Raw genomic sequence first — 109,274 nt, 5'->3', positions numbered from 1 at the left:
CGATATAAAGATAAATAGTACTTTAATATACTTTTTACTTCTTATACTGAATATTTCTTTAGTAGTATTAATAAAGAGTGGATCAGCAGGCTACCTGAGCCCATTCCACGATTTGAGGTCAGTTGCCAAAAGTTAGTAAGTTTACATACCAGTGGATAGTTAACATTTAAAATGACAATTAAAACTTCATTGCTAAAAATAACTTTGTATTTGTAGAATAGTCACACTCAAATGCGGAGAATTGATAATACCATAATACGATACGAAAATTCACTGTGTACAAATTCAAAAAGATGATCTCTAGTGAACGATCGAACGTTGTGTCGTAATTTTCTAATGATAAAACTTGGTTTGAGATTTGAAATGTGTACATAGTGGATCTTTTTCATATTAACAGTGTATTTGTTCATGTAGCCTATCATATTGCATAATGGTTAATTTAAACTAACTGGTTTTAGAGTTGTATCCTTAAATCCTGTAATAGAGGATGCAATCTTTGTAGACTCCAAACACGAAAATTTACGAAGTCGCAGATCTCTTAATGTCAAACTGACGTCTTACATTTATTATCATCATTACCATCGACACCGTTTCTAAACAAGAAACAACAACTAAATTAACACACAAATATTATAATAATAACAAGAAATTCGGCTAATAACAAATAACTTACAGAACGAGAGTATTAAATCATGTAGCAGCCACAACGTCAGTACACACAAATATAACAAGAAAATTAATTTTAGAAAATTATTTGACGCCTGGGAAAAAAATGTAGAATTTCTGGGCTAAGCTAATGTGGAATTGCAAATTTGAAATCGAAGTTTTAAGAAATTTGGGGAATAATGAGATTTGGCGATTGGGTAGATGATACATGTCTTCGACTCTAGTAGTGGTTTAAATTTTTTTATTGAAAATTCTCAATAATTGATCGCGAACTTGCGACCGACTTCATTTACTTATGCCTCTAAGCTGGTCTGCAACTTCATTGCCTCCATGGATGAAGAAAGAGCTCTTCTGATGTCTGCTTCATTATGACTTCGAGCATATCGTGTGGCCTAGCCAGCCGGCCCGGTCCCCGGGCCCGGGCCACGCGTTTGGCTGTCACTCGATTTCCTAGTCTTGAGTCTGGGTGGGTTGAAGTAGACATTGTCATTTAAAATAACATGCTTATGTTGTTCTGTATGAATTACCCGTGTGTCATGTATGTTGTATTGATTTATTTTAAAATTTGTATTTATTGAATTTGGGAATTTTATCCCGGAATTTCAATGTAATAAGGATCAATAAAGAATTGAATTGAATTGTCACCTAATACACATGCCATCAGAGGACACGGAGCCGTATATGACAGCTATGCTATTATAAATTGCTAATCTCACGAAACTTGCATACTCCTAATATCAAACATATTTTCACAAACGATTGAATATCTAAATTATATGTTTACACATTTTCATATTAACCGCTTGTAGCCGCTGATGAAATTTACGCCGGCCCTACACACATCGTAGATAGCTTCGTCATTCCACCGGCATGCCCACGTCAGGGTCTGACTTTTATATCAGACTTCCGCATCGTGTATACATCCGCCATTTAACCGAATAATCCGATTTACTTATCATTTCTATTTATGCCTGCCGCTTCTGATATAATCATACATCCTTTACTATTACAATACGTCTTCTAATGATATTCAATGCAATATAACATTTCGACGTTCAAATATAGGTCATTATATAATCACAGGAAGCCATTCTACATCTATGTCAATAATATTTTGCCAGATAGCTTGTTTGTGTACACATAAACCTGTGACGTTTTGCACATAGATTTACGGCTGTCGTTTGTAAAATGACGCTGAATGGTTAGCATTGTTTAGGTTTCATAATGGTAACGTTTTATAAGGCGTCAAAAAATTCAATACCGACAGATCACCAGATCACCAGACTTTATACAATTTCACACATGAGTAACTTACACACTAGGTTGAGCATGAGCAGTAGAACTGCCAGAAATATGACCATAATACAAACATAAACTACATTCCCGGCCCATAAAATACTAAAGTTAACTAAAATTTAACTTAGATTTTATAGTCTTATAAATTTACTTAACGTCACAAAACTGAATAATACGTGTACCACGGACAAATAATATGTTACATACCGACATAACTAGTGAGCAAACTAATATACCAACACAAATAATTATACATCATAAACAGAAGTTATAATAATATTACACATTAGATAAAGAACCATACTGTAATCCTTAATGTATAATCTATTCAAACGTACATTACTTATTCCATTACTTATTCCACTGCTCGTTCCAGCATAACGCACTTATTAACTGGACGTATAAGTGATGGAGAAGAGCGGGTTTTTATTTTAGCACTTCGCACAACACCATCTGAACCTGGATGCACTTCAATGACACGACCCAAAGGCCATTGGGCGCGGGGCAGTTGCTCATTTGATACTATAACAAGATCACCTACAGAAGTTTCGTTGCGTATGAAACCATTTCTGACGCTGCTGCAACGATGGCAAATATTCCCGAGTCCATCGCCGCCAAAATACATCAGCCATGTACTGAACCTGGCGCCAACGTTTCCTGATGTAAGATCACGTGCTTGAAATATACCGGGGGGTAAAGTTGAGCCAGCTCTCAGTAACAACAAGTGATTGGGCGTAAGAGCTTCTAAATCTAACGGATCATCTGAAACAGCAGTTATAGGCCGACTGTTAATAACAGCTTCCACCTCACACATTAAAGTGGATAAGCCCTCATCATCTAGTACTTGAACTTTCATTAAAGCAGCAAGAACGTTACGGACTGTACGAATTTGACGCTCCCACACACCGCCCATATGGGAAGCAGCAGGCGGATTGAAATGCCACTCAATTTCCTTCTGTAACAGAAAATCGTGAATGTTATCATGGTTCCAATCTTGTATAGCCTCACGCAATTCCCTATTTCCTCCGACGAAGTTGGTACCGTTGTCACTCCAAATACCTGTAGGTGTACCTCGTCTTGCCATGAATCTGCGTAAGCCATTAATAAATGATGTTGTATCAAGCGAACGGCATATTTCTATGTGTACAGCTCGAATTGACAAACAAGTGAATATGCATCCGTAGCGTTTAACTTGCGAACGAAGCTGCTTTACGAGAAACGGACCAAAGAAGTCCACACCCACGTATGTAAATGGGGATTCACAAGGAGTTACCCTTTCTTCGGGTAAATCAGCCATCTTGTTTTCTAAGTATTTACCATGCCTACGTCTACAATCGTAACAGTGATTCAAAACCTTCCATATTGCAGATTTCCCGTTGACGATCCAGAATTTAGCACGAATTACCGACAGAATATGATCACGACCAGAATGACCATACATCTCGTGATACTCTTGGATAATCAGATCTAAAATATGCGCAGATTTTGGCAGGATAATAGGATGCTTGACTCGATCGGAATACGAAGATCGCCTTAATCGTCCTCCTACGCACAGCAACCCATCAATCATAATCGGATCAAGCTTTATGATCGAACTAGATTTCTTGATCTTTCCACCAGCCAACTCCTCTGAATAATACAGCTGTTGTACATATGAAAGCACGGCTTTCTCGGCTTGCCTCAATTCACGTACCGTTATAGGATCAGCAACTTTGACACCATTCAACCGTCCTGCCAAATTTACTTTGAAGCGTAGAATCCAAGCGATACATCGCTTCAACCGTGTCCATGACGAAAATCGCTGGAAGTACATCATACATGGGTCCTCCGCCTCAGTCACTACCAGTGTACAGATATATTTTTGTTTCTTATTCACTTCGACATCAGTTGTGGGTATAGCCTCCACATCGGGTTGATTCGGCCACTCCGACTCCAAAGACGATAGAAATGCCGGCCCCGTCAACCATCTTGAGTTTCCATCCAGCAACTGTTGAACCTTAAACCCGCGTGATGCATCGTCTGCTGGATTATCAGCACCATTAACTAAGAACCATTGATCAGGGGTAGTCAGGTCTCTGATAACAGCAATCCGGTTTGCAACATTGACCTGAAAGCGTAGATTCTCATTCCTGATATATTTTAATACGGATGTGCTATCAGTCCAGAAGTACGACGGTTCCACCTTGATACCAATCTCATTGCGAATTAAACGGTCGAGCCTCGCGGCGACTGTTGCTGCAGCTAACTCCAGTCTAGGGATGGTTATAATCTTCAAAGGTGTAACCCGTGATTTAGCCATGATGAAACTACAATGAATTTCACCAGCTTCATTTACCAACAGTAAATAGCTCACAGCTCCATAGCCACATTCAGAAGCGTCACTGAAATGATGCAGCTGAGCAGAGCAGACGTCTCCGAAGTTCGTAGGCTTGAAACATCGACCTATACGTATATTCTCTAATTTCGGAAGTTCGGCCAACCATGAACGCCATTTCTCCTCATAAATCGCTGGTATCTCATCATCCCTGCCAAGTTTCATCTTACATAATTCTTGCATAAGTGATTTTACAGGCAAGGTCACTGGAGCGGTAAATCCTATCGGGTCGTTTAACGAACTTGCTACAGAGAGCACTCCACGACGGGTAAGTGGTTTATCCTTTATCTTAACCTTAAAGAGGAACTTATCGGTTTCCATATGCCAGAGCATCCCGAGAGCTCGCTCTGTAGGAAGTTGCGATTGTTGACCAAAATCCATATCCTTTAACGTATTAGCACGCTCAGACTCGGGCACCGACTCAATTACTCGTCGAGAGTTGGAGGAAATCTGAGTTAAACGAAAGCCACTACGATGAAGTAATTCTATCAGTTGATTCAGCAACCGAATAGCATCGTCCTCAGTGCATACCGACTTGAGACAATCATCTACGTAAAAGTTCTGTAGTACAGTATTTACGGTTGTCTTATCGTATTTATCTTCGTTATCGAAAGCAGAACGCCTTAACGCAAAGTTACTGCAACTTGGTGAGGAAGATGCTCCAAAGAGATGCACCTGCATTCGATATTCCTCTGGCTCCTTGGATAGATCGCAGTCAGACCACCACAGGAAGCGCAATGCATCTTTCATCTCGGGTGTTACTCGAACCTGATGAAACATTCCCTCAATGTCTCCCATAAATGCTACTGCGTCTTGTCTGAACCGCAGAAGTACACCAACTAATCGATTGGTCAAATCAGGACCTTGTAGCAACTGATCATTTAGCGAAGTTCCATGGTACCTAGCAGAGCAGTCGAACACAACTCGAATTTTCTTCTTTTGTGGATGGTAAACTGCATGATGTGGCAAATACCAGACCATACCATCTTGACGGTCAAGTTCTCCTACAGGAATCTTCTCGCAGAAACTAGACTGAATCATCTTTTGAATAAACCCGACGTATTCACTAAACAAACTGTCATCTTTCTCCAACTTTCTCTTCAGCAGATTCAGCCTATGAGTAGCTACAGGCCGATTATTGGGTAAAGACGGTGGATTATGGCGCCAAGGCAAAGCCATCTCGTAATGACCATCCTTTGTCAGCTGAACCGTAGATTCCATGATGGCGAGAGCCCTTTTATCTTCTTGAGACATCTCGGTCTTATCATCGTATACACAATCATTGAATTCCGCGTTACAGTAGGTAAGAAACTGCTGAGACAATACTTCATCGCCTTTTATAACGTTAGTAACCGTTCGCCTTGCAATATTACTTCTACCCAATTGCCCAACCGAATAAAGTCTTGACAGCATACGGACCACCACATTCACTTCTTCTTATTTCAGATGGTTCCAATGCTACGCTGTTGTCATTCCCGATTAAAAGGCCAATTTCCGCGTCAATCTGGGGTAGTACAATACCATTCATGTGTCGCCATCCTCAACATCTTCTTGACGAGGAATATCATCTTTCGATACAGGTAGGTATGGGCGAGAGTACACATTCGTTAGCTCTATCATATACGTCTCGTTCAAATCGTAAACTTCAAAGCTTAATACATGACAATCAATCGGAATTTTTTCTCGTTCCATAGTCGTCAAAGAAAGTCGAGTTTTTCTGGTTCCAACGCCAAGACGATACATCAAATCTTCAGTACAAAACGTCGAATTCGAACCCGTATCCAAAAGCGCATAAGTAAGAACGACGTCATTCTCATTAGATCTCAATTTCACCGGAACAATAGGAAGACCAACCAATTTCTCCGATTCTCTTATAAAGGCATTATGCACTTGTGACTTTGTATTGTCCGATGAGCTACTACCGCGGTCACCACCATTGTCGAATTTATTAATATATAACAATGTTGAATGCTTTCCGTCACGGCAGATTGCGCACTGTGTTGCCGTCCAACAATTCCTGGCTCGATGACGAGGGATTAAACAGTTAAAGCACAAACCTTTGTCTCTGACGAAATTGCGTCGCTCTTCATACGATTTGGCTTTGAAGACTGCACAATCGGTCAACGCATGTTCGGCCTGACATATACTACAAGATTTGTGGCCTAATCCCTGTGGTGAAAATGTATTGTCCTCGCGCTTGACATCACTCGATCTGCTGTAAAACGATTTTGCGAATTTATTTTGCTGCGACCTTTTTTGACCATCAGTGATATTGCCGAAAACTGGATGATTAATGATTCGTGCTTCATTTTCTACGAATTTGCTTATATCAGCGAGAGTTATTTCTCGAAATTCGAACTGCGTAATATAGTCTGCCTTTACGCGCCATTTTTTTCTAATTTCAAATGGTAAACGACCAATTAGCTTTCTCAGATTATCTGGATTCTCTATTTTGCTCAAGTATCCAATTTGTTCCAACGTATTTTTACAACTTGTCAAGGCTACAGAAAATTTCAACAATGACTCTCCATCTTCCGATTTGATAAGCGGGCCGTTGATTACGCGATCAACTAACGTAGTTGCGATTCGATAACTATCACCATAACGTGTCAGCAAAAGTTGCCTGGCTTCTGGATAACCCACGGCTGGATCTTTGGGTAAACAGCTTTTTACTAACTCGTGTGCATCTCCCTTTGTATATTGGGTAAGGAAATACAATCGCTCGCTATTGTTTACAGTTTTCGCTTCTATCAGATTTTCGAAAGCGCGGATAAAGTAACAGTACTCCGTGACATCGCCAGAGAAAATAGGCATTTCTGGTTTGGGCAGCGACATACGAACCATATTTTCTATCATCAACTGCAGTCCAGGATCAGTACCGGAACTCTGTGGATTTCTGCTTAATGAATTGTCCGGGCTAGACGGCTGCGATGCCTGTGCTTTCGGCGTAAAACTAGGTGCTTTGACCATTAGATATTGATTTGTTTTTAAACGCAAATTACATGTGAGATTTTCTTTCGTATCGAAACAAACAAATGACGCTTCGATTTCTTCATCATCTAACAGTGAGTCATGCACGACTTGGTGGGCATTTTCGAATTTTTTCCAGGCTTCATCAATTCTTAACAAAGCAGCGTTCACTTCATCAGCTGGAGAGATTCTTCTTTAACATATCCCTTAACTCATTTCTTTTCTTAGTGAGCGCGGCTTTATATCCAGCTCTGGATCGTTTCAATGTTTCTAAATCATCGCCGTGTGGCTTACTCTTTCCGTCGACAGACATCTTCTTCTTACAATTGTTCTAAACCAATGTAGACTCCAAACACGAAAATTTACGAAGTCGCAGATCTCTCAATGTCAAACTGACGTCTTACATTTATTATCATCATTACCATCGAAGCCGTTTCTAAACAAGAAACAACAACTAAATTAACACACAAATATTATAATAATAACAAGAAATTCGGCTAATAACAAATAACTTACAGAACATTTAAGAGTATTAAATCATGTAGCAGCCACAACGTCAGTACACACAAATATAAAAATTCAATACCCACAGATCACCAGATCACCAGACTTTATACAATTTCACACATGAGTAACTTACACACTAGGTTGATCATGAGCAGTAGAACTGCCAGAAATATGACCATAATACAAACATAAACTACAATCTTTTTGCGGCAAACAGTACAAATAGCTAGAAAAAGCAACGATAGTGCATTGGTAAACTTAAAGCAAGCGTACATTGGTTGTTTAGGTTTTTCGTTGGGAAAATTAATGTTTAATCATTATTGAAATATCCGAGGCGAGCTTTTCCAGGAATTTACGAAGTTGAGCTTTACACAAGGAATTTTTTTGTAGTCCGATATCCGTGATTACCTCTGGCTTGGAGAGATACAATCTAAAACCAACCGTCGAGTCAAATATTTTACCACAATTTTCTATGATTAGTAAAAAGATTAAATAATAGACATAGGCATGCAAACAGTAATATCTGAAGTCCACTCCATTTCAAACTCATTCATCTTTACACAAACTCCAACTTGTTGAACAGTTCAACATCGCGTGGCTTGAATTATTACGATAACTAAAATCAGGGACCACGATACTTGCTCATCTACACTGGCTACCAATTCAACAAAGGATTGAATTTGAGTGTTTGATGTCGTAACAATAGGCCTACCATACTGAATTACGGATTCACTTTCTACTTTTTGATTGAACATTTATATCACATATTGGGTCATTTCATTTTTACCAGTATAGGCCTAATTGGAAGAACCTATCCGTATATCATGTTTAATTTTATATAATCTGACTTTTAAGATGTCATTCAATCAATGCATTCATATGCGGTCGTCGCTTTCAAAAGCCGACACGGACTGACTCCTTAGCGATACCTTGGCGGACGATCCCACACGTTTCTTGCTCCAGCCCTAGAATGCTCAATTATAGTCGTCATGAACACCCGATTTGAATTCAAATTCAAAAGACTCCTAAAAACGCACCTGTTTACTCGATTACTGTAAAGCGCCTTTGAGCATTATATGCAAGAATCAGTGAAATTGGCGCTTTATCAGTTGTATTCATCATTCAAACCCATTATTCTCCTTATCCTATGAATTTGGAGACCCATCCTCGCATGAGAATGAATATAATGTGATTTCAATTAAAGATGACACATGGCCTCATATCATTACGTTATGATTTTTAACGGGTGGGCGAGATTATATTCTTATGTTTTTGTTTCTCTAAATGTCGCTATTTAAGAGTTCAATAATAATTTCAGTCAACCAAACAAAGGATCTTTCTGTATGTTTCGTGTCCTGTTTTTCCATAACCCTAGGACTGCATTTTAGGTATTTTTCGTGGATGACCGAACACTGCTGTCCCTTTCTAGTAATTTGATGATATCTGTCGAAATCTAAATTTTAAAAAGGAATCAGGCATATCTCCTTGTTTGACTAAGTAAGAACTCAACTTTAAGGGACACTCCCATAAAGGTGCCAAAGTAAAATCAGGTGTCGAGTGGAGATGATATTGTGTCAGAATTTCTTCAAAAGCGGAGAAAATTGAATATTTTGAAAATAATGATTTCACATGTATGTTTGAATCCGTTATAACTGGAGCAATTTTCATAAAAACATATCTATGGAATCAACGAAATGTAATTAAGAAGAATACTATGTTTAAGATGTTATCAAAGGCATTTGAAAAAAGTTTTCTGATTTCGTCAACTGTGAAACTAGTGTCAACCAGATGTGTTCCCATTAAACGAACCGACTGCGAGCTGAGTCGATGTGAGATGTGGCCTACACTGAAAATCTCAAGCGCTACCACTGGTTTTTAGGTACCTCTGAATGTCGGCCGTTAAAAAACTAAACAATTGCCATTTGGAAAGGGCCTAGTTAGAGAAAATGCTAGATGTGTATATTGTGTGATATTTCATGTGCGTTTGGAATTTAACCTTGTTTATAACGAAACACATGTTCTTTTCTATTTTAGAAGAGCGCATGATAGTGCAATAAAGAACTGACAATGAAAAAGGGGTAACAGGTGACTGATATCACACCGAATTTCAATTCCTATGAATACTTTTCATATAGTGAATTCTGTACAAGAGTTTAAAAAAACTTGAAATATTAACTAAACAGTTTTTTGACGGACAAATCGTTACCATCGAATTTTCAAAACTTTTTTAATGCCTTGGTGACCACTGGTCTAGTACGCAGTTTTCTGAAACAAAAGTGGCCAAGTTTAAAGCACGACAAATGATTACAAATATTAGGAGCCTAATGCGTTTAATGATTTAATTAATTGGCATCGTGCTGATTGGTTGAAAGACGGTTGTTAGTCATCTTGCCTGTGATTTAATTGTTTTTTTAAGCATCGATTAACCATAGATTTAATCTTATCATAACTTATTTGCAGGTGCTTCTCGCAAACATTTTCTATTCGTTTTCAAACGCAGTACTGTTCAGATGATTCGCGTCAAGCTTTGAGTCAAGTAGTAAAAAAGGTTATGTATTAGCATTACTATGCAGTCAAAATAACGCACTGCGGCAAGTGAGGTGCTGTGATCCAGATGTGTAACCTATTTAGGAGTAATATATTTCCATCATGTCAACGCCATTCAGAAACAGTAGCAAAACATACTGCTGGTCTCTAGAAATAACAATACGACGACAACCACTTTCGAATTCGACGATATTCGAGAAGTTCCACTTGGGCAGTGGTGGTCAGTGATGGTCAATTTATGAATTCTAATGGGGAATGCTTTCTAGTTTCACACCAAATGCGGTACCGGTATATCTTTCTTACATTCGAGAAGTTTCAATTGGTCAGTGGTGGTCAGTGATGGTCAATTCATGAATTTTCAATGGCGAATCCTTTCTAGTTTGACACCATAACGCGGTATATCGTTCTCATATTCGAGAAGTTTGAATTGGTCAGTGGTGGTCAGTGATGGTCAATTTATGAATTCTCAACATTTATGGCGAATCATTTCTAGTTTGACGCCATAACGCGGTATATCGAACTCATATTCGAGAAGTTTGAATTGGTCAGTGGTGGTCAGTGATGGTCAATTTATGAATTTGCAATGATGATACCTCGGTAGTTTGAAAACAAACATGACTTGATAAATTTCCGAAATTCGCAGTCAGGTGTTCAGACTCGGGAATATCTCAATTGGTCAGTTTCTGACCATCATGGTGTCACCATTGTGGTCTATAGCTCAAATGAAACACGTGGGACCGACGAAAGGGCCCAAAAGCGTAAGTCATTTCCTGAGTGATGTGATCCAAAAATGCCCTAACCTAAGGCAGTCTTTCGATTGGACGAAACCAAATCGGACAGAACAATTAAAATTTGGGAAGGCCACAGGCAGTGGTCTTTCTACGAAGCCCACGCGGTAGGTCTATACTTTGAGCGTATTATTATGAAATCTTTTTTTAAACCACCATGTACCACATTAAGTAATAAGCATCGTTGTAAGCACTTGAAACACCCATTAACCACTTGAAACTGTCAGATCAAACATCATACCGCATCCCCGCAAAGAGGGGTAGTTCAGCAAACCGGAGCTTTCATTTGCCTATCTAGACTACCCCGCCAGTACGGGTAGCCGAGCAAACCGGAAAACTCATAATGTTGATTTACGGATTCATAAGGACTAAAAAATATAGCAAAAATATATAGGCCTAAATAAACAACAACTGAATAATTTAGATAAAATGTATTGATTTATTAATACAACAGTTATATGTGTAGGCTTGCTCTAAGGTTGATCGAAAATTCACCAGCGAGCTGAGGATCGGCCGAAATCTCGCAATTGAACGAGATGTGAATATCGTGTTCTCATTTGAACATAAATAATTACCTAGTCAAGGGACATGAATTTTAGTCCGAAATATGTGAAAATCCGGAGTTTACATAACCGATCCGAATTAAACGATTTAAATACCGTAGGCCTACGGACATGGTGACAATGCAATTTTGATTGTCACCTGGTCCAATTTTCAATCATTAAAATCATCGCACGGTATCAGAAATATGTTGGTAAGTGAACTGTTATCGTAATTAATGGATTTTGTATCCCAAATGTAAAGTGAATCAAGGGTTTTAACAACACCCCGTGAAGTTCTAAGAACCTAAATGCAATGCCATAGAATGCCATAGAACCAAAATCAGCGCAAAGAACTCGCCTAAATCATCGTTAGGATGATTCATCAACATAATGACAGTTTCAAACAACCAGAAAAGCTAGTTAGCCTAATGTTAGGCTAAATTTAATTCATTATCGCACCGAAACGTCGTGTTGTACCGGCAAGTCTTTCTATTTCGTTCTAACTTGTGATAGCTGAAATCACAGGTAAAAGATATTTCCTGCAAGTTTCCTGCAAGTTTTGTGCCCAAAAAGGTCGAAGAAAATATGAAAGATATCGCTATTTTAGGTTTCTGTTAGACAGCGCTCTTACCCCTCATCATAACGCTATGAACTCATACCTGTTTCTTTCGGTTGCCATTCTGATGAGATTGACTTTCGGTTTCTGTGGCTCACTGCTATTTGGTCTGATCATCCATTTTTTCGCTTCCTGATCCCGATTTTTTGTCTTATCTTTCCCAAGTTACCAACTGATGTTCTGGTTCCTGCTCTTTATGTGACAATGGGATTTGGGGTCTTCGAGCAGCCTATTAGTTGTGGATTTGTGCTGAGTGAAAGTGGAGACATTAGCCAAGGCGAAGAGTATTGGCTCCACAGTTTTGAATATCCACAACCAAAACCATCGAATTTGCCAAAGTTTCAGGACTGTCATCGCAGCAGTCCATTGTGGTGAATGTTGTCTTACCCCAGTTTGGTGACATTTTGGTTGCAGGTTGACTGCGTCCCTATCTAGTGACGGACTGGACGAATTTTATGTGATTACCACTCTGAACGACAAATCCTCGTCGATACCTTAGCAAATTTCTTATTCCAATTCATAAGATCGCTCGATCAGACGAATTCTTTATTCTCCAGTGACTTTTTAGGCAGGCTTTACTTTTTACCACCAGGATAGAGCTATTGTACTGCCCACGACACCTCGACGTTTAAAATTCATAAAAAAATGTGGGTCAACTCAAGCATTGCTTCTACCTCAAGCAATGAGACAGAACATGAAATTGTATAACTGAATCGTGGATCCAACGCAACTGATATCATGGACATTCCAATTATGACAGTCACCTTTACGGTTGTTTTTCTCGTGCAATATATAGCACTTATCAAATTGTGTAATGTATTATTAAGATTCTCTTTTTTGTCATTCGGCTGTCTGCAGCGATTTATTTCGTGTACGTATATACTGCCTGGTCTCTGCTTCGTTCTTTTTCGGAGTCTTGCAGTGTTTTATTGTTTTATGTATTTCGTACACTGTATAATTTTCACTTGTGATTTTTGATAAACTTTCGCGGACGAAAGTCTTTACGCAGAAGGGTGCAGAATGGTGCGCTGCTTTTTCAAAATTCATCTTTATCGAAACAGTGTCATAATGGATATGGAAATACACTACAAAATTTTAAAAGAAAGAAAAGATTAAAAAGAAAGATTACATATGTCATATTCATTTTTTTTTCTCCAAATATAGTTTTATTCACTTTCTATTATCATCTTTATGCAATATGGTAGGCAACCCTTTGTTACGAGTGACAGGATGTTTGCATGCCATTCGTCTCTAAAATCTTAGAATTAGCCAAACTTAACTTCGGAGTCAATTAATGATTAACCCGAGGCTCACAGTTTGTTTAGTGTTATTTACTTAGGTCTCCTGTCAGATTTTTGAGTCTGATGGCTAATGATATGATGACCAATGATATGTGCCCTGACCCCGAACTTGTTTGCGGTGGAGCTTGAGTCAAAGATGTCCAGCTCAGGCCTGGCTTGGTCATTCGGACTACTCATGCTCTCGTCAAATACAGACATCAAATTCATAATTGGTTTGTCGTCAATCGAATTTCAGGTAAGCCATATTCAGATTCTGTTATATTTTTAGAGTCTTTAGGCCTATTATACGATTTATATTAGATCTTAAATTCTAAACTCAAACTTTATATTAGCTTTCAATTAACTAAAACTTAACTACGTGTAATTGATTAAAGCGTATATCTATATAACCAATCTAAACGCTTGTGTTATGTAAATATTCATATTTGTACCTAGAATAATACGTATTATTATTGCTTATCTTAATCACTAAAATACGAAACCGTTATTATAATTAATTCATAATCATATTTTAGTTTCTAATTCTTAATTTTCATATGATAATCGATTATTTCATAATCACATATCTTACTTAGTACTTTTATAAAACTTGTCATTCATAATCATGCTAGTAATAGGGAATATGTTGTTCTAGATCAAAGGTCGAAAGGTCGAGTGAGTAAAAAATGAAAAATAAATTCTCGCACACTCGAATTTATTTTTCTACTCACTCAACCTCTCAACCTTTAATCTAGAACAACATATTCCCTATAACTCTTAAAATATTAATCTAGAATTCTAAAATCAGTTTTAATAAAAAATTTGATATTAAAATGGAGAGTAAACAAGTACACACTGAGAACAACAAATCATTTCTAGATAGAATTAAAGATATCACAAATGTAAAATCTGTAGATTATAAATTCAAAAAGTTAACAGAATTAACAATTCATAATAAATATCTAATTACAAATATTGATACAGTTACTAACAAATATGGAGATAAATTAGTTATCCACTTAGAATGTGAAGGATTAAAAGGAAGTACATATAAATTCAGAACATATTTACCAGATAGATTTCATAGATTATCAAGTGAAGATTTAGAAGAATTATGTTCAGGTGATTTCTATTTCATATATAAAGGTAAGAATGAAAAAGGGCACCATGAAATAGATTTTGAATAAAATATGTAAAATAAATGGTAGAATTAAAAGAATATAGAATATTTGTTGATTCAAGAAGACTTACAAATTATAAATGACATAATTTACTAGTACAATTAGATAGAGAATTTAAGAATTGTGTTGATTTAAAATTAGTAAATGTAAGTTTATGTAATTCTTTTTATGATATATCGGATAAAACTTTTGAACATAGAGGGTTTATGATTTATATGAGAAATATATAATTTAGAATTATATAATTTAGAATCATTAGCGCAGGAAATTAATAGAAGAGCTCGGTTGAAAATCGGGGGCACTTCTGTATTTGAAATTAAATTTAATAAAATTGATAGTACTAATAAAATAAGAATAAAGATATCTAATGAACAACATAAATTTATGGTAAACAAACCAATGGCTAAAATGTTAGGAATTAAACCGCTTACAGTTACCGGAAACGCAGAAGGCATCTCAAATATAATACCTTTTACACACTTTTATATTCATTGCAATTTAATCGATCCTACAAAAACCTTCGAAGCAACTAAAGAAACAATTTGTAGTTCTAGTATACTAAATATTTTACCGCTAAGAAATGTTAAACAATTTGGAACTCAAATAAATTATAATTTAACAGAATGTGATTTCAAACCATGCATTCCTCATTTTAATAATTTCAGATTAGAAATTAGAAATCATAATGGATATTTAATTGATTTAAATAATTTTCCTGTGATATATGAATTAGTTATAAGATGTAGAGAATAATTTTTTCACTATATAAATGAATATAACTGTTGGGCCGAGTATATGTTTTGGATTCGATTTTAAACATGAGAAAGAAATGAAATTTAACATTACTGATGTAATTACACATATTAAAAATATTGCATTTTCTAATGAAACAACATTTGAGTATGAAAAAACAATAGATAAAGAAACTTTAAATGTAAAAAAGATTACTAATTTAATCAGAGAATCTTTAAGATTTTATGAATTAGATGAAGATTTTATCATTGATGATATTAAAAGAATAATAACTGAAATATATGAAAATGAAACTAATAATACTATAAATGTTGAAATAATCATAACTAAGATAAATAAATATTTTGAAGATAGTAATTTTTTTGATAAATAAATGAGTGGTAATAAGTGGATAATAACTGGATTATATAATGGAGCATTATTATCAGTTGGAACTGTTGGTTATTCAATTGTATTAAAAAAAGTATTTAAAATGGGAAGTGTTAATGTTGATAGATTTGATATAAATGATATTTTAAAATTAACATTAGCAGTTACTTTATCTAATTTAACTATTGATTATTTGGAAAAAACAAAAATATATTCCTCCTATATAAATGTATAATTATTTTACTAAATAAATGGCTTCTGCAATTATAACTATTATAGGATCGGCAATTGTTAACGCTTTAGCATTTACAGGTGGTGGTTATTTATTTAAGCATATTGATAAAAATGGTTCATTATCAGAACAAAAAAGACATAGCTTAGCATTAGAAAAATATAACAAAGCTGCAGAAGAATATAGAGAAAAAAGACAAAACTATATGGATTACATCAATAAAGAATTATATGATCAGAAGATTTCACATAGAGATTTTCAATCAGTCGATGATGCAATGAGTTTGTATAACGCAGTAACAAATAAAGAAAAATTACGTCTATACAAACCTAAATCATCAGATTATTATACCCCAAGTAAAGAACAACAGAAATATGAAATAATTTGGATTTTAGGTGGAACAGTTATTGTTATAATTTTTTTTGCTAAATAAATGGATGATAAAGTTGATAATATTGATATTATTCCTCATGATATAAATAAAACTAAATTAAAAACATATTTAGTAAAACAAATATTAGAATTTGAAAGTGACTTAAAGATAAAAAATATTTAAAAAGTAGAATTTTATATTATTTTATTATCAGTGGTTCAGTTACAATTAGTTCTGTAATAACATTTCTAGCAATATTCAGTCCATTAATACCTTTAGCTATATCAATTGGTGTGTTAGGGTTATCAAGTGTTTTAACTGGTATAAGTTCAAAATTAAATATAAAAAGTAATAAAGAAAAAATTAAAACTAATATAAAAGAAATTAATAAATTAAAAAATACACTAGATTATATAATAAGTTTAAATGGTAATATAACAGTTGAAGAACAAGATAAATTATTAAAACAATTAACAAATTATTAATTTTTTAATTATATAAATGGTAGATAGTTTTCCAAAAGCTTTTCAATATAATAAATCAATTAAATATAATATTCCTGCAATTGATTTTAATAAAGATATTTCATATAGAAATGAAGTTTTAAATTCATTAATTAATTTAGATATCTATGTTACTGAAAGTAATAATTTTAATGTAAAGATGGAAAATATATTCAATGTTTACGTAATTAATTTTAAAAATTTAAATGAGGCAAAACAATGGTTATTAAAATCTAATATCAAGTATTGGCATAACCAATTAAATTTTGCTGTTTATTGCGCAACAACAGGCTGTGGTATAAGTTGGAATGATCATTTAAACGAACCAAGCTTACCATTGATTTTATCACTTTTTAGATTTCATACTTATTTTCAAATAAAATTAATATTGAATGAATTAGAATGTCCTTTACCAGGTTCAAAATATTTTAATGAACTAAATGATAATATTAATTTTTCTAAGTTTCATAAAATATGTAATGAATTTAATATTAATTCAAATAATGATTTTAGAGCAAAAATTGGTACAATGGGTGGATTAGGAATATTATATACTAAAGAATTTGGTAAAATAATAACAAATACAGATATAAGAACACTTAATTGGAATGAATTACCAAAATATTTTAATAATATACAACAACAAAACAATAATGGTTGGATTAATTTTATTTTAGAAAATAGTCAAGGTTTTACTAAAGCTGGAATACAAGGAATAAATCAATCTATTAGAACTTATTTGATATGTATTCTAGGTGCCCAAGTTGAAACAAGATCACCAATAGTTGGAAATGGTAATACTTCATTTGATACACAAAAACAATTTCAAGTTTTATTTGAAGATTCCATTCATAATGATAAAAATAGATCGATTCCAGAAATCATTGTAAGATATCAAAATTATTTAGATAAATCACACATTAGATTAAATTATTGTATAGGCCCTAATCTATCAATTATTTCTGATGATTTAATATTAAAAATGGGAAATATAATTGGTTATAATAATTTAATCAAGACTGCAACAATAAATAATTCATTTGGATTGAATGATATAAATAAAAAGATTATAACTGCTCCAAAATTAATGGAAGGTATAAAAATTAAAAAACATATTCAATCAACAGATACTAAAACTGAGAATATCAAAAATAAATAATGATTCTAAAATAAAAGATTACAATACTACAGAAAATGGTGCCGTACGGCACCCACACAGTGATATAAAAACTGATAATATTCAACATGACATAATTAAAACTGACAATGATAATAAATCCCATGAAAATGCTAAATTAGCTATAACTTGTATAGGAATTGTAATAGGAGGAATATTATATTTTAAATTTTAATTTTTTATTAGATAAATGGAAGAAGATATTCCAATGGATACTTTTGGTGACGCCCCTGGTATAAGTGATGAACCACAACCTGATTTTAATGAAAATAATATTGATAATGATGATGGATCAGCATTTAATTCTAATTTAAATAATGATGAAGATGATTCTAGTGGGCCTATATTATATGATTATGATGAATTTAAAGATGATACTAAAACAAGTGAAAAATTAATAGATTATTTAAGAACCCGCGATAAGATAATAATTAAAACTAGACCAGAAAGAAAAGAGTTAATTGATAGATTAGAAAAAACAAAAAACCCTAAATTGGAAAATGAATTATTATACATAAAACATAGTGTAACAAATACAGTTATTGAAGAATTATTACCAAAAAATATAACATATAACATTGAACCAGAAGATATTTCAGAACAAATTAGAAAAGATGATCCACAATTCATGAATAATTTAAAATTTAAAAATGATACATGGTTTTATAATGTTGAATTAAATAACAAAACTGTATCAATTCAATTATCTAAAATGGGGCAAAAAGATGTGTACCATCCTGAAATGTGAGCAAGATCTACAATTGAAGGTTCAAAAGGCGGTAGAGAATTACTCAGAATTATATGGTATGCACTCGATAGAATAAATGAAAAAGAACCAATTCCGAATATTGATATTAACAATTATTCACCATTTAAAAATCCAAATCAAAAACCAACTTTTGTTGACCCAGAAAATGATGAAGATTTTGCAGATCGATTAGATAAATTAAGATCTTCAACACCAGAAACATCGAGAAGAGATATTCAACAAATTGATAATTATTCAAGTCAATTACAGTAAGTATTAGAAAAACAAATTGATAGATTAAGTGATACAGTTCATTCATTGGACGAAGAGATGAATAGTATGTTAGATACATCTGGTACTGAAACTGGAATAAATCGAATACAATCTTTACTAGAAAAAGTATTACTTGATTTAACTGATGAAGAATTAGAAACATTTCCTGAACAAGCACGTAGAGAAATTAAAGGTATGCAAGAATCAGCTGGTGAAATTGCTAATATTAAGATGAGATTTTCTAAAATAACCATGTTAGAAAAAGAATTAACTAATGCAAATGAAGAATTAAAACAATTAGAATTAAATAAAAATCTTCAAGTAATCGAGGAAGCTGATTATGAAAGCAGAAAGTTAGCTTTAGAAAAAGAAATAGATGATTTAAAATATAACAAAGAATTACAGGAAAAAGAGAGAGATGTATTATTAAAATCATATGATCTTAATCATATTAAAAAAGTTATTTTTAAAGATTTAATAATAAAACCAGATTCTGAAATATCATTAAAAGATAGAATAAAATTATTATTTAAGTTAGAAGGTATAACAATTCTTTCAATTCTAACAGCTGTAACTATGGTATTCACAACAATAGGTTTAGCAATATCAAATTCATTGAAATCTACACCAAGTCCGAATAAACCAGATAAACCCCCAAATGATAATAATTCTATACAAGATAAAGTTAAGGATGGTTTAAAAAAATTAGCAAAATATTTATGGGAACTAAAAAATCTGCTGCAGCTTTACCTGGAGTTATAGCATCGATTGTTGGTTTTATATTGAAATCTGCAGGAAACATCTTTAACTTTGCTGCTGAACATATTATCTTATCTTTAATAACAGTGGTAAGTGCAATTATTTTTGGGTTAGTGAATATGATAAAAAAAAGATAATTAATTTTTTTGTTAAATAAATGAGTGGGAGTTACATAAATCCTTCTAAGAATCCTAGAATATCTACTGCTATCAAAGCAGAAAGATCTCATCATATAATTACTCATAACCCTTCTAATATTAATCCTGATGAAACTTTATATGTTAGAATCCCTCGATTAACACAAAATACTTTTTATGTTCCAAATAGTTTTTATTTATCAGCTGGTATAAATGTAACTGGTAATAATAATAATTATGTTGTTGATAATGTTGGAAGATATTTGATTAAAAAATTAACTATAAAGATTGGCCCAGAAACAGTTATATGATATGATGATATGATTATATTATTGACGCAATAGTAGCAACTCGTACCGCAGATAATTTGATCAAAAAGATTTATGGAAGCAAACATAAAATTCCATTAGATTTTGAATTGATAAATAATAATGCACCTTTATATAAATACGCAATTCAAGAAGATATTATATTCGAAATAACATTTGCTCCTGTTAATGAAATTGTATTATCTAGCGTTGTTAAAGATATGGGTTATCGAATATAAGTTTAGAATATAATACAGTAACTGATGAAAATATTTCAAGTATAATTCAAACTCAAGGATTTTCATTATTATATGATTATATTGATAAATTTAAAACTGTAACTATTAATGCAAGTGATGAAATTATTAATGAGAATATTAACTTCCCAAGAAGATCTATTAAAGGTATATTGATATTTTTTACCATTGCAACATATTCTAATGGCGCAATACAGGTCGATAATTATTATAATCCTGAAAAAACAAAAGTATAAATAACTATCGAAGGTATAGCAAATAAAATATTTTGTCAAGGAATGACAATGATAGATCAATGGCCAGAAATTAGAAAACATTTTAGGAATGAAAAAGTAAAATCATCTGAAAATTGTAATATTAATCAAATTGATTATTATACCGGTAATAAATATGCATTATGGTTAGATTTTAGAACAACAGAGGATAATTCATTACATGGTTCTGGAAAAAAATTACAGAATACTAAAGATGGGATACAATTATTCATGAAAAAGAAGAAAGGAATCAAAAATTTCAAAATACACATTTATATTATATCTGACGCGCAATTAAATATTGTAAATTCTCAATTAAATAGTGTTATGTATTAGAATTTTAATTTTAATACAACTTTTTATAATAAATGGAAGAGAGGAATATATGAAATACAAAGTCCAATTGAAATGATACCAGATATATATTATATAATACCTTATGATGAATACAGGAAGTATTTTGGAGAATACTTTAATCAATTCAAATATAGAATAAGTAAAATAGATAATAATATTGAAACAAAAATAGAAGAGAATATTGAACCTAAAATAGAAGATAATATTGAATCTAAAATAGAAGATAATATTGATTCTACATCTTATAATAATGAAAATATAGATATTATACCTTCTACATCTAATAATGATATAAAAGTTAAATCTGATATCAAACCAAAATGACGAATGAAAAATATTGTGACTTATGTAAGAAATATATATCATATAAAAATTGGGCATCACATAAGAAATCAAAGAAACATGTAGAAAAAGAAAAGAATAATAATGATAATTATATATCTGATAATAATATAATAGATAATTTAATAAATAATGTTTATACAATTGAAACTAATGATACCATAGATAATATAACAGATAATGTAATAAATAATGTTAACCCAATTGAAAGTAATTATAATGATATAACAGATAATGAAATAATTGATGATTCTAAAAACATTGTAACATTTGTAATTTAGATATTTCTAAAAGTAGTTTTTCTAAACATAAAAAATCTAAAGCGCATATAGTAGAAAATGAAAGGGTGTTAGAAGAACATGAAAAGAAATTAGAAGAAATAGAAAGAAATAAAACGTGTCAATATTGTAATAAGAAAATTGAACCTGTTGATGAAAATACTCATTATAAATCAAAATTACATCTAATTAATGTTTATAAAATGGCGAGTACGATACCATTGTTAAATAACCCAAAGAAATATATCAAATATTTTAACCCTAAAACTAAACAATATTATATATTCTATAAGCTGTTATTTGATAAATTATTAGTTTATGCAGAAGATAATCCTGAACAAATATGTAAATTATTATATTCGAGAAAAATAGATTTAAGTTATCTAATAAAAAATTTTGGATATCATTTTGATTTTGATGATTTTGATGAATACTTTGAAAAATTAAGAAAAGAAGCTAATATACCTACTAATTTTCGTTTAAAGATGACTCGAATAGAATTAATAAATCTACTTAAGAGTTATGGTGAATTAGATATAAACAAAGATGATTTTATAAATGTATTAGAAACAAAATTAGAATGATTATTATAAAACTATTTATATACCTATATACTAGACGTACGTAAGAATCTTGGTAAGAATTCTTACTCTTACGTCTAGTACATAGATATATAAACAGTTTCAGAATAATTATTCTACATATAAATTATATATATATATATATATATTTGTACCCCTGTGTAAACATAAATTATAAACATAAATTATAAACATAGTTTTAATATATAATTTATTCATTATTATATATTTCATTTAATAATTTATATATCTATGTACTAGATGTACGAGTAAGAATCCAAGAATTCTAACTTTCTTACTATCTTGGCAAGAATCTTGGATTCTTACTCGTACGTCTAGTACATAGATGTATAAATAGTTTCTATAATATTTCAAATTTTAATTTATAAATTTATATTCATAGGGAAATCGTAGTCTCAGAAGTAATTTTGAACCTTTACTATTCTTTAATTTATTCATATATTCATCATGTAATTCAGTAGGTATAATTTGATTTTCTTCCAATAATTGTTGCATAGATTTTCTATCTTTGTTATTAAATAAAACTAAAAATCTTATATTCTCCCTAAAATCTTTAACAATTGAATTATATTTTTGATTTAAAACCCATGTTGTTATCCCAAAATGTCTCCCAGAGAAAGCTAGATAGCATAACTCACTTTCTCTCACTTTTGAATCATGTAAATTTGCACAATCATCTATAATGAATAATGTATTTGAACCTTTATAAATATCAATTGCTATTTTAATACATTTATCTAAATTTTCTTTTACTGTTTTAGGATCTAATATAATAAATTTTTTTATCATAACTTTATCCCTATTATATGTTTTATTCATTTCATAAGTGGGGCAGAATAATATTATATTATCAAAATGATTCTTATAAATAGTTTCTAACAAGTCTAATATGAAATGCGTTTTACCACAGTTGGTTACCCCAGTTCAAATATAAATAAATCTTTATTCATTTATTCTTTTTACTAGATAAAATCCATTCATTAAATTTATCATCATACCCTTTATATTTCAGCAAAGAATACTTTTTTCCTTTAAGAGTTTTTGTTTTCAATACTTTTTCTATTTTGTATTCTATTTCATCTGGATTTGGTACAAGTGATAATTCTTGTTCATAGAAATAACCTAATATTTCTTCATCTTTTAAATCTTCTAATTTATAAACAAAAGGTTTAGTTAATATTATCTTTTTAATCTTGAATATTTCTTCAGTAAAATTAGGGGTATAACCTTTATAAAAGGTTTTTCTATATTTAGATATTCTAACTTGTTGCCCTATTTAAATTTTGGTTCTCCAAAATCATGTGTAACAAATGCTTCATATAAATTATTCCAAACTATTTCTGAATTATCTTCTTTACTAGCTTGTATAGGTTTCATACTTATAGAACTATGTTTAGAATTATTATAACCTTTCACCAAATCATCTAACACATCGATATATTTATATGTTTCATTTGCAGTAAAATATTTCCACATTCTAGTTTTCAATGTTTTATTAAATCTTTCTATAATAGATGCTTTTTTATCTGAGTGTGTTGAAAAATGTTCTACATCGTTATCAGATAATAGTTTTTTTAAATGTTTGTTATAGAATTCCTAACCTTCATCGAATTGTATCTTACCTGGAATAGCTTCTTTAAATATAGTCTTAAAAGCATTTGTTACTTCTATTCCAGTTGTATTTTTGATTGGAATTGACCATGCGTATCTACTGAATATGTCTATAACATTTAATATCCAGAAATATCCTTTGTTGTATTCTTCTAAGTTCTTCATGTCAATTAAATCAGCTTGCCATTGTTGATCGATATGTGAAACCATAACTTTTCTTGTTAAATAATTTTTATCCATTTTCTTATGGATTTGATATGTTGGTTGATTTTGTAACCATAATTTTAACTAACTATATTTTACATTTTCTTTATCAGATTTAATTTTATCCCATAATTCTGTAACACTAGAATATGATACTTCACTCTCTGGGTTATAATATAAATCTCTTAAATATTGTTCTTTTTTTCATTTAATTTTATTTTAATTCATTAATAATAATTCAGATTTAGTTTCAATGATTTTATCATTTGACTTATTTTCTGGTATAATAGGTTTATCATCGGAATCATTATTGTTATTAAATTTTGATTTATATATTACACCGGAGTATACAATAACTGCGATTAACCCAATTGTAATATATAAGTAATTATTTCTTCCACTATTAGAAGAATCAGATGGATTGTTATTTGAATTAATATCAGGTGATTCATTTATATCAGTTAATTACTTTTTCTTAGCTTTTTTTAATTCTGCAGATCTTTTACCTAATTCCCTAGCCCATTTAATTTGTTTCTCAGATCTAGCCTTTTTCTTAATATCATCACTCATTTATTTTAGTTAATTTTTGTTCTGATTCAATATCACAGTGTGGGTGCCATACGGCACCATCTTCTGATTTATTATCTTTACATACTAAAGGTTTAATGTTAGAAAATGTTATAGCTCCAGCAGAAATTAATGTCATTATTCCACCTAATTGAAATGAAGCGTATCCAACCCATTTCTGTAATTCTGTCATAACTAAATAGTCATTTTTCAAATCACTATATAATTTATTTTCATCTTCAATTGGTATTATCCGGTTACATAATTTAGAATAACATTTTATAATACCATCAGAAATAGAATCATTTATTCGGGCCAATCTAGCTTCTTCATATATTTTGAAATGTTTTATTACTTTATCTGGCTTCATAGCATCTAGTTCTTGATAAGTTACAATTTTTCCCAAGAATTCTTTAGATTTCCCGCCAGCAATTAGTAATTCAAGATGATGCTTACACATCAAATAGTATTCATAATCAATATTATCATTTTGAATACAATTAGAAACAACTGTATCTTTATTATCACTAATGCCAAAATCATCTAAGGTTTTTTCAATATCAATACTATTCTTATTAGATTTCTTTGACATTTATAATAGAGAGAAAAAGCAAGAAAAATATATTTTAATACTAGCTAGTTAAGTTAATGAATTTTAAATACTAGCTTAGTTAAGTTAAAGAAATTCTATTCGAATCTTATCAAAATATAAAGTATTCTCTTTTTGAAAAGAAATATTAGATTTTGAAAAATATTAAAATAGAAATAATGGCTAGTTGAAGGTATGTGATTTCTAATATATTTCATTTAAATTAGGCTTTAGATTATCTCACTACTATAGTCTATCTATAGGAGCAATTAATTGTCCAGATAAGTCATTTCGGATCCTCGATAATAAATCCTCATACTGAAAATCAATTCAAACAAACGACTGATGGAATTACTATTATATAAACACATATATTTTATACAGTCAGTATCGATTTCCACATTCCAAGCCGCTCGGGAGCCGAGCGGTAAGGTATGCGCGGAATGCAGAAATCAATAAAGTATAATACAACATCTGTCACTGCAACATTAACAACAGCTGAATGACGCAATTGAAATTCCGGCAAACGTAATGCATTGAAAGTCTATACAGTATGGCTAAACTGCTACAGTCTCATGAGTTGAAATATCCATAATTTCTGATTCCACATCCTCCTATCTTCACTTTCTTGGTTCAAGTAGCAATGGTCTTCTTGTTACGCGTAGCATTTTGTTATCTAAAAGATAAATATCTAGCGTAGAATAAAACTAACTTGAAGTTGTAGTTTTCAAATATAGATTAATACACTGAAACATGTTTAACGTTTCCCGGCGTCTTAATAACAACAAAAACAGTACTTACATTTATAACTATAAACTCCTAATTGTGTTTCTAGTGAGAAGTCCTATGCGGTCTATATTCCACCTTTTGCAACAGATGTTCTTTTGTGATGAAATTGATCAATCCTTTTCAACTGAAAGAGCACGTTCGATCAATATTCAAATGAGGTACTCCTCATTCAACTGAATATAAAATGTGGCACAGATGCTACTAGTATAATTGCAATAGGCAGTTATAATAGAGAGCTATATACACACATACACGAGCGACTCGAGTAGAGTTCTTATTATAAACGCTTAAGATTCAACGTATTTTTCATTCTGTGTTGAATTTCATAATTCAACAAATGTCTTTGCTTTAACCAGTTGATCTAAATATAACTGCGTATCAAGTTTGTCCCCTTTCCTTATATTTTCCTTCTTTTCAAGAGGTCTTAAGTTTCTCCAATTCCAGATTAATTTCTGATTGTGTTCATCATTCATGTTCATGAACTAACATGGCCGACGGTGCAAGTTGCCTTACATAGATCTCTGCAAAAGCTGCAAAATTTGCTGTCAACTAAATTTGTGCCTAACTAATTTCTGTACCAGTCGCGAGATTAATGTTTCCGAGTGATTTTTGGCTAACTGTTGGTCAGATTGTTCTGGATATAGATGTATGAAATTCGATGATAGAGTTATAAACTCATATATATACTCATATATATAGTCATAGCTTCAAGGCTTGGTGTACTTCATGACTTGTGTGGATATTTTAATATGAATAGAAAACTGCCATCAGTTTCTGTGAAGTGAACCGTGTGTATGAATAGACTAATCACAAATCTTGAATTCAACTGAAATTCAACTGAAATAAGCTATGATCTAAAGTCAGCCACTCACTGGTTTGTGTTCAATGTTCGGTATTATATATTGGTTTACAACGATTCAAATTTCCGTTTTTAATCAGTAAATATGAGCCAAACTACGATTAAACAGTTTGCTGAAAAATCACCGGATTTACAAACTATCTCTGAAAATGGAACTACCGGTAACCAAATGGACGGAAACGAAAGCGATAACAGTAGAAAAACTGCGCAACTGATTGAAAAAAATAAAACTACACAGCCGAGAGTTAAAAAATTCCGACCACGAACATCAACAGCTACCGACGACGAAGAGGAAATCTCCGATGAAGCAAGCCTACAAAAGATTTTGCAAGTCGTCTCTAACATTAAGTCTGAAATGGTTACAACTAAGTCTTTGGAGGAATTTAAAAACGAGATGATTGACAAAATAGATAAGAAAATCGCAGCACATGATCGAAAAATCGAAAATATGATTCATCAAACTGAAACCAGACTATACGATCTCGAACATGAAAACAAGATATTAAAGAAGGAAATTGAATCGTTTAGAAACGCGAAAACCTAAAGTGATGAATTCGAAAAACAAATAAGACGCGAAATCTTGGATATTAAACGTAAAACTAGCAATACTCGAGAAGAAACAACTTGAGACTATTTGGAGTAGAACAGAAAGAAAACGAAAATTGTAAGGAAACCTCCATGTCAACGATCAACAATAAATTCAGAGAGAAAAACTTAGACGTACAAATCAAATGCGCAGATATCGATATAGCACATCGTGCGCCTAGCAGGCAAAAATCAACATCAGCTGATAGCATGGTTATAAGATTCACCAACCGTGAAATCCGAAACAACGTCTACTTCAACAAAAAACTTTTCAAAGACACAGGAATAACGATAAAAGAAGACCTAGCCCCCGAAATCTCCCAGTTAGTAAATTGCGCCGTGAAAAGTAAACTTTTTTCTAATGTATGGACTGTAAATGGTAATGTTTATGCGGTTAGGCCGGGAAATCAGAAGAAAGAGAAACTTCAACTCTGCATACCGTTTCAAATTGTCCTTTTATAAAATCGAATTTACGTAGTAAGTCTTGTATATAATTAATCAAAATAGCATTTATTTGTAGCTAGCAACTTGCATAGATAGATTAAGCTACCAACACAATTATAGGATCTTATGATCCTGTATTTAATCTCAATTCAACTGTATACATGTATTTGTTCGATAAGCTATGTGAATGGTATATACAGCTACAATGATCTGGAGGTTACTTTACAAATAGAAAATTTCAACTGGTTTCATGAATCAGTCCGACTGTAACTACTATTCTATTACTAATTTCTCAACTGTTCCCCGAAAGGGACTAAAATTATTCCATGCAAATATTAGTAGCATTAACAAAAATTTTGACCAATTACAATTATTATTAAAAGCCTGTGACTCAAGTTTCGACCTAATCGGATTAACAGAAACTTGGACCAGTGGAGAATAAGATAATGATAGCATGTTTTATCTTGAGGGTTATAAGTCACTTTTCAAAAGCAGAAAAAATAGTAGAGGAGGTGGATTAGTTTTCTATATGAAGAACAACTTTAATTATCAAATTAGATCTGATTTAGTCATTGAGTCTGGGTCCATGGAGTTTCACGTGATTGAAATATATAGCCCAGGATCAAAAGGAAATTTCCTAATTGGTTTATTCTACAGACCGCCAAATCTGAATATCAATAAGTTCGTAGAGGAATTTTCTACCATTTTAGATAAATTATCTAACTTTGATAGAGTGATTCTCATGGGAGACTTTAATATAAACATTTTGAACGACAAGTATATACCGGCTAATAATTTTACTTCTTGTCTCTCCAGTGAAAATTGTGTCCCCTTATAGATAAACCAACTCGTATTACGAGTACGTCTTCCACTCTGTTAGATAATATTTTTATAAACTTTAATTGTACTAGCAAATCAGGCATATTGATGTCGGACATTTCTGATCACATGCCAATATTCACTACTATTGATATGAAAATCACCCATGTGAAACCCAAATTTATCAGCTATAGGAATTATTGTGACAGAAATACAAACTTATTTAGAAGGCGGCTTATGACAGAAAATTAGCATGGGATATTACTCCAAAATGACACTGACCTAGCATATACCAATTTTATTGAAAACGGCTATATGATGACTGTTTTAATATTAAGCATAGAAAATTCAATATGTATAAAGACAGGAAAAATCCATGGATGACTAAAGGTCTCCTAGCATCTTTAAAACAAAAAAACTATTTGTACAGGAAATATATCCATAATAAGACCCCTGCATCTAGTTATCTTTACAAAAATTACCGTAATAAATTCAATAATTGTCTGAAAGAAGCAAAAAAAATATACTATATTCGAAAGTTCGAGGAATCGGCAAATGATCATAAGCAAACTTGGAAAACTTTTAACTCTTGTGTGAATAAACAAAATACCAAAAATGAATATCCTGAGAAATTCAAAGATGTAGACGGGTTCTTAACAAATAATCAAGAAATCGCTGAACGATTTAATAATTTTTTTATAAATGTTGGTCCATGCTTGGCCAATGAAATACCTTTCACGGAAACAAAATTTGATTCTTTTTTAACCAACAGAATTTTCGAGAGTGCATTTTTAGTTCCAGTAACTACGAAAGAAATCGAAATGATTGTGAAGAACTTCAAATCCAAACATAGCTGCGGAATTGATGATATTAGTCAGAAAATCGTTAAAAACGTAATTGATCTTATATCAACTCCTCTAATGCATATTTTTAACTGTAGCTTAAACTCCGGAAAAATACCGGAGAGTATGAAAATGTCTGTTATCATCCCTATACATAAAAAAGATGATAAAGAACTATTCAACAATTATAGGCCCATATCTATACTACCCTGTATTTCAAAAATCCTGGAAAAAATAATGTACAACCGTATCAATCGTTTTCTACATCGACACAAAGTGTTAAGTGATTCTCAATTTGGATTTCGCCGAAACCATTCAACGGCAATGGCATTAACTTTTATAACTAATAAGATTATCGAAACGCTAGTTAGAGGAGAAACAACAGTTGGTTATTTCTAGATTTATCTAAAGCGTTTGATACGATTGACCACAAAATTATGTTATCCAAACAAGAACATTATGGCATTAGAGGAAGTGCTCTATTATGGTTTCAAAACTACTTAACTAATAGGCAGCAGTCTGTAAAATATAAAGATTGTATTTCTACCCCAAGAACTATAAGCTGTGGAATACCACAGGGCTCTATACTAGGACCCTTATTATTCATTCTTTATATAAATGATTGTACAAATGCTTCAGAAATTTTTAGATTTATCATGTTTGCGAATGATACCAACATTTTTGCTAGTCGTAGAAACCCTGATATCCTTGAAAATATTGTGAATCAAGAATTAGGAAAGCTATTCATCTGGTTCTGTGCAAACAAATTATCACTTAATCTAGTAAAAACACATTATCTTATATTCAGCAGAGCTAGAAAAAAAACCTGACTTACATGTTTCTTTAAATGGTAACATCTTAAAAAAACTGCCTTACTCCAAATTTCAAGGTGTATATATTGACGAGGATCTCAATTGGAAACCACATATCCAGCAAACTTCTCAAAAAATCTCGAAACATGTTGGTATCATCCGCAGACTGGCAACATACTTGCCCACGAAGATTCTTATTGAACTATACTATACTATGATTTATCCACATATATACTATTGTAATATTGTGTGGGGAAACCACCACACTAACTTAAATAGGATTGTTCTTCTTCAACAAAAGGTAATCAGAACTATAATTAAAACCCACTACTTAGCATATACTAGCCCATTATTTAAAGATTCAAATATTCTAAAAGCAGATGACGTTAACAAATTACAAGTTGCCCAATTTATGTACATGTATGCATCAAACCTTTTACCAGATGTATTCAATGGCTTCTTCGAGTTAAACAGAAATCGCAGAACCCGCCACACAAACTATTTTGTACTACCCTTATGCCGAAATAACTTTAGCCGAAATTTCCTTAGTTACAATGGCCCAAAACTTTGGAATGAAATGAGTAATATTTTCAAATCATCACCTTCCCTAGAGATCTTTAAGTCAGCTTATAAGAAATTCATAATTAGTAATTATTAATCATTATTAAGAAAAAAACCCCAATGAATTAATCAAACAATGTAACTGTACCTATATCATCTTACTATTATATACCTATTTTTGTATGCATGTAGCTGTAGAAAATCATGTGTGAATGCGAAAGTATGAATGTGTGGGTGAGAGTGAAGTGTGTATTTGGGTACCTGTTGCTACAAGTGAAAACTTTTAACAGGTTCACCCTGCTAATATATGTAATAAAGAATGAATAAAATTTTGAATTTAGAAATCGGCAACACATGATCAATATGAAAGTATTCACCATAATTATCTATATTCATTTTATCGTCGAATTGATATATTATCCATGATTTGAGAAATTCCTCTGTACAACCCAACAAATTAGATAGTGTTTCTGAATGCGTTTCTTTTTTGAATAATTGTGTTAATCTAGACCTTTAACATTGTTTCATTTTAAAATTAAGATCTGTTTTATATCTTCCTCTCATATATTCTGTCATATAATCATTATAATGTTCTCTATTATCTGCTCGATATTGCTTAGTATATAGTTTAATACAAGTTTTGCAGCAATATTGAAAACCATCTTTGCTAATCTTACGCTTACTAAATTCTGTTATAGCTAATTTATCTAATTCACATTTAGAACATTTCTTGTAGTATAATATTTATAACACCAGTGTTATTTGTAATATTGATAGTTTGTGATTGTTCGGGCTCCATTTATTATACATATTTTTACTAAATTATATACTCATATTTTTACTAAAATTTGATTAACACGCTAGAATCCTTTTTAAAATGTCATTCTCTTTTGTTTCTTCTCTTTTGAATTTTAAGTATTCATCTAAATTGCAACCATACGCGACTGTATGAATTCCGTCATCTAAAATATATCTTTTATCATCAAATGGGTTCAAACTAACCTTTTCTATCTCTTCAATAAACATCTCGTGGTACTCAGATCTTAAACATCTCATCTTATGTTTTCTAACTTCTTCATTGAATATACAATTGATGTAATCTTTGAAATGAATATTTTTTTCTACTACACTTTTAGTAATTCCTTTCAATTTCTTTGATTCATGAGTTTTAGTTTTATAACTATACATTTTAGATCTAATACCAATGAATTCAATCATTTCTTCACCACAAATTCATCTTTGAATTAACCAGGCACCTTTTTATTATCATCGTTAAACAATTCATGATCTTTAGGATAATTACTAAAATCGAAATGATGCTTTAATGTTTTTAAATCATCAGTTATGTTATTAGTTTTTATCTTTAATATGTAACTGTCAGTATCAAAATATGCTTTTCTCCAAAAATGAGGTTGTAATACGTTATAATAGAATTCATACATTAATAACTTTGATATTTCTAAAACTGTAGCTCCAACATAAATTGGTTTATTAAATTTCATAGATGTTCTCCTCATTTTAACTGCAGCTAAATTTTCATCAAATATTCTGTTACCTATGAACTTAGGATATGTATGTAAATGTATAATTCTTTTACCATTACTAACTAACTCAATATCATTTCTATTTCTAATATTTTCACAAGTCTTACCATAGAATGCATTATTCATTAGTTTGAAGAAATCTTTCTCAAAATCAATTTTAGCTTTAGTTCTCTGTTTGGTGTTAAAATCTATATATTTTTCTAACCATTTAGATTGACTGAATGAAATATATCTATGTACTTTTTTAGAATCATCCTTGATTCAAATAAAACTTCAACATTCTATAATGTACTACATAATTATATTTATCATTATAGTTACCATTAACTTTTCTTTATGAATATGATTTTCGGGTTTAATTCTTTCTGGATAATTTGATAATTCTTCATGCTTTACAGTTTTATGTTCTGGACAGTATGCTAGATTTCTAGATTTAAATTTTTTATCTTCAGGATATTCCAAGTCTACAACAAAGAAGTAACCAGTCTCTGAATCATCTGCAATATCTAGAATTATTTTCTTCCCATCAATTTTCATGTTGTAGAACTTCACTTATTTCAAATACTCCATAAGGTTGTGGTTCCATCATTGCCCATCCATAAAGATTATTTGCATCTATATATAATAACTTATATCCAGGATTATCATTTACATTGAAATATCTATCACCTAATACACCTGAAACTCCTCCTTTTATAGATTTTTCAAATAATAATAATTGATCTATATTTGTTAACAAATCCATTTTTATATCTGTAAATTTTAAACCACAGTCGCAAGTTAATCCTGGTGATGAATAACAATGGCAAGGATCAATATTAAAATATTTTAGGTTTACATCTCTAAACCTTTCAAATATATCAGTTAATAATAATACATCTGATTTTAGATATAAATCTACTAATTGTCCATGATTTGTTATTTTAAAATGATTCCAAATATTCAATGTTCGATTATATACTATCATATACACATGTATATTCGTTAACATATTCATTTTTTAATTCATCAGAGAATTGTTCTTTTAATAATTCAGTTATATTGAAATCATTATGCGATTTATAAAATGAATATGGTATTGCGCCTTTATATCTCATTAATTGAAAATCATCATTATTTGGGTAGTGTTGTTTTAATGTCTTTAATTCATCATCAACTAATGATTTTGATAAATTATCTAATGAACTGCTTAAAAATCTATATGAATCTATAAATCTTAGACACCCAAATTGGAATGATATATAATTCTCAGATGTTTTAGCTAACATTTTAAATTTATAAGTTGGTATTTTATCTTTTGATTTATTTGAATTTAATCTTTCTATTTCATTATTGATTTCTTCTATTTCATGACATAGCTGTTTGATGAATAAATGAGCATCATATCCTGATAAATTATGAAATATTACTGGAACAAAATTGATTTTCTCAGCTTGTAAGTTACAATTCTCATGCGCCGCGCCTCTAAACTTTCCATTCAAATGATCATGGTCTCTTACTTTTTTATCTTTATAATTAAATATCTTTTCACAATAATAACATTTATCTGCAAACTCAAATTCTTCTTTATCTTCTGTCATAATTATTTCTATATTTGTATCTAATAGTTTACTAAATTTGATTTCATACTCAATTAATAGGACACAAAAATGATTGATAACATTTTCATTTCAATAATTATAATATTCACTTTTAATTAGTTCTGGATAATCAGATTTTATACATAACCCGAAAGCTGCAGCTGATTGATGAATCTTTTTAATAGTATTTTTTATTAGAGGATCTGAATAATCAATTATATCATTTTCATTAGAATTTAATTCCTTTCTTTTATGATATATTCCTTTTCTATCTTGATCAGTTAATTCTTTGTTTAATGATTCAAAATCTCCATATATAACAAATGGTACTTTATTCTTGTAATCATATTTTTTGAATTCCAATACTTTATCCCTTTCATTTGGTAAAACTATTTTACAATAATCATGATTTTCACATAATTGTTTATGATTTAATAATGCACTTTCGGTTCTGAATTTAGTTATACATTTTCTACATAGATATATTTTATTATTAAAATCATTTTCTGATTTGAAAAATAAATCAATACGTTTTATCCACATATAATGATTTTCATAATATAATATATCTATAACATCATTTGAATCATAATCTTTTGATAAGTTTAGAGGTTCGATTGTATAATGTTTGATATTATTACCTTTTGTTTTTGGCAATTTGACTAAATCAAACACATTTATCTTTATATTATTATCTCTTTCTATTTTTGGGATATTTTTAATTCTAACAGGATAATTGTCTATCTTATAATTATTTTCAAATGGTTTATAATTTGATACTCTACAAATATTACCAGTTGCAGGATGTAAGCAACTAATTATTGACCATAGAAAGCATTTATCATCAGAATTTTGTACATTTATAACAGCATTAGTTTTAAATGGTAATTTGATATAACTTGATCCATTAATATTATCATCTTTATAATGATATGATAAATTATTTTCATCAATTGGTTTTGATTTAGTAAACTTATTATATTTTGTGTTATAAACATGTAAAGTCATAAATATTATTTCATCAACAATTAAACCAGACCGTTCAAAATATTTCTCTTCTATTTTACTTTTTATTACATTATAACATTTATCTGATTTATCATCTATATGTTGTTTTGAAATAATATGTTGTGAGTGGGAATTTATATTATATATTGGTTTATCTTCAGATTTTATAAATTTAACTTTAGAAGATATACTAATTTTAGGGTATTCAACATCAGTAATCATTCTTATAATATTTTTCATATTTTCTAAATGTTTTTTTAATTTCTTCTAATTTTTTACCTTTATGAAATTTAAACTCTATAGCAGCTGGCCCAATATCACTTTTAATTGCTTCATTTATCTCTATTTCTTTTTTATTATCCAGTGAATTAATATAATTTCTAACATCTTCCATGTATGGCCTTTTATTGTTTATTTTATTTCTTTTTAAATTCTTTTAATCGTCTTCTGTTTCTTATCATTATCATTATCAAAATATTCTTCACCTAAAATATCATTATTGATATTTCTAATATGACTTTTAGATTTAAAATGTTCTTTAGAATATCTTTTATCACTGAATGATTGATTACACGCGTCACATTTATATATTTCTTTTTCATTCTTTACTTCATCTAATTTAGTTTCTAATATATCATCTTTATATTCTAATTTCAATTTATTCTCTAAGTGTGATTTAGTTTTATTGTGTCTTGCTTTTTGAGATTTATCCATATCAATTTTACATGTTAAACAGTAGTACTTATTTGCTTCCATTTTAATACTAAATTTTTTATTAAAATTGATTTTACATATTCTATTCAAAATCTATTTCATGGTGCCCTTTTTCATTCTTACCTTTATATATGAAATAGAAATCACCTGAACATAATTATTCTAAATCTTCACTTGATAATCTATGAAATCTATCTGGTAAATATGTTATGAATTTATATGTATTTCCTTTTAATCCTTCATATTCTAAGTGGATAACTAATTTATCTCCATATTTGTTAGTAACTATATCAATATTTGTAATTAGATATTTCTTATGAATTGTTAATTCTGTTAACTTTTTGAATTTATAATCTACAGATTTTACATTAGTGATATCTTTAATTCTATCTAGAAATGATTTGTTGTTCTCACTGTGTACTTGTTTACTCTCCATTTTAATATCAAATTTTTTATTAAAACTGATTTTAGAAGATATTAGATTAATATTTTAAGAGTAATAGGGAATATGTTGTTCTAGATTAAAGGTTGAGAGGTTGAGTGAGTAGAAAATGAAAAATAAATTCGAGTGTGCGAGAATTTATTTTTCATTTTTTACTCACTCGACCTTTCGACCTTTGATCTAGAACAACATATTCCCTATTACTCATGCTCTCGTCAAATAAATACATCAAATACATATTCATTGTTTGTCGTCAATCGAACTTCAGGATCGCTATATTGCAATTTTGTGCTAATAAACGCAACACTACACTTTGAATATCAGATCTGAAGGTCAAAATACTCTTCCAAAAAATTATATCACTAGTACATTCCTAATTTTATCCTTTCGCTTTAAACCTACTGGATTATCTAAGGCCGGGGTATTTAATGTGGTTATACCTTATTAACTTTAAATGACAGAAATACCTTCAATTACATGTAAAATATGATTAGTGCTGAAAGTGTAATAAGGAATAGATATTTACTCCAGTGACAATATTTTGATTCAAAAATTTAGTTCAATCATCTAGTCTCAGTCTGTATAGTAAAACTTCTGGATAACCAAGAGGTGGTCGCTTGAAATTGAGTTAATTTTACCCAACAGGATGCTGGCCAGAGTCAACCCATCTGACAGTATTTAAAAAGCAGTATAGATGATTGCAATATTCTCTAAGATCATAAGGTTTGCAATAAACAACTTATTTGAACCTCTTAATCTTAAAGTCTTAAATGTAATTTTGTACTATTTATGCTCATCTCATTGTATTTTATAGCTCGAAACTTCCTAACTCAAATATTGACAAAAATCTTTGCACGAGTCATGTACAGTACGTACTCTTAGAGCATATTTCGCATTTTTAATGCTAATTATTTCATTCACTTTTTGTTTTTTTTTACAAAAAAAGTTAAATAAAATAAAAATATGTTAAATTTTAAAAAGACTTTTCTTAATTTTTTGAAAACAAAAAAAAATTATGCGAAAAGTTTTTTTAGGTGCCGCCTATTAAAATGAATTGATCGACCTGCTCCCTCTTTCGTCTATGAATTCAGCGCAAACTATCAGTGTCTGTTCTGATGCTGTATGAATTGATGTTTTGAAGTTACAAACTATTATCGAATATTTCTGAACTGCTGTACAATTCATTTCGAACTTATGAGTAGAATTAGGTCTAAATGTCCGCATCTCGATTGATGACCATCTAATTGCGCTGAAATTGCTGATATTAACCCGACTACATAGAAAGATTCCTTCTGGTTTTTAGAAAAGATAGACGCATATTTACTGAGAATACTTCATATTCGATAAGTAATAGAATAAGAAACAAATAATCGACTTCACTGCGTGAGCTGGGGTATTAGGATGCATCTGCTTGATACCTGTTTCTCAGTTGATATAAATGTTGGAGACTCCACCTTAGCTTTCAAGTTAGTGCAGTTTTCGAACGGAAAATAGCTCAGTAGGGTACGGATTGAATATTTATCTAACATTCTGCAGGCCATTATAAGTGGATAACGTATCCAAGTGTTCTGCTTATCAGACGATTGATACAAGAATGTGTGTCACAGTGTAACCCTAGACCTCTATTCTTAAATCGGTCTATTAAGGTACTTTCTTTAGATTACTTCTACCAGTCAAGCCCGGAAGAACATGATGATTGTTTTTCTTATTCTGCCAGCAATAACTGCGGTGGCGGCGGAGCTGAATATGCATAATGAGACAAAAGCTTCAACTTGGCTGAATCGTTACGATGACCAAGCTGAGAGAATAAACTTCAATATAGTTGATGCAGCCTGGAATTACACTACCAACTTGACCGAAGCTAATAGCAAAATAAAGGTTTGTATGTAACATAAGAATAAGGACATTACAGTGATATTAGCGTAAAGAGTCGGCGTTTGGCTTTTCGGGTTCGTATAGTACTTAGTAAACGGTACTTACTATCTGCATCATTCATATATGCATACGCACATTGAATGGACATTACGTGAAGTATTGAGGAATGAACTGCGTTTATTCGAGGATTTATTGCCGATTTCTATTAGTTAAATGTAGAGTTATATTGAGGAAGCCAAATCATAAATGTTAGAAAATTTTGCTCAGGGTTATATGAACTGTCGAGTAACTCCTTCAAATGGAGGGATATTGAACGTGAAGAAACAAAGCGTTATTCGTTATTGGCACTGAGCGCATGCAGCATAAATTTCTAAACAGGTCGATCATTGCTATTTGAGGTCATGTATTGTTTGGGCATTGTTTGCGCGCGTAATGCTTTTTTGTAAACTCGCATGCGTAATATTAACGCATACGAACAATACGTGCGACGCCCGTGCATAACTTCGAAAACGTTTTTTCCAAAATGAAATGTTGCTTTATTCAAGTTACATCGAATAAAAATGGAATTTTATAGACATCTAATGGACTTTCACTATAGCGAAATCAATGTTGTTGTAAACTTCCTGCTTTTCGACGATGGATGCAAAACAGCTACTATTTCGCCGAAAGTGGTAAAAATTTCAGCGAATTATTATGGCTGTTATTCTATTTGACTTCGTACTTTCCTTAATGATGGTTTCTTCTGTTGTTTTTCACACAAAACCCTTTTGATTTCCTCTGCATAATTATTATTGATAGTATTATTATTATCGTTAGTTTCCTTGCTGTTTCCGAGAAGATGTTCACAAAAGCCTATATAAGACTCCTTTTACTACAAAGCCAATTCATAAGAATTCTTATCATTATCTTATTCGTAGGTCCTACCCGTATACCTGTAAAAGAATATTTTTTTTCGATAATAACTAAACTCGAATATATATGATATATTGGTTTGATAGTATGTGGAAAAGGCGACGTGGTTGAAAGTCTGCTTTGCTTCCTTATCCGTTTGGCCCGTTTCGTTGATAACTTCACGCACTGTCATCCAGTTTAAAGTAACATATAACTCGTAATCCACGATTCAAAGACGATCTTATTGATGCGATTCCTCGAAGCTAAACTTATCGAAGTTGTAGAGGCATTAGATACTAACTGTCGACCCTAATTCCGACCTCAACGTCATATCCCAAACTAAGCTCTCTCCTCAACTAATCTCCCCTATATTAGTAACTGAAATATGTGGGTTTCATACCAGGGGACGAGGGGGCAAGTCGTCCGCACTCCGTAATTTTTTTTCCTTTTAAATGGAAGACGGAAAGACCTTCTTAGCATCGATAAATAACGGAATAAAACCATCGAAGTAAGAATATAAAATATAAAAATTAGTCGATGTTTCACAAAAAATTGAACATAAAATAATGAAATTAGAAAAAAAAATAGATATTAAAAACTAAATATCGTGAAAAAATAACGGCTCATCTCAGTTATTGTAGTGTAAAACACAACACGTGAATTTAGGGTACTTCTACCTGATAAATGGGTTATATTGAATAAGGTTGAATTAAAAGATTTAGAAGGATTTAAAATAGTTTATCATGGTTAAAAATGAAGATAGTCATCATGATTCAGAAATTGTTGAATGAATATAAAAAAATCAGTAAATAAGATGAAATAGAATATTCCCACATTCGTGTTCTTACTGTTTTATTTAATCGCTCAACAACTGCTGCTTTTTATCCGAGTTTCATCTCTGATATTTTCACTATTTAATTTACTTATGTTTTCCTTTTTTGCTTTTCTAAACTCTTTAGATTTAATTTATAATTGCCGAGACCATTCGATTTGTTTCTCTGTTCTCGGTTTTTCCCTCACAGATTTCTTTCACTTCTACTTCGATCATCTATTAAAGCAAAATTTTTACTTTCAACGTTTGTAAACTCCCGTTGATAATAATGTCATAAATCCACCTAATCGAAATTATAAATATCCAATCCATTTATTTAATTCAGTCATTGCTTTATGATAATTTTTTAAATCGGAATATAATCCATTTTTATCATCAATTGGGAGCAAGTAATTGCATAATTTAGAATAACCTGTTACTACATTTTCTGATATCGCGTCATTAATTCTCGCAATTCTCGCAGTTTCATAAATCTAGAGTAATTTAATAATTTGGTCTGGTTTCATTTTATCTAATTCATTATGAGTTAAGTTATTACCAATGAAATCTTTACGTTTCCTGGATGCTATTAATATTTCTCATTGATGTTTACATTAAAGATGATATTCAATTATTGTGGTGATATCATTTAAAGCTCCATTATTTGGAGTTAATTTTGTTTCTGTTTTTTCCCAAATCATCCAAAGTTTTTTGATTTTAGTTGTGATAAGATGGTTGCATTTTTACAACTAAAATCCAACTCGAACGTAAATAGTTATACACTAGATTTAACAAGCTAGTTGAATTGTTAATTCTTATATTTATTTCTTGTTGAATTTTAATTGATTTTTTTGCGGTTTTCCAAATCAACTCTCTAGGGGGGGGGGGGGGCGCTGAGATCAATTGTATTAAACACGTCAGCAATTCGTAACCAAGATGATTGCTATATTTTTTAGATTTCATATTTTTGTAGGCCTACAGCCCCAATTTATTCTTCTTTAAACTTATAAAATTATGCTCATAACTCGCACTTTATAAGTCGTATTTTCACGTAAGTCGTATCTATTTCAGAAGTCCAAATCTGCTCAGGGGCCGTGAACTTAAAAGCTGTCCTGCCAAATGACTATTTGGAGAAAGTTTAATTGACTAGACATACTTATTATGGTATCTTGACTTGAGGCCTTATGGATGGTCCATGCATGTATCATGGACCAGTGCGATATGCTGGGATTGTTAAGATGAAATGCATTCAGCCGTTTGTTTATTTTTAGGAAAAATATGAGCGTATTGGAGCCGAGTTTGCCCTGGCAGCCTATGTAAACGCAAGCGAGTTTGACTGGAAAAATTTTACTAACTCAACTCTGAAAAGAATGTTTCATTTCGTTACGAACATTGGTTTTGCGGCATTAAATGAAAATACAAAGATAAAAAAGGTGAGTGTATTACAAAGAACTACGTATTTTTGAATTAAAAAGATTCTTTGTCTACGTAGATCCCACGTTTCAGTGAAACTGGTACGAAGGTTGCGGCCTATATCGATCCATCATCCTAATCCATCAACTTTCACATTCCAGTATACTGAAATTGTTACAAACATGGAGACAATTTATGCAACTGGAAAAGTGTGCAAGTCTAAGAATCAGTGCTTGGAATTAGAACCAGGTTAGGATTAACCCATCTAAACCGGTCCCTACGTGTAACATCTTTTAAATACTAAGATACAAATATACTTAATATTTGTGTAGATTTAACGCGAACAATGGCTGAATCTAGAGATTATAATGAATTGTTGTGGGCATGGAAAAGCTGGAGAGATGCAGTTGGGCCCAAATTACGTAATATTTACAGCGAATTTGTTGAACTGAGTAATGAAGCGTCTAAAAGCCTCGGTAAGTAGGTCACATTCAAAACATTGATTTTTCAGTTAGAATTGATGTCATGAATAATTTACGTTCGTTTTCATATCAATCCACCGTCGGCGCCAAAATAGATACAAATGATACATGATCTGTTAAACATGTACATTCTACATTCAGGTGTTTTAACCGCCCTGGTCAAAGTCAGCCCGCCGCTCTGACCTTTCTGTCATATTAAGCACATCACAATACACGATATAGTCATACATTTCTTAAAATCAACGACAGAACTTTCGCGTTTCATGCACCGTTTATGTAATAGAATTACTGAACCAATATCTGGTCTATCATTAGGGCCGTGGGTTTGCAACTATAATGAATGTTTTGGATGTTTATGTAAACGGAAAAAATGGGCAGGTGTACTCCAATGTGAACGGGCTTTTTAAGGAAAAAAAAAATATATATATAAATAATGGTTGCAAATATGCCATATTTAAAAATAAATCGATAACAATTTAATCTTTTCTATAATGCATTTATATGAAAATTCTATACGAACGAAAAAGTGACTATTCTGTCGCTATCCGAAAATTTTTTCAACTATTCTACTATGCTAAAGGAGAGCAGAATAGCCGGGTAGAACAGTAGAATGGGAAAATACTAAACTACAGTAGACCCCGCATAACTCGGATCCACATAGCTCGGAATATCGGTTAGCTCGGGCAGAAGTTGTAAAAACTAAATGAAAAAATAATTCATTCTCAAATAAATCGTCTAGCTTGGAATTCTATACCTCGGAAAATTTTTTAAAAGAATACGACGAAAATATCGCATACGTCGGAAATTCCGAACAACCTCTAAACCCGATTCCATATTTCCCCGCCATTGAGAATACACCTTCGCTGATGTAACGGCCCAGCGGACACCAGCCAATCAGATGCGTGGTAATATAATGAATCTGCCTGTGAAAAACATCGCATCCGATAGATATAATATATGGACTGGTTGCGTGTTTATGAAGTACAACAGGAACGCAGGCAGAGAAATGTTTGGGGTGAAGAGTTGGCGGGAGGACGCTGTCTAACAGCGATTATTTCACTTGACTTCACTTTTGGTGTTTGGAGTTTCTCTGGGATTTCTGAGAAAACTGGCAGGAACTCTTTTGGGAAAACGACGCTATTTTCATATCATCACGAAAAACTCCTTCCTCCAGAGATTTATTCATTATTAGAATTAGTGGTTTGAGAATATTTTGTTTAACCTTCTTTAACTATAATATCATTGACTCTATTTGATTTTGGAATCTCATTCGCAAATCTTTCCGAATCCATTTGAAATCATCGTTGGATCTGATGTCACGTTGCCATTAATTCAAAAGCTATTACTAATGACTGAAGTTTACCCAGCTTTTCTCAATAGCGGTTTTTCATGAATTGCTTGAGTTTTTATTGAATGAGTTTTTGTAGTGTCATTCTTCTTAATTTATTTGAATAGTAACCAAGATTTGTCGTCTTTTGAGATTATTTCTATGTAGGACATATTCCTTATATTTCTGGTCATTTTCGTTTAGACTAATATATACAACTTTTATAAATTTTATCACATTTCCGAGACGATCTTGAAATGGATGGCGTCATCCATTCTTCCCTGATGTGATTTCCAATATGACTTTCCATACACGCGCTACATCATCCTAGGTACTTGCCTGTGGTCTTTAGGAATTGTATATATAGGGGTTCAGATCAAAGTTCGAAAAGTCGAGCTCATAAAAAATGAAAAATAAGTTCTCGCACGCTCGAATTTATTTTTCATTTTTACTCACTCAACCTTTCAACCTTTAATCTGAACCCCTATATATACAATAAGATAAAATCCAACTATTTACAGATTAAAAGAATTTAAAACCCAGAATTTATTTATTAAATCTAAAATATATAAAAGACACGACGTTTCGACTTCACCCTAGAGATCATCGTCAGGAGAAAAGCCATTATTTAAATTGGTACTAATATCTGAGTGACGAGTAATTAGGGCAGACTCAACTATGTGGCGTTTAGTGTAATTGCTGGAAGTATAAATAATTTCGGCTTTATCAAAATTAAAACGATGACCAGTGTTCCAAACGTGATTGGCTACGCCACTAGCAGGTTTTTGATTTATTATATCATTTTTGTGTTCCGAAATTCGAGTTTTTAAATCACGACCAGTTTCTCCAAAGTAAATTTTATCACAGCCAAAACAAGGAATTTTGTTAACTCCGCAGTCCAAAGGTTTAGATTGATTGTTTTTAACCAAAGTCTTACTAATTTTGTTTTCATACGTGAAAATGATTTGTTTATCCAATAAAGGGAGAGAGTGACGAAACTTTTTCAAAACAGGTACATACGGAACTACAATGAACTCTGAAATGTGTTTTTTATTTTCTGGAGGTTTAGAATTGAAGAAAGTACGTTTAGCCTTAGAAATAGCGATTTTCAAAATGTGATCAGGGTAAGCCAATTTTCTAAGAGAGTTGGATATATGGTCAAATTCAGCCGAAAGGAAGGTTTCATCGCAGATCCGTAGTGCACGGAGAAAGAGGCGTTGAGCGAGACCGATTATGATTGATTTGGCAGTAAACGAAAAGAAGTGTTATGTATATTACTATTATAAGAATGTATATTACTTCATGCCTTGCCAAACACTAATTATTTACTCACTCACCAATTTACTCAATTAACCTGTTCTCCTCTGTATATATACCCCTGTTTTTAGTCTATTTCTCACACCTGACGATGATCTCTAGGGTGAAGTCGAAACGTCGTGTCTATTGTATATTTTAGATTTAATAAATAAATTCCGGTTTTTAAATTCTTTTAATCTGTAAATAGTGGGATTTTATCTTATAATCCGTTCACCACGTTTGAGTGTGGTAATCATTCTACCCTATATATACAATTACTCTAATAATTCCATATATTAAAAGTGCGAGTAAAATGTTAGCATAATAATCTAGATAAATATAGATTTCGAATGATTAAAAAATCAATTTTAAACATAAAAAGTGTGAGTAAAGTGCAAACATAAAAAGTGTGATAAAAAATAACGAGTTATTAACGAGTTGTTAGAATTAAAATCAATTTTTAACATAAAAAGTGTGAATAAAGTGTGACTAAAATAATTTAGATTAATAAGCCCAAATATAGAGAAATAATTATATATATCAATTAAAAAACTAACGAGTAATTAACGAGTAAATTGATCAAATTTAACTCAAATTTAATTTTAATTAACGAGTTGATGAAAATATCAATTTTAATAAAAAAAATTCTAATAAATGAATGAACAGATACTACAATTCAAAGATATCGATTTAAATGAATTAGAAAAATATTTTACAATTAGAAATTTTATTCCTATTAAAGATTTGATTAAAACTGCACGTTTTCGTTTTCAAGTGAATAATATTACTGAATTAATGTTTAAGAATCATTATCTAATGATAGAGTTATCGAATGAAAAAGATAAAATCTTATTCAATACAATAATTCCAAAATTCACAACATTTGATGGAATAGTTAAACATTTAATGATTACAGATGCAATACGATCACTATTTAATAATGAAAATTCACATAAAACATTATTTTTACACTTACGTTACTGTCCATTCAGAGAATGCAATGTAATGTTTTTCAGATTACAAGAAAAAACATTTATCCCTGACATTCCAAATGAAAAATCATTCAAAGATGTTGGAATTCAATGTAATTTAGACAATAAAATCGAAACACCTAAATATGAACCTAATGAAAAAGCGTTATGTAATTGTGGAAAATATTATACTCGAAGCAATAAATCGCATCATCTTAAATCAAAATATAATAACTCAAAAATTATAATTCAACTCTAAATAGATATATTTCATCTCAAATATATTAAACTAAAACATAATAATAAATTGATAAAATAAAATCATATGTTTTAAATATATAAAAGTTAAATATTTTAAAAATGATTAATAAGATATTAAAATGAAATCATAAAATTGTATGTTTTAAAAATATAAAAGTCTAATATTCTATAAGTGATTAATAAAACATTAAGATTAAATATAAAATTATGTATTTCAAATATATTAAAGTTAAATATTTTAAAAATAATTAATGAAAAATTAAAATGAAATCATAAAATTGTATGTTTTAAATGTATAAAAATTCAATATTTTAGAAATGATTAATAAAATATCAAAACTAAATCTTAAATATTAGATTATATGTTTCAAATATATAAAAGTTAAATATTAGAATAATAATTAATAAAATATTAAAATGAAATCATAAAATTGTACGTTATCCTTCACGTCATGACATTATCCTTCACGTTATGAGTTTATCCTTCACGTTACTACATTATACTTCACGTTATGGGTTTATCCTTCACGTGATGACTTTAGCGTCTGTTTGGCGGGGATGGCCGCCCATAGAGCAACGCAGAAAACTATCTTACTATTACTAGTAAAATGATTTATCGTCATTAATTCTTTTGGACTTTCGCGTCAGCGATCCGTTTTTAGAGCCCGATTATGTTTATCTAGTTTGCGGCACAGTGATGAGAGCGCGCGTCGATAACATTACAGTCCCGTAGGCAATATCGCCTTATATACGCGGCGATCACCGTGTATGTATCAGTAATAGATAATGCGCGTTACGGAGCGGGTCGCGCGTAGGCTACAATCCACACGCTCGTTTTATCAAAAATGTCTTGAATTAGCAGAAGAAATATTATTCACGATAACTTTTACTATAAAAAATTCTTTTTGTGAAACCGTTAAAACCTTAAAGTCGGTAACTTAATTGCGTCCTCATTTATTTATTTAATTGCGTATTTCATTTCTCTTGCCGTCGGCCGCGTGTCCGTTGTCATGGCTTCGGTCATGTTGGCTGGGGTTGGTTTAGTGTATTTACCAATTAGTTTGCCACTCCGTTTTAGTCACTAGTTTAGGGCTTTGTGTTTAAAATAGCTCCATCTTGTAATATTGACCCTATTAAGCTAAAATCGCTTCTCAGGGCAGGTCGATTTCTGCAGAAGTTAAATCCGCTTCTCAGAGCATTTGTTTATATCTCAAGGCAGGTCGATTGTGGTAATGCGTCTATTAAATTCCTCCTGAAAGCTGATTAGATTCGATTCAATGTCTATAGTCTCAGCATCAACTATTAACTACCATGTCGTCACTAGATAAACGATAACCGGTACACGGATTAAAAATGGGCCAGCTGTACTCCGGTTACTGAAAGTGAAGTAAAAGATTATAAATCTGGCTTCTAAAAATATGAAAATCAACACTGACAAAAGAAAGAAACAATCAATTTTGTAATTGAAAAATATCAAATCTCATGAAGACATGCTTTTTTATGTACTCTAAAAAAGTCACTATGTGACCGAATCAGCATATGTATTCAATAAGCCGAATATTTTGTTTGTATGGTATGTAAAACATTAGTATAATTTGCACATATAGAAAAAGAAGAAAACTATGGCTTCAAATAACAAGGGTTTAATAAAAAAAAGTAAATGCAATTCTTCTCTACAACATATATACAATATATATATTTGTTATTTTGGTTCCTCTGCTGATGGAAAATTTTGCAATTTTTCTTATCAGCTATACAAGTCTGTCCAATTAAAAGGTATATTCAGTAGTAATTCATGGAATTTCATTACATCGAAACAAAGCAAATAATTATTCTTGATTTACGAGTTTGTGTTATATTTAAGGTTTCGAAGACACTGGAGATGAATGGAGACAATCTTACGAATCAAAAACATTTGAAACTGACATTGGAAATTTATTCAGGCAACTTCAACCTTTTTATAAAAATCTACATGCTTACGTTCGGTATAGACTCACAAAAAAATACGGTGAGGAGAGTTTTCCACAAACTGGTCAGATTCCCGCACATCTTTTAGGTATGTATGATTTTCCAATTTGCTAACTTCTCCAGCCGTTCTGGTATTTCTAGCCAAAACTAACTTCCTTGCAACGGCGAATGCCTTCGTGTTTCGCTAGTCGTTCCTATTAGGAGGATTTGATCACGCTTTGATGGATTGTCTCGCTTAATCGACCTCACTTTAATCGTCAGCGTGTAATTCGTCATTCTGGCTTAATATTAACTTTTCTTCGAGAGCGGATTAAAGCTTCGTTATTTCATTAACATTTCTGTGGTTAGTTCGACATTTTGCTTTAATCAACACTATTTCGCCGGTCCGTTATGATTAGTACTCCTCGTATGTAATATATCACCGGTTAAAGCGTCGCAGCACAAATGAATACAAAATTACAAGCATACAGTGTGAGGCCATTGCCTTGACCTACTAGAACATGATGGAGTCAGGGGTACTGCGCTTGATTTGTTCTCATCATATCACTCAAATCGGCAGCATTATGCTTAATTCAATTCTACATTATCCTCGATACTATTCCTTAACGTAGGCGTATCCAAAGGCTCTTTACTAGTTCCCTTCTATTTTTGCTCTACATGAATCTACTAATCTACCAAATGCTTAGAATACATACCGTTCGCAGGCGCCACAAATTTCCTAGCTTCACACTCTAACCTGAATTTACTTGTTCAAAATATCAACGAATGAATGTCTTACAATCTTTAATGACTTACTTCTTGCAAATAAATTGACACCTAACCTTGATAACCAAAACATATGATATTCCATCACCATCAAGTTACACCTTACCTTCACTTACCATCTCCGAATAATGCTGGGAGAAAATTGACTAGAAAAAGATACACACAAACCGGCTTTCTTGGACTGACGATACACGATGATCTTAACTGGAATCCACACATCAACAAAATTCATAAAAAGATCTCCCAAATCACAGGTTTCCTAGATAAGACAACTTTTCTTGACACAAAACATCTTACTCTTTACTACACACTTATATGACCCACTTTGCAGGGTGCTGCTAAAGTACTAAAACGACGAAATTACGAAGCGAAATTACGAAATGTTAATTCTTTTGCGAGAAGTGCTAAATTACGAAACAAAATGGTCATATTTCAAATACGACCATACTATAGCTAAAGCTCGCTATAACGCCAAGGGACTGTCACAATTTTTGGAGCACATGTAAATGATCTTAAAAGTTTAAAGGAATCTATATTCTTAAACTGAAATATTTTTACCTTATTGACATTTTGAGACCCACGATGTATATACATCGAAATCTGAAGTGTGTGGTCGTTATTTCATTTCCTAATTCATCGTGGATGATACGCTTTAAGGAACCAGAAAGTCACCTGATCAGCGCAAATTCAAAGTGAGGGTTTCCAGGAAACCAAACATGAAGCCTAAAAAATGAATACCTTGTTTCTCCGCAGCGGGCGGGTCATGAAATCTTTGGATTTGACAAGTTAAGATTGTTAAAGCTGCCGGGTCTGTTATTGTATGTCCGATCATGATTAGGCGGCCGGGTCAACATCTAAGCTCAGCAGAGTGGAGAAACAAGGTATCATTGTCTAGCCTTAACACGGCAGGATATGTTTTAATGCAAACTTCGTTCTCTAACCCGTAATTTATTAATCGGTCCCCTCGAGTTGTATAATATACAACTCGAGGGGCGTTATGAGCATGCGCAGATCATTCTTCCCGCGGGGATTCGAACATGATGACATCGCTAAACTCAGCCACGGCGCGGAAACCTGCCACACTAGACTGGGTGCGCATGTTTAAGCCAGCTCCACGAGTCCGGTTTATTTATCGAAAAAATTACAATTTCGCACGTTCATTTCATACTTTAGTAGGAGACGCGAGAATGGTCCTTTCGTTTCGTAGAGCATTTCGTTACGTATTTTGTTTCGTACTTAAGCATTTCGTAATTTCGTTTCATATTTTGTAATTTCGTTGCGTATTTCTTAATTTCGTTTAATATTTCGTCGTTTAGTACTTAAGAAGTACCCGACTTTAATACATATAGCCTACTCGCGTGGGATCATCACATCGTCACAATTCAAAATGTCGTAATATTCAACTTTATCGAGTACTCGTTATCTTCAAAACATTGCCAAGTCTAAATACTTGTTCCTGCACAGCTTCCATTCTATCAATCATGTGGCAAGACTCCGTAGTCTCACTTCAAATGAATAATCATACAATGAAACACAAAATAAAATCATATCTTATTTCCTTCTACACAGATAATCACATTTCAAACAATCCAACCTGTTTTAACTGCACATGATACACAAAAAAATATCCTATCTTTTAATTCATTGTCCCTCTGCTTGGCGCTCGCTTCAGCGGCGCTTCTATATGCTTTGCTTGGCCCTCATAGAAATGTAAATTGTTACCTAATCATCTCTTCTAGCATCTTGATATATATTCAATATTTAAATATCAAACTGTTCTTAAATCAATTGTATACATCATCATGTTGCACATGTTTTATTTCTGGAATAAATAAACTTGAACGTTAACCTGAAATGGGATCAAATCGATGATGGGAACCTTTGTTATGCATCGAAATAACGGTAAATAAGCTAAATTACTACGGGGTAACGTGTATGGGCGGCCATTCCCGCCAAAAATCAGCGTTTCGTCTATTTTTCTGTACTTCGACAAAATGTCATAGTACACCGCCAAAATGTGTTAGCGTAACGTCAAATTGTGTAATGCGGCTAAATAACACAGGAGGGCGACACTGTACGGACAGTATTTTGCGGTATATCTTCTCGCATTGCGATCATCTCAAGGTCGTTTCATTGAAATAATTTTGCGAGTATCAAATCGACAAATCGTATCATATTCCCCAAACCCAATAAAATGATTTTATTGTTACTTTAGTTTGTTAATACTATAATATATAGTAATAATGTACGGTAAAATAGCGGAAGTAAATACTTTGCCGTAAACCCATGGAAGCCCTGAGACGACATCTTGAGTTCATGAGTTCCGAGTTCATAACTTCCTGAGTTCTCAAGTTCATGAGTTCGTCTAATGAAAAAAGCCTGCGATACCGAAACGTCGAATGTAAACACGATGCTCTATCAAAGACCCGGGTCTCAGGCTCAGACGACACTGAATAACCAGCGATTAATGGTATGTTGAAGGGCGCCTCCGTTCCTCCTCTGGTAGGTAGCTCGGATTTTCTGTGCGCGGGCTAGAGAGAAGGGTGACTCCGATTAACCGGTGACTCTCGATGAATCTGCTCAGGTTTTAATGATGAAAAAGATAACAAACGCTCGTTATGAGAAATTTTTAAACATCTATTTATTTTCTATAAACCATTAAGAAAGCTGATGTCTGATGATAGACTGGTTGCCGGTCGACTTCATATGACTGCCAGTGCAGAATTGGGCACAGTCAACCAGTCTTGGTTGATGCTGGACATCATTTTTTTAGTTAATTCATGACGTAATCGGATTTAACATCCTTATAATAGGATTCTATCGCATAATTTCATAGTGTTGTACATGCCCAAATAAACTCGAAATATCTTCACCAAGAATCTTAGTGTCTGATGTACCACAGTTGTACCACAGTTGGTTACACTAGGATCGTAGAGCGACGGACATCACTGGTGGAGACAACCACTGCCAGTGCTGGGTGAAGAAATATCATAAACTCTGGAAGTTATGAACTTGGGAACTCATGAACCCAAGGTGTCGTCTCAGGGCTTCCATATATGGCCTCCATACCTGAGACGACATCTTGAGTTTATGAGTTCCGAGTTAACTAATAAAGTAATAATAAATTCATTTTATTGGGTTTAGGGAATATGATACGATTTGTCGATTTGATACTCGCAAAATTATTTCAATGAGACGACCTTGAGATGATCGCAAAGCGAGAAAAATACCGCAAAATACTGTCCGTACAGTGTCGCCCCCCTGTGTTATTTAGCCGCATTACACAATTTGACGTTACGCTTACACATTTTGGCGGTGTACTATGACATTTTGTCAAAGTACAGACAAATAGACGAAACGCTGATTTTTGGCGGGAATGGCCGCCCATAAACGTGCTTTTATCTTCATAGATTGCGCATTAGTGAATCACTGGTACCAACATGGACGGCGCACTGCCGCTGGAATCCACATAAATTAACTAAAACAAAGAGAGTCCACTCGCTCTAGTCTAACCTCACCCTACAGCTAGCTGAAAGTCCATTAAAATTGTTAGTATACTGAAAAAAGATTCAATTATGATATAATTGTTTGTTGAGAAATTTTATTATGATATATCAGTATGTATATTACTAAACCGTTCACAACCACGGTGGCTCGAGGCAAGTCCCAATTTAATGTCTATGACATTGATGATGCCTTTCATATGGTGGCTGATTCGGGCCATGTAATAAAAAAATCACAAACGTTACAAATTTTTTTTTGCGGACGCTTAAAAGTCGTTTTATTGCGCGATAAAACGAAAATTACCACGTTAAAACGAGAAATTACAGCGATAAAACAAAAAAAAGTCGTTTTATCGCGCGATAAAACGAACTTTTTCGTTTTATTGCCACGTTAAAACGAAAAATAGCGCGATAAAACGAAAATTTCCGCGATAATACAAGAAAAAGTCGTTTTATTGCCCAATAAAACGAGAAAAAGTCGTTTTATCGCGCGATAAAATGAACTTTTTCGTTTTATTGCCTCGTTAAAACGAAATAATTCTTTTTAGTACGTTTTTTCTTCAACAAAAAGTTGAGTACGTCCTCATTGTGGTAACTGATGTGGAACGCTACACTCGACGCTTGCTGGGAATGTATGCACCATAGTAAGTAAAGCATACCATATAAGCCTACGGCTGTGCCACATTTGGGGTGTTACGTCGGGTGGGGGGGGGGGGAGGGTCGGCCGGGACTAGTAACTGACCCACTTTTGAAATTTAAGTCCCGCTTATCTTACGAGGTCACACTTCTACTTTCATCGGGTAAAGTGCAATGTGGCTCTTTCGCTGCAAATAGCCCATACATATATTATTGATCTGGTTTAGTGTCACAGAACTGCATTAGCCTTGATGTAAGCTTGCAAATATAACCTTTCTTTCTAGAATATGTTGGATGAAATCCTGGAAGAATTAGGTATGGGTTCCCTCATACCTATTTTTCGTGAAAACAAGGTACGATATAGGCCATCTAAGTTGCACCCGCTGGGGCAGTACATATGGATTCCCTTTTGATTCCGAAGAAAGGGAAGTTGAGCGTGTGAGTGGAGTGCTTCAATACGCAGGTGTCCTCTAAATCCGAGGGTCTTCAAAATACGGGTGATGCCAATTTACTTGCTACACCAGGTGGTCCAGTTCCACAGTTCCGGGTTAAGATTTGACTCAGAGTTAACTCATTGAAAATGAACAACTGTGGAACTGGGCCCAGGATCCAGTTCCACAGTTGTGAGTCACAAGAGTAAAATTTGAGTTAAAATCAGTGCATTTTCATTGTTTTTATTCGGAATCACATCTAAACTCATCTGTGAAACTGGATCCACGTAAATGAGGTACATCTCTATTTAAGACAATATAATGCCTTTTTCTTAATTTGGCACATCCGTGGGCGACAATTCCCTGCATGACCTAATTTTTTTTTCACTTCGTATAAAGCCAAAGATATTTTCGCGCCGCGAAGTCATGCGCCAGAATGTCAGTAGATTGCCAAAAAGTCTCGTATTATCATTTTTCATTTCTAATCAAACTTTTTTTATGACCCTTTTGAATGAGACTTTTTGGCAATCATCCAATACAGTGTAAAATATATACAAAAACTATATCCATAAAAGATGCTTTAGTTCCATCTGTGCTGGTCCTTTTGAGATACCGGTATTAGGCTACCTACTACCAGAACTGACTGAGCTAGGCCACCAGTCTGCCAAAATAAGTTGAAATAGACTGATTACTTGTGATTTCAAGAGATTTCTAAATTTCTACTTTTTCAGATTGAATTGAACGATATCCCTCTCTTGACTGATGCAGATTTTTCGCGGTTAGGTGTAACGGCAGTGGGAGACCGCCTGAGACTTCGACATAAGTGTCGAAGTACGGAACATGGTAATTATTATGAAAATATAGGACTGTGGCCTTTTTGGAGCGTGATCCATCCATGCACCTTTAAATGTTAAGTGAATTTTGTATGGCTTATTTGAATAAACGCCGGTATTTGTATCTTTTGCCTGTACATATGACAATTTTTTTTCATAGAATGGGATAGCACAAATAGCAGTATTAATGGCAGCGCAGGCATACTCAATAGATTAAGGACTTCGCTCAAAAAGAATTCAAAAGCTACATCCAAGCTCAACAAGAAAGGAAGTACCGGTCCTGAATCGAAACTAGAGAATAAAAACGCATTTAAGAATTCTCGTCGCATTAAAGTTGGTTGGAAGCACTACAATTGTTCCAAGAAATGCTTTGAACTTGTGCCCCAGTCGAAAGGTGGCGGGTCACATCCCATCGATGTTGATAAGTGTTTGACAAAAACGGAGCTACATAGAATTTGTTGCAAACTATTTCTTCCATCTGGTAAATCAATAGCTAAGCAGTTGCGTCTCAAAGACTTAGATATTTTCTTGGCAAATTTCACTGGTATGGAATTGCCTGATACGCTTTCATCAGGAGAGCAGTTTACAGTGAATGGTTACATCAGTCAGCATTGTTCTTTAACACAAGTGCCTAGAATATACTTGCACACAAAGGTAAGTTGCATTTTCCGGCCCAATTTGGACATTTTGTACTTTGTCCTATAAGCTAAAATTTTGTTTTTCTTGGAATATTCAGAATATAGATTCGGATGATATGGACGATTCAACCCAACTGTGAAGTCAATGTATATGTTATATGTAAAGTTATTTGTTTGTATAAAGTGTAACGGTAGTTGGTCGTTCTTTTGTTCGTTCTCTTGTCAGTATTCCAGTATTCTGTAGTATTGTGCTGTATTGTTGTTGTTGTCTGGTATTGTTATTTTCCCGCCTCAAAGTTTATTGGCATATCCGTTTCCGGGTTACTCCCGCATTTTGTGTAATATTTTTGGCACTTGGTCGTTGGAGCTCCTCGGAGTATCAGTGCTGGTCTGTGTGCTTGCTATATTGGAATCTCCCTCAGTCGTCATGTAAGTTTTGTGCAAATTTATATAGATTGATTATTGTAACTGTTTAGAACATTTCCTACCCTTATAATATTTGTTTTTGTAGAAACGTGTTATATTCGTCGTTTGTTTTTGTCGTCGTAATTTGAAAATAAACGCATCAATGAGAAGTATCTACTGACTTCGTTTGTCATTTGCAACACTGTTTATGACGTGGGAGATGGCATCACTTGACGAGAAGGTTAAATCGAGAGCGGGTTTCAAGGCCAACGTCACAAAAAGAAGCAACATCCTTCGGAAGGCGTTAAAAGAAGGGCTACCGTATGATGATGTAAAGAAATTAATCGACGACGTTACACAATCGTGGGAAAAGTTCGAAAACGCGCACGACGCCGTTCATTGTCTGTATATCGAAGATGATGACATTGAAAATTCATATATGTATTTCGATCGGGAAGAGAAAAAGTATCGCGAGTTGCTAGAAAAGGCAACCAAAGTTCAAAGTCCTGTGGTTTCGGATTCCGTAGCTGCGTCAACAGGCAATAGTGATAGTGATCTTGCTGCGATGGTAAAAAGTCTAAAACGAATGGCTTTACCACAACAGGAAGTGCCAATTTTCGGCGGTGATCCGATTGAATATTGCTATTTCGTAAAAGCTTTTGAAAATATAATCGAAAGTAAAACCGATTGCAGTAGCCAAAGGCTGTATTATCTAATGCAATATACGCGCGGTGAGGTGAAAGAGTTAGTGCGAAGCTGCATGGAGCAACCACCAGACATCTGGTACTCAGAGGCGAAGCGTTTGTTGAAAGAACACTACGGTAACAATTATATAATTGCATCAGTACTTGTTGATAATTTAATTGAAGGCCCGGTGATAAAATCAGAAGATGGTCAAGCTCTCCATAATTACTCTATGAAACTTATAAGTTGTAAGAATACTTTGGGTGAAATAGGCTACTTAAGTAAGGTTGAAAACCCAGATAATCTGCGCCGAATTATAGCTAGACTCCCTTATGATTTGCGTAAAAAATGGCATGTCAAAGCAGATTATATCACTACGTTTAATGATCGCGAAATTCGACTTGACGATATTTCTAATTTTGTTCAATCGGATGCTAGAGTGTTAAATCATCCGGTTTTCGGTAAGCTTTCCGATGGTTATAAAATATCCGATTTAAGTGGTCAAAGCTCTTTATCCAAAGGCGATTATCGAAAACCTAATAATCCAGTCGGTCAGTTGGGCCAGCGTAATTTTGCTATCAGCTCGTATAATCAATGTATGAATCGTAATCAAAATCAACGAGTTAATCTCGATACTGTTAGAACACCCAGTTCTACGGTTTGTCAATTGTGTTCAGTTAGTAATCATTGTTTGTAAAAACTGCTACAAATTCAGAGGGTACTCATATGACCAGAGGGTTAAGGTATTGAAGCAGAAGCGGTTATGTTTTTTATGTTTAGGTCAAAACCATATCGAGCAGCAATGTCAAAGTAGGGAATTCTGCGAAGTATGTCACAGTCGACACAACACGCTATTGCACAGATACACTTTGTCGCCAAACGTTGTCAATAGTAGTTCTGTACCTTGTATGAATCGGCTTACGGAGGAATGATTCACCACGTTAATCGTAATTCACCACAGCCATCGACGGCAACTGGCAATGTGACAGATAATGGGCAAAGTTTATCTGCAACCAACCAGTGCGTTAAACAAAATATTACACGTCGCATAGGTTTGCCAATAGTGCCAGTGAAAATCAAGGGTTGTGGTGGATTCGAATTTATTACATACGCCTTGTTAGATACCGGCAGCACCTCTACATTCTGCAAAGAAAATCTGATAAAAGATTTAGGATTTATTTACAGTGACTTGCGTCAAACTAACCTATCGTTATCAACTTCGACAGAGGCTGACAATCTGACTCAATCTTACGTAACTGACTTGAAAGTATCGGACTTAGATGGAACATGAAATACGGAATTGACAAATGTATTTTCGAGACCTTCTTTGCCTATGTCTGAGAAAGACATTCCCAGACAGTCCGATTTAAACGGATACTCGTATTTAAGCGGTGTTGTTTTAGCTGACGTCAATGCTTACGTTGGGCTAATCGTAGGTAATGACAATCATCACGTGTTGGAGCCCTTAGAGGTCATAAGTAGCACCAACGGAGGGCCCCACGCTGTCAAAACTATATTTGGGTGGGCTGTCAATGGTCCTCTTGGTGGGAGTACATGTGTAACCAACAAAATGGCCTTTAGCATAAAAAGAAACGAAGATAGACGCGACAGCGAACTGACGAGACAATTTCAGCTATATTGCGACTTAAAATTCAATGATCGAATTTCGGATGATACTAAATGCATGTCTCAAGAAGACAAACGGGCTTTAGAGATTATGGAATCATCCGTCACTCTAACATCGCTTTACATCGTTTGAAAAGTTTGAAAAAACGTTTTCTCAGCGACCCCAAGTTGTTGAAAGAATATGCCGATTTCCTTGATGACATGATAAAATCTGGATTCTGTGAGAAAGTTCCTACAATTGACTTAGATCGAGACGACGGTATGGTCTGGTACCTACCACATCACAATGTATATCACCCTACAAAAAAGAAAATCAGAGTCGTGTTTAATTGTTCATCGAAATATTTGGAATTCTCGTTGAACGATCATCTTCTTCAAGGCCCGGACTTGACGAACTCCCTGCTTGGAGTTTTGACAAGATTCAGGCAAGAAAGAATAGCCTTTATTGCGGATATTGAAGGAATGTTCCACCAAGTCCGATTGACGCCGTCGTTGTGCGATGCCTTACGGTTTTTATGGTGGACGAATCGTAATTTAGACGCTAATCCAGATGAATACAAAATGCGCGTGCATCTTTTTGGTGCAACATCTTCGCCTTCTTGCAGCAGTTTTGCTCTTCGAAGGTGCGCATTGGACAACACAGAATTATTCGATGCTACTGTAACTGATACCGTTCTGCGTAATTTTTATGTAGACGATTGTTTGAAATCCGTCGGGACTGTTCACGACGCAGTAAGACTTTTGAGCCAATTGATCGAAATTTTAGCTAAAGGGGGATTTCGGTTAACTCAAATTTCATCGAATTCTCGACAGGTACTTGAAAGCGTGCCAGAGACCGAAAGGGCAAAAACGATAAAAGATTTAGATTTCAATATTGAGCAACTGCCTATGGAGCGTACTCTTGGCGTATTATGGGATATGGAGTCTGACTCTTTACTTATTCGAGTTAAAATCGACGTTCCCAAATGTTTTGAAATCTTTCTCAGTTTGTATCAAAAATATTGCCAATTTCTGGTCCTGGAGTCCTGAAAAATGATAAATTTACAGCGCAAAATCGTACAAACGTGTCAATTGTACTTCTAAACACTTTATTTGCGGACCAGTTTATGAATTGAGCCTGGGCCATAGAGCGCTATATCCGCCTGTGATCTCGACTTTCAATTTATTACGTAAGCTATTCGTGGACAAAATGCGGCCGGCGCATAATAGAAACTTCGCTCTATGTATTCTTTCATTACCGCCGACAAAGAGGACCGATATTTCGCAAATTGGATTCGGGAGGTTTAAACCTCCCAAGGTCAAATCACTAAAATTGTGACCTTCGTGGAGATTATCTAAAAAGCCGATGGTAATCAAATTTAGCAGAACTTTTTACCCAAACGTTCAATGGTTTGAAAATCTTTCAATGGCATTCCTAAGTATTTGATGTAAGTTGAGAAATCATAAGATATTCATAAAACAATGGACTCTAAAACCTTAATCGTTAAAGAGTCCCTGATATAAAAAAAAAAACTTCGCATAACGAAGAAGCAAAAATTCGAATCTGATTCATCTGTTTGGAATTGATTCTTATGAAATGGAAACAAATGCGTGAACACTACTCATTGATTCGTTCATTATTGTACAATATGTTTTATTTGTTGACTGTAAGATGTTGACATTATGTCAATTTCATTCAATTTACTTTGCGGCTTTACAACGGCTATTTCACTGGTTCTGCGTGATGAGATAATTCTGATTAAAGTTATTGTATTAATTTCTATATGTATATACGTAATGATACTCTTTCTGAATAAAAGCTGCACGTTATTGGAATCCCCACCATTGTTCTCTACAATGTACGTTAATCAAACTCACGATAAAACCAGAGCCAAAACCATGGACTCAAAAACGAAGAATCCGTGGTCAAACATGCAATTCTAATTTCCCCGTTAGTTCACTGATGCCGTCAGTTTCTATCGAATGCAAGGATTCTAGCCAATCAGAAAGGCGCATGTACACATCCATTGGCATGTTAGTTATAGTACAAGTTAGACAATAATCAAGGTTCGAGCCAATGTCAGTATCTAGAATATGTTCTTTCATCAAGTACAAATAACTCGGCAGTAGTCAGTTAGTTGAGTTTGTTTGACTTGTTTTGTATTTCATCAATCAATCTATTTCATTTTATTATAAAGTACCATCTAAACGCTTGAATTGCTTATAACACGACCAGGTATGAATTAGAATAGATCGGCTTAATATTTCGAATGCAAATTTGCCGATTAAGCAATCGGAAATTCGAAGTGCTTGAGAATTTTTTCAATACGCACATTACTTCGAATAGCGATAAGTTCATTGACACATGTGACAATTGTTTTGTTACTTTCGATAGCGAGTCGAATAAGCTATGCGACAGCTAACGACAGCACAATCGCAATATCAACAGAAGTTCATTTTATCCTACACGATGAGGCTAAATTCAGTAAAATCGATCGTGTTCTGAAATATATATTTTCCTTGATACATTTTGTTTATTGTAGCGATTCTATGCGGTTTATACATTAACCTACTATACCATATTGACCGTTTTCAAGAACCCAAAAATTACAATTTTCTGGGAATCTGTTTTTTTTTCAAAAACAACCCAAACCCGAAATTGTGTACAGTTAGTACGCAGCGTATATACTGTCGGATTAGAGAATATTGAAAAAAAACTTGGAAAAAGTTCAGTGAAGGAAAATAAGCTCAGCAGTGACAAATTGTCATTTCATCCCCTTCACGTGATTAATTGATGTCCAAATATGTTCTACCGTGAAAACTCTGCATTTAGCGTCAAACGAATTTTTGTATACGTATCTCAGGATGTATGCTCTTCAAAAAGGTAGCCTATTAGGAAAAAACTTACCCGGTAAAATCCTAATTTGTCCTAAACGATATTCCAACTATTATTTTGTTAATTATTCAACTATCATCACTAACTGGGTAAGTTAGTTGAACTTACATAAAGATATTTCATTAGGGACACTTCAATTTCATACCATTCAATATCATAAGGGAACAAAATTCTTTGAAACTTTGTAATTCTTAAGACTAGGTTTTGTTTCCGAAATTTACTAAATGCACCAATTCTAATAATTCACTCATTGAAGCTTCTATACATAAGAAGCGAAAGCTCGTGCGTCGAAATAAATAGGTTAACCTTTAAACTACTACTCGTCTCTTCATTTAAATTCAAATAATATAAGTCTTTATTGATTCTTTTTTGTTGGAATATGCATAACTTTTTCTGGGCAAATTTTTATATTCTGTCGAGTCATGGACTCTAAAACGATTTAGACATTAAAACGTTTTAGAGTCCATGGTCAAGGTATTTTGGCTATAACGAATATAACTAACTCCCTGGGGCAACGATGTGGCTGATGAAATGATCTCTCCCATTGTAATCCCACCATTTAATTACTCATTGTATAACAACTCTCACAATTAAGCCTCGGACTCTTAAACGAATTATGAGTGCATGCTTTAGTATAGGCTCTGATATAGAGCATATTGTCTTGATTTAGAACATGTATGCATAAACTCTAGGCTGCAAAGAAATACGTTTTCAGCGGCTCTAATCGAGTTAAATCTTTCGTGATAGATTAACACAGAGAGGCGGCACCCAATCGCTGCTTATTGATATTAGGCACAAGCCACTGTTAGGTTCATTAGTAAAACTAATATAGAATGAATAAGTGAGGAGGGAAAATGTATAAATTAAGTTTATAAATGAATTTATAAAAATTTGGCATGCATCGGAGTGCACTTAAATTGGATTATTACAAAATAACTCACCTCAAAATTTATGATATTGTTTCATTGATATTTATTACTTTAAAGCAATTCACTTTAAGAACTTTGGTCAACAATAAGTCTGACCTGCAAATCAAATCATCGGGAGACAAAATACTGTTTCAACAATTATATTGTTTATACATTCCTAATCTTAACCATTCGCCATAAACCTACTGGATTTAGGGCCTGGGGCATTTTAGATGGTTGTAGGTAAAAATCCCCTAGGTAAAATCCTCACTTGGCGATTTTTCAAGAACATTTGAAAGCACGATATTTATTCAAACATATTCATCCACAATACAACTGCAATATATCTGAACTGTGCATTGAACTCTTTTGTTGAAATAAATCTTTAAATAAATTCATAGAATAAATGAAATTAATGAACTTTTTATTCATACTATCTTTTAATTCGAACTAAATAACTCTTTTTAACTTGTGGTATATTTCACTGTGCTGTGCGATAAAATATTAGAAATAAAGAACTCTTAATTTGGAATATCTTAACTTCGAGCTTGTAATATATTTTAATTGGCGATGAAATCTTTTTAACTTGCGAGCTGCTTGCGAGCGATGTGAACTGTGCGATAACTTTAAGCTTTATTTAAGTATTAATGAACTGTTAATTTGTCGTATTTCCTAAATTCATTTGTACAATAATAAGTATGCTTATGATATGGATTCGATTTACGTATCAATATTTTCATGTTGACGGGGGCCGGATGATGGCTAATAGCATTAGCCGAAACATTGCTCGTAGAACATTTGATATTTAGCTGAATTCATTGTGGGATTTGTCTCGTTATTCACCATACACGGATATCGTGTATTTCTTCTCATTTTCATGTTGGTTTTGAACAACTTAAATTTTGCGATTCTAATACCTTATTAACTTTAGATGACAGTAATACCTTCAATTTACATGTAAAATATGATTACTGCTGAAAGTGTAATAAGGAATATATATTTACTCCAGTGACAATATTTTGATTCAAAGATTTAATTAAATCATCTAGTCTGAGTCTGTATGGTAAAACTTCTGGCTAACCAAGAGCTAACCGAATACCGGTAGATAGATAGATAGATAGATAGATAGATAGATTTATTGCTCACAAAATTTACAAATTTGCGAAGAGCAAAAGCCAGTTACAAAATACATTATACAAATTACAGACAATGAAAATTGACAGTACATACAATTGGTGGGCATATGTATGCAAAAAGTGCATTATCTGGCATTTATGCACTTAGGTAACAAAGTATCTTAAACATTTCTGTATATATAAAATGAGGTTTTTTAATTTCACGCCAGTTGTACAAAATAACTCTTTAAATTTATGCGATGTAGGGTTGTTTATATAATATTGATTGACATACTTCTTGCGCTGGTCATTGAAAAAAGGACAAATAAATATAAAGTGAAATTCATCACATACAACTCCCATATCGCACTTAGTACACAGCCTGTCTGCTCGGGGTATACGATTATATCTCCCTTTTTCTATTGAGAGGGGGTGGTTGCAACATCGGAATCTACAAAATGATATCCTTAGATGATCAGGTAATTCAGATAAATAGTTTTCAGAGCCCCATTCAGTTTTAAAAATTCTATACGAGTCGGCAATATTAGAAATCTTACATTGGTTATCCCAGTTTTGAACGTATTGGTCCCTCAGTCGCAAAGAAAGGCTGTGTGCTGCGTAATCAGGATTAGGGGGTGTCTGGTCGTGCCACAAGTTCCCAAGACCATTTGTTTCTAAGGTTGTGCGGACAAAGGATATCCAGGGGTTCGAATTGCCATTTTCATGCGATTTGAGTAATATATGATACATGTCAGAGGACAGTTTGTTGCTGTTTAAAAGCTTGGCCCAAAATTTTATTATTCGACATTTAACCGTTAATTCCAACGGATATCGGCCTAGTTCGCCATATACAAACATGTATGGGGTAGACTTTTTCAGTTTGAGAATGTATTTAAAAAATTTCAATTGTATTTTCTCCAAAATTGATATGTTCTCTATCCCCCAAATCTCACATCCAAATGTAAGTATCGATAGAACCATGCTGTCATAAAGTTTTAATGCTATGTCAATTGCAAGAGAATGTTCTTGAACTTTGTTCAGTACGTAAAAGGTATACAGAAGGTGGTCGCTTGAAAATTAGTTAATTTACGCAACAGGAATCTATCTTGATTTCAAGGGCACTTCAATTAATCGTTTCAATAGTGACCACTGTAAATTAGCCAGTAGTTTAAATGACCGAATTCAATCAACCGATTCGTATCCTAAGAATGAGAATTGTATCTAACCACAGTAGTTATTCCTCATCAAACGTTCGGTCATCATATTACATCTATACATCATTACTATCATCTTCAGTTAATAGAAGTGCAATAAAATCTAGAATCTATGAGTTGAGTTTTTTTGAACATAATGAATTGTGTTGATTTTATGTTAGTTAAATGAAATATTTGGAATATTTTACCGGGGGATTTTTACTTTGGGGATATAACCTAAATTATTTTATATCATCGGTTTTCATTTAGAAAAAAAACAACTATTAATCTTAACTACACTTATATTCCTTTTGGAACATTAAGATTCTTTCATTGAATTTAATATGTTATTTCGTACAATAGTTCATCACAGTGCGTCATTCACGCTTAAATGTACAAAACTTCTTTACAGAGTTCAAAATATAAACCAACAATCTCATCTCAAGCATGTACTAGCGCTGACGCTATGGGATAAAACCAAGTCTCGATTCATTGCCTAAAATGTGGGTACATTCATTCAAATCAGGACTACGCTTATATGAATATCTTGCATGATATCATTTTACAGGGTGTCTCATAGGCCTGGTTTTACTTGTACATTGTCATCAATTAATTAAACATCCCAAGTAACTTCTTTATTTACTTATGGCTTAATCACTGGTATTCAATAGCTAGTCGGCTATAGAAAGACTAACCCGATAAAATTCCATTAACCGTTCGTCCAGAGTCGAACACTCAGGCGTTAATTCGCAACGATTTTAAAGAAAGAAAATGATTGCATGAAATCTAGTTTTCGTATCAATCGGCGTCCAATCTCTTAAACCAATCTAAACACAGTAGTGTAGTAGTTTGTGTCTATTTGCTTTTGCTGATGTCATTTAACATAACAATGGAAATGTATTCGTTTATTTGGAAATTATATGAAGATATGGAGTAATCATGTGACAAATCAAATTATTACTGCAAGGCAAAACATAGCGCACTTCAGATATATGATATGGCCTTAAAGACTTTTCATATATTAACAGTCCATTTTAACGTCTATTGATATGAATAGTCCAGTTTTGATATGACTGTCGCAACAGTTGGAATAAAACCTATGAAATCTAGGAGCATTTATCTCATGAAATTTAGATTTGAGATAATTGTATTGTATTGTATGAGGATTAAACATTTCAATGGCTGGTGATTATTTGTGATTAAGTAATCAGTGAGATGGACTGTTGATGTAGCCCTGATTGAGGCACTCGGGTCAAATAATATTTTTAGATAAAACAGTGCATTTGTTAAAGCAGAACACATGATTTTAAACTAAATACAAGTAACTAAACCGTTAATTTTCATTCCTAACTTTTCATCACTCCCGATTATCAAAAATAATTCAACAGTTTGATTAACGGATAGTTGCAGTTAACAACATTTCTATCTGATAGAGAAGGTATACAGGTATACAGAGGAACAAGAAAAGAACATCCAACTAGACACTGAAAAATCTTCGGGTTTTTTACCAGGGGCCTTTACCTTGGGGTATATTTAACTAGGGGATTTTTACTGAAAGGGACCTTTACGGGGCGAGTTTTTACCCGATCACATCGATTATTGAATGACATGTTCGTTAAAATCATGACAAAAACTGGCATCACTGGTACAATTTGCTAATTTTCGCTATTCGGGTGGTTCTGTAGATTATTGGCTATACCGTTGGTAACTGAGTAGCTATTTGTATCACTGATCGGACTGTGAAAATATAGCTTTGACAACACCACAACTGGAAATGAATCAAATGCAATATTTTACTCGAAAACGAGCTAACCATGGAATCAGTAACGTTTTTTTTACAGTCCATGGCTGAAATGACGCTATTGAAAAAATCAATGAGAAATACTGCCTCCGATTTTTATGAGGAAAATGTAGGAATGAATTCCGAACAGAATCAAATCAGGTTGTTCTTATTGGTATTGTGTATACATTTCATTCAGTAGATATTTCAAGTAATTCGTGTAATTAGGAAAAACTCGATCCAATAATGGGTTTTTCTTTCGGTTTTAAGTAATATTTACAACTTACCAAATATGGACTACATGGTTTGACATTAAAACCAGTGAGCATTATGGTATCAAGTTCAACCCAAATTGATTACGATCGGCCTTTCGTAGAATCTCCCTGAAGGTCACAATTTTAGTAAATTGACCTTGGGAGGTTTAAACCTCCCGAATCCAATTAGCAAAATATCGGTCCTCTACGTCGGCGACAATAAAAGTACCTTGCGCGGAACTTTCTATTGTGCGCCTGCCGCGTTTTGGGCACGAGTAGCTTACGTAATCTTAATTGAAAGTTGAGATCACAGGCAGATATTGAGGTCTATGGCCCACACATAACATCATAAATTGGTCAGGAAATAAAGTGTTTTATGGTATAGATGACACGTTTGTACGATTGTACACTGTAAATGTATCATTTTTCAGGACTTAAGGACCAAAAATCGGCAATATTTTTGATACAAACTGAGAAAGTATCAAAACATTTGAGAACGCGTTTTGTATGACCCTATCGTATTTACTTCACCTATATCATTACCCGTAAAATCATTGTTACAAGAGATGTGTAGGATTTAGTTAGGGTGGGATGACATAATTCCCGCCTGGTGCGATGAGTTTTGGTTGAAATGGCTAAAAGAATTACCTAGTTTAGAAGGTTTACGCATCGGTAGATGTTTTAAACCATCAGGCTTCGATGATCCAATATCCGCTCAGTTACATCATTTTTCTGATGCTGCTGAGATTGGATACGGTGCAGTTAGTTTTCTGAGGTTATTCGATGGCACGACGGTGCATTGTAGTTTCGTGCTCGGTAAGTCTAGAGTGACGCCTCTGAAAACCGTGAGCATTCCACGACTTGAGTTGGCCGCTGCAGTTTTGTCAACGCGACTCGACGGCATGATACTAAAAGAGATCGACATACCTATCGAAACCTCATATTTCTGGACGGACAGTACAGCAGTCCTCAAATATATTCGAAACGAGGATAAACGGTTTCAAGTTTATGTAGCAAACAGGGTGTCAGCAATAAGAGAACACTCTAAACCATGCCAATGGCGCTTCATCGATGGCTGCCTCAACCCAGCTGATGACGCTTCTCGCGGTTTAAAGCCAACTGAACTTATTAACTCGTCGAGATGGTTAATGGGACCAGAGTGTCTTTGGAGAGATGAATCTCAATGGCCCAAACAGCCAGATGACGTGAATTTTGATATAGACCCTTCCGATCAAGAGTTAAGAAAGACGGTTAACACGGTTAAGGTGGACGAAGACCATCTACTTAACTCATTTAGTCAATTTTCTTCTTGGTACAAACTGAAGAAATGTGTAGCCTGGATCCTAAGGCTCAAATCTCGACTATTGAGTAGAGTTCGCAAAATCGACTCTGTGGTGAAATCCAATCGTATAACAGTTTCCGAGTTGAGACGTGCAGAGAATGCGATATTAGGTTACGTACAAAAACGGTACTACCCTGACGAATACAGTCACTCTCTTAAAAGGACAAGTTCCCTTATCCCGTTAGATCCTGTCTTGGTTGACGGACTCCTTTGTGTAGGTGGCCGTCTAAGGCGCTCGACATTACCAGATAAACGTAAACACCCAATCATAGTTCCAAAAAATAGTCACCTATGTACATTAATTATTGATTATTATCACAGAGTGTATGCGCATAGGGGGTGTGAGTACGTCTTATCAAACATTAGAAAGAAATATTGGCTAATTAACGCTAAATCGGCTATTAGGCGTAGATTAAATGCCTGTATTACTTGTAGGAAACAAAGGGCTAAGGCTGTAGGACAAAAGATGTCTGACCTACCAGAAGATAGGGTTACTCCGAATTTACCCCCATTTACAAACGTGGGGATCGATTGCTTTGGGCCGTTTCTCGTCAAACGGGGCCGGGCGCAAGTTAAACGTTACGGTTGTTTGTTTACGTGTCTCACCTGTCGGGCTATTCACATCGAAGTTTGCCATTCTTTGAGTACCGATTCATTTATTTGTGCACTCCGTCGGTTTATCAGTCGACGCGGTAACCCCTTACGTATCAGGAGTGATAATGGTACAAACTTTGTTGGAGGCCAACGGGAGTTAAAAAAGGCGGTATCCGAATGGAATCAAGATCAAATTCACGAGTTCCTTTTGCAGCGTGAAATTGAATGGGTTTTTAATCCACCAACTGCCTCACACATGGGTGGTGTGTGGGAGCGAATGATTAGGTCAGTGCGCGAAATTTTAAGTTGCGTATAAAGTGAACAAATCGTAGATGATGAAGGTTGAGTACCTTGTTCTGCGAAGTGGAATGTATTGTAAACGGGCGTCCACTTACTGCAACATCGGATGACCCCAACGATTTAGACGCACTATCACCTAATCATTTGCTCTTACTTCGATATGGGCCTGATTTACCACCTGGGAAATTTACGGATATTGATAATTATTCGTGAAAACGTTGGCGCCAAATTCAATATCTCGCTGACGTGTTTTGGCGTAGGTGGTCAGCAGAATATTTGCCGCTACTCCAGAAACGTTCAAAATGGTTTGAGTCGCGTAAAAACCTCTCGGTAGGAGACTTAGTCTTAATTGTGGATAATCAAGTCTCACGAAGTTTATGGCCTATGGCACGTGTACTGAACACATATCCAGATAAAGAGGGTCACGTTAGAAAAGGAGAATATTCCGTTTTGGCGCCCCCGCCAAAACGAACTTTCATTTTGGCGCCCCCGCCAAAACGAACTTTGGTTTTGGCGCCCCCGCCAAAACAACGAAAAACGTCCAATTTTCTCTGAAAGTTCGTTTTGGCGCGCCAAAACGGAGAAAATTCCGTTTTGGCGCCCCCGCCAAAACGAACTTTCGTTTTGGCGCCCCCGCCAATACGAACTTTAAACCACGTAAAATAATTCTATATATACGTAAAATATTTTCATTTATGCAAATTTATACAAATTACACACAAGATCAACGCGCCAATTTGAAAAATAATTTTACTGTGGTTGAATGCTTGTTTTGGCGGGGGCGCCAAAACGGAAATAACCGCGCCAAAACGAACTTTTCTTTGTTTTGGCGCGCCAAAACGAACTTTCAGAGAAATTTCGACGTTTTTCGTTGTTTTGGCGGGGGCGCCAAAACGAAAGTTCGTTTTGTCGAGGGCGCCAAAATGAAAGTTCGTTTTGGCGGGGGCGCCAAAACGGAATATTCGTTGTTTTGGCGCGCCAAAGCGAACTTTTAGAGAAAATTGGACGTTTTTCGTTGTTTTGGCGGGGGCGCCAAAATGAAAGATCGTTTTGGCGGGGGCGCCAAAACGGAATATTCGTTGTTTTGGCGCGCCAAAACGAACTTTTAGAGAAATTTCGACGTTTTTCGTTGTTTTGGCGGGGGCGCCAAAACGAAAGTTCGTTTTGGCGGGGGCGCCAAAACGGAATTTTCTTTGTTTTGGCGCGCCAAAACGAACTTTTAGAGAAAATTGGACGTTTTTTTTCGTTTTGGCGTTCTGGCGTTCTGGCGCCCTCATTTACATACCAGGAATTTTACGCTATGGCCCTTATCAGCCACCATAATTTTTCGTTTTAACGTGGCAATAAAACGAAAAAGTTCGTTTTATCGCGCGATAAAACGACTTTTCTCGTTTTATCGCGCAATAAAACGACTTTTTTCTCGTTTTAACGCAGTAATTTTCGTTTTATCGCGCTATTTTTCGTATTAACGTGGCAATAAAACGAAAAAGTTCGTTTTATCACGGGATAAAACGACTTTTTCTCGTTTTATTGCGCGGTAAAACGACTTTTTCTTGTTTTATCGCGGTAATTTCTCGTTTTAACGTGGTAATTTTCGTTTTATCGCGCAATAAAACGACTTTTAAGCGTCCGCAAAAAAAAATTTGTAACGTTTGTGATTTTTTTATTACATGGCCCGAATCAGCCACCATACTTTCACTTGCATCTTCATCCGCAAAATCCCGAAGTCTTTCAAGGTCTAAACACTCTGTATGTAGGCTCGATCATTGTTTTCGTCGTCGTCGCTGCCGTCGTCGTCGGTCGTCGTCATCATTATTATTATAATTATTGACTTCATCGACCTATATCGACGAAGTCTTCATAATGGTCAGGAGACTTTTCCGGAAATGACTTGCTCACAAAATGGCTTGCATGTTAACTCGTCTTTTGTGCCGTACACTTTCGTTATGGGATTAGTACCATTTAAAACGTTACCTGACAAAGATAAAACGGTAATTAAGAAGATAAAACCGCGAAACGTTCCAGTTACGCAGTAATTAGCAGTCAAAGTTCGGTATTTTGTCACGAATATATGTTCCATCCGGAAAATGAATACCTTCATTCTGCGGTGATCACGTGGGCTCTTTCGGCTTATCACTGCTCTTCAACGGGGTAGGCCGCGGCCTGCGTGTTCGCGCTTGTGACGTTATTGTGAGAAAGCTGCGTTCTGATTGGATGTTGAGGGAATATCAGGGAATACCCTCAGCAGCTCGATTATTAACTCGAAATTCGACTTATTATGGCGAAATTCGACTTATTGAGTCGAATTTCGAGTTTTCTTTTCATGTCGAATTTCGACTTAATTTCGACGAATTTTGTGTTATTTTCATGTAGACTGATTATCTCGAAATGACATAAAAATAACTCGACATAATTACCTCGAAATTCGACTTATTAAGTCGAAATGCGATCGACTTATTAGGTCGAATTTCGACTTATTATGTCGAATTTCGAGATAACAAGTCGAAATTGTGAAAAAAATATCTCGTATGTCACCTAGGAGCTTCCGTACCATTTTGACGTCCTGGGTAAGTGGAGTTCATGTTTTTTGCTGAATATGGTAGAATTATCTAATGTAATGTAAGGATCCAGTTAAGTATGGCAATGCTGGGTGGGTCCAATGTTGATGGAATTCTGACTTTGATTTATTCCGTCAATGTCTTAAGCACGCAAAATTCGAAAAGTAAATTAAACACCTGAAAACACTAGTGGTGTAGTTAGCTGGTGTTTTCTGTCGATTTCTAGCGACAAACCGTCATTTACCTAGGCTAATGATTAACAGAGCTACGCTGCATCGATATCAAAGTATGCAGCGTAGTTGCATGCGATTTATTTTCAACCGCATTTATGTGCCCATCTAATAATTATTAATTATCAAATTCAAATTTCAACTTAATTAATACCGCCTGGGAGACGATCTGCTCTCAGTCGCATATAGGCCTATGTAACCATAAAATGAGTAAAATGTTTTCCCTTTTTTTCAGATTAATTGTTCTCAATCTCTGCTTCAGGATTCCTGCATAGGTGAGGTTTTTTCAGTATTTCTGTCATTTAAATATGGGACGGGGGCAAGTTATTGTGACAGTTGTCGTAGACTTGCATGGTGTTGGGGGGGGGGGGGGGGTGAATGATTGGCTTGGCCGGGCGGGAGCGTCTGCCCAAATTTTCTGTTTTGATTAGGCAGAAAATAAATTGGTACATTTCTATTGTTTCAGATTTGTCAAATGGATGTTGAATGATACGTACAATCCCTATCTAATACACTAGACAGTGGTTTCAATTCGTCTATACTACAGCAAACACCGCTTTCCTCGGAAGAACTTCAAAATTGATACTCCACCGGAGGAAAGGCATTTCCTCTCTGAAACAACCTAGTGGTACCAGCACGTGCAGTAGTGATAGATGGGACATATAATTTCCCTCAGACCGCACATTAAAAAAAAGTTAATACAATTCAAGTCTCAATGGACTCACTGTTCATCAACAGCTTGTCGGCAATTAAACTGTTGTGCGTTTTCAAAAATATCGATAAGCAGGTCGATTTTGACCTAATCACATATGTTTCATTCAGCCACCTATCTTCACTTCAAATGCAGAATGTTTATTTTGGTGTGACCATAGAATTTGTCTTACAAGTTAGTCAAAATGTTCAAGCTTATTCATACTTTTTTATTCATACTTGAAGTCCTAATAGCAAAGGCAGTCTTGTTGATTTTTTTAACTTTAAAACAGGTCCTTAAGTAAAATTGCTGTGTGTTTGTAATGACGAATAATGTGTTATAATCAGGACTTTATGTAATGATTGCTTTTCGTTGAGAGATTTTATATTGCAATATTTTTGAAAATGTTTTCAGTAAAGTTCGAATAAGTTGGACAACTATTTTTCGTCTTCTCCGTGAAGTTATTGCCGTGGCTGTTATTCATCTGCATTTAAGAGGTATTCACTCACTGATAATGCAGTTTGACTGAAGTGGTTGGATAGAGCATCAAACATAAACCTCAAAAGGAATTACTTGTGAAAAACTTCAGCTCATGTGGATCTTTGAGAAAATAAGCCCCGAAAACAAGAATATTTTAAAATCAAGACAGTATTGAATTCTAAATTACATTTCAGCACAAGTGGTAACACATATATTTGTTATAAATGTAAATGTATTGATACGTTTAAAAACATTGATCCAGCCTGCCCGGCGAGGCGGGACCTGTTCCTTTTCCCAAACTGGAACTTCCGATTATCTCGACGAAGTCTCAAGGTCCGTGGACCTCTTGTTATTATTATCATTATTTATTATTATTATTATTTTTATTCTTATTATCATTTTTATTATTATTATTATTTTTATTCTTATTATTATTATTTTTATTTTTATTTTTATTATTATTATTATTATTTTTATGTCAATATGAACTGAATTTCTTTATCTAGGAAATATGTGGAGTCAATCGTGGCTGAACATATTTGATATCGTTACTCCATTTCCGGATGAACCTTCGTTGGCTGTTAGAAAACAAATGGTTTATCAGGTAATCGATTATTCATGCAAATTCTTTACGCATAACAATGTGAATTTATCCGTCCATGAACTTCAGCATGAACCTACGCCTGGGACATTTGATTAACCATCACCATTGGAAACAGCCCGAGAGTCCGACGGTTCACAAGTACGAAGGTTCACGAGTCCGACATTTCACGAGTGAACCGTCGGAATCACAAGGCAGCTGCATAATGATTGTTGCATAAGATTACTTTATTTACGCAGAATTACACCGCTCTGAGAATGTTCCATTTATCAGACGATTTTTTTGCATCACTCGGCTTAGAAAGGATGCCAAATGAATTCTGGAATAAATCGATGATTGAAAAACCATTAGATGGTAGACCTGTAGTCTGCCATGCGTCTGCCTGGGATTTCTACAATGGTATAGATTTCAGGTAGGTCAATTCCTCAGTTCGGGGCCAATCCATTCCGAGGGACACATCTTTTCTTTCGATGAGATACCCGTAATACACGATAGTGCCGATCGGACTTATGGTACGAGCAGTCATTATATTCCAGACGCAGTTTTCATTCTTACTACATACCAGTTGACAGTACGTTAGTCGAGACAAATGATAAAACAAGTATTTAGTCTTCTTTTGGTTTACATATTCTATACTGACTTCGTAGTTGTTAATTCTGCGTGCCAACAAGTGATCTAAATGTCTGTCTTCGTTGAGACCTAAACCCCTTTTTTTAGGGTTGATGACCTGTTTCCAAATCCAAAATCGTAGGAATCATGAATGAGAATATCGTGGAGAAGAGGTCATTGAATTTATACGACAGATGAAACAAATATATTAGATAAATGAGCAAATAAGTTAATCACAACATTGGAGCTTATATCAGGTGGATTTAGTAGCAAAAAAAAAAAAATCGTCGAATTTGGATAGAAGTTAGCTCGGAAATGAATTCTGTCGACGTAACAAGAACAACGGGAGATGGAACAAGAAAAGTAGAAAACCATTAAGGAGAGGGCAAAAAATTAAATATTTCGATCGCATACGACGAATGAACTCAACCCTCTTTTAAAGTAGTGTGATTTTGAAACGTCAGTCGTTAAATATTAGGCCGCAAAAACTGACGTTTCGTGTGAAATACGGGTTCGCGCGAAGATAGAGACACTCTATGGGCAAGGCAATGAGCAACGAGTCCGATAAGTCCGATCAGGACTTACCCAAGTAGCCATAAGACAAATTAAAAAGATAGAGACGCGCACTTCGAGGAAGCCATAACAGTATACAAACCATCGAAAATGGAGGTAGACCTTGTACAAAGATCACGTGTGGGGCTAACAACAAGGATGCGATGACAGTAGCTTACTGCGAAGACCACGGCACGGAGTTTACTTTTGAGTACAGCTGCGGAATCATTACCGAAAGAGGACTTATATCAGAAGAGCGGGCGAAATGGGATTTGGGATATAACCCGAGTGACGTTGTGGGAGTGAAAAGTTGGAAACAAAAGTGCGATCTCGCTTTGAAAACGGAGTCTCATCAAAATGTCATTAGTTGCGACTTCGATGCTCACAGACAAAATACATACAGGTGCAGTTGACCGGGGATCAGACTTTTAAGACAGGTCGCATTTCACTATCGATAAGAGTTTACGATTCATTGAGCCAGGGGGACTCGCCCACGTTCATCGATAACGTGAAACTGATTCGATTCATAGGCTAGTTTTTGTAGAAAGAATCAAACGGAGGGGCAGAACATTCGCCGGATAACCTCGACATACTCACGGTTTCGAAGGAAAAGGTCGAGGAATGGATTGACCTGGTACCAATTCTGGGGATAACAGGGATAACAGTGGGAAGTATTCGTGACGTAAACCCGATTAAGACTGGATTAATGGGTGAATTGACGACGAGTCAGTACGTAAAAGAGTGTCGACTAAAAAGTACGGGTTCTAGGACATTTTGAATTAGATGGCACCTGGCACTGGTAACGATAAAAGTGAGTAAAAGCCTACGGCTGTGGAAAATAGAAGAACAAAAAGAAAAGAATTACACAGCCCTCGCGAATCTGTTCTCGCAATAACGTGAACAGTGGTGAGTGGTGATTAGTTCAGATTCGCCAAGGTCGATATCGAAAGGATCTAAGGAGCAGGTGGTCCTTTTCCGAACCTAGATTTCATGCAATTTCGTGTTCCCGATACCAAAACTGTCTGTGAGTTGGGGACTGGGAAGTTTGATGGGTGAATATTATGGTCCTAGTTCCGTGTTCCCGATGCTCAAAAATCAGGCTGAGAAAAGTGAGCTGGAAATAGGGGGACTGGGAAAATTCCTGTGAAAATTTGAGCGCCCCTGGGACAGGTATTATTATTCTGACTCCGAATATACTTCTTAATTGGCCGTTGGTGTTATCAATTTCGAGGCCACCCTCTGCTCGAACAATAACTACGTCAGTTTCAATCCACAATCCCACATAGCTTAGAACACGGGAAACGACACTTATCTATGGTTCCAACAGAATCAATTGCTCCAAACGCCGGTGTGTCTACCTTCCGACTACTAGATATATGCGAGTTCCAAAAAATGTTCTGGGCTGTGCAAGAAACACGATAGGGTGCTGAACGCAAGGTGCCTTTCGGCAAAGCTAGCATCGCAGTGGCTGCTTTAGCTGCAGAATCGCCATAGGCCTATACCACATGATTTTACATGTTTATTCGAAGCAACCCAACTGATTCTATCTAACAAATACAATATCAAGGTAAATGGACCAAAACATAATTACGAAACTATATGTATACGTATATATTTTATTGAAACTCGAAACTGAACGTTGTGGCCCTGGGGTTTGCATGCAGGCGTAAACGAACACTCCTGTTTACTGTTAAACATCTGTTGACCCAACTGCGTTGCTCAGTTCCTCAAGTTCCAGTGGGCCAACTGAAAGAAAGACGTTTCCAGTTTCAAGGTGCCATTTTGTGGCGATCCCTCAAGGTCCCATTGTTTTGACATAAGTTTTGATCGAATATCATATAGCTCTGCAGTCCCGTGCTTGATTTACTTGATTAATACACCATTTTAAAGGAAATGAAATTCAGGTACTTGCAGGTGATAATTGGATTTTTTGAACGCAACAATCAAGAGCACTGACCGATGGGTTCAACTCCAGAATAGGACAATAAATTTCCGTCGTGGGGGGTTTTCTTTAATGAAGTGAGTGGTTCGGTTCCTGACTGTCGACCGATTCTACTCATCGACAATGTCTACAATCTGATTGTCGACCGATTCTACTCGTCAACAATGTCTACAGCCCTGATTGTCGACCGATTGTACTCGTCGACAATGTCTACAACCCTGATTGTCAACCGATTTTACTCGTCGACAATGTCTACAATCCTGATTGTGAAAAGCACAAAGTGCTCTGAGGAGTACGAGTTTTGTAGCGTCGGGAAATTAAAGGATTTCTTGAAAGAAGGGAGACTTTCTGTGCTGATTGCAAAGGTGACCTATAGTTGAAAGCCTATCTTTGCGTTTGAACAGAATGTATCGCTCATGGTTGGAGACTATAGAACAAAATAAAGATGTTGATATGTTTTTGAAAATGTGGCTCAGTTTAATGTAAAACAGAATACTAAAAGGGGGACAGATATGATATTCATGATATTGGAATTTGATATCAGTAAGGTTTTCTGGTCATATTTTCCAGCAAGAAAGTCGATATTCAGTAAATTAATCGTATGATCCCAGAATGAGGGATTAAGAGAAAGACTATGTTTTAAACATGGCATAAGCGTTTAAATTGATGGCTACCATTTCACCATGGACCCCAACGTTCTAGTATCCATGATTTAACCGAACACAAAATCGGCGCTTAGCTGGGCGGACTGCATACGACAATTCCCAAACTGCGCCGTTCTAACTTGAATAGCGGGAAAAACCGGATCCAGAAAGCAAGCTTAAACGAATGCTCCGGCCAAATATTGTACAAGCAAGATTGGGATTATTATCTAAAAATATCCCCATGGGAAATGTGAAGTAATTTAATGGCACCTTTCCACAATTTCTGTATATGCAGGGTCAAACAATGTACGGATATAACAATGGATGATTTATTAACAGTTCATCATGAAATGGGTCACATTGAATATTATCTGCAATACAGAACGCAACCACAGGTTTTTCGCAGAGGCGCAAATCCAGGTATTCAAAAACCTTAGCCCTTCCTGAAGCATGTAAATTTGATTTTTTTAATGTAAGACTTTGATTAAGCGCTGTGTGTAAATTATCTTATTTTTTCATTTAAGGATTTCATGAAGCAGTTGGTGACGTAATGTCGTTATCGGTATCAACACCCAAACATCTAAAGGAAATTGGTTTACTCGATACAATTTCAAATAGCTCGAGTGAGTGACCTCTTAAAATAGTCTTAATTCTTGTGACATAAACTAATCTGTAATTTACTCTTAAACCTGAGAGCCCATTTGGTCCAAAATAAGTATCTAAATATATCTAAGAAGCGATAGTTAGTAGGCGATACAGTTGCGATACAGTTGAAACTGCTGGGGTAGATGTATCCAATTATAGTGCCTTCATTAGCGGAACCAAATCGAGTGATGATGTTAATCCATGCACTGGGATTACCGGGTTATGCATGGATTCACGTCAATGGCGGACCATTCAGTGCAGCCAAATTTATTCATTTTCTAATTTGACCTACCTTTCCACAATTTATTGCAATGATGCATCAATGGGTTAAAGGGAACATATGAGTAATTGGAAATATGGGGGTTCATACAAAAGGTCGAAGGGTCGAGCTCGTAAAAAATAAAAATAAATTCTCGCACGCTCGAATATATTTTTATTTTTTACTCACACGCCCCTTCAACCTTTGTTATGAACCCCCATATTCCCAATTACTCTAATATTTCCATATTTTAAAAGTGAGAGTAAAGTGTTAGCATGATAATCTAGAAAAATAAGATCAAATATAGATTTCGAATGATAAAATATAAATTTTTAACATTAAAAAAAATTAAATTAAATTATTTTCACAGTTTAACATTAAAAGTTATATCTCAGCATCAAATTTAGTGTATGAGAGGCATTATAAAATTGATAATATTACTGTAATTAATCAAATATTATCAAATGAAACATATTTAATTACTGAACTAATTGATACTTTTGATAATGGTGCTCAAAATCCTCAAATATTCAATACAGTTTTAAATTATAAAGGAACTTTAGATGAAAACGTAGTAAATATTATTCAAACTCCTTTCAATGAAAGAAATGATGATTTAATACTTTCGAAAGGTTACAATGATTTGATTAACTTAAGAATTGAAAAAAGACAATTATATTATTTCAATTTTGATAATAACAAATTATCTATAATGAAAATTCATCAAATATTGCAATTCAATGTGAATTAGATAATGGAAAATCATTCAATGATATAGGAACTCAATGTAACTTAGATGATGAATTTAGAAAATTCAATCCTAATGAAAAAGTGTATTGTGGTTTTATCGCATCCAACGTAATGGTAGGATGTCATATTTAAATGATTACGCGTTACGATGTGTATTATCTTTTCCGTTCTTTCAATATATTTTCTATATTCTTTTGTTGTTATACCTTGAAAGAATCTAAAAATCTTCGTAAAAGTATAATCTTCTTTCATGTATAACAATTCTATCTTTTCTTTCTAATGAATTGATATAATCTCTAATATTTCCATATATAAGGATTATTCGAATTAGATTTAGTTTTAGAATCATGTTTTTGATTGATTTTTTACAGGTTTGTCATCACAATAATATTCTCCTGTATTATTTTCACTCAGATTTTGCTTGTGTTTTGATATTTCAAGATCTCTATCATACTTCATTTTATGTATAAATTCATAACAAACCTCACATTTGATTTCATCTATTTCATCTGTTTTCTCGATTTTTTCATGGCAAGCTTTATGAGGTTGACAAGATGTTAAAACTTGGACCATTATATTTGTTTTTATCTTCTACCATATTCCTGCCATTTATGTAGTGAAATATGTATCTTTAAAAAAGTAGTGGCGAGTCACTCTCTGGTATGAAAACGTCATTTTCCAATTACTCATATTCCCTTTATTGAGTAAGACATTTTCCCACTACTTCACCTGAAGATGTCCTGCAAATGGATGATGAATTGTCATATTATATGCCAGGGCATGCAAGTGAAAATTTAGCGCGTAAGTATGAAAATAGCTGTTTGATATATGATGTAATCGGCATTTTTCCATAGAAGCAGATTTGAATTTCTTATTCAAACAAGCGTTAGAAAAAGTATCATTCTTACCGTTTGGATATCTTGTTGATCAATGGAGATGGAGAGTATTTAGTGGACAAACAACATCCCAGCAATACAACAAACACTGGTGGAATTTAAGGTAAAAAGTAAACAGTCGTGTAGAAAATTAAACATTCGAATTAATCAATGAGCTCTAATTTGGACCATCCGGCACTTTATAGATGTAAATATCAAGGGATTTCTCCGCCTGTTAGTCGATCTGAATCGGATTTTGATCCTGGAGCGAAATACCACGTGCCTGCAAACACTCCTTACATCAGGTAAAGTGGAAATATCCCATTTAATTTGGATTTTAGCATCAGGCCACCAGGGAAGCCATCTCGAAGTTCTTGGTAGGGCGATACAGCCTAAAGGATTTTAAGGAAACTTGCTTGGAGGATTTGAGTATAAGTTATACACCCCCACTGAATATGTAGGTCATCGTCGAGCATATGGCTACAAGGGCGGCCGGCTTCATTTTCTTTTAAGCAAGATACAGCCTGCGATATGTGATATTATCTTGATGTGAGAGAGCAGATAGGTTGATCTGTGTTCGACTTTGGCCGTTTGATGTTCGCTCAACCCAGCCGGGAGATATACGCGAGTAATATGGATAATAGGGGTTCATACCAAAGGTCGAAGGGTAAATTCTGGCACACTCGAATTTATTTTTCGATCCCTCAACCTTTGTTATGAACCCCTATTATCCCTATTACTCTTAAAATATTCATACATATATATGAATATGAATAACTTCTAAAATCAATTTTAATAAAAAATTTGAATAAAACTAAAACACACTTAGAAAATAAATTTATAAAAAATAAATAATAGATAAATAAATAAATAATAAAGTTAGAATATAAAGATGATATATTAGAAACTAAATTAGATGAATTAAAGAATGAAAAAGAAACATACAAATGTGATACATGTAAACAATCATTCAGTGATAAAAGATATTATAAAGAACATTTAAAATCTAAAAATCATATTAGGAATATCAATAATGATATTTTAGGTGAAGATTATTTTGATAAAGATAATGATAAGAAACAGAAGACAATTAAAAGAATAAAGAATAAATTAAACAATAAAAGACCATACATGGAAGATGTTAGAAATTATATTAATTCATTAGATAATAAAAAAGAAATAGAAATAACCAAAATAATACAAAAGCATTCAAAAGTGATATTGGACCAGCTGCTATTGAATTTAAATTTCATAAAGGCAAAACATCAGAAGAAAATAAAAAAAACATTTAGAAAATATGAAAAGTATTATAAGAATAATTACTGATGTTGAATACCCTAAAATTAGCATATCAGTTAAAGTTAAATTTATAAAATCTGAAGATAAACCAATATATAATATAAATTCTCATTCACAACATATTATTTCAAAACAACATATTGATGAAATAAAAAAGTAAAATAGAAGAGAAATATTTTGAAGGATCAGGTTTAATATTTGATGAAATAATATTTTTGACTTTGCATGTATACAATACAAAATATAATAAATTAACTAAATCGAAACCAATTGATGAAAATAATTTATCATATTATAAAGAAACAGATATTGAAGCGTCGAGTTATATCAAATTACCATTTAAAACTAATGCTGTTATAAATGTACAAAATGAAGATGATAAATGTTTTCTATGGACAGTTATAAGTTGCTTACATCCAACAGAAGATATTACACATAGTTTTAGATTAACAAATTATAAACAATTTGAAAATAATCATAAGATAGATAATTATCCTGTAAGAATTAAAAATATCCCAAAAATAGAAAAAGATAATAATCTAAAAATAAATGTATTCGATTTAATCAAATTACCAAGTACAAAAGGCAATAAAATTGAACATTTTACATTAGAGCCACTGTATTTATCAAAGGATTATGATTCAAATGGTGTTATAAATATATTATATTATGAAAATCATTATATGTGGATAAAACAAATCGATTTCTGTTTTAGAAAAGAAAATAATCACAATAAAATATATCTATGTAGAAAATGTTTAGTACATAGATTCAGCAATGGAAGTACATTATTAAATCATAAACAATTATGTGATAATCATGATTATTGTAAAATGATTTTACCAATTGAAAAAGATAAGATATTAGAATTCAAAAAATATGATTAAAAAAATAAAGTACCATTTGTAATATATGGAGATTTTGAATCACTAAATAAGGAATTAACTGATCAAGATAGAAAGGAAATATATCATAAAAGAAAGAAATTAAATTGTAATGAAAATGATGTAATTGATTATTCAGATCCACTTATAACAAATACTATTAAAAAGATTCATCAAAGTGCTGCAGCTTTCGGGTTATATATTAAATCTGATTATCCAGAACTAATCGAAAGTGAATATAGATCATTATAGAAATGAAAATGTTATCAATCATTTTTGTGACTTATTAATTGAATATGAAATACAATTCAATAAACTGTTGAATAAAAATAAAGAAATTATAATGACAGAAGAAGATAAAGAAGAATTTGAGTTTTCAGACAAATGTTATTATTATGAAAAGATATTTAATTGTAAAGATAAAAAAGTTAGAGATCTTGATCATTTGAATGGAAAGTTTAGAGGTGCGGGACATTAGAATTGTAATTTAAAAGCTACGAAAATTAATTTTGTTCCAGTAATATTTCATAATTTATCAGGGTATTATGCACATTTATTTATCAAACAGTTATGTCATAAAATAGAAGAAATCAATAATGAAATAGAAAAATTGAATTCAAATAGATCAAAAGATAAAATACCTACATATAAATTAAAGATGTTACATCTGAGAATTATATATCTTACCAATTTGGATGTCTGAGATTTATAGATTCATATAGATTTTTAAGTAGTTCATTAGATAATTTATCAAAATCATTAGTTGATGATGAATTAAAAATATTAAAGCAACACTATCCACATAATGATGATTTTCAATTAATGAGATATAAAGGAGCAATTCCATATTCATTTTATAAAAATCATAATGATTTCAATATAACTGAATTATTAAAAGAACAATTCTATGATGAATTAAAAAATGAATATGTTAAAGATGAAGTATATAATAGAACATTGAATATTTGGAATCATTTTGGAATGAAAAATCATGGACAATTGGTAGATTTATATTCAAAATCAGATGTATTATTATTAACTGATATATTTGAAAGATTTAGAGATGTTAATCTAAAATATTTCAATATTGATCCATGTCATTGTTATTCGAGTCCAGGATTAACTTGGGATTGTGGATTACAATTTACAGATATAAAAATGGATTTGTTAACAAATATAGATTATTATAATCATTATTATTTGAAAAATCTATAAGAGGAAGAGTTTCAGGTGTATTAGGTGATAGATATTTCAATGTAAATGATAACCCTAGATATAAGTTATTATATATAGATGCAAATAATCTATATGGTTGGGCAATGATGGAACCTCAGCCTTATGGATTATTTCAAATAACTGAAGTTTTACAACATGAAAATAATGATAAATTTGATTGGAAGAAAAGAATTCCAGATATTGCAGATGATTCAGATACTGGCTACTTTTTCGTTGTAGACTTGGAATATCCTAAAAACATTAAATTTAAATCTAGAAATCTAGCATACTGTCCCGAACATAAAACTGTAACACATGAAGAATCATCAAATTATCAAAAAAGAATTAAACCCGAAAATCATATTCATACAGAAAAGTTAATGGTAACTCGGGAAGATGAATATAATTATGTAGTGCATTATCGGATGTTGAAGTTTTATTTGAATCAAGGAATGATTCTAAAAAAAGTACATAGATATATTTCATTCAGTCAATCTAAATGGTTAGAAAAATATATAGATTTTAACACCAAACAGAGAAATAAAGTTAAAACTGATTTCGAGAAAGATTTTTTCAAACTAATGAATAATGCATTCTATGGTAAGACTTGTGAAAATATTAGGAATAGAAATGATATTGAGTTAGTTAGCAATGGTAAAAGAATTACACATTTACAAACATACCCTAAATTTATTGGTAACAGAATATTTGATGAAAATTTAGCTGCAGTTAAATTGATAAGAACTTCTATGAAATTTAATAAACCAATTTATGTTGGTGCTTCAGTTTTAGAAATACTGATGTATGAATTTTACTATAACGTACAACCTCATTTTGGAGAAAAGCATATAGAAATCTTATATTTTGATACTGACAGTTACATATTAAAGATTAAAACTAATAACATAACAGATGATTTAAAAACATTAAAACATCATTTTGATTTCAGCAATTATCCTAAAACTCATGAATTGTTTAGCAATGATAATAAAAAGGTGCCCGGTAAATTCAAAGATGAATTAGGAGGTGAAGAAATGATTGAATTTATAGGTATTCGATCTAAAACGTATAGTTATAAAACTAAAATTCACGAATCAAAGAAATTGAAAGGAATTACCAAAAGTGTAGTAGAAAAGAATATTCATTTCAAAGATTACATGAATTGTATATTCAATGAAGACGTTAGAAAACATAAGATGAAATGTTTAAGATCCGAAGATCATGAAATGTTTATTGAAGAGATAGAGAAGATAAGTTTGAATCCTTTCGATGATAAAAAATATATTTTAGATGATGGAATTCATACAGTAGCTTATGGTTGCAATTTAGATGAATACTTAAAGTTCAAAAGAGAAGGAATAAAAGAGAATGAAATTATGAAAAGGATTCTAACATGTTAATCGGCTTTAATTCAATTTTAATAAAAATATGTATAATAAATGGTGAGTAAACAAGCACACAGTGAGAACAACAAATCATTTCTAGATAGAATAAAAGATATCACAAATGCTAAATCAGTAGATTATAAATCTAAAAAATTAGATGAACTAACAATTCATACGAAATATCTAATTACAAATATTGATACGGTTTCTAACAAATATGGAGATAAATTAGTTATCCTCTTAGAATATGAAGGATTAAAAGGAAATAAATATGAATTCAGAACATATTTACCAGATAGATTTCATAGATTATCAAGTGAAGATTTAGAAGAATTATGTTCTGGTGATTTCTATTCCATATATTAAGGTAAGAATGAAAAAGGGCACCATGATATAGATTTTGAATAAAATATGTTAAATAAATGGTAGAATTAAAAGAATATAGAATATATGTTGATTCAAGAAGGCTTACAAATTATAAATCTCATAATTTACTAGTACAAGTAGATAGGGAATATAAAAATTGTGTAGATTTAAAATTAGTAGATATAAGTTTATGTAACTCTTTTTACAATATATCGAATAAAAGTCTTGATCATTTAGCTTTTTTAGTTCATGCTAGAAATTTGCATAAATGGTATCATCTATTTTTAAAACCTGGATTATATAATTTAGAAAGATTAGCGCAAGAAATTAATAAAAGAGCTCGTTTAAAAATGGGTGGGTCTGTTGGATTTGGAATTAAATTTATAAAAAGTGATATCAATAATAAAGTAAGAATAAAGTTAGCTAATGATGAACATCAATTTGTAGTTAAAAAACCTATAGCTAAACTGTTAGGAATTAACCTAGATGTAAGGATACGTAATGCCGAAGCTTCACCAATCGTAATGCCTTTTACACACTTTTACATTTATTGCAATTTATTTGACCCTGTAAAAACTTTCGAAGCAATTAAAGATACAATTCGTAATTCTAGTATATTAAATATTTTACCATTTAATAATGTTAAACAATTAGGAACACAAATAGATTATAATTTAGCTGAGTGTGATTTAAAACCTTGTATTCCAAAATTTAATAATTTTAAGTTAGAAATAAGAAATCATAATGGATACTAAATTGATTAGAATAACTTTCCTGTGATATATGAATTAGTTATAAGATGTAAAGAATAACTTTTTTCACTATATAAATGAATATAACAGGACCGAGTTTTTTGTTTTGGATTTGATTTTAAACGCGAGAAAGAAATGAAATTTAACATTAATGATGTAATAACTCATATCAAAAATATTACATTTTCAAATGAAACAACATTTGAATATGAAACAACAATAAATAAATAAACTTATGATGTAGAAAATATTACTGATTTAATTAGAGAGTCTTTAAGATTTTATGAATTAGATGAAGATTTTATTATTGATGATATTAGAAAAATAATAACTGAATTATAGGATAATCATAAAAGTAGTAATGAAATAAATTTTGAAATAATTATAACTAAATGAACTAAATATTTTGAAGAAGGTGATTTTTTTGATTAACAAATGAGTGATAATAAGTGGATATTAACTGGTTTATATAATGGAGCATTACTATCAGTTGGAACTGTTGGATATACAATGGTATTAAAAAAGTATTTAAAGTGGGAAGTATTAATGTTGATAGATTTTACATCAATGATATTTTAAAATTAACGTTAGCCGTTACTTTATCTAATTTAACTATTGATTATTTGGAAAAACAAAAATATATTCCTCCTATATAAATACATAATTTTTTTATCAAATAAATGGCTTCTGCAATTATAACTATTATAGGATCGGCAATTATTAACGCTTGAGCATTTACAGGTGGTGGTGATTTATTTAAGCATATTGATAAAAATAGTTCATTAGCAGAACCAAGAAGACATAACTTAGCATTAGAGAAATATAATAAAGCAGCAGAAGAATATAGAGAAAAAAGACAAAATTAGATGGATTATACATGTATTAATAAAGAATTATATGATCAGAAAATTTCAAATAGAGATTTTAAGTCAGTTGATGATGCAATGAGTTTATATAATCCAGTAACAAATAAAGAAAAATTACATCTATATAAACCTAAATTATCAGATTATTATACCCCAAGTAATGAACAGAAGAAATATGAAATAATACGGATTTTAGGCGGAACTGTTATTGTATTATTTGTTGCTTATAAATTTACAAATTAGTAATTTCTTTTCTAAATAAATGGATGATAAAATTGATGGTGTTAATATTATTCCTCATGATATAAATAAAACTAAATTAAAATTATATTTGGAAAAACAAATATTAGAATTTGAAAATGATTTAAAATTTAAAAAGAAAAAATATTTAAAAAGCAAAATTATATATTATTTTATTATTAGTGGTTCAGTTACAATTAGTTCTGTAATAACATTTTTAGCAATATTCTCATCATTAACACCTTTAGCTATCACAATTGATGCGCTAGGATTATCATCAAGTGTTTTAACCGGAATAAGTTCAAAATTGAATATAAAAAGTAATAAAGAAAAAATAAAATCTAATATCTATATATAAATCTAAAAGAAATTAATAAATTAAAAAATACACTAGATTATATAATAAGTTTAAATGGTAATACAACAATTCAAGAGCAGTATAAATTATTAAAAGAATTAATTAATTATTAATTTTCTTATTATATAAATGGCAGATAGTTTTCCAAAAGATTTTCAATATAATAAATCAATAAAATATAATATTCCAGCAATAGATTTTAATAAAGATATTTCATATAGAAATGAAGTTTTAGATTCATTCATTAATTTAGATATTTATGATACTGAAACAAATAATTTTAATGTTAAGGTGGAAAATATATTTCATGTATATTTAATTAATTTTAAAGATTTAAATGAGGCAAAACAATGGTTATTAAAATCTAATATGAAGTATTGGCAGAACCAATTAAATTTTGCTGTTTATTGTGCAACAATAGGGTGTGGTATAAGTTGGAATGATCATTTGAATAAACCAAGTTAACCATTGATATTATCACTTTTTAGATTTCATACATATTTTCAAATAAAAATAATATTAAATGAATTAGAATGTCCTTTACCAGGATCTAGATATTTTAATGAACTAATTAATAATATTAATTTATCAAAGTTTTATAAAATATGTAATGAATTTAATATTAATTCAAATAATGATTTTTGAGCAAAAATTGGTACAATGGGTGGATTAGGAATATTATATACTAAAGAATTAGGAAAAATAATAACAAATACAGATATAAGAACACTAAATTGGAATGAATTAACAAAATATTATAATAATATACAACAACAAAATAATAATGGATGGATTAATTTTATTTTGGAAAATAGTGAAGGTTTTACTAAAGCTGGAATACAGAGAATAAATCAATCTATTAGAACTTATTTGATATGTATTTTAGGTGCGCAAGTTGAAACAAGATCCCCAATAGTTGGAAATGATAATACTACATTTGATGCGCAGAAACAATTTAAAGTTTTATTTGAAGATTCTATTCATAATGATAAAAATAGATTAATTCCAGAAAATATAGTTACCAGAATTATTTAGATAAATCTCATGTAAGATTAAATTATTGTATAGGACCCAATTTATTAATTATTTCTGATGATTTAATACTAAAAATGGGAAATATAATTGGTTATAATAATCTAATTAACACTGCAACAATAAATAATTCATTTGGATTAAATGATATAAAAAAAATTAATATTAATATTGCTCCAAAACTAATGGAAGGTGAAAAAATTAAAAAACATATTCACTCAACTGAAACTAAAACTAAGAATATAAAATTAAATAATGATTCTCAAATAAAAGATTACAATACATCAGAAAATATAAAAACTGATATTATTCAACATGAAATAATTAAGAGTAATAATGATAATAAATCACATGAAAATGCTAAATTAGCTATAACTTGTAAAGGAATTGTAATAGGAGGAATATTATATTTTAAATTTTAATTTTTCATTATATAAATGGAAGAAGATATTCCAATTGATACTTTTGGTGACGCCCCTGGTATAAGTGATGAACCACAACCTGCTTTTAATGAAACTACTATTGATAATGATGATGGAGCAGCATATAATACTAATTTAGGTGAAGATGATTCTAGTGGGCCTATATTATATGATTATGATGAATCTAAAGATGATACTGAAACAAGTGAAAAATTAACAGATTATTTAAGAACCCACGATGAGATAATAATAAAAACTAGACCAGAAAGAAAAGATTAAATTAATAGATTAGAAAGAACAGAAAACCCTAAATTGAAAAAAGAATTATTACACATAAAACATAGTGTAACAAATACCGTTATTGAAGAATTATTACCAAAAAATGTAACAGATAACATTGAACCAGAAGATATTTCAGAACAAATTAGAGAAGATGATCCACATTTCATGAATAATTTAGAATTTAAAAATGATTCATTGTATTATAATGTTGAATTAAATAACAAAACTGTATCAATTCAATTATCTAAGACAAGACGATCTGTACCATCCTGAAATGTTAGCGAGATCTGCAATTGAACGTTCAAAAGGTGGTACAGAATTTCTCAGAATTATATGGGATGCACTCGATAGAATAAATGAAGAAGAACCAAATGTTGGTATTGATATTAACAAATATTCACCATTCAAAAATCCAAATTTAAATCCTACATATGTTGATCCAGAAATGGAAGAGTATGGAGATAGATTAGATGAATTAAGAACTTCAACACCAGAAACATCGAGAAGAGATATTCAACAAATTGATAATGGTTCAAGTCAATTACAAGTAGTAAAACATTTTGATAGCATGTTAGATACAGTTCATTCATTTGAAGAAGAGATGAATAGTATATTAGATACACCTGGTACTGAAACTGGAACAAATCAATGGAACGAATGCAATATTTGTTTAAAAAGGATTACTTGATTTAAATGAAGAACAATTAAAAATATTTCCTGAACAAGCACGTTATGTCATACATATCTATATAAGGACAATCATTATTCAAAGGATTAGAGTCGATTAATTCGTGATCTAGTAAGTAATCAGAATTATTCTGAATGACCTTGATACGGTCTGTTACAATTATATTACCGAGATACATTGATATTTTATATAAAAAAGGATTAGATCCAATAATGATAGACAGAGATCATCACTCTGTACTTGTCGCATATAGTAAGAAATATAAGTATATAGAAAATTAAGTATATAATAGATAGGCTCATGTTTATTCTTGGACATTTGGCTTTTTGGTGGTCTTTTCGGCAGAGGGAGGCGTCTCAGTAAGGGATCTGTCTTTACGTTTCTTTCCGGTGTTACCCGTCTTTGGTGTCGCACAGACATCGCTTTCGCCGATTCATTCAACTGCTTCGCAGAATTTCTTTATCAGAGCTAACTTCCCGGTTTCACTAAGATGGATGCCACTTCTATCGGTCACTGAATAATAGCGATCGAGTACTTTGCCATAGGTCGACTTCAAAAATGTGTCATTGTCGATAAATGACATGTTATTCTTCAAACACAACTTTCCCATGTAAGAATTAATTTCTAATACTGTGTTGTTGAAGTCTTTTACATTGTTGCTGCCGCCTTTTCTCGGAATGATGCTGGATAGATGTATCTGAGATTTTGGATAATACTCAGCTGTCTTGGCTAATAGACAAGTTCATTTTTACGGTATCGGGGTCATTCTTGTTTTGAGTGGCATCATTCGTGCCGAGATGAAGGATGACATCACTGACTGATGACATCTGATTTTTGATTACAGTTGTAATTGTAATTATTTTTGGAATAGTGAATATGATAAAAAATAAATGATATGTTTTTCTCTTAAATAAATGAGTGGGAGTTACATAAATCCTTCTAGAATATCTAATGCTATTAAAGCAGAAAGATCTCATCATATAATTACTCATAATCCTTCTAATATTAATCCTGATGAAACTTTATATGTTAGAATTCCTCGATTAACACAAAATACTTTTTATGTTCCAAATAGTATTCATTTATCGGCTGATATAAAAGTAACTGGCCATGATAACAGTTATGTTGTTGATAATGTTGGAAGATATTTGATTAAAAAATTAACTATAAAGATTGGGCCAGAAACAGTTTATTCATTAGATGATTATAATTTTTTATGCATTATAAACATTTATGGTTAACAAAAGAAAATAGAAATAATATGATATTTCAAGGCATCCAATCAGAAAACCAAAATAAATTAAGATCAGAAGCTAATAATGCAGTAGAAGCCAATGACGTAGATAATTTAATAAAAAAGATTTATGGAAGCAAATATAAAATTCCATCAGATTTTGAATTGATTAATAACAATGCACCTTTATATAAATATGCAATTCAAGAAGATATTATATTCGAAATAAAATTTGCACATTGTGCTAGCTAGCGTAGTTAAAGAAGATATGGGTTATAAACTATCGAATATATGTTTAGAATATGATATAGTAACTGATGAAAATATTTCAAGCATAATTCAAACTCAATACAATCAAGGATTTTCATTATTATATGATTACATTGATAAATTTAAAACTGTAACTATTAATGCAAATGAAGATATAATTAATGAGAATATTAACTTCCCAAGAAGATCTATTAAAGGTATATTAATATTTTTTACCATTGCAACATATTCAAATGGTGCAATACAGGTTGATAATTATTATAATCCTGAATTATCAAAAGTAGAAATAACCATCGAAGGTATAGCTAATAACATATTCTGTCAATGAATGAGAATGAATGAGAATGATAGATCAGTGGCCAAAAATTAGAAAACATTTTATGAATGAAAAAGTAAAATCATCTGAAAATTCTAATATTAATCAAATTGATTGCTATACTGGTAATAATTATGCATTATGGTTAGATTTTAGAACCAATGAAGATAACTTATTACATGTTTCTGGTAAAAAATTACAGAATACTAAAGATGGAATACGATTACTCATGAAAAAGAAAAAAGGAATCAAAAATTTCAAAATGCACATTTGTATTCTGACGCGCAATTAATTATTGTAAATTCTCAATTTAATAGTGTTATGAATTAGAATTTTAATTTTAATAAAAAATTTTATAATAAATGGAAGGAGGAATATATGAAATACAAAGTTCAAGTGAAATGATATCAGATATATATTATGTAATACCTTATGGTGAATATAGTTAGTATTTTGGAGAATACTTTAATATATTCAATTATAGAATAAGTAAAATAGATAGTAATGTTGAACCTAAAATAGAAGATAATATTGAACCTAAAAAAGAAGATAATATTGAAACAAAAAAAGAAGATAATATTGAAACAAAAAAAGAAGATAATATTGAAACAAAAAAAGAAGATATAACAGCATCTACCTCTAACTATAAAATAGAAAAATCAAATGTTAAACCAAAAGAAAACATCAGATGTATGTATTGTGAAGAAGATTTTGATAATTATAATGATTATTTATTGCACTTCAAAAAATATGAACATATTCTACAATTAGTAAAAACATATGCTAATATATATAAAGATAAATGCAAAGAAGATCAAAATTATTGTGCCTTCTGTAATGAATGTATAACAAAGACTAATTGGTCAAAACATTATAAATTAAAAACAAAAGGTGGAAATGATTCAGTCCATGCAATACACGTATTTCAATCTTGGGGTGAAAAATGTAAAGAATATGTAATATATTATAAACAATTGAATCATTAATACTCAATTAAACATATAGGTACAGATAATGTAATAGAAAATCCATTAATTATAAATCCAAAATTCAATAAAATGAATATATCAGATTATCGGTGGTACAGAAAAACATTTATAGATTATTACTCGAGTAATGATGTAGTTACCATATTGAAAAAGGTAGATAACTTTAAACCAAATGTAACTTATGCAATGAACTTATTTGAACTTAAATATGATGATTTTAGAGAATTTCTAAATAAACATCCATCTAAAAATGAAATCGAAAATTATATTCCGAAAATATTTTCAAGAGAAACATTCAATAAATATCAACTCGGGAATCAATTAGGAATTATACCAATATCAATGAAAAGGAATATATTGTTAGAAAAGAAAAATATGAAAATGAAAAAGATTAATTTCCTATACGTATTGATGTACGAGTGTACGAATGTACGACAGGGGGGTCTTATTTGAAATAAACCCCTATGTCTTGACGGATTTATCATATTCATATTTTTAACTAATATAATTTATATTTTCAGCTAATATATTTTATATTTTATTAAAATAATATTTAAATATAGTATAAAATTGATAAAATAACTTCAAATCAAAATGTTACTGTTTTTCAAATAAAAAACATATATAAATTACATATGTTACCCTCGTCCATTCGTCCATTTCGTCCACTCGTCCACTCATACACAATTCAAAATTATATAATATTACAAATTTTAAGTATTAAGGCACCTAATACGTATCTAATACAGAAATGCTTAAAATCCCTTATTTTATAAATTTATATTCATAAGGAAATTGTAGTCTCAGTTATAATTTTGAACCTTTATTACTTTATAATTTATTCATATATTCATCATGTAATTCAGTAGGTATAATTTGATTTTCTTCCGATGATTGTTGCATTGATTTTTTATCTTATTGTAGAATAATACTAAAAATCTTATATTCTTCCTAAAGTCTTTAACAATTGAATTATATTCTTGATTTAAAACCTATGTTGTTATCCCAAAATGTCCCTCAGAGAAAGCTAAATAGCATAACTCACTTCCTCTAACTTTTGAATCATGTAAATTTGCACAATCATCCACAATGAATAATGTATTTGATCCTTTATAAATATCGATTGCTATTTTAATACAATTATCTAAATTTTCTTTTACTGTTTTAGGATCTAATATAATAAACTTTTTTATCTTAACTATATATGTTTTATTCATTTCATAAGTAGGGCAGAATAATATTATATTATCAAAATGATTCTTATAAATAGTTTCTAATAAATCTAATATGAAATGTGTTTTACCACAGTTTGTTACGCCAGTAACTAACATATTATGCGGTTCAAATATAAATAAATCTTTATTCATTTATTCTTTAATTTTACTAGATAAAATCCATTCATTAAATTTATCATCATACCCTTTATATTTTACCAAAGAATACGTTTTTCCTTTAAGAGTTTTTGTTTTCAATACTTTTTCTATTTTATATTCTATTTCATCTGGGTTTGGTACAAGTGATAATTCTTGTTCATAGAGATAACCTTATATTTCTTCATCTTTTCAATCTTCTAATTTATAAACAAAAGGTTTAGTTAATATAATTTTTTTAATCTTAAATATTTCTTCAGTAAAATTAAGAGTATAACCTTTATAAAATGTTTTTCTATATTAAGATATTCTTACATGTTGTCCTATTATAAATTTAGGTTCTACATCGTTATCAGATAATAGTTTTTAAAAATGTTTATTATAGAATTCCTTACCTTCATCAAATTGTATCTTACCTGGGATAGCTTCTTTAAATATTAACTTGAACACATTTGTTACTTCTATACCAGTTTTATCTTTGATTGGAATTGACCATGCGTATCTACTGAATATATCTGTGACATTCAGTATCTGGAAATATCCTTTGTTGTATTCCTCTAAGTTCTTCATGTCAATTAAATCTGCTTGCCATTGTTGATCGATATATGAAACCATAACTTTTCTTGTTAAATAATTTTTATCCTTTTTCTTATGGATTTGATATGTTCGTTGATTTTGTAACCATAATCTAAGTTCACTATATTTTATATTTTCATTATCAAATTTTATTTTATCCCATAATTCCGAAACACTAAAATATGATACTTCACTCTCTGGGTTATAATATAAATCTCTTAGATATTGTTCTTTTTTCATCTTATTTTAATCCATTAATAATAATTTAGATTTATTTTCAATGACTTTATCATTTGACTTATTTTCTGGTATAACAGGCTTATCATCGTCATCATAATTGTTATTAAATTAAGATTTATATATTACACCAGAGAATATAATTACTGTGATTAACCCAATTGTAATATATAAGTAATTATTTCTTCCAGTATTAGAGGAATTAGATGGATTATCATTCGAATCAATATCAGATAATTTCTGTGATTCATTTATATCAGTTAATTTCTTTTTCTTAGCCCCTTTTAATTCTGCAGATCTTTTACCCAATTCCCTAGCCCATTTAATTTGTTTCTCAGATCTAGGCTTTTTCTGAATATCATCAGTCATTTATTTTACTTAATTTTTGTTCTGATTTAATATCTTCTGATTTATTATCTGATTCGATATTATCTGGTTTATTTACTGTAGGTTTGAAATTAGAAAATGTTATTACACCAGTAGAAATTAATATCATTATTCCGCCTAACCGGAATGAAGCGTATCCAACCCATTTTTGTAATTCTGTCATAACTAAATAATCATTTTTTAAATCACTATATAATTTATTTTCATCATCAATTGGTATAATCCGGTTACATAACTTAGAGTAACATTTAACTATTCCATCACTTATAGAATCGTTTATTCGAGCTAATCTAGCTTCTTCGTATATTTTGAAATCTTTTATTACTTTATCTGGTTTCATATTATCTAATTCTTGAAAAGTTATAATTTTTCCGATAAATTCCTTACATTTGCCACTAGCAATTAGTAACTCAAGATAATGCTTACATGTTAAATAGTATTCAAAATCAATATTTATTTTGAGCACAATTAGAAACAACTGTATCTTTATTATCAGTAATGCCTAAATCTTCAATTGTCTTTTCAATATCAATACTATTTTTACTCGATTTCTTTGACATTAATATTAGAGAAAAAAGAAAAAAAAATATTATAAGTATTCTTCAAATGATACTAGCTATTTGAAGTTTTTGAATTTTTATTCAAATCTTATCAAAATATAAAGTATTCCCTTTTTGAAAAGAAATATTAGATTTTGAAAAAATTAAAATAGAAATAATGGCTAGTTGAAGATATATAATTTTTAATACTTTTTATTTGAATTAGGATTCAATACCCCACTACTTTTGTCAATCTATAGGAGCAGTTACAATAACTGTCCAGATAAGTCATTTCGGATTCTCGATATTAAATTCCACAAAATATTCTTTAACTGCTGATTAAAGACTCAACGTATTGTTCATTATTTGGAGAACTATTCCATTATTCAATAAATTTCTTTGTTTATCTAATTGATCCAAATGTAACTGTAAATTTAGTTTGCTATGTTTAATCAAATTTTCTTTCTTTTCGAGTGGTCTTAAATTCTTCCAGTTCCAGATTAACTTCTGATTGTGTTCATCATTCATATCAAACTTAGATATAGGCAGCACATGATCTATATGAAAATATTCGCCATAATTATCTATATTCATTTTATCGTCAAACTGATATATAATCCATGATTTTAAGAATTCATCTGTACAACCCAATAAACTAGATAGTGTTTCTGAGTGTTTGTCTTTACTAAATGAATTTGATAATCTAGAACTTAGATATTTTTTCAATTCAAAAAATCTGTTCGGCGCCTTTCTTTATGATAATTATTAAAATGTTCACGATTATTAGCTCGCCAACGTCTATTTTTTTCATTACATTTTTCTGGATTATTCACTTGATATTGTTTACTATATAGTTTGCTACAAGTTTTACAGTAACTTTGCTTACCATCTTTAGAATATTTATCTTTATAATATTCTGAAGATTGTTTATCAAATTCACACTTAGAACATTTCTTATAGGTTATATTTATAACACTATTTGTAATATTGATAGATTGTAGTTGTTCTGACGGACAGTAGTACTTCTTATTTGCATCCATTTTAACATTTTTTATTAAAATTGATTTTAGAAGTTATTCATATTCATATATATGAATATTTTAAGAGTAATAGGGATAATAGGGATTCATAACAAAGGTTGAGGGGTTGAAAAATAAATTCGAGTGTGCGAGAATTTATTTTTCGACCCTTCGACCTTTGGTATGAACCCCTATTATCCATATTACTTACGTGGCATAGCCACATTCAAGTTTCGGGTGTCTCACTCTAGATTTTTGGAAATACGTAACCAACCAAGCCTAATGAAGTTTTGTATCGAAGTGATTTATTTCTTTCAGATATTTTGTGAGTTACATCATTCAGTTCCAGTTCCATAAAGCTCTCTGTGAAAAGGCAGGTCACACTGGTCCACTTCACACTTGTGATATTTATAATTCTAAAGAAGCTGGTAAAGCTCTAGGGTAAGCCACCATAACTATAATGCAGACAAAATGTATCCTAAACTTCGTTTGATCAACTGAAGCGACAGAATCAAAATCTAATCACCTCGCAATATATCTGTACGTCGTAAACTATAATTTCTGTTTGAAAAAGAGGTTAACGCAGTGTCTTATGTTTTGTGACGTGCTCAGAATGTGAGATTGTGGCACTGGAACAAACCCCACAAAAGATCAGATCTTTGCATTTACAGATAAGTTTTACTGCGATAATGAAGTATGTTGCCATTGCAAATATATAACGATGGCACCCTCGATATTCTGTACCTTGAAGTTTCCTATACTGTTTAAAAATGATGGGTCCCAGAAATCTTTTATCAACACTCGCCTCAATATAATCTTGGGTTAGCTGAGCGTTGTATAATTATTACCAACTGAGAAGACCGATAATGTGAATATTGATTACATGAGGAATATTCCTCCCAAGGACAAACGATGAACAAATAGTTTTATGCCTAAATGAGTTACTATTACAACTTCAAGTGGTATAGCACTAGGTATCATGAACAATAGTTATACTCAATAGTCATCACAATAGTCACCATTTACTGTATACTTAGTGTTTATAGTACTAGCAAAATACCCGTCCACATGACGGGTTTAGATATGCGCTATAGCTACCAATTACCTGAGTACTTCACGGATTCAGGATTTCAGATACGTAGGGGTGCACAAAGCGAAGTGTTGGGTCTAGTGAGTTCTCCCAAAGTTCTTGTGAATAAGATGCGCCTGAGACGCATCTTGGTCACGGTTTGAGTGCAATACCTTTTCAACCCGTAAATTGAATAGCGATTTCACACTTTTACCCAGCTAAGGAAATCAAAAATCAAGAGATTGTGAGGTGATGCACATGCTCAAAGTGCACCCCCGGATCCGTTCCTGATGGAAATAATTGTCGTTTCATTGATTCTGAGTTGAGACTTCTCCCACTTCTCCCGCTGAATACGGGGGTAGCACTAACATCAAATAATTCTTAAGACCTTTTTTTAAAACCTTACAAAATATCGATAATTTATTGAAAACTTTGTAAATATCGGACTTTCACTTAGATACAGTTCCGTGATTAATTTGTTAAACGAAGGTTAAACGAACCTTTCAAAGGTGTGAATTTGAATTATGTAGGCCTAGATAACGCCTTTATTCTTTAGACCAATCTTATTTATAGAAAATCATATACATATCTCAGAAATCGACTTCCATATATACTAAATCTTATTATCTCCAATTATCCCTATAGGCTGTCAGGCCCGTAGCCAGGGTTGGGATTGGAACGCACAAACCCTCCCTCCCCCTCCCCACCACGAAAGAAAAGGTCCGCTATAATATGAAAAAAACTGTCCCTCTGAAAAAATGGTCGATCGATTTGCTGCACTATTTGCTAACCCACGATGTCTACACCAATTCTTAATGCATTTTTTCATGTTGTGTGATCTTTGGTGCAGCTAAAATGGGCTTGTCTTTTCATGTAAGGATATATTAACAGAAAATGAACAATCGTTACATTGTAAATCTTTCTGTAAAACTTTGAATACTGGATCATTCTTCTTCTCTGCGTCATGAACGTGGGCCTTTTGTTTATCATTATCTTTATCAAATATTCTTCACCTGAAATATTTTTATCAAAATTTCTAAAATGAATTTTAGATTTTAAATGTTGATCATAATATCTTTTTCACTAAATGATTGATTACATATATCACATTTATATATTTCTTTTTAATTTTTTAATTCAGTTTTTATTTTTCATTATTATAGTCTAACTTACGACATCTACAACAAAATGTAAAACGACATTAACGCCATAAAGTCGGTGCTAATTATAAAATATCAGAAATTGTATCTTGCATATTCGGAAACTCCGGGTTATTACAGAAATGTGACGAATACGAATACGATCAATGTGTCCTCGAGATGGAATCGAAATTTGAAACAACTGTGCCACTGTTCATGCCTTATAGCTAATGAAGCTCGTCATACGTCTTAAACAATACGTTCCTACGCAGATAGAGAAACGTGTTCCTTTAAACTGCACTAATAATAATTGCGAATGTATGAACAATCTCATAAAACTATCGACGAATTAGAATATTTTGAAAATTCCTGATCTCATAGAGCGCCTGAATAGTTTAGTTGATCTGCAGTATGCAGATATTCGCCGAGCGTTACACGGCCAAGGTAACTACCAAGTTTCGCCTCGTTTGAGCAAACACGTCGTTTCGCACGTAGTATGGTATAAGAAATCAAAGGAAGAATAGGATACGATCATGAATAAATTGTTTAGAGCAAAATCAAAACCGATCGAAAAAGTTAGGCCTATCGCGTCCACTGACGGAAAATTGAATATTCCGAAAACCGCAAAAGTAGAAAGGAAACCAGGGCAAACAAAGCGTTCAAGAGCGGCGAGATCAGTTACAATAAAAAGAACATAACTTGACACCAGCTGCCTATACATTCTGTAGTTCTCAGTGTCTCAGTGATATATCAATTTTCATGGGCGATTTTCATGGGATATTTGTATCAACTTACATACATTTTTCAAAGTTAACTTTTCATTATATTATTTTTGCCTTTATTTTGTATGAGATTTGATATTTGTATCAATGTGTATATCATATCCTAAAATAATATAACTTTGCCTCGAACTAACTTAGAACAGTGTAAAAGAAGGCTTTTTTAAAAGATTGTCTACTAGTGAAATTGCGTTTCCTACTAGTGATATTGAGTTAATTTGTAAAATTGTCAGATTGTGAATAAACAACATTTTAGTATTTTCAAGAGTCGTTTCAAATTTGTTTTCCTTTCCTGCCTTCCAAATTCAAGGACTCCCCCTCTTCCTGCACGGTTCGTTTTCTGGCGGGGCCACGCTCCTAGACGTGCGGCATGCGCATATAAAATATTCAACTTTACAATTCCGGCCCTACAATTCAGATTCATTACATTATCCATTCAAACTATATTTTAATTTCCTGGCGGTGTTTAGGATAACACGTGGATTCATGACGCTTTCTGACGGCTCCTGACAGTGTTTAGTATGGCCGTCTAATTTCAATTAATTTTCTAAATGGTTTTTAGCCCACTGGGGACTTTAGTCCCAGCGGGGCTATTGCGTTCACTTTTCGTCCGTCCGTCCGTAGACGGAATCCAGTTATTTTGGGAAGTTTTGAAGACGCTTCAAGGTAATGTCTTGATATTTGGTCTATACATGAATCTACCCTAGACACATCCTCGGCCCAAAACTGGCCCTGTCAGAATCAAGATGGCCGACTGGCAGCCATTGTTGTTCGTCAAAATCAGAACTTTTTACACTTTTTTAACTTTTTGAGGGACATTTTGAAGACGCTTAAATCAATTACCTTGATCTTTCATATATATTTGAATCGTTCAAGGGCCCATCACCATAAGAAAAATTGGGTCGATCGGACTCAAGATGGCCGTCCTATGATCTTTTTAGTGCCCAAAAATGTCAATTTTGGCCCAAATTCTGAGTCCTGTAGCTTTCTGTTGGTTTGCCATTTCTCATTGCAATTTGTGATGGGTATTCTTTGGAAAAGGTTGTTTTATACCTGAGCCAGGTATTTTGATCGGCCAATTGTGACGCAATTGGCGGCCATCTTGGTATCATCAGTACTCATTGGTAGGTGGGAAAAAGTTTTCCACATTATATTGATATTATGTAACAAGCATATTTTTTTACCACAATTAATTGCAAAGCTGTAGCTCATGACATCATGTATGATTGTGGTGAGTTTTAAGGACATTAGTTATTCTATATGGTCACCAGGGAGCGTTGAATTGTAGAATAACTTAGTATTCCTTTATTAGATTGGTACCTAGGCATATTTTGTTACCATGATCAATTGCAAAGTTGTAGGTTATGACAATTTCTATGATTGTGGTGAGTTTTAAGGTCATTGGGTTTTGAAAATGGTCACCAGGGGGCGTTGAATAGTAGAATATTTAGTATTTCCATATTAAATTGGTAACGAGAAATTTATTTTGTTATCACAATCAATTACAAAATCGTAGCTGCTGACATGTTCTATGATTGTGGTGAGGTTCAAGGTCATTGGTTTTTGTAAATGGTTAACAGGGGGCGTTGAATATTGAATTTGGTAGATTGTTGAGCATTGGAAACCACTTCCCAAGTGGGCATGGTGTCCCTGGACCCCTAGTTAGATTTATTATGTCTAGATCTAGTGTTGTGATTTATCTATATTTATTTTACAAAATGGGCAATAATATTTCTTGTTGTTAGTAGCCATTTATTATACAAATATTTTGTTAAAAATCATTCAATATTTATATCATGATGTCCTTTTTCATCTTTACCTTTATAAATTAAATTAAATATTCCTGATTTTTTAATCATCAATACTTTCAATTGATAAACTATTAAATCTATCTGGTAAATTTGTTCTAAATTCAGGAGTATTATATTAGATTCTGTTACTATTTAATATGTATTTCTTATTTTATTAATTTCAAATCTTAATATTTAAAAATTTATTTTTTGATCGTTTAATATTTATTTCGATATATATTTTAATATTTATTTTTCATCTTTTAGTATTTATTTTTCATATTTATTATCTATTTTTCATATTTCAAAATCATTGTGATACATATGTTAAAACATGAGAATAATATTATATGAATATTAGAGTAAGTGTACAATTTTGTTTTCTGATTGAATGGAGAAAGGCTTAGTGAAAAAAATAATAAAGTTTTTTTTTTTATTTTTGAAATCGACCTTTCGACCTTTGATCTGAAAACATAAATATTCACTCACTCACTCCCTGCATTTCACGCATTTACAGGGTGTGATTACACCTCTGCCTTTGTACGGAAAGGTAAATTGAGAACGCTCTCTTGACTAGACAAATATTCTGCCTTTGTACGGAAAGGTAAATTGAGAACGCTCTCTTGACTAGACAAATATCCTTAAGTCCAAATTGACTTTTGCAAGTATGGCAACTAACGAGCAACTGGATGACAAGATATTGGACGCTTTAGAATTATTCACATGTAGCTTGTATGGTGCAAAAAATATTCAGTAAACAAGTTGAGGTATGAGGCCAATGAGAGAGCATTCGAACTTAAGCCAAATGCAAATAATCCCTTCGAAAAATTGAAGGGAATTGACGGATGTAGTATTCCACGTTGCCGAAATGAACGTGTGCCAGATGCAAAAGGGGTGGCTTTCGTTGTAAGGATGTGGGCAAATGCACACAATCAGTTTATTGATCAGAAGCCGGAGTCAATAGAGCATGGATGGGAATAAGATGATGGGTTGTACGAAAAAACCAAGTTCATGGGTCCCGAGTTACATGGTAACTGAAAATGATTAGGATGATGAAAATAACGTAGATTATGAAAATGAATGTACAGGCAGTGGCTCATATTCAGATGAAGGAGATAGTGACGAGTACTAATCGTCTATAGTTATGTTCTATGTTCATTTTAGTTAGAACATTTAATTTAGGTGGTAGATGTAGTTAGTATTGGCAAGTTCTGTATGGTTTTAAATCTGCGTCTTATATGATATGATTTCATATGAATTTGACGTTATATTGTGTTTTCTACTTTCGTCCGAAAGCAGTTCTTCAGATATCTTTGTTTTGGTTGACAATATCTTATTTGTAACCTGTGACTCCTCCTAACCTTAGATTGAACCACAGGATCTGTTCTTAAAACTAATATATAGTTTTTTAGTTTACCCAAAGCTTAGGTTAACTGCAGTTTGAGAGATGGACTAAAAAATCGAATTACAACTGGTGATCAATAAAAGATGATGTCCTTCTTAATTACCATCTGAATTGTTTTTTCAATTTTATCTATTTAAGTCTTTAAGTCTCAAAGTAATGAGTTTCTCGATATCTAAAAGCAAAATAAATGGTGGATTTGTTTCTTTTAAAAGATTTATTGCTGAAAACACAAATTTGGTGAAAACGATGTTATTACGTCATGAAATTTGGCATCTCCTTAAATTAAGAAGGAACCGCGAAGTATGTTCTTAAGCAACATATTCCATTCGAGGTTGTTTCAAGCTAAATAAGAAGACCAAATTTGAGCATGGGCTCTAAAGTCTAATTATGCTTATTAACTAGCATAATTGATCAGCTTCATAATTAGCCTTATTCCAAATTAACATTTCTTTAGTGATTATTTCATAACAGCATTAAAATCTTTTTCAATTCAAATTATGCATGGACTGAACAGTCTAGACAGAAGCTGTTTTTGAGGGACTTTTAGCCTTGTCCCCCCTGTTTTATGCACTACCTGTATAACTTAGGAACCATAGTTTTGAGATCAGGAATGCACCCCCTAGCATTCCCCGGTATTCGAAAAACACCTAATGAAAAACACCGAATCGGAAAACGCATAACGCCTAATTCATAGTAACATCCAAGAAATTGACATAAATCCCTACGTGAACTATGTACGCAACGTTACATAGTTCACGTAGGAGTGCGTGGAGCCCCGCTTGTTCCATCTGCGTTTCTATTGTCGTTTCGACGATCGTTTGGTTACACTACCAACACACAGGCTTATCTATGTTATTATTTCATATTAAGACAAGGAGTGATAATAAAAGACATTTATCTTTTATATGGAACATATAGTTTATTATTTTTTGTTCAAGGAAGTTCAGGGGCTTGACATTATTTAGTCTCTCATTGGTAGGCCTTATCTATCAGGTTCACATAAGGGTGGTTGTGAACCGTTTTGGAGGATAATTTGAGAAAGGCTTCTTTATCAGTCTTTGTGTGGGTTGTACCTACGAGCGTAGGTTGTACCATATTTATGCATTCCGGTTTCAAAATTCACGAAAGCCGGTTTAAGCGCGGCGTTTGTTTTCGCGTTATGTATTTAACTGCTTGCACGGCGGACATTCTATCATCATCCTATAATGCAGTTTATAGAGGAGTAGTCTCGTTTCGTGACGCGTAAAAAACATGTATATTCAAACTGTTCCGTTGATGATAACCGAGTTGGATTGTGAGTAGATAGTACAGTAATGAAATTAGGTCATTTTCTAGGAATGAGGCGTTATCCATTTTTTTATTCTTCCATGTTTTCCATTAGGCGTTTTTCGATTACCGAGAAACAGTTTGATTAATTTTCATCCATCCCCCAGACTAAAATATCCCCCTATATGTAGCTGCCGGGGTCGTGAGCGATGTATGGATCAAAAAAATGCCTTTAAATAGAAAGTGCCTGGTATCTCCCCCTATAAAAAGGTGCTGGGATCGTGGGCGATGTGTCTGGCGAATCGCTGAACTGTTGAACCGTTGAACTGTCGAATCATCGATCAGAGTATCCGAATCGTTCATTGCATTCCAGAAATGAGAAACTACAGTCCCCTATACCTTAGTTGATATCCAACAAGTACGCTCACTATTTACCCATTGTTGGGAAAATTACACTTATATCTTTATAGTACGATTGTTTTGCTCATTTCTTTGTAGGGATATGTTAAAACTCGGTTCATCCGTACCCTGGCAACAAGCTATGAAGAAACTGACAGGTTCCGAAAAGATGGATGCTCAACCATTGATTGAATATTTCCAACCAATCAATGAGTGGTTAAGGAGTGAACAAATTAGACTGAAATACCGAACTGTGTGGACTGATGCGTGTCCTTCCTCGGCCTCATTCTTGAAAAATTCGTATTTTGTAGCTTGTATTGTTATACTCTATAATTTGCCAATATGAAACACTAAATATCTTGTGATAGATAACAAAGCAATCATATACTGGCATTATTACGTATTTTAAGATATCGATATTATGTGTATATACATATTCCCTAGATAATCTGAAAATAAATCTTCTCGTGCACATTATGCGAAAACTTCTGCGTTTACGTCTTAATGTCGGTCGATTAAAGGCAGTCGGTCGAGTAAAGGCAGTCTTGTCCATTTTCTGAACATCTAGAAGTACGAATGAAAACGAATTTCCATGAGTTTAACGGAGTTATTGGACCTTTTTGGATTATTTCTATTTATCGTAATTTAAGCGGGGAAGTATCTCATACCTTTCTCACAAAGATAACGTATGTAATATACAATGTCCGTATGTTTTAGGGGTTTTACACCTAGTCGCCAAACTCAGTGATAGTACGGCCTGGGTCAAACTCGAGCGAGTTGCAGATGGTGAACAGCGCACCATACGGCTCGAAATATAATCGCTGAACTGATACAGATAAAAATAGACTGACGAGGAAAGTCATCTGGGTCATGGCACCTCACTTCCCACAGGTCGTTATCTTTCACAGTTAATGAGGTGCTAATACACAAACATATTTTACTACTGTTTGACTGAGTAGAATCAGGGAAGGAATGAGATTACACGTCCCTGGTAGAATCCTGAGAACAGAACACATCGAAACACATCAACGCAATACTAGCGACAAAATCAAGATACCTTTCATTTTCATCGTCACAATAAATAAGACATTGAATCGACATATAATAATTAATGATAAACGATTTTATTCTATTTACAACCGATATCAACCATAGCGAGAACTTAATTTTTGTTAAACAATTTCAAGTTATATGAATAAAATACTAACCCGATTCAGTTTATTAATATGATAATCAAGACTTTTGGAGTCACTTTTTCGTGTGATCGTGTCTTGAAAAAAACAAGTGACTTGTGAAATTTGCAGAATCGACGAAGCTTCTTCAGAAATGTTTCTAGCTATCGTATCAACTCCGGCCACGAGGATTAGGACCCCTTGCAACTTAAGGTGGTGTTCGAATCGCCGAAATAAATGTAAAATATAAATTTGCAATTGAAATGGTAGAACGATCAGACTAATGAAACTAACAACGACGTAATTATTGACGGTTTAACTCGTAGTTTTGTTGAGCCGCTGGAATTTACGCCAAAGTAAGTGATGATTCTGCCAGTTCGATAAAATATTAGACAAACAGGTAACGGAATAACATCCTAATCCGCGAACGACGAATTCAACGTGCTTTAAAACGATAAAAAATTTCACTATAGCGGTAAAAATGTCCCGTCATTAAATTTTATTCATCAGTATATTCAACTGCCGCGATTTGGTAATTCAGCGAAAGTTCAAACACCCACTTGGAAATAGTGCAGGCCACATCCTACCAGCGCGATAGTTTGTGTATAATGTTTACAGGAACACATCTGGCTCTCACCAGTTTCACACAGTACCATGACGATTCAAAAAAACTTTTTTCATATATCTTTGAAATCATTTTGATCATATTCTTTTTCTAAGTTATATTTCACTGATTCCATGGATGTTTTTTCATAAAAATTCCTCCAGTAATAACGGATTTGAACATAAAATCTGTATTTACAATATATTCAATTTTTGTTCAATTTCGATGAAATTTTGACACAACATTGCTGATAAGGAACCCAGGAAGAAAGACACTCTAAATATTTGGATGGATATATGAAAGCTGTGGGTACTGGAGTGTGTAATGGGTAGTGTAGTGTGATCTGTGTGCATTTGTGGCCAGCACACAGATCACATTGTTCATTGGGGTTTGGTCCAGGACTCGCGAGATTTTCAACAACACGGAAGTAACGTGTAATAAATGATGACTTGAATTGCATGACTACCAACCATCCCTCATTATTGTTGGAAAACTAAACGTTCGGCACTGACTAAAAATTAGTAATAAAATTTTAGAAATGGCCAGAATTTTAACTTAGGTTCTATCTCATTTTTATTTTACAATTGCGATTGGTATAATTGTTTTTAAACGGCCGTTAAGGCTTCATGTTTCGTCTGCAATTCACTGCAAATAGTTACGCAACTACGCACATTTCAGTGTTTTTGGCAGCTGTACACTCAATCGGCACCGTTCGTGACTAGCTTGCGGAATTATCATTAATTAACATCGCCATATCACATCATCAACTTATATTGTGCCTTAAAACCCTAACAGCCGAAATAATTGAAATGCACGCACGATTTCTATCATTGAAAATTGAGAGAGTGGCCATGTTTGTGTTTGCTGCTTCGCGTAAATCCCGCACGGTCGCGCCACCGCGCGGAGTGGGGCCGATACGTCTAGATGATATTGAAATATTCAGTTTCATACAATTTTTAGGTAAAAAGTTTTCTGACCCCCAAAGTATGCACTAGCGAGCGGCACCTGTTTGGTTTTTGGTTATGACTCTAGGTAACTGTGTGAAGTTTGTTGCACCGCTTGTGTCCCCGGTACTAGTAGAGTATATTTCCAGGCAGTTCGCACGAGCTACCGTATGTAGGCCAGCTCTCGGTGACCTTTCTTTCCCTGCAACCAGGAAATTTCACGTCATTGATACGGATATAGCCGAGTCGAAAAAGCGATGAAATCACCAAAATTACTAATACATGAGTAATTGGAAAAGTAGGCTTTCAGATCAGAGGGCGAGAGGGCGAGACACCACTCATCACCACAAGTAATTTTTTTCCCTAATAAATGGGGGAGAATGAACACCAACTAGAAAACAATAATGTCAATAAAAATCAATATTATTGTCCATATTGTAAAAAATACATCGATACATCTCATAAAACACGACATGAAAAAACTGCAAATCATATAAAAAATGTAATAGATTTTGAAACTCCAGAAAATTCTAATGAAAGAAAAGAACGATTAGAAAATATGAATGTGGATGAAATAAAATGTGAAGTTTGTAATGAATTTATAGTAAAAAGGAATTATAATAGACATCTCGAATCACAAAAACACCGCCAAAATTTGAGTAATAATGTTTTAGGAAAAGATTATTTTGATAATAAACCTCAACAAGTAAAAGAATCAACTTCAAAAACAAAATCCATTTCAAATAAACCTTACATGGAAAATGTTAGAAATTATATTGATTCACTAGAAATAAAAGATACAATTGAAATCTTAGAAACATTACATAGTAAAATTGGTCCTGCAGCTATTATATTTAGATTTTTTAAAGGTACAACAATAGAAGATTATAGTAAATTTAATGAAATAATAGAAAAAATACTAGATTTGATAACAGATGTTGAATATCCAAAAATTAGTATCTCTGGGAAAGTAAGTTTTATAAAGTCAGAAGAAAAAATGGATTATAATATTCAAACACTCTCTGAAGAAATAATTTCAAAAACACAAATAAAAGAGAAGTTAGAAAAAATATTAAATGAATTTAAACGTCATATTGAAGAAAGATATTTTGAGGGTTCTGGCTTAACATTGAATGAAATTATATATTTAGATTTAAATGTTTATAATACAAAAAGAAATAAAACATCAAAAAGTAATAAAATGTTTAAAAATAATTCAAACTTTATAATAGAAAAAGATATGAAAGCATCAAGTTATATTAAATTACCATTTTTATCAAAAGCAATTATAAATGTTAAAAATGAAGACAACAAATGTTTTCTGTGGGCAATTATTAGTTGCTTACATCCATCACAGGAAAATGTTTGTAGAATAACAGATTATCGGAAATATGAAACATTATATAAAATTGATCAATATCCAGTAACTATAAAAATGATTCCTAAAATAGAAAAAGTTAATAATTTAAAAATAAATGTATTCGAATTAATGCAATTACCAAAGACAAAAGGTGAAAATATTAAAGATTATACATTGGAAGCTTTATATTTAACAGAATATTATGATGATGAAAATGCTATAGATTTGTTATATTACAAAAAAGATGAAAATGAACATTATATGTGGTTAAAACAAATTGATTTATTCTTTAGAACAGAAAGTGATCATCATAATAAAATTTATCTATGTAGAAAATGTTTATCTCAATTTATGACTGAGAATACATTATTAAAACATAAAGAATTATGTGATAATAAAGATTTTTGTAAATTAATAATGCCAACAGAAAAAGATTATAAATTGAAATTTACTAATCATAAATTTAAAAATATTGTTCCATTTGTAATTTATGGGGATTTTGAATCGTTGAATAAAGAATTAACTGATCAAGATAGAAAAGAAATATATAACAAAAAGCAATTATTAAAATCAATGGATAAAGGAAGTGAATTAAATGAAGATATAATTCAAGACCCACCAATTATAAATACAATTAAAAAAGTTCATCAAAGAGCTGCTGCTTATGGAATTTATATAAAATCAAATTATCCCGAATTATATGAAAGTCAATATATTTCTTTTAGAGGTGAAAATGTAGTTAATGATTTTTGTGATAAAATTATTGAATTAGAAAGTGATTTTGCAAAATTATTAAACAAAAATAAAAGAATAGTTATGACAAAAGAAGATGAAATTGATTTTAATTATGCAACTCATTGTTGTTATTGTGAAAAACGTTTTTATTCATTTGATAAAAGAGTTAGAGATCATGATCATTTAAATTCAAAATATCGTGGAGCTGCTCATGAAGATTGCAATTTACAAGCTAAGAAAGTAAATTTCGTACCAATATTATTTCATAATTTATCAGGATATGATACCCATCTATTTATAAAACAATTATCGGGAAAATTGGGCGCAATTAATCAAGAAATAGAAGAATATAATGCTATGAATGAAGCAAATGTAAGAAAATATGATTTTAAACTATTAGCTAAAACATCTGAAAATTATATTTCATTTCAATTTGGTTGCATTAGATTTTTAGATTCTTATAGATTTCTAGCAAGTTCATTAGATAATTTATCAAAAAGTTTAGTTGATAATGATTTTATTATAACTCGATATTATTATCCAAATGAACAAGATTTTAAATTATTGAGATATAAAGGCGCAATTCCTTATTCATTTTATAAAACACACAATGATTTCAAAGAAACGAAATTATTGAAAGATCAATTTTATGATAAATTAAAAGAGGAGTATGTGAAAGACGAAGTTTTTGATAGAACATTAAATATTTGGAACCATTTTAAGATGAAAAATCATGGTGAATTAGTTGATTTATATTTGAAATCAGATGTTATGATATTGGCTGACATATTTGAAAAATTTAGAGAAGTTAATTTGAATCATTTTAATGTTGATCCTTGTTATTGCTACTCTAGTCCTGGTTTAACCTGGCAATGTGGTTTAAAATATACAAATGTAGAATTAGATTTATTAAAAGAACCAGATATGGTTTTATTATTTGAAAAATCAATTAGAGGTGGAATTAGTGGTGTTATGGGAGATAGGTATTTTAAAGCAAATGATGAATATAAATTATTATATATTGACGCCAATAATTTATATGGTTGGGCAATGATGCAACCTCAACCATATAAAAATTTTATATTAACAGAAGTTGAAAATGGTGATAAAACTGATTGGGAAAGCGCAATTATTAGTTTAAAAGATGAAGCACCAATTGGTTATTTCTTTGTAGTTGATTTAGAATATCCTGAAAATATAAAGTTTAAAACAAGAAACTTACCTTATTGCCCAGAACATTTAACTGTAGATGATAGTTATTTAAGTGAATACCAGAAGAAAATAAAACCGAAAGATCATGTTTTTACAGAAAAATTAATACTTACTCAAAATAATAAATACAATTATATTGTTCATTATAGAATGTTAAAATTTTATCTAAAACAAGGAATGAAATTAAAGAAAGTACATAGATA

At 32.3% G+C, this 109,274-nt stretch overlaps 3 protein-coding genes across 4 annotated transcripts; 2 read left to right on the top strand and 1 right to left on the bottom strand.

Annotated features, from left to right (window-relative positions):
• Positions 1-2,317: 2,317 nt before the first annotated feature.
• Positions 2,318-5,749, bottom strand: LOC141907778 (uncharacterized). Its single transcript, XM_074797520.1, has one exon. It carries the CDS (start codon positions 5,747-5,749, stop codon positions 2,318-2,320), a length of 3,432 nt encoding a protein of 1,143 aa, XP_074653621.1.
• Positions 5,750-38,145: 32,396 nt separating this feature from the next.
• On the top strand, positions 38,146-103,512 carry LOC141906837 (angiotensin-converting enzyme-like). 2 transcript variants are annotated; one of them, XM_074796265.1, is made up of 13 exons: positions 38,146-38,337; positions 41,308-41,469; positions 41,611-41,698; positions 41,782-41,925; positions 47,650-47,841; positions 72,101-72,198; positions 72,435-72,607; positions 76,238-76,362; positions 76,467-76,565; positions 78,451-78,595; positions 78,678-78,776; positions 95,516-95,638; positions 103,144-103,512. In XM_074796265.1, exons 1-13 carry the CDS (start codon positions 38,149-38,151, stop codon positions 103,388-103,390), a joined length of 1,884 nt encoding a protein of 627 aa, XP_074652366.1. In that variant the 5' UTR covers positions 38,146-38,148; the 3' UTR covers positions 103,391-103,512. The 2 variants fall into 2 exon arrangements, with proteins under 2 accessions (XP_074652366.1, XP_074652367.1); XM_074796266.1 differs by lacking the exon at positions 95,516-95,638.
• On the top strand, positions 51,868-54,950 carry LOC141906838 (uncharacterized). Its single transcript, XM_074796267.1, has 6 exons — positions 51,868-52,066; positions 52,570-52,665; positions 52,942-53,010; positions 53,820-53,931; positions 54,082-54,575; positions 54,658-54,950. Exons 3-6 carry the CDS (start codon positions 52,945-52,947, stop codon positions 54,697-54,699), a joined length of 714 nt encoding a protein of 237 aa, XP_074652368.1. The 5' UTR covers positions 51,868-52,066; positions 52,570-52,665; positions 52,942-52,944; the 3' UTR covers positions 54,700-54,950.
• Positions 103,513-109,274: the final 5,762 nt, after the last annotated feature.

This window comes from Tubulanus polymorphus, chromosome 6 (assembly GCF_964204645.1).
Source record: "Tubulanus polymorphus chromosome 6, tnTubPoly1.2, whole genome shotgun sequence".
In the NCBI taxonomy this organism is placed as follows: domain Eukaryota; kingdom Metazoa; phylum Nemertea; class Palaeonemertea; order Tubulaniformes; family Tubulanidae; genus Tubulanus; species Tubulanus polymorphus.
This window is presented reverse-complemented; position numbering and strand designations above follow the sequence as displayed.

Coding starts and splice junctions, on each gene's coding strand:
- LOC141906837 (XM_074796265.1), top strand. CDS start 38,149: ATGATGATTGTTTTTCTTATTCTGCCAGCAATAACTGCGGTGGCGGCG. Junction 47,842..72,100: donor GATTCCCGCACATCTTTTAG/GTATGTATGATT, acceptor TTCTTTATCTAG/GAAATATGTGGAGTCAATCG. Junction 76,363..76,466: donor TCGCAGAGGCGCAAATCCAG/GTATTCAAAAAC, acceptor TTTTCATTTAAG/GATTTCATGAAGCAGTTGGT.
- LOC141907778 (XM_074797520.1), bottom strand. CDS start 5,749: ATGCTGTCAAGACTTTATTCGGTTGGGCAATTGGGTAGAAGTAATATT.
- LOC141906838 (XM_074796267.1), top strand. CDS start 52,945: ATGTTGGATGAAATCCTGGAAGAATTAGGTATGGGTTCCCTCATACCT. Junction 53,011..53,819: donor CTATTTTTCGTGAAAACAAG/GTACGATATAGG, acceptor CTACTTTTTCAG/ATTGAATTGAACGATATCCC. Junction 53,932..54,081: donor GTGTCGAAGTACGGAACATG/GTAATTATTATG, acceptor TTTTTTTCATAG/AATGGGATAGCACAAATAGC.